The 142,086-nt window shown below is 51.7% G+C and overlaps 2 protein-coding genes across 3 annotated transcripts in view; both read left to right on the top strand.

The window, feature by feature from the left end:
- The first annotated feature begins 69,959 nt into the window (after positions 1 to 69,959).
- Positions 69,960 to 132,303, top strand: RPH3A (rabphilin 3A). The gene is made up of 20 exons (XM_054712608.1): positions 69,960 to 69,974; positions 86,463 to 86,550; positions 89,611 to 89,622; positions 95,312 to 95,458; positions 105,600 to 105,729; positions 106,971 to 107,057; positions 107,636 to 107,801; positions 110,938 to 111,129; positions 112,251 to 112,337; positions 114,577 to 114,639; positions 115,630 to 115,845; positions 117,056 to 117,135; positions 117,703 to 117,777; positions 119,691 to 119,800; positions 121,124 to 121,250; positions 123,487 to 123,543; positions 124,266 to 124,420; positions 127,537 to 127,618; positions 131,076 to 131,172; positions 132,173 to 132,303. The coding sequence occupies exons 2-20, from the start codon at positions 86,480 to 86,482 to the stop codon at positions 132,301 to 132,303; spliced, it is 2,085 nt and encodes a 694-aa protein (XP_054568583.1). The 5' UTR covers positions 69,960 to 69,974; positions 86,463 to 86,479.
- Positions 132,304 to 138,418: 6,115 nt separating this feature from the next.
- Positions 138,419 to 142,086, top strand: part of OAS1 (2'-5'-oligoadenylate synthetase 1) — a 7,231-nt gene continuing 3,563 nt past the window's right edge. Inside the window, exons 1-3 of one of the 2 annotated variants that reach the window (XM_054712570.1) lie at positions 138,419 to 138,640; positions 140,625 to 140,913; positions 141,648 to 141,832. In XM_054712570.1, the coding sequence (XP_054568545.1) occupies positions 138,464 to 138,640; positions 140,625 to 140,913; positions 141,648 to 141,832 (651 nt within the window). In that variant the 5' untranslated portion in view covers positions 138,419 to 138,463. The remainder of the gene's footprint in view (positions 138,641 to 140,624; positions 140,914 to 141,647; positions 141,833 to 142,086) is intronic. The other variant, XM_054712571.1, reaches the window with a different exon arrangement.

Here is a 142,086-nt window from a genome sequence, read left to right as displayed (position 1 = left end):
ATCAGTTTATGTTGTTCATTAGATTCCACAAATGAGTGAGGTCATGTGATATTTGTCTTTCTCTGACTGGCTTATTTCACTTAGCATAATGCTCTCCAGTTCCATCCATGCTTTGCAAATGGTAAGATCTCCTTTTTTACTGCAGTGTAGTATTGCATTGTGTAGATGTACCACAGTTTTTTAATCCACTCATCTGCTGATGGGCACTCAGGCTGTTTCCAAATCTTAGCTATGGTGAATTGTGCTGTTATGAACATAGGGGTGCACATATCCTTTCTAATTGGTGTTTCTAGTTTCTTGGGATATATTCCTAGAAGTGGGATCACTGGGTCAGATGGGAGTTCCATTTTTAGTTTTTTGAGGAAACTCCATCCAATTTGTACTTCTTAATTCCTTCACCTTTTTCACTCAGTCCCCTAAACCCGCCCCTTTCCCCTACCCTCCCCCCACCCCGCCTCTCTGGCAACCATTAGTCTGTTCTCTGTGTCTGTGAGTCTGTTTCTATTTTGTTTTTTTATTTTGTTCTTTAGATCGATATACAAGCGAAATCATATGGTATTTGTCTTTCTCTGTCTGACTTATTTCACTTAGCATAATACCCTCTAGGTCCATCCATATTGTTGCAAAAGGTAAATTTGATTATTTTTTTATGGCCGAGTAGTATTCCATTGTGTATATGCACCACAGCTTTTTTATCCACTTGTCTTTTGTTGGGCACTTGAGTTGCTTCCATATCTATTTTTCTTAAATATATTTTTATTGATTTCAGATCCCCACAGTCCACCACAAGGGACCACCCCCCCCCATGCATGAATTCATGCACTGGGCCTCTATTGTAAATAATGCTGCAGTGAACATGGGGGTGCATATATTCTTTCAAATTAGTGTTTTGGGTTCCTTCAGATATATTCCCAGAAGTGGAATCCATGGGTCATAAGGCAATTCCATTTTTAATTTTTTAAAAAATATATTTTATTGATTTTTTACAGAGAGGAAGGAAGAGGGACAGAGAGAAACATCGATGAGAGAGAAACATCAATCAGCTGCCTCCTGCACACTCCCCTCTGGGCATGTGCCCGCAACCAAGGTACATGCCCTTGACCGGAATCAAACCTGGGACCCTTCAGTCCGCAGGCCGACGCTCCATCCACTGAGCCAAACCGGTCAGGGCCCATTTTTAATGTTTTGAGGACCCTCCATACTGTTTTCCATAATGGCTGTACCAATCTGCATTCCCACCAACAGTGCATGAGGAGTCCCTTATCTTCACATCCTCACCAACACTTCCTGTTTGTTGATTATTGATGGTAGCCATACTGACGGGTGTGAGGTGATACCTCATTGTGGTTTTGATTTGCAGTTCTCTGGTGATTACTGATGTTGAGCATCTTTTCATGTCTGTTGTCCATCTGCGTGCCCTCTTTGGATGAGTGTCTATTCAGGTTCTTTGCCCATTTTTTAATTGGGTTCTGGTGGTGAGTTGTGCATAACACTCTGTACCCTGCATTTTCTCCTGAGCATGTCTCTCTGTCCTTCCTGCCTTCATGAGTCGCATTTTTCATGGATACATAATATTTCATTGAGCAGCTGGATAAACAACCACTCCCTGGTTGGGAGGCATGTTGGCTGGTGCCAGCTTTTCTCTTTTATGGCTACTTTTAAAATATATATACGTATTGATTTCAGAGAGGAAGGGAGAGGGAGAGAGAGAGAAACATCCATGGTGAGAGAGAATCATTGATCAGCCTCCTCCTGCATGCCTCCTACTGGGGATTGAGTCCACAACCCAGACATGTGCTCTCACTGGGAATCGAACCATGTCCTCCTGGGTCATAGGTCGGCACTCAACCACTGAGTCACGCCAGCTGGCCCTTTATGGCTACTTTTGGTGGTGGTGGTGATGGGGGCTCAGATTTGCTTAAGGCTCCAGCCTGCATTGTTCTGGTGCTTAAACAGAGGAACTGGGGCCCGGCTTCCCCGCGAGCCCCCTCCACGGCAGGCCCACTGGATAAATCTGGACAGTAAATATATCTTGTTTAACCTAAAGATTGTTTTTAATACTTTAATTCCCACATTAAAAAAAACCTAAGTGATCTCTCATATAAATTTGCAACTTCTCTTGGAAATTTGAAAATAATGCCAAGTAGCAATACTTAGGTGGTGTTGACAAGTCGCCTCGTTTGCCCCATCCCAGGAGACTACCCCTTTCATTTTGTGGCCCCTGTGGGCATTGAGTTTGAGACCTCTGGTGAGTTTTATTGTATTTGAGCTGAACCTTGCTACTAGCTAGGCACAGGCCGAGATGGGCTGGACTTTTTACTCTCGGAACAGGACCCGGTATAGAAATCTGGGTCAGGCCGCTCCTACAGGTGCTGTGGGAACTGTGTGGCTGAATGTCGGTGCGCTGCATTATTTTTGGTGACTTGCGTGTAGAGAGAAAACCATTGCTTGGATGCTGCCAAGCTGCTGGGACACGTTACTTGGCAAAACTCCTACCCTGGTTTTGAGAACTCAGATCTACGATGGACCATTATTTATTTCTTTTTACCTGTGGTTTTATGTGTGTATCTGCCACACTCTGGTCTTAATTCAGGAGCCTTAGCCAGGCTGTCCACGTTGGACCCATACCGGCATATACTGAAGGTATAGTTATAGCCTACTTGTATGTGCCTGCACTGTCACATAGCAAGTGTTCAATAAACAGGGATGTCTTGGTGGCAGAGATAGTAATGCTCAGCAAGTGGCCCAAGTGCTCTGCTGTATTTCCAGCCCCCACCCCCTTGCAGGTAAATGGGGCCATGTGACTGGGTCTGACCAATGAGCTGTGAGCAGAGGGGTGTGTGTTACCTCTAGGCCTAAGCATAGGAAAGTGGGTGTGAGTTCTCTGTGTGTGTTTTCCTTTTTTCTACTGTGTGGAGTGTGAAGGCCTCATGTTGAAAATGTGGAATTGCAGTATCGTTTTAACCTGGATTTCTGACTTACCTGGACCCACAGCAGACTCTTTGTGAGAGAGAAGTAAACGTTTGTTGCATTAAGCCACTGAGATTTTGGCATGTTTGTTACTGCAGCATAACGTAGCCTAAGCTGACTGGTACATTCTCTGTTAGAATTGATGAATAGGGACGCCACATCCATGGATACAAAAGCTTTTGAGCTGTAGCCAGTGCTCAATCAGTATTACAGAATGGATAAGAAAACAAATATGGCTTGTGTTTTCAGGTGATATATACCCAACTCTTTTTTCCTCCTAGAATGGCATGTTAGATTGGAAGGACACCTTCCTGGGGAAGACAAGGGGAACTAACATTTATTGAGTGCTGTCTATTATGTTATTTATTATCCACCTTTAAAGACGTGGAACATGAGCTCGTGGGAGATTAGGCAGTTTGCCCAGGGTCATAGAAATATTTAATACCTGGTTCTGCCAGAATGCCTCCTTTCCATCTTTTCAATTGTCTTTAGGTCTTTTTTTTTTTTTTTTTTTTATAATTTTAGAGAGAGAGAGGAAGGGGGAGAGAGAAACATTGGTTTGTTGTTCCACTCACTCATGCATTCATTGGTTGACTCTTGTATGTGCTCTGACCAGGGATCAAACCTGCAACCTTGGCGTATCGGGATGACGCTCTAACAACGGAGCCTCTTAGCCAGGCCTTTAGGTCTTAACTTTAACGCCTCCTCCTCAAGGAAGCCTGCCCTGATCGCAGGCTAGATTACCTCTCACTGATATGTGTTCTCCTAACTCTGGTACTCCCCCTTAGACTCAGTGCTCTGAGGGGTAGGGCCTGCATCTCTCTTCCTCAGTGCTGTCTCTCCAGCCCCTACTGTACTTCCTGGCACTAGGAAGTGCTCAACATATGTTTGTTGAATGAGTAAAAGGGAGTCCGCTAACCTGGGTTTCGTCCATTTCGTTGTTGTTTTGCCACTAGTCGACTGTGTCCTCTTAACCTCTGACTCCCCGTGTTTCCGGTTTGTGCAAGGCAAGTGTTGGGTTGAGTTAGTTCCCTTTGGCTCCTGCTCCCACAGTTACTTCACTCACAAGTTACCCTCTGGTTCCCAGGCAGTGTGTGGTAGAGGGGGTTGGTTAGTTAGGCTTGTTATGCAGACTCAAGTAATCTCCGGTGATCAGAGTCCTTCTCCTTTTCCTGGTATGTGATGCGGGGATACTGGACAAATGGAAACTTCTGTCTCCTTACAAAGGGACTTGACACCTGCCTTTTTAGGCAGAACGGGGAGTGGGCCGTGTCGGCTGTTTTTCAGTTGCCGGCAGCTCAGAATAGCGCTTCTGCCGGAGTGGCCTCCCTGGCGGTGTATTTCGACTCCTTTCAGAGTTCATGTTCTGATTTGCGTATACGCTTGCGACAAGGGCATAGGTTTGGGATAGACTTGGGCTCAGACTCTAGCTTTACCATTTACCAGCTGCCGGTCCTTGGGCAAGACACTCCTTTGAATCTTGGTTTCCTCATCTGCAAAATGGGCATGAAAAGCAGCACCTGCTTCATAGGACTGTTGTGTGGATTAGCTACGACAGTACATTGGAAGAGCTTGGCTCAGTGGGTGGCCGGCAGTCAACATCAAAGGCATCTCACGTGGCTGAACACCCCGCCTTATACGTGCCTCTTCCCTGCGTCAAGACTCTAGCTTGTTGCCCTAACTGGTTTGGCTCAGTGGATAGAGCGTCGGCCTGTGGACTGAAGGGTCCCAGGTTCGATTCCGGTCAAGGGCATGTACCTTGGTTGCGGGCACATCCCCAGTAGGAGGGTGTGCAGGAGGCAGCTGATCAATGTTTCTCTCTCATTGATGTTTCTAACTCTCTATCCCTCTCTCTTCCTCTCTGTAAAAAATCAATAAAAATATTTTTTTTTAAAAGAGGAAGACTCTAGCTTGTTGCCCTAACTGGTTTGGCTCAGTGGCTAGAGCGTCGGCCTGCGGACTGAAGGGTCCCAGGTTCGATTCCTGTCAAGGGCATGTACCTTGATTTGCAGGCACATCCCCAATAGGGAGTGTGCAAGAGGCAGCTGAATCGATGTTTCTAACTCTCTATCCCTCTCCTTTCCTCTCTGTAAAAAAAATCAATAAAAAAAAATTTTTTAAAAAAAGACCCTAGCTTGCTGTGTGACTTGCAGAAGTTGCTCGGCCCCTCAGCTCCATTCCCTTTGTACAATGAATGGATTTGATGGCGGAATTTCTGAAGTGCCTTCCAGCTCTAACAATTCATCACCCTCAGATTGCCTATACAGCACACCCATGGCAATTTATTTAAATAATCTATTCATTATACCCTGCTTGCCTTTGCTTGCTGTAATAATTTTAGATAATAGTTGCGCAGAATTAAAGGAAGCCAGAGAAATTGTTCAGGACGTTTGTTAACGCGGGGGCTGAGCAATATGCTGATGTACATAATTATCCTTTTTTTTTTCCTCTTTTCTTTGCAGTCTAAGAGGGCATATTAAAAAGCCAGCAGCGATTTCTTCCCCCTCCTGTTGGCTCAAGAAACGGGCTAATGCAGCTTTATGTTAAATTGAAGATGTACTAAATAGCGATAGCTAAAGGAGAGAGAAGCACTCAGCTGTAAAAAGTGCTTTTTAATCACCTGCCTGAATTGGAGTGTCTGAAGGGTTTGCAGCAGGTTCCGCTGCCCACCCCCTAGGAAATGCTGCTGCTGTCCTCCCCACGGAGTCGATGGATAAAGGACTCCCTGCCTGTGCTTCTTGGTGAAATTCGCAGCACCAGTGAGCTCCATTCTTCCTGGCTTCTCTCTCTCCAACTCCTCCTCTTCCCCAAAAGCCTCGCTATGATTCTGGCCGGGTCTTTTGTGTCTTAAACGCACTGTTCTCTGCTCAGCACGCAGTTCATTTGATGGCTAACAAAGGCATTCATTGTGCCTTGAAGTCGTTCTCCTGCTCTACAACCTCCATGGCTCCCTATTGTCTCTGGCATTGAGTACAGGCTCCTCAGCTCAGAAACTGGGCTTAACCTTTCCTAGGAGGCCAAAGGGGTTTTGACTGGCTTCTCCCACACATGCGCTGGGACTTTAACGTTTGCCTCTGTCTGTCCCTTCACCCTGTTCCCTCCGTCTTCCATGCCTCTCTCTCCCTCTCCCAGGTTTCCGCCTATCAGCATCAAACTCAGACTTCCAGGACCCAGAGCCAAAGGACTCCTCTTTCATGTGAAATTAAATCGATGAGGCCGTTTACCACCCAGTGATACAGAGATGACTGTGCTACGCATCATTTCATTTCCTCCCCAACACAGCACAGTGACATCGATAGCATTATCCCCATTTTAAAGACATTAAATGTAAAGATCAGAGAGGGGAAGGGACGGTGCCAAGATCACACGGGACATGGCAGAACCCAGATTCAATCCTAGATCTGTCTGATTGCAAAGCTTGTGAGCTCCGCCTCTTGACGAGATACCGGGTTCCTGAAATGAAATGTCCCAGCAGTTCAGAGGCGCTCAATCAATTCTAGCTCAATGAGTGCACAGTTAGAGAATTAAACTTTCCAGTTTAGGCAGATCCCGGGCGTTCTTCTTTTTTTCACTTTTTAGTTTGTGAATCAGTTTTGTCAGTCAGTTGCAGTGATATGTCTTTTCATTTTTATGTGATAGAGCTGGTTCATAAAAGCCCCGGTTTTGTGAGTGTAGACAAATGAACGCAGTCATGTGCGGCCATGAGATACAGCCAGCCAAGGGTCCTTCTCCTCCCCCAGGAAAAGGGGACGGGATCTGCCCTAGGAAAGAGGGTCCCATCACGCTTCGGGGAATATTTGAACCTTCCCGAGATCCTTCCCCACCCAATCCAGACCACCGTGGAGAAAAATCATCGCCATTGTTTCTTAGTTTAATGTTTAGTTCTGGCAACTAGAAATGCTCTTATGTAACTGGCATTGTCCCAGCCAGGAAGGAGGAAAAAAAAGGAAAAGTAATTAGTCTTCTCAATGAAATTAGCAGCCCCACAGGAGGGTAACTGTATGTCCTGCTCCTTAATTTGCATGGATGTGCACATGGCTAGTGGCTGAAGCATTCATTTATCAAATATAGGTGCATCCGCCAGCATCTGAGCTGACACTACACATTCTCTCCTGCTCTGCAGTGTGGCTCTTGGAACTAGAATGCAATCCGCACTAGAAAGACTCCGGTGAAGAAATAGAGTGGAAACAAAATAACCTCTTGCCAACCCACGCTCTGCTTTAAATAAGGAACAATGTCTATTGAATAATTCAGCCCCGCCTGTCAAAATATTTTTTCCGGGGGTGGGCTGTTCATTTGGAAACGCTCCAGGGCCCCTCGTAATTACAGCCTGTAGGGCGTTTTCAGGGCTGAACCAATTCCGCCGGCTTCTGTCTTGTTTCATCTTCCAGGCCCCACATCTGGCTTTTGAAAGAGCCTGTTGGCGGGACTGGGGTTCAGTGGGCTGTCACTTCGGTTCTCAGAATCCACACCCCTTTCCCGGGGCTGGGAATTGGGGTATGTGTTTTCCTCTCAGGAAGTTGCTAGCATTTCACATTTGTTCTGTTAAACGTTTCACCTGTGATTGGGGCTCTCTTGTCTGTTTTGGGGGGCAGGGGTGGTGTTCCCAGCCGAGTGTCTGGGCCCTTGCGGGTCACAGGAGGAGGGAGTTTTACTTTGTAACCTCTTGAGATCTTCAGGGTGACGCCCAAGGAGAGCACCCAGGGTATAAGTGAGGTTATTTAAGAAGAGTTGGCTTGTGACAAAGTTCTACCTTTTCAATAATAATAATAATGATAATAATAATAAAAATTGTTATCTAATGAGCTCCAACTCTGTGCTGGGTCTGTGTTAAGCCCTTTCTTTCATTTAACCTGCACAACAGCCCTGTGAGGTGGGTCTAATTATGCCCACTTTACAGATAGGAAAACTGAGTCTCAGAGAGGGCAAAGTGCATGCCCAAGGTCACAGCACTGGCAGAGGTCACTGTGGAGACTGAAGCCCAGCGCTGCCTGACTCCAAAGCTCTCAGTTTTCCTCTTTCCGCGACCTGAGTGCTCCGGAGCCATGCCTGGGGGTGCTAACCTGACGTGGCCTCCGGGCTGCGTTTGTCCAGGGCCTGGCTCTATGAGCATCCTCCCAGTGCACTGGTTGGGGAGCCCGGGCATTCCGCTCCCTGGGAGTGAGGGGTCAGGGGTGCTCTTGCTGGCCTGATGTCAGACTTGGGGTTGTGCCCCTGCTGGCTGTGGTCTGCTGAAGAATGGCCCTCAAAGTCAGCCAGGTCCTCATCCCTGGGACCCATGAATGGGCCTCATATGGCACAAGGGACTTGGCAGATGTGCTGAAGTGAAGGCTCTGGAGGTGGGGAGATGGATGACCCTGGACTGGCTCGTGGTCCTGCTGTAACTATGAGGGTCCTTAGGAGAGGGAGGCAGGAGGGTCAGGGGTAAGAGCATCCCGTTCCCATCCGTTTGGGCCTCTGTAACAACGTACCCCGGCCTGGTGGCTTAGAAACAACAGAACTGTCTTTCTCACAGCTCTGGAGCTGGACGTCCAAGATCAAGGGGACAGCAGCTCCAGTGCCTGGCGAGGACCTGCTTTCTGGTTGTGTGTCTGTGCTTTTTGCCGTGATGGTTATTTTTCTGGTAGCTTTGAGGAGGGGCTGGCAGGCCCTGGCACAGCTGGGGACCTGCCTTGCGGGACGAGCCGGCCTCCCGCCCCCAGCCATCTGGTACACCCTGGCACCGCGTCCCCAAGGCCTCCGGCGCTCACTCCCCAGACCCGGTACCAGCCCTTTCTCTCAGCCTCCTGCCACTCAGCCGGGCTCCCTGCTCTGCCCACTGGGGGAGTCATCTCCATGGCAACCGTGTCAGGAGCACTGGGCTAACAGCGGCCAGAGGGAGTAAAGGAGGGAAGGGTGTCCATGCCAGCCAGCCCCGCTCAGGGACCCACACAAGCCGGGATGCTGTGTCTCTAGCAGAGCTCTCGGCTGCAGAGGGGGGCGGACCCTGGAGCCGTGGGGGAGGGCTGGCCTTGTCCTCCAGTGACTTCTTCTCACACCCTGCTCCCTTCTTGTGTCCTGTCCTCCACTCCCAACCCTGTTTGAAGATCCCAGTGCCTCTGAGGAGCCACCAGTTACCTGTAAAAGGGGGTTTTTGCAAACGCACAGAGAGAACTGGGATGCCCTTACGCAGGATACGTGGGAGCTGGTGACGACTCAGTGAGCTCACGCTATATTCTCTGTGGTTTGAGACGGGGAAACTGAGGCCTGGCTCCTGGCCCCAGGACCCTCCCAGGCATCAAGCCTGCTCCCCCTTTCTCTGGGGCCACCTCCTGCCCTGGGATTCTTCCTGTTTCTTTCCCACAATCAAACTCACCTGTCTGTTGCCTGCCGACACCAGGCCCCTGCTAAACACCTGGTTGTGTATGATTCTGAATGTTCAAGGGCGAGTCGCAGGCTTTTCTAGAGATTTTTGCATCTTAGAAGAGCAGGCCCAGCAATGACCAGGTCTTCATTCCAAGGCGAGATCTGCGGAGGGTGGATGTTGCCAGGAGCCAGGCAGTGGGAGGATTTAGCAACAACAAAAGGATGGTGTCACTGAAGTTCAGAGAAGTTAAGCCATTTGCTCGGGGCCACACAGCTGGTAAGCGAAGCTAGGCGTTGAACCTGGGTCTGCTTTTCAGATGAAGTGAAGCTAGGGTTTGAACCCGAGTCTCCTTTCCTTTCTCCCTCGGTCCCTTCGAGTCATGCACAGGGGAGACCACCCGTCAGGGGCCCTAAAGCCAGAGGTCAAATGCTCATCCACGGCTCCGGTCCCTCACAGCTCAGCTGGGAGAACAGACTGTGCCGAGCTCATCCTGTCCTCCCAGGTGGGTCTGAGCGGCATTTGTAATGCAGATCTGAGCCTGGGCAAGGGCCCAGCTCCCCACCGTCACCTGTGGCTGAGCCATTTCCTAAAAACCCAAGAAGACGATTTCCCCCTCCGGAGTCCTGCGGCCTGAAGCCCTCTCTTCGTCCTGTTTGAGGTGCACCTCTTCTCCATCTGTGGCCCCTGCTTTCCTCAGGGAAGTGGGGGTGCCAGGAAGAGCAGAGCAGAGACTCTGGGGTCGCAGTTAGCGGATGAGCATTCCCGTTGGTCCCCGCATGTAATTAAGACTTGCAAATCCGCGCTGCCACTACCGCGGAGGTGTTGGCGGAGGTGTAATTAATCTCTGGCACCTTGGGGTGGCCCAGCATCCCCAAATGGCCACTCTTGTCATTTAGCCAGTCTCAGTCGGATGAGCTTGGGTAAAGGCTGGTGGGATTCAGGGCTGCTTTGTGGGCATAGCTGAACTCATTCATTCATTCATTCATTCATCCATTCACTCTCCATTCATTCATTCCCCAGATATTCACTAAGTTCTTTGTATCAGAGACAAAGTGAACAGCCTCTGCCTTCAGGGCTCTGAAATAGCAGAAGGAACAGACCCCGAGGCAGAGTCCCTATGTCCGTCCCCGAGGCTTCCTGGAAGAGGAGGCACTTGAGTTGTCTTCTTCCCCTTTTCAGGATGACAGAATGGGTCTCGCTCATGGCCACCAACTCAGGCAAGGCAGAAGCATGTCAAAGAAGCACATGAAAGTCGTCTTGTTCCTTGCTCCGAATCCCGCCTCCCGAGGTTACGGAGTTAATGGTGTAGCATGGAGTGGGGCCTCAGGTCCAAATCTCGGCTCAGCTGGGGGCCCTCGGCTCGTCATTTGGGATCTCTGCTCTCTCCTCCCTGTAGAACCACATGGACTGTGCGTCTCTGCTTTCTTCTTCTTTTTTTAATGTTTTTTTAAAATTGATTTTTTTTATTTTTTATTTTTTTTAACATATTTTATTGATTTTTTACAGAGAGGAAGAGAGAGGGATAGAGAGTTAGAAACATCGATGAGAGAGAATCATCGATCAGCTGCCTCTTGCACACCCCCTACTGGGGATGTGCCCGCAGCCAAGGTACATGCCCTTGACCGGAATCGAACCTGGGACCCTTGAGTCCGCAGGCCGACGCTCTATCCACTGAGCCAAACCGGTTTCGGCTTTAAATTGATTTTTAGAGAGAGAGGGAAAGGAGAAGGATAGAGAGATGGAGCGATGGAGAAACATCATCGATCGGCTGCCTCCCGCACACACTCCACTGGGGATTGAGCCGCAACTCAGGCATGTGCTCTGACCGGGAATCGAACCGGTGACCTCTCGGTTCCTGGTTGACACTCAGCCGCTGAGCCACACGGGCCGGGCGCGCCTCTGCTTTCTGATTTTCCGCCTGGGAGATAGCACTCGGGTGCTGGGTCAAAACAGGAAGTGAGCGCTATCGACCCAGAGGACACGCCTCCCGGGGTGGCAGTGCCGTTCACGTTTCATGCCAGTTTAGGAAATAAAATGGGTCACCGGGGTGAGTGACTGACATCCACGTCAGTCACTGTGTCTCTGTGACTCATATGATGAATAGATGAGCTCCCCGGGGTGTGCCTCCCTGGTATGCGGGGCGCTTTCTGAGGGCGCGTGAGATGATCTGAGGCCCAGCATTGCGTAACCTCATGAATCACACAGAAAAGTGTGTCCTCTTTTCAAATCCCTGTCCACCCTTCAGATGAGGTCATGGAGAAAGTCTCTGTTGGGTGCTCGTGGGCCCCTAACACGTGTTCTGATTTCTCTCCAATGCTCTGCTCGGATATATACACTGAGTGGCCAGATTATTATGATCTCTGAACGCACAATAATCTGGCCACTCAGTGTATATCCTATATAATAAAAGGCTAATATGCAAATTGTCCCCTCGACCAGGAGCTCGACCAGCAGGCAGGCAGGCCAACCGCCCATGTCCCCTCCCCCTGGCCAGGCAAGCCGGACCCCACCCATGCACGAATTCATGCACCGGGCCTCTATATATATATATACTAGAGGCCCGATGCACAAATTTGTGCACAGGTGGGATTCAGCCACAGGTGGTTGGCTGGCCGGCCCCACCCCCAATCAGAGGGGAGGCAGATGGGGGGGAAAGGGGGCTGGCCAGGGGGAGGGGTCGAGGTCGGGTGGCAGGCTGGCCCTGCCCCCTGGTCAAACTCCTGGTTAAACTCCCGGTTGAACTCTCGAGCGAGGGGACAATTTACATATTAGCCTATTATTATATAGGACACACTGAGTGGCCAGATTATTATGCGTTCAGAGATCATAATAATCTGGCCACTCAGTGTACTTTTTGATGGGCACTGTCTCATGCAAAAGTAGACAGAATAGGAGGAGCCTGCAAGGACCCAGCTTTAACAACGATCAGCTCATGCCCAGTGTTGGTTCATCTATGCCCCTGCCCTCTTCCTCCCTCCTGTGTTATCTTGGGACAGAGTCTAGGTATCAGTGGGTATTTTTTTTTTTTAATGTTTCATAAATCAACTCTCCCCACCGTTCCTATAGCCAGGCCCCCTTCCGTGTCACATTAGCATTTCCATTTTCTTCTCTAGTCAGCCATCCCTTGTCACCCTATCACACAACCCGTGATCAAGAGCCAGAGCTGGGAGGAAGCGAGAGCCCAGAGCTGCTGACGGTCCTTCCAGGGGTCTACCTGGTCCTCTTCCGTGCTTCGGCTTCTTGGCCTCTCGCACTATAGATAGTAAGTACCTGCCAGTCGGCACCAGGATCCTCCCTGGATGGATCTGGTTGGTGTTGGCTTCTTGGCACCAGGTGTGCTACTTAAGCCCAACACGTCTTATCCCAGTGGACAGATCCACACGCGCTAATTAGATAACCGTCCACGTTAATTAAATCCCGCATAACAAGCAAGATGAAGGCTCTCGTCTCTAATCAATCCCTAAAGACAGTTGGCCAAGATGTGTTCCATGGGACACGGCTTTCCGTGGGGATCTTGTGTAACTGATAAGCCCCAGAGGATTTTGTCGTCAAAGAAGCCCGGACAACAGTGGGTTACGCACGGCGTTCACGGCAGGACTTGCCTTTAAAACATTAACGGTGTCGTGAAGCTCCAGGAAGGGGCTGGCAAATCCAGAAGCCCCTTTCCCCACTTGGTTTTTACACCCAGGACTCTGATCTCTACTACCCGTCTCGGGCAGAAGGTCTCTGGAAGTGCTTCCTTGATCATCTATCCAAGTATCCCGAGATAGAGGATGCAGAATGTTGCCACACTGCCCCGGGCGGAGGTGGGGAGACTTAAGATGTTAGAGGAAATGCACGCTGTCATTGGTGGGACAAGGAGGGGGAAATGGCTGAGGTCGGCAGCCTTTCCCGTTTAATGTGGTTCCCCAGGACAAGTCCTCTTGATTAGTGGCACCCTCCCTAAACACCGAAATGTCATTAGTTGGGGGAGACCTGCTGATAAGTGATCACAGCCGTTAGGGAATGAGACGGCTCTATGTCAAAACCATCCCCCACTCTTACTTGATGGCTGCGTGTCCTTAGGCAATTGCCTCCACCTCTCTGAGCCTCTGCTCAGAAACTGACCCAACCCCAAAGATTCTCGTGGACGAGATTGATTTGGGAGGCACTAGGAGAGTGCGGGAGCGATACAAGGGAAGGGCGGGTGGCCAATGTGGGGGCAGCCTCAAGCTGCCTCCAGGTGGGCCAGGGAGTGGTGAGCGGAGGGCTACCTCCCAGGTGGGGGTGAGGCTGAGGTCTTGGCACATCGTGCTCTGCTTGCGTGGCAAGCGAGGCTGCTGTGGTTCTGTAAAAAGCCCCACAAAGAGGCAGTTGTTGGCAGCTGGAAATGGCTGGCGGACACGGAAGGGCGAAGGCCCGAATATCAGCTCCAGCCCCGTTGCCTGATCAGCACACATTGCATCGCCGTGCCGCCTGTGTTAGGTGAGGGTGGGACCAAAACCGCTCAGCATGGCGCCTGGAAGCAGTGATAACATCTGCCAGTTGTTGGGTACCGACTGATGTGCCAGGCACACGATTGAGTCCTCAGACAGCTGTTGGCAGTGATCTCCATCTTACAAACAAGGAAATGAAAGCTCAGAGAGGTTCAGTAACGCATCAGGGGTCACACAGCTGCGGAAGCGTGGCGCCAGGGTTCAAAATTGGGCTGGCTGACCCTAACCACTGCACCACACAGCCACGTTACACATCACATAGATGCCCGTTAATTGTCCCTCCCCTCCCCTTTCCTCCTTTCCCCTTCCTCCCCTCCTCTCTCTTCTCCTCCCTCTCTCCCTCCTTCTGCCTTCTTAGAACAGTTTCCCTGGCACACTCAGTGTCCAATAAATATTTTTTGAATTGAATAGCATCCCAGTCTGGGGCAATAGATGCTTAGTTCACTAAATTTTGATTGAACCCACTGCCAGAAAATCAGAGTGCATGCAAGTTCGGCGGAGATAGCAAATCGTGGCCACGGAATCGAATACCATTTGCAAATCTCGGTAACGTCCCGAAATTCTCTGAGGGGCGTGGAGCGGAAGAGCGTGGAGAATGATGAACATGACAAGTGGGGATCCTTTAGTCCCTGATGTTTTCCTCCTCCACGCTCTAGATTTTTTTTTCCTTTTCTTTGTCGGTTTCTTCCTCTCTCCTCTGAAGCATCCTCCCCCGACCCCCAACCCCCAGCCTCCGTTCCCCGGCATAGATGGTGGGGAAAAATAACGGCAGTGTAAATGCAGTCATTCTTAACGGTATATTTGTGTGTCCGGGGCATGGCAAGTGGCTGGGTCACACGGAACAGTCAAGCATTAAGAAGCTTGTGAGGAAAGAGGGCTGGGGACGGTCACATGAGGGCACGTTTTCGTTTTCTGTGTGTTTAGAATTGTCGGACTAGAAACCTACTAATGAGACATGATAAATGTCTGGTTGCAGCCACAGGCTAGCATTTGCATCGGAGAAAGCAAATTCTGAAAAGGTCACCATTTAATTTTTGCCTCCTGCAGCCAGCCCGCGTCTGGGTTCTATTGAATTCAAAGCCATGCAGTGAAATCACTGCTTGTCTGCGTCCTTTGCTCTGGTGAGCGTATCTCAGGATTCTCACGATGGCCTGGAACAGTGCGCTGTAAGTGACCCGGCTCAGAGTGGGGTGCTGAATGTGGAGGTTAGACGTTTAACCTTAGAGAAACGCTAGAAATTGTGGAGATCTGGGACTGTATTTTTAGGAGAGAGACAAGCGGATTCTTGTACGGCTCCAGATTGTGGTGAAAGTACAGCCGCCTTCATTCAGTTAACACAGAAACACAGCGTCATGACCTGGGGAGGGCCTCGTCTTGATGATCTCATTTGAGTGCCTGGATCCAGCTGTGCCTGAAGCGGTGCCTGGTCATTTCATTTACCTGTAACAAAAATTCTCATTAAAAAAAAAACCCAAAAACTTGTAAAGTTGGGTTTTGTTCACATATAACTTAAAGGGTTCTGACTGATACGCCAAACACGAAGAAAACGGTGAGTTGTAGAAATAAAGCCTTCGAGGTCCAGAGTTTGAAATGATAGTTCACTGCATCAAACCACAAGGCGTTATTCATTTTAATGTTACCCTTGACTCTTCTGACCACACAGCGAAGGGTCGCATTGTCCGACATCAGCACGCACGGGTTTCTGCCCATGTGAAGTGAGGACACTTGGTGTCATTAAACGTCTACTGGTTGCTTCGGTTTTGTCAAATGATGTCCTTATCTCTGTGGCTTTCCTGGGTTCTCTGGGTATAGGTCACCCAGGCACTTTACGGCTGTGCTCGGTCTTACTGCTCTGAAGCCTTGTTGTTCTCCGAAAGGCGTGCTTCCATCACTCAGGCAAAGCTCTTGCACTGGGTTTTACGACGATCCCAACCAAAAAATAAAAAGTACAAAGAGTCTGCAAGCAGCGCCTGCACTAAATTGGAATCTCGCGTTTGGAGAGGCAGCTATGGGTGATTCGAAGCGGAGCGAGCTCTCCTCTTGCAGACCTTTCCACCCCGGATGGGGCTTGAGTGGCTGTCCTGGGGGGTCAATCACATCTGGTTGGGATTTGATAGTATAGCTCTTCAGCGTCTTCACAGAACTGTGCAAAGATTGCAATTGCTTCCAGTAGATCTGATTCATAAGTCCATGGCTGCAACAGCTGCTCTCTGAATCAATTTGTAAATATGAGTGGGGTGTTGAGTGCCGGGGGATGGAAGCAGACAGCTTGTGGAGAGTCAGGGGAGGCAGTTTCATAGGAGAGTGGTAAAATGCAGGGCTCCCGCCCCAGGTTCAAATCCCCGCTCTGCCACTAGTTTGGGGTCCCTGGACAGTTATCATATTGTCTCTGAGTTTCAGTGTTTTCTCTGTAAAAAGAGATTAATAACAGAGCCTGCCTCGTGGGTTGCTGTGAGGATTGCATTTGATAACGAATGTGCAGTACTTAGCCCAGTGGCAAAGTTATGGTACTATGTGCTGTGGGTACAAAGTAAGTGCTCAATAAAAGGTAGCTGTTTGTATCCATCAGAATTTGCTTCTATTACGACAGAAAAAAAATAAAATCCTGATTCAATTGGTTTGGACATAAAGGAAAATTTATTATCTCCAGGAGCAGTGACTCCAGGATTAATTCAGTACCTCGATAACTTCACCACAGATCAATGTCCTCGCATTTCTCTCTGCTCTCTAAATGTCAGCGGCACTAATGGTCACGTGACGGCTCTCCCAGTTTTAGGTATCATTTTCCGATGCAGTTTCATGTCCAGGCAGGGACGAATTTTTATTTTCTTTTGTGTGTCTCTTTAAGAGCAAACAAGCCTTTCTCTGAAGACCCCAGCAGGTTTCTCGCCACCTCTCACTGGCTGGAACATGCGTGAGTCAAAGGGAATGGACCCCGAAGGCTGGCCATGGGAGAGGGTCACCCTTGCCCAAGAACCTTGTGGTAGATGGCGTTTTCCAAGGATCAGACGACTCCTCCCATCTCCCATCCTCCTCTTATAATGTGATTCTGAGGCTTTTCCCGTTGAGCGGCAGTGCCCGGGGTTCCTTCCCCTCGAACCCGGGCATGCTTCTGACTGTGGTGGAGCGAACCCCCGACACTTCCGAGGGGAGGTAATAAAGGCCCAACGTAGATGCCGCTCTGTTTTCTCGGAATGCTTGCTCTTGGAACCCAGCCGCCATGCTGGGAGGAAGCTCAGCTAGCCCATGAGAGTCCCAGGTGGAGAGGAACGGGGCTCCCAGCCCACAGTCCTGGCTGAGCTCCTAGCCCACAGCCAGCACCATCTCTCCGCCATGTGAGGGAACCATCTTCAGAGTGGATCCCCCAGCTCCTGGTCAGGCTGCCCCATTGAGTGGAGTGAGGATGAGCCATCCTCACTGAGCTCTGGCCAAGGGGCAGATTTCTGAGCAAAGTAAATGATGGTTGTCATTTTAAAACACTAAATGTTGGAGCGGTCTGTTAACCACCAAAAGAGAACCAGAGAGAGAGAGAGAGAGAGAGAGAGAGAGAGAGAGAGAGAGAGAGAGAGAGAGGAGAGAGGAGAGAGAGAGAGAGAGAGAGAGAGAGAGAGAGAGAGAGAGAGAGAGAGAGAGAGAGAGAGAATGAATGAATCATAACAGGTGAGCAGACTGTGGGCAAAACTGGAGCTTTGATGGAAAGGAGGAAAGAAAGTTGGGAAGACAACCAATCATGTTTGTTATACAGTTAAAGAGGACGATGGCGATTATAACAATGAACTAGATTTAGTAAGTTATATTTCTAGTGCTGGCGGGTAAAATCTCTTCCTGGTCCAATAGACCAGGGCTTACAACAGGAGTACTCTGCCTGCTGTGCTGTTGAGAGAGGACTACAGGGGGAACCCGGGTACAGGCAGGGAGACCATTTAGGAGACGGTTACAACGATCCAGGCGAGAGAAGATGAGAGCGCATTCCGGGGTGTCCGCTGTGGAGTGACGAGAAGCGTTTGGAATCTGGATGTATGTTGGGGGCAGAGCCAGTAGAATTTGCTGATGGATCGTCAGTAGGATGCTCTAAAGGAAACAAACGTGTTGCTGCACCTGCAGGAATGGCTGCTGAATGTTTGACTTATCGGGGCAGATCCGTTCATGGATAGATGATGGTTGCTGTTGGTCTGGTGCCCGGGTGGTTAGATTAATTGACCTTTGCCTCTGGTGCCTCCTGGTCTATCTACTTGGGTTTGAAGGAGGCAGAAGACGAGGCTGATAATGATAACAGCTAATATTGCTTGAGAACTGAACTTTATGCCAGGTGTTGTTCTTAGCACCCATATCTGATATGGTAGATAGATATTCTTTGTTATACATTTAGGAAAAAAAATAAGAGGTAACCACAAACTTACAGAGAAGTTGGGAGTACAGTACCGACGTTTTTCCTCTGCTGAATCATTGGACAGTAAGTTGTCTCACTTAGCTTTTTGGTGCCTCTCAGTTTCCTCTAGTATAAAAAGGTCAGGGGCATGGGGTTTCAAGTCAGAGAGAGGTTCACATCTTGGGTACCACTGGCCTGATGGATGGCCTTTGGCAAGACAGAGCAACTCTCTAAGAAGCGATAGGTGTAGAGCCCCAGCAGAGAACCTGGTTCATCGTAAGGGGTTGGTGACGGTGCGCCTGGATCCAGGTTGAGGTTTCAGAAAATGGTGTGTTTCACTCAAAAGAGGGCAATAGTAATGAGAGACACAATTTGATCTTTGCCCCTGGAAGGGATCTTCATGGAGTTGTCTTCCCATTTTACAGATGAGTCAACGGAGTCCTGGAAAGAGTAAGAAGCTGTTGACAGGAAGCAGATGTGGCATTGAGAGTTTTGTCTTGCATTCAGTCGTCAGAATTAAAAGTGGGTGGGCTACCTTCTGTGAGCAATTAAGGAAGAGTTATTCTGGAAGCACTCTTGATTAAAACAAAAACACTTTTCATAGCAGCTTTGAACAAACCCCACTCTTCCTCACCTCTCCCTCCCAAAGAGCAACCCAGTGCATCTGGGCCAGCAGTGACCTCACCCGCCCATTGTACCTGAACGTCATGAGGTGCTTGCACATCAAGGCAGGGACCATCCTCTTCTCTCTACACAATGGGGACAAAATTGCTTTCTTCTGATTAAGACATAATTGCATCAGGATCTCAGCAAGGAGGAGGGAGGATGAAATGCTGAAAGTCCTTCTGGCCCTAGCCGGTTTGGCTCAGTGGATAGAGCATCAGCCTGCGCACTGAAGGGGCCAGGTTCGATTCCTGTCAAGGGCACATGCCTGGATTGTGGACTTGATCCCCAGCAGGGGTCATGCAGGAGGCAGCCAATCAATGATTGTCTCTCATCATTGATGTTTCTATCTCTCTCTCCCTCTCCCTTCCTCTCTGAAATCAATAAAGATATATAAAAAGAAAGTCCTTTTGTGCCTTTACAAAGTTACTTGCTCTGCTCTCATTCAGTGGGGTAGCTCTGCTTTCTTTGGGTTTCCATTCACCTTTTTTCCTGGTCAACTGTGCATTGAGTGCTTATGTGTGACTTTGTAAAGGTCTTTATTTATTGTGGAGGAGCATTTCCCTGGCATGTCTCCCATTCAACTCATTCCAGATTAACCTTTTCCCAATTAAATCAAACTCTAAAGGAATGCAGTGCTGGACAAAGGACTTCTAGTATTCCATTCTCTGTGTCTGTATGCCTGTGTCCATCCGTCCGTCCATCCGTCCGTCCATCCATCCACCCACCCATCCACCCACTCTTTACCCTGTGAAGAAGGCATTGTTATTTCCATCTTATAGATAAGGAACCTAAAGCTCAGAGAGGTTGTGATATGCCTAAGGTTACATAGCCAAGGACAAGAAGTGCTGGGTTTTGCTATTGGCAAGAGAGGGATCAGCAAACATTTTCAGAAGGTTGACCGATGGCCTAGGGCCAGATCAAAGGCCCTCCATGGTTGGGAGTGGGATGGGGAAAGAAGTGTGTGGGGCATGTTCTGAGAAGCTAAAACCAGCAGTTCCCAAAAGGGAATAATTCTTGGCCTGAGTCTTGAAGAATGGATGTGGAGAGGTCAAACTATTCCAGGCAGAGGGAACAGCATGTGCAAAAGACAGGAAGTATAAGGGAAATGCTGGGAGTTCAGGTGGCTTAGGCATATAAGCATAAAGTACATTTGGAGAAATTATGAGGAAATGAGGTTTGAGGTAAGAAAGGTCAGAGGTCAGACCAAGGAGGATGAAGGAAGGACAGGGTAAGCCATGGCAAGAAGTCCAGATTATGTGTTGAGGGCAGTGGGGATCTGTTTGGGGGGAATTTAAACAAAAGTTGGCTAATCATATTCTCTCTCCAGAAAGTAGCCTTTGATGGTAGGTTAAAGAATGGGCCAGACTGGGAGGCCAGTAAAGAATATTTGTAGTTTCCCAGGCAGGTGAAAGTGGATGTGGGACGTGAGAACATGTCTCCTGGATGCAGTAGTTGGAAAAACCTCCTTCATATAGCTTATTAGAGGGCTGGAGGGGTCCTACAGTGAGTGAGTGCTGCTGGATTGCCTCCCTGAGGGTTTGGGTTGGAGTGCATTGTTCTTGTCTTTATCACAAGGAAGAAAATCTGATTGCTAAGCTTGGGTCACATGACCGTCCTTAAAAACTCATTTTGTTCAGAAGGAAACCTACAGCAGAGAAGGGCCACTTTCAGTTTTGATTGATGGCAGCAGGACAGGTGGAGCCCTGGTCTCTGTAGGAGATGCCTTTTGTGATCTGTACCACATCCCCTCTGAGTGTGATTTCAGCACCCCGGAGACGGACAGCTACACGTCCCTCTGCACGTGCTGATCTTATCTCTGCTTTTCTGCCTTAGATCTCTTCCAAAGCACTGAAGGCCACTTAGCGCATGCACAGGCTGGGAGGGCTGGGAGTTCACACTCCCGGGAGTAACCTTTAATCAGTGGGAGACAAGAGCCGGTGGATAAATACCCCGGGATGCCCGGGATGCCCTTCGAAGGGGCATTGCGAGGCATTCTCATGTGTTAAAAGGCCCACATTTTCCCACTGCCTCACAGGATTCAACACCTCCACGTTTGGATCCTGGTGGTTCTGTTTATTAGCAGGACAAATCACTTCTCCTCCTGGTGCCCCAGCTTCCTCATCTGTCAAATGGGGACAATACTTGTCTCTATCTCAGAGGTTTAAATATTATGAAGATTAAATGAGTATATGTAGGAAAAAAGAGCTTAAACAATGCCTACCTGGCATAAGGCTAGATATTCTATAAGTCTCAGTTGTTATTATTTGTTTGAATTTGAATGCCTGCTTGATTTTGGCTATTCGTAGTCTTTCTTCAGATTTCTTTTATTCTCTGAGTTTATGCTCTATAAACAAAAACTTCATTGCATAAGAGATTTACTATTTATAGGAGCCCAGTTATGAATTCACTTGGAAAGGAGGAGGCATCATCTTGTAATGCAAATGATCACTCTTAATTGTCCTTATAAACTCCGATTTTAAAACCATCAGATTCCCTGAAAGCCACTGCAAGCCTTCCCAAGCTGCATGTGGCCTTTGCAGCGGGCACAGTAACTGCAGGGGCACAAAGCTCCTTCCCAGTCAGGGGAATCGAAGGGAATTTAGAGTCTGAAGCATCAGGTTCAAGACTACCAGGCCAGCCCCCCTCCCCCTCCTCATGGGAGCCAGCAAGGACCTGTCAGACTACGACTCGGGTTTCTTTCATTTACCTGAGCTGGGAGTCAGGTTCTGCAGATTCAGCCACGGCTGCAGCCACAATGTAGGTCACCGACGGGAAATTATCACGCTGCTGTTTCAGATGGAAATGGAACTTAATAGCTTATATCTTTTTTCTCTGCCGTGCGGTGCCAGGGGTGTTTTAATGGTTCAGGGAAAGTGGGGGAGGGCATGTCTGAAAGCCTTGCTTTTTAGCGTTCTGTTTCATCCATTAGGTTGGTGACCACGCTCTGAATTTTCTCCCCTGGCCCGTCTTTATAGCTTTGATTGCCACCCATCCTCCCTGCCTTCGGAACCAGCCGGTGCCTCCCAGCTCCAACACCTCCAGCTGCTGCGAACCTCACCAGAACCCTCATGTTTTATTGCTTCAGTCCAGCCAGGCAGTTGAGGGTGTGAAAATCGAACTGCCGTATCCACGCAGTAGGCTCTGAAAGGTACATTGGGAAGGGGAGGGGGGGGTCAATATTTTTATTGAGCTCAGAGAGGAAGGGAGAGGAAAATGTGTGAGAAATGCTCACCTGTCTGAATTCAGATAACGGACTCGGAGACAAAAGTGTGGCAAAAACCGAGACTTTTAATACATTGTTGAGAGCAGGTGTTGTCCGGTGATACAGGCACACATGGAGTAGCGAGTACAGCCTGCTTATCCAGCCCCGCCTCCGGTTCCTCATTGGCTGAGTACTATGGGGTCACCTGTTCCCTCATACGTCGCCTAGGTCTTAATATCTCCCATCGGGCCATTTTAGAAACTCGGGCTGAGGCTGTTTCTAGTCGTCTCCACCTCCCCTTGTCTAGTTGAGGCGGGCACCTTGGAGGTTTCCACCGTGATGCTGGCTCATGTCCCCAGTTCTTGGTCCTTATACCCGCTTCCCTCCTTCCTACATTCTGTTTGCCCTCGGGAAATTCAGTCACCATTTTTAATTAAAAGTTAACATCCAGGAGACATGTTCTCACGTCCCACATCCACTTTCACCTACCTGGGAAACTACAAATATTCCTTACTGGCCTCCCAGTCTGGCCCATTCTTTAACCTACCATCAAAGGCTGCTTTCTGGAGATGGATCACAGAGGCCTATTTCCTACAGATAGAAACATCAATAATGAGCGAGAATCATTGATCGGCTGCCTCCTGCATGCCCCTACTGGGGACCGAGCCCGCATCCTGGGCATGTGCTCTGACCGGGAATTGAACCGTGACCTCCTGGTTCATAGGTTGACGCTCAACCACTGAGCCACTGTGGCTGGGCTCCTTATTTTTATTTTTTTTTAGTGCTGATTCCCACCCCCAGCACATCTACTTTGCCTGAAGCAAAGGTCCTGAGAACCTGTGTAAACCGAATTTCTGGAGCCCAAATCTTGGTGTCATTGTCATCGGTTCAGATGGGCTTTATCTTCATTTATGACTCACCTCCGGTCACCAGGGACTTAGCTTTAATCCATTCTCCACACACTAACAGGCACCATCATTTAGAAATGCTGCTCCCATTCTGTCTCCCTAAAATAAAACCTCTCGGTGCCTCCAAGGCTCTTAAGACGAAGACCGAATCCTCTCCAGGGCCTCTGTCGTCGCATCCCCGGCCACGCTCTCCGTCTCTGCCCCGTCTCCTGGGCTTTTTCCAAGTTCCTTGAAAGTAGAGAGCCTCACTCCCTCTGTCACAGGACCTTTGCATCTGCTGCTGCTTCTGGCTTTATTCTTCTTCCTTTCTGGGTGATCTCATGCAGCCTAAGTCTTAATTACTATTGATGTGCTGGCGGCGTCCGGGTATGACTCTCTAGCTCCAGCCTCCACCCTGCAATACGGAGTTGTATAGACACCTAGGAATTGTGCATAACCCTACACCTGCACTTGGATGTCTATTAGGAAGCTCAGATAATATGTCAAAGATAACCTGTGCTTCCCTCTCCCACCCTGAGCCCTCCCTTCTCCACATCTTCATCTCTGCAGATGGCGCCTTTACCTATTTGCTCACGCGTCACCTGTGATTTTCTCCCACGTCAGTCAGGGTCCCAGCCAGAAACAGGGCATATTCAAATCATGGCGATTTAAGGAGTTATTTATGAAGGGGCCGTCCAGAAAGATGTGAACAAAGGGAACGCCAGGGAGAGTGCGGGACCCCGGGGCTGGAGGCAGAAGAGCTGTTACCATTCCTGGGCTGAGATGGATGGAAAGAGAGAGAGGGTCCTGGAACCCAGAAGGGGAGAACTGTGTGGGGCAGGCCACCTTGGAGGGTCACTGAGGTCAGGGGATATAGCCATCCTGAGGCAACTTTGCAAGGAAGAGTGGGGGATAAATACTTAGTCTTCTGCCTCATCTGATTTCTTTCTTTTTTTTTTTAAATATATTTTATTGATTTTTTTACAAAGAGGAAGGGAGAGGGATAGAGAGTTAGAAACATCAATGAGAGAAAAACATCAATCAGCTGCCTCCTGCATGCCCCACACTGGGGATGTGCCTGCAAGCAAGGTACATGCCCTTGACCGGAATCGAACCTGGGACCCTTCAGTCCGTGGTCCGATGCTCTATCCACTGAGCCAAACCGGTTAGGGATGCCTCATTTGATTTCTTATTCCTTATTGGAATAGTGATTGGCTTGAGTATCAACTAAAAAAATGTTGTTGAATGAATGACAGCAAGTCCTCCCCTCCTCCCTTGACCGCCTTAAGCCCTGCATATTCTTCTTATTTCAGCTCAAATGCCCCTTCCTCCAGGCAGCCTTCCCTGACTCACCCAGACTAGATCATCACCCCATTATACACTTCCATGGCTTCTTTCATAGCCCCATCACGTGTTGTAATTGTGTGATTATTTAGTTAGTATCTCAGCTCACAGACCAAGCCATGGTGGCACTGGTCATATTTGTCTCATTCATCATTCATTTCCTGCACTCACACACACAAAAAAAATGTTTGTGGGATGAATAAATAATAAGTGGACTTTCCCTAAGACTGATCCTCTCTAACAGGTATATAATTTTCTGTAACGATCTCTTAGGGTGCTTTTGGACAAGCCAGCCACCCCCAAATCTGACTGCTCTGAGTTCCCCCTGGTTCACTCTTTCAGTGTAGGCGCACTTGGGCAGAGAATGAATTAGTGTTGCCGCATCCTCAGTGCTGCCCTGGTTTCACCTCTTCCGTCTTCCTCCAGCTTTTATTCTCTTGGGCCCAGAGCAGAATACCAACATAGATTTATATGCAGAAATTTGTCTTCCCAGCAGCTCCCCGAGCAATGAAAAATAAACAAGACTCTTTCTTCCCTCTCTTTCAAATCTCCTACTCCATCTAAATCCACTAAAGACAGCCATACATCACTGATAAGCAGACTTGCTAAGGGTGGTGGTGCAGGTTGCCGACTGCTCAAGGGTGAGAGCTGAGTGGGGGTTGAAGGCCAGCTCATCCTCTGCGTGCCGCCTGGATGGAGCTAGCAAATGGGGCTCCTTTTCTTAATTTGCACAAAAAGCTCTATGAACTGGCCGTGGCCCGGAAAAGAGGAGTTAAGAACAAAGCTGGCTTTGGTGTGATGGCGATGAGATCACCCTTTTTCTGCACACTCATTGTTGAATGAGTCACGCCACCCGGTAAACTGTCAGAAATTGGTGCCCTGTGAAGGGTCCCTCTAGCCTGGCCCGGTGTTTCCCAGAGTCCGCCAGGAGCACAGCCCCCGGGGCTTTCTGGCTTTTGAGTGGGCTGCCGACCACCGTGGAATGGCCAGTCTCTGCGGCACAGCTGTCCATGCCAGCAATTGCCGTGGCTTCTCTTGTACCGTTCTCTTGCACAGTGGAGGGGTTCCTCAAATGCCCGGTGATCTTTGGTCACCTCCCTAGACTGAGAGCCAGCGAGAGCGTTTGGAATCTGAATGTGATTTTTAAAAAATATATCTTTATTGATTTCAAAGAGGAAGGGAGAGGGAAAGAGAGATAAAAACATCAATGATGAGAGAGAATAATTGATTGGCCGCCTCCTGCACATCCCCCAGTGGGGATCAAGCCCGCAACCCAGGCATGTGCCCTTGACTGGAATCGAACCTGGGACCCTTCAGTCCGCAGGCTGATGCTCTATCCACTGAGCCAAACCAGCTAGGGCTGGATGTGGTCTTTAGTAGATTTTGTTTTGGGTATTCGAGTGGGAAGTCAATTGCCCCCAAACGCAGAGCATAGAGGGTTTTCTCAGAGGCTACTGTTTCCATGTAATCATCGGAAGAAGGAAGAAGGTAATGGAAGCTCTGTGCTAGGATTGTTGTGAGGATTGTATGGGGTTACTAGAGACTTTTAAAAAAGCTTGTCAAAGTATCCGGCACTTAGTTAGTGCCCAATAAATATTTGGCTCTGATAATTATGCTCCACAAAACTGTAAGTTCCTGTTTGGGTTATCTATTGCCGTGTAAAAGGTGAAGTGGCCTAAAATAATGACCATTTCGTTAGGCTCACAGTTTTGAAGGGTCAGGAATTCAGACAAGGCACAGTGGGGATTGCTAGTCCCTACTTCATGGCTCTTGGGGGCTCTGCTGGGCAGATTCTGACAGCTGGGGTTGACCCGAATGGCTGAGGGCTGGCGTCCTCTGGAGAATCTGGAAAAATCCCTGACATATCTGGTGTCTGGGCTGGGATGACTCAGAGCTGGATGGAATGCCTTAGCTGTTGATCTCATTGCCTCCAAGTGGTCTGTCCATGTGAAGGCTTGGGCTTCCTCACAGCATGGAAGCTTCAGGGTAGGAGAACTTCTTACATCAGAGCTCTGGGCCCCAAGAGGGCGTGTCCCAGTGAACAAGGGGAAAGCTGTGTGGCCTTTTGTGTCCCGTCCTGGAGGTCCCATAGCATCACAGGCCGTTATTCAAAGCAACCACAAGCCCACCAAAAGCCAGCAGAGGGGAACATGATATCCTCCTCCCACACTGGGAGGCACGTCAAAGAATTGCAGCCACGCTCTAACGTCGGGCCAGCCCCGCGTGGAGTCCATCTTGCCATCCCTTCCTCACACAGTCACTGAATGTAGGTTGAATGGAAATTCACAAGTGGAGAAGCTGACTCAGAGAGAGATGATCCATTTATTCAGGGCCTCCAGGTAGTCTTTTTTACACTTTGTCTCATTCTCTACCATCCACTGCAAACAATGTCTTTGTCCTCATGCGATCTGAAGCACAGATACCATTTTGAAATACTAATGAAGCGAGGCCTCCGGATTTGCTCTATTTGACTCAGATGAGAAGTTGCAAACGAAGATATCCACCTGGCAGGTAACCTAAGTGAGTACAGCCATCCAGGTATAAGAAGATAAATGACAGTTGAAACTTGGTCGTGGGATTGGCAGACAATAGGGAGTGGTGGTGACTGAGGTGAACAGGGGAGCCCAAGCCCTGTTACTTAGCTCCAAGCTGAGGTTGCCACGTGGCTCTGAGATCCAGGACTGCCACAGCCCCAGATTTTTCAAGAGAATCCAGGAGTCTGGGTTGTGGAGTAAAATCTCCCAATTTGTAAACGTCAACAGCAAATTCCAATTTGAAGTACTATGCAGGCTACCTCTACCTGCACTAGACGTGAAATAAAACAAACATGGTGGCCAGATTCAACCACCTTGACGAGTGGTTTGTAAGCTCTGGTTTGGGGTGTTTGGCTTTTCATAGGGAAATTTGATATGTGACCATTTCCAATGGCAGGATGGAAACCTGCATTAACTTTGGTCAGACAACTGTCAGCTTCATTTTTTTTTACTACCATTTGAAACCGGACAGAGATGAGAAAAGGAAGTGGTGCTTTGAATACAAGCACAGACGATACAGTAACAGGGAAGCACCTTGACCGTGAGTGACTGCGGGGCTTTATCCTGGGCCCTTCAAAGGCACTTTGGGACTCGGAGGAGGTAGGCAGGGGGTGGGGGCAGAGGAGGTGAGGGAGAGAATTGATCACTTGAGTTTCTGAAAATAAACATCTATACATAACGGAGCTGAAAAAGCAAATCCTACCTAATAAAGAGGGAATATGCTAATTGACCCTCACACCGTTGCAAAGGTGGGGACGCCTACAGCCAATAAGGAGGGAATATGCTAATTGACTGCCCCTCCCTCAAAGATGGCAGCGCCCACAGCCAATAAGGTGGGAATATGCTAATTGACTGCCCCACCCCCTCCGGTGCATGAATTTTCATGCACTGGGCCTCTAGTAAGGTAATAAAACTCGAAGCTCGGAGGTCAGGTTCTCTTAGGATAAGGTGATGTTCTGTGGATATTGTACCAGGGGGAAACCTGGATCTTAACGCCTGTGTGCCATGCATTTTGCAAAAGAGGAGACTCATGCTTTTCTGAAACATGAGGTGGGAACCTTTTCCCATAGAATATTTTAGTTTTCTCCCCGAAAATCTGAGGAGCGCAGGGATTATCCCATCTAATTGTATTAACCGTCATTCTTTTTATTTATTTGTCAGTCATTCAGGTAACGGATATTAGTTGTAGCAGAGTTGCAAAATGTGGCTCAGCATACAAGGGGAATCAAAACCATCCATCATCGTACCTCCAAGAGATGGCCGTTTTTGCAAAACCAGTTTGAAATACATCCTTCACAATCTCTTCTATGTATGTTAGGGGCCAGTGTGAGCTGTGGGAGGCTTTAGATGGTATCAGGGTATAGGGCCCGGGATGCCTGAATCCAGCTTTGGTTCCGCCTAGGTCCCCGGTGGAGATACATGCAAAGGAGACAATAGGGGAGACGAAATGAGGTGCCATTTTATTATTAGCTGCGTTCGGGCTGAAACCTCAGCGCTGTTCTCTTTGGTAAGCTGGGCTGGATCCATGGCTTATTAGGGCATCTGCGTCCTTCTTCCAGCCCAGTATGAGTCCTGGACTCTTGGACTTCGTGGGGCAAGTGGCTGGAGAGATGGGAATCCGTGATGTAAGAGAATGACACCAGAGGAGCCCACCTCTGATGACAGCTCCCCCGCCCACTGGTAACCACGTTCTAGTCCATGTCCCGGAGTCGGGTCCAAGTAGATCAGCCTCCCTCATGGGCTCTTCACCCCCCACCTGTCATAAAACCCCACCTTCCCCACTTACGAAGTGACCTTTGTTCCAGTAACAAGAGGAAAAGGTGGTGTCAGGTGCTGTGCTATGCACTGTCCACGCATCCCACCAACGTTTCTTGAGCACCTGCTGTGCGCCAGGCCCTGGGCTCAGGGCTGGTTGTCTGTCTGGCCCTGTAGTCAGCGCCTTGGGACGGGGTTAGGTAGGGTGGCCAACTCGCTCTGGTTTTCCTGGGACTTCCCCGGTTTTCGCACGGAGCATTCCACATCCCTGTCACCCCATCATCCCCGGACAGACCAACCATCGGTCATCCTCGGATGGAATGTGTGGCCGAGACAAAGTGGAGAGGACAGGGAGGGGTGGTTCTAAACTCACAGAGGAGGCATCAGTGGGTAGGCCCCGCGCCCCGGGAAGCCCCCAGGTGGTCGTCACATTTCCGAGTCCCCAGCCCCTGGCCTCTGCTATTCCCTTTGGGCCTAATCATGTTTGGCCCCATAAAGCTAGAAGCAAAATTTTCCCTAGTGTGCATGGTCCCCAATTACAGATAACAAATGAGAGGATTTTGCCCGGAGCTTATCGTCCAGAAGAGAAAATAAAAAGGATCTAGGTACATTCAGCAGAAAGATATGTAAATTAGCCATTAGGAATTATACACCGTGTCTCCACAGTGGGCTGCCTGGTAATTAAAACAAAATTCTTTAAAAACCGCTTCCCTTCCCTTTTCGCTGACCTGTATTTTTCTTTTTCATGCTTCCTTTTTTAAATTATTTTTAACCTTCTTCCCTCCCTTCCTTGTTCCCTTCTTCCCTTTCTGTTTTTTTTATTTGAGAACATGAATCTCTTACTGTAACATAGCCCATGGCACACAGTAGGTGCTCAATAAATACATGTTTCAGAATAGTATATGAACCACTCCTGTAGGCTGGAAAATGAAGTTGTTGAGCTTGGACTACTTTCTCAAGTTCAAACAGATGGCAACACTACCCTTCCTTTGCTTAAGGGCAGTGTTTGGGAGAAATCAGATGGGTTTCAGGGTGGCCAGACACGCTCGGACCACGTTCCTCTCCTGGTGAGGTCCAGGCGGGGTCTGATCACGCTGAGTGCTTGTTAAAAGCACTGTTCTTGGGTTCAAGGCTGGACCTACGGAATCAGAACCTGCCAGGGCCAGGAATTTGCATTTCTAATGAGCTCCCGGAGTGTTTTTAATGTGCATTCCGTTTCAAAACCCCACTCGCCCTATGTGTGCATAGCTTGTTTGGTTAGATCATTTGTGCTTCCGTCTTGGGCCTCCCTCCTGGTTTCTATTAACAGCTCCCCCCTCTCCCCCGCCCCCCCATCTCTTTAAAGTCTTGAGGAAAAGAAAAAAGAAAAAAAAAAGAAGCCCATCTCTTTGGGGACAACTCTCAGTTGAAAAGAATCGAGAAATGGTGAAATGATAGCGGTGCACTGTAGTTTTCTCATTATTCCTTTGTTCTTGGAGCGAATCCCACTACTTGACATAAATACTAGTAGATTTTTTTTTCTTTTTGGCGAGAGGTAATGAAAAACCTACTCAAGCGCCTTAGAAACGAGTGGCCGGCTTTATACGCCCCTAAAGCCTTCCTCCTGGTTTTAACAACCAAGAATGCTCCTCACTGGACTTCGGGTTGTTGAGAAATGACGAATGCCAGTTACTCAAGGTGCTCCGTTGGGGGGCTCTGCTAATCACGCAACCAGGAAAATGGATTGCTGGGCCACACGCCGCGTCCGTCCACTTTCCCTGCACGATCTCTGTTCCCATTCTCTGTCCATCTCAGCTCTGAGACTAATTTTAGTTCTGTCCCTTGAAAACTGTAGCTGATTGGAGTTCAAGGACGCACACGTCCACACAAATCACCCCAGGCCACCATCGTCTACTCTTGATTCCTAACCGAGTTTTATTAGGAAGGCTGATTTCAGATGAATTGATGCATCTGTATCCTGTGATGAACATATGAAATCACCCCTTGTCAGTTAAAAATGGTCGAATCTCATCAATTTCTTCAGCTTCACCCTAATGGAAAGCACATAACGTCTCCAGATGTCTATTTTAAAGTTATTCTATTCTTTTAAAAATATTTTTATTGATTTCAGAGAGGAAGGGAGCGGGAGAGAGAGAGAGAAACATCAGTGATGAGAGGGAATCATTGATAGGCTGCCTCCTGCACAGCCCACACTGGGGATTGAGCTGTGACCTCTTGGTTCATAGGTCAGTGCTCAACTACTGAGCCACACTGGCTGGCCTATTACATTATTCTTGACACCTTTTTGTGTAAATATTTTATACATTGAAAAGAATAACTTTAATCCGGCTCAGTGGTTGAGCATCAACCTATGAACCAGGAGGTCATGGTTCCATTCCCGGTCAGGGCACATGCCCGGGTTGTGGGCTCAATTCCCAGTAGGGGGCATGCAGGAAGCAGCCAATCAGTGGTTCTCTCTCATCATTGATGTTTCTATCTCTCTCTCCCTCTCCCTTCCTCTCTGAAATCAATAAAAATAGATATTAAAAAAGTAATGTAATGGACACCTATGCACTCAACACCCATTTTAAGAAATAACACTCTACCAACACTATTAAAGTCTGCTCTCCAATCACCTTCCTCTTGCGCCCATCAGAGGTAACCACCATCTTGAATTTAGTACTTCTAATTCCCATACCTGTGTGTGTGTGTGTGTGTGTGTGTGTGTGTGTGTGTGTTTTTTTTTTAATTTTTAAATCTTCACCTGAGGATGTTTTTATTGATTTTAGAGAGAGAGGAAGCGGGGGAGAGAGAGAGACAGAGAGAAAGAGAGAAAGAGAGAGAGAAAGAGAGAGACAGAGAGATCAATCAGTTGCCTCCCGTACAAGCCCCGAGAGGGGATCAAACCTGCAACCTCTTTGGTGTACGGGATGATGCTTCAACCAGCTAAGCTACCGGGCCGGGCATGTGTTTATACTTTTATCTCTCACGTATGTGTCCCCAAACAAGTCGGATTGTGTTGCTTTGTGCATCACTTTATCTAAATAATAACAAAGGCCACGCGTCCTCCTGCAGCATCATGGTGGAGGTTCACTCGTGTTGGTCTGTGCAGCTCCCGTTGAAGGTTATTTCCCAGAAGCAGGTAGCTGGGAAGGTTTGCAGTGAAATCGCCAGTGCATGAAAAAGGAAGCACATTTCATTTTTACAGTCTTTCCCCCAGCCATCCACCCAAACTCGTTTCAGCCTATATTTTTGGAAAACCTTTGTATCAAGCAAGATTCCATGAAATTTGCAGGGGAAAGAAAAGCACCTTCCCAAGTAAACAACGGAGCCGAGTCACCGCTGTGGGAAGCAGGCTTTTGCAAGAGGAAGAGAATTTCCCGGTACAAAGTCAGACGCGTCCCGCCAGCTGGCGGTGCCTCGCCTGGGGTAGATGTTCAATAAACATTTGCCGCATGAACAAATTAAAGGGGACAGGCACCCAACGAAAGAGCGCAGGTGACGGCAGAAGGTGGCTCTGAGTTACAATCAGCGTTGCCCTTTGTTCCCGAATCAAATGGTGTTCAAGGAAGGGGTAGGTGGTGTGGGTGAGAAGTAAGAGGAGAATTGAATTAGAGACGTAGGACCTTAGCTGGGTTTAGTGCTAAGCTCTGGGTTCAATTCCTGGCATTGACTAGGTGACTGTGGGCACGTTGCCTAACCTCCCCGTGAGCCTCAGTTTCCTCATCTGTAAAATGGGATAATGAGAGTGTCTCATAGGGTTAGTATGTGGGAGAAGGGGGATTGGCATGCGAAGGATTTGGGGCAGGTTCTGGCTGTGCACACAGGGGACAGGGGAGGGGACTCATTGGGCTAATGCAGCTCTGGTGCTGAGAGGAACCTTGGTAGCTGCTGCTCAGAATTTCATGTCAACAGCAGCCTTGACCTCTGCGGAGCTTAAGTTGATCACCTCACTGGTGCCCTTGGATTTGGGGATGTTTTGGCATCCTCTTTGCTGAATCTGACCTCTCCCCTGTTTTCCTTCCTTTCTGCATTAGTTCTCCCCTCATGTGCCCCCTGCGTTCTGCCCTGAAGCAGCTTCCCCCTCTCCCCCGCTTTAACTCATGGCACCAAAGACCCTCTGAAGGAAAGAAATGCCAGAATTGCTGTCCCCGCAACGTATTTCAGGCTCAGGCTGTTTGCTGGATCTCTTTGCAGTAGCGGAGAAACAGGAGTTTAAGATTGACAGCTATCTCCCCGAGGGGTAGGGAGGCGTGTGTGTGGCTTTGGAGATTTCTGGAGGAATTGATTAGATCCTGCAAAATTCAATGTCAGACTCAAAGATTTCATGTGAGCTAATCAAGCCAGGCATTTGAACATAATGATGAATGGCACGGGGCCAACATGTCTTAGGATATCCGACTGTGGCAGGCGGGTTATATCTCCTACAAATTGGTGGCTAACTAATATCTTTGTTCTATAAATATTAGTGGTTAACACTGAATTAAAAGAACAGAATTTCCCTCCCCTTTGTGATGAAGATCTATGGTACTCAAGATGCAGTAAACTCTAGTTTTGTATCCGTTAGCTATTGCCGCGTAACAAACAACCTCAACATCACAGCAGCATACAACAAACATGTAGTTTCAAAAAACATATATTTTTATTGATCTCAGAGAGGAAGGGAGAGGGAGAAAGAGATAGAAACATCAATGATGAAAGAGAGTCATTGATCGGCTGCCTCCTGCACGCCCCACACTGGGGATCAAGCTCGAAACCCAGGCATGTGCCCTGACTGGGAATCAAACTGAGACCTCCTGGTTCATAGGTTGATGCTCAAGCACTGAGCTATGCCAGCTGGGCCAAACATGTAGTGTTTTGCTCACAAGCGAGTAGGTCGGCTGGAGGGGCTCTTTTTCACGTGTCTCTTATTCTTCTCTTGGGACTAGCAGGCCAGCCAAGGAGTGTTCTTTTCTTGGTAATGGTAGAATTTGAAGAGGGCCAGGCCACTGTGCTGCACACTCCAAGCCTATGTTTGTGTCATATCTGCATGGATCACATTAGCCAAGTCAAGTCACATGGCTAAGCCCAGAGTCAAGGGCAGGGATGTACACTCTGTCTTTTGTGGGAAGAATCACACAGAACAGGGCATGGATCCTGGCAAGGGTGAAGAGCTGGGACAAGAGTTTCATCTATAGCTGAGCCGGTGTATGGAGTCAGACAGACCTGGATTTGCACCCCTGCTCCGCCCCTGACTATTATGACTTGAGCACATGACTTAGCCTCTTGGAGCTTTGGTTTCTCATCCATCTGACGAATGGGTGTAATAATGGTACCCATCCATATCTTGGATGTGTCGTGAGGAATACACAAAATGATTCACACAAGCCACTTGGAGTTGCTGGCATGTGGCAAGTGCTCGGGAAATTCTGGCTGAAAAACAAAAGCTCTAAATGGTAGAATGCACTCCTCCAGGGTGTGGGTATGGACGAGGCATCTTGACACGAGCCACCGTGAGAATGACTGCTTTGCTGCTCTTCCCGGGACTTCAGTGACCTGAAGGGGCCTGTGAATCTCCAATGTGTCTAACTTGGATCACAATAGATGATGGCACCGGATCTGACCCTGGAAATAGGAAGAGTGTGAAGCCTTGAATTGATCAGCAGGAAAACAGACAGCAGCAGCTGCTAAGGATAGCAATATTTCCAGGACACAAGCAGATGGGAGGCCAGATTGTGACTATACTCGACGCTGAGGAACCTATTAGAAAACATTTGAAAAAAAGAGAGAAGCCCGGCCGGTGTAGCTCAGTGGTTGAGTGTTGGCCCATGAACCAGGAGGTAACGGTTCAATTCCTGGTCAGGGCACATGCCCAGGTTGCGGGCTCGGTCCCCAGGAGGAGGTGTGCAAGCGGCAACCAACTGATGATTCTCTCTCATCATTGATGTTTCTATGTCTCTATCCCTCTCCCATCCTCTCTCTAAAAATCAATAAGAATATATTTTAAAAAACGCCACACACATTAATGTATTTGTTCAGGTTAAATATTTAAAATTTGTCGGGCTAACAATTATAGGCAGAATGATACTCTCTTAGAAAAGAAATGGAAGTAGCCCGCTGTGCTTAAATAGCTTTTGCAGCCAAAATGAATAACACAGTCAGGAATGAATTTTTTTTCCTCGCGGTGGTCTGCCTTATTTAGCGATTTCAACTCATTTGCAAGAGCTGCTAACCTCAGGGACGCACACGTATGGACCCCGCCGTGGCAGTGGTGATTGCATCCATGATACGGCCACTTCAGATGTGGTAATCCCACGTTTACATATGACTCGATGAAATGAAGACGATAAGGCAGCAGGGAAGTGGTCCTTTTAATACATATTTTTTTAATCCTAGAGTTTATGTCTCCAATTTTCATGCATTTCCAAGTTCCATTAATGAAGGCACTCTTATTAAATAGAACTGAAATGGGTTTTTTAAAATAGCGTGCCTCCTTTTCTCCAAAGCCTTTCAAGATTCAGTCTGTCTGCACCTGTGATGATCTGATCAGTGGGCTTTATATGAAAGTGCCACAGAATGCCGGGGCTGGAAGAGGTCGGAGAAATCTCCCCCCTCCCCCCTCCTCCTCGTTAACGGAAGCGAAAGGCGAGGAGCCCAAAAGCAATCCTCACTCAGGAACGAAGAATTCGGGCCGTGAAAAGGCTGTGTAAGTAAGTGGCTTCATAAAGTTGGGAAGGTGACCACCGGAGTCTGTACCTTGTAAGGAATGCTGTGGAATACCCCACTAGTTGTCTAACCTCCATGTCTGTTCTCCGCTTCTTGATCAATAAGGGACCCCTGTATTGTTTGGGCATCAGTACACCCAGCTGAATATGGCTACTTATTGAGGATGGGGGAATAATGAAGTGTTTTTTCACTTTGGGGGAAGGGGAATTCTAAGTTCTGTAGTTCATTTCACCTTACGGTGTGTGTGTGTGTGTGTGTGTGTGTGTGTGTGTGTGTGTGTGTGAATGAGGTGGGGCGGGGAGGAATGAGAGAGACAGGAGAGAGAGGGAGAAATTGCAAGGAGAGAAGAGTGTCAAGAAATACGCGTGTCGGTTCCCATCACTGCCTTTTTGAAGATTCCACACCTGGTGGGTTAGGCAGTCCAAATCAGACAGTGGCAGCCATTCTCGCCATCCCCAGTGCATGCTAAACATTCCAATCAAGTACCAAATCCATGACCTGGTGTGCAGCATTTGAGCTCCAACGAGTGTCCGGCTCTCTGTTCCTATTGAAGTTAGAGGAAGCGCCTGTTTCCTACAAGCTTGGTTACCTGCGGATGCGGTTCAGAGACTTCATAATGAACGGGCATCAGGAAGATTTCTCATGTCCTTGCTCCCAACCTCAGCTCCGGTGCAGAGGCTCTGGACAGCCTCCTGTTCCCCCAGGCCCCTTCCCTCCCTCCTAATTTAGCCGCCTCGGGAGGGCTGTATGTATCAGGTCAGACCTGTTCGGGGACGTTTCTCCTTTGAAGGCTTTCCAGTGGAGTCTCCTAAAACAATGACATTTAATTACAAAGAGAGGCGTCCTTTTGGTCCCGACCACAGCAAATGTTTCAATCAAATGCACGCAGTCCTTGTACTATTTGCTCTCCCTTTCTCTTGCCCGGTGAGATGGTGAAAAAAAAAAAAACAACACCCCACAAACACACCCACAAAGAAGCCACACAGTTTGTGTGTTTACTTGATTGTTTTGACAGGCTTCCCGTGGGCTGTGAAGTCTCGGGCTCATTTCTCAAGTTCGGGTTCAATCAGATAAACACATTTTGATTAAACCGCCTTTTAAACTCATTATCAGCTCAGCGGTGACTCCTTTCAACATGTTCCCTGGTTGCTGATCTTGGTTGTGAGTTCCACCGAGGCTCCTTAGGGTGGCCCGGGGAAGGTGGGCATGATGGGGAGCGGGGAGACCCCTCTTAAGGTTGGACACATGTACATTTAGGCTAAAAGAAACTATTTTATACGATGAGTTGTGAATAGATAGTATGCCAAGAGATGATACGCTGACATAGTGGTTAAGGGCCAGGACTCTGGGTCAGACCTGCCTGGGTTGGAGTCTTGAGTTCATTACTTACTTAGCCTCACTTTCCTCATCTGTAAAATGGGCATAATAATAGTGTCTACCTCCCAGGATTGCTGTGAGGGTGACTAAGGGAAGCTGGAATGTTTGGGGAATGTCTGGGTGGCCTAGGCATGCCACGACTCTCCGTTTCAATCCCAGGCAGGCATGACTCGTCGCCGGAGCCTTAGAATCCTTCTCCAGGCAGCTTCCACCAGTAGATAGCTGTGTGCACACAATACGAAACTTCTGCTCCATCCCTAGGCATGTCCTTTAAGTATTAAGTTCTGGTGGGGCTGCGGGGGGGGGCGGGGGGAGAGGTGCACTAGACCACGGGGTCAATGATATGAACATGTTTCCCTGGACCTCAGGGTTGAATTTGCTCTTGCCCCCTTCTCCCACCGTCCCCCAAAACTTCCCCAGAATGTTAGTGCCAGGTCCTAGGGAAGCCAACACCACAAGCTCCCTTTGGGGAGTCCGAATGCCTGAGTAAGGTCGGGCCCAAATCCACATCCCCCGTGTCTTTGATTGGAGCTGCTCCAAGGGTGGTCCGCATGCCGGTGCTGGTCCACGAACCAGCTGGTCTGTGACCACCAACCGGGTGGCCAGGAGTCCAAACCAAGGTGTGGGCAGGACTGTGCTCCCTCTGAGGCTCTGGTTAGATTCCGTCCTTGTCTCTCTCTCTCTTTTAATGTGTAGCTGGGATTTGTATGCGTCCTTGTCTCTCAGCTTTAGGTGGCTCCCAGCATTCCTTGGCTTGTAGGCGCATCACTCCCGTTCTGCCTCAGTCGTCGCACAACCTTGGTCCCTGTGTGTGTCTCTGCGTGTTGTCTCCCCTTTTTTGGTAGATATCCCAAGAGTGTGTTTTTCTTTCTCCTTTCGGTTTTATTCACGTGTACATGGCACGCAGCACGGCATGCATTTCAGGTGTGCAGCCCAGTGACTCGAGTTATAAACATTGTGAAATGCTCGCCATAAGCAGCTTTGTTAACGTCCATCCTGCAGTTTGTCTTGGTCTCTGAGGTGCTCGGGGTGCTTCCGCCTCACCCCGTGTTCCAGGGTTTTCTCGGGGGTGTCTTGTCCATGAGTCGTTATTAGCTGTTCTTCTTGTGCGGGGAGCGAAGTTGGGAGCGATCGACATTGGCCTCTTGGTGACATCGCTCTCTCTGCTCTTCTTATAAGGACACCAGCTATTGGACTTTTGGAGGACAGTCAAGGGCCACTCTAATCGATATGACCTCATCTTAACTAATTGCACCGGCAAAGACTCTGTTTCCAGGGAAGGTCACATTCAGAAGTCCCAGGTGGACAGGCGTTCGGGGACACGCTTCGGCCCGGTCCAGTGTGCACTTTCCAGGTCGCATTTTGAGTAGCCCTGTCTGAGATGATTCCATCCCCTGTCTGCCCCCTGTGTGGGTGTGGAGGTGGCATGAAGAGTCTCCCTGAGCCCAGACAGTGTGGCTCAGTGGTTGAGCATCAACTCGTGAACCAGGAGGTCATGGTTCCATTCCCGGTCAGGGCACATGCCTGGGTTGCTGGCTCGATCCCCAGTGTGGGGCATGCAGGAGGCAGCCAATCCATGTTTCTCTCTCATCGATGTTTCTCTCTCTCTCTCTCCCTCTCCCTTCCTCTCTCTCTCAAATCAATAGAAACTTTTTTTTTTTTAAAGAGCCCCCCTGGCCCTGACCGGTTTGGCTCAGTAGATAGAGCGTCATCCTGCGGACTGAAAGGTCCCAGGTTCGATTCCGGTCAAGGGCATGTACCTTGGTTGCGGGATGCAGGAGGCAGCTGATCAATATTTCTCTCTCATTGATGTTTCTAATTCTCTATCCCTCTCCCTTCCTCTCTGTAAAAAAAATCAATAAAATATATTTTAAAAATAAATAAAATAAAATAAAATCAAGAGCCCCCCCCCCCCGGAAGATGAGTGGAGACCTCCTTTGGGGAGCAGGTGCCTCCCCAGCTGGTCCCATGCTGAAGAGATGAAACGTTTCCCAGCACGGCAGAGCAGCTCAGCCAACCTGACGCTGAACTTAGGCTCGCCTCGTGCCTTTCATAACCCTCCTGGTGGCTGGGGCCTCCCTGCAGCTCACACAGGTCTGCAGTCCCGTGCGTGGGGTTTCTTTCTCTCCTAGTGGATCGTTTTCTAAGGGAAGCAAAGGAGGATCCCAGCGTGAGGCAAATGCCCTCATTAAGGAGAGGCAGGCAGAATCAACAGAATCTGCGGCATCCCTAGGCATTCCTTCCGGGAGCAGCTCCTGTTAGTGAACTTGAGTAAGCTGGCCTGACAGCAGAGGGGTCTCCGGGAGGATGCCCAGGACAGCTCTGCAGACGGACGGAGGAGCTCGGTCTTCGCCGCCGGCCCTGGCTCCCCCTGAGAGCACCAGCCTGCGGGCTCAGTGAGCACGCTGCGAGCAGGTTACATAACGCTGTGGAGGGGGCGGGAGCGATGAGGTCTGTTTTTTTTTTTGAGCACCTGCTGTGAGCCGTTTGGAATCCACCTTGCAAGGAGGGTATTTCCATCACCTGTTTTCCAGAGGAGGAAACTGAGGCCCAGAGAGGGGACATGCTTTGTTTCAAGTCACACAGGGAGCTGGCGCCGGAGCCGGGGTTGGAGCCTATGTCTCCGACGACTCCTTTGGGCCCACAGGGGGCGCCGCCCGGAACCTGGAAGGGTCATCTGTTTCCACAGGAGACTAAGGTGCTACCCCGAAGAAACGGAACGTTGGCTGCTGTGTTCTTCCATGAAGGAAGCTGTGATTGGCGGGGCTGGATCAGACCTGGGGGCAAATTCCGGCTAAGCCCGGACTAGCTGTCCTGGCCCTGGCCCTGCCTTTCCCAACTTCTGTGTGTGTGTGTGTCGGGGAGTGGGGGAGGGGGGGAGGTGTTCCCTTTGGGTCCTGATAATGGGAGGTGCTGGAGTGAGATTAGAAGGTGGGAGGAGGAGAGAAACCAGGGTATTTGTCCCCTTTCTCTCTGTCCCCGGCAATTTTGCTAACTCCTTCAAGGTTCCAGCTTCCGCCAGGTGACCTTGGCCACAGGGTTCGGGAAATCCCACCTACTCCCTCCATCCTTCCCTCCCTCCATCCTTTCTGCTATTGCTAATCTCCGGTGGCCTCACCACCCCTACCCACCCCTCCCCCACGTCACCAATTCCCTGCATTGAATTCTCTCTGTTGTAGACACTTGATACGGTGTCTAACATCTTGCTTCTATCTCGACTGAGACACCAGCTAAGTGACTTCGCTTCTCTGAGCCTTGGCTTCCCTATCTGCAAAATGGGGATAATAATCGTACTTCCCACCTAACCCATTTGTGAGGATTAAATGAGATCACCCTCGTTAAGGCTTTGGCTCAGTTTCTGGCATCTACTACGAATGATCTTCCCAGCCCAGAGACCCCAGGCCGAGTTTCTCTCAGCAATTTAAGCAGCACAAGTAACTCTATAGTTAGTTGCTCCGTAGAGCCTTATTTTGCTTTGCTTTTCTGAAAAGCATTGGCTCTGGGTCTGCATATTGATGAAAACACCACCAGGAAAACCCCTCCCCGGCCCCATCTATCAGCTTCTGCCCCTCTCTCCTCCACCCGCGGGAGCGGGCACGCCCGCATCTCTCCCTCTCACCACCGTGCACAGCCACGTGGACGAAGAGAAAACGCTGACCTTGCAGAAGCTCCGGGGGCCCCTGAAAGCTTGTGTGTTCTCGTGAAACCAAGCTCGTCGCATCAATCGGTCTGTCCTAGGAGCTTCGGTCTCTGATGTCAGGTGTCATCCTATCAGGCCGTCGGCTAATTTTAGCCTTTCCCCTGACGGGCTCCCAGACATGCAATTAACACCCCAGGTCGGCCGAGATCCAGGCTCCTTTCCATTTTGCATGATGATTGTGAGACCTTGACCGTTAGCTGTGCTCAGGTTCAAAGTCCGAACGTGCCGCCACACGTGATGTCTCCCACTCCCCCACAATTCTGGGGCTGCCACTTGTCCCTTTAAAACCCAAATCAGAATGGTCCACATTCCCATCCCAGGTCTTGTGGGAAGCCTGTTGCCTTCTTGGGTGTATCTAAGGATTCTCGGAGGACATTGGTACTCTCCATCACTTCTGTTTGGAATCCATGTCACGTCTTGCTTCCTGGAGCTGTTGTCTTCTCTTCGTCTTGCTCAGAACGCAGTCCCTCTCCTCTACGCCTCGAAGCGTGACCAAAATAGGCCAGTTGTGCATAGCTGACCTGCACCGAAGGTTTGGGGATGGCTGAGTGGACCACGGCTTAAGACAGAACAGGAAACAGATTGAAATGGAATGTTCGACACTGCAAGCCTCCCAGCCATGCCCCTCGAGGGACTTCCTCCTCACTGTCTTTCTTCCCGGGCTCCCACCCGGTGCCACATTGCTAGGGTTCCTGGCTCCCTGATCTCTCTCTTCGCGTCTCTCATTTTGGTTTGCTGCTCAGCCTCCAAATTCCACATTCATGCTACTTTTGCAGCGAGGGTCGAAAACATTTTCCCCTCCACTGGAATTTCTCGCGGGCACACAACCGTCTTTGTTTAGAAGGTCGTTTTGATGGGTGTTTGTGGGGGGAGAGGATGAGTCTTGCCCATATGTCCTGGGACTCACCCCAAAGCTTCGAAGAGGGTGGAGAGGGACAGAGATGGGAGGAGGGGAAGAGACGCCTCAGCAAGCTGGAGGGAGGCGGTGGGGCAAGAGTTGAAGGCCCAAGAGAGAGCCCAGTAATGGGATTGGTGATGTCTCCAGTGGCCACCAACGATTGTCCGTGTTGCTGTGACGTGCACCTCTTCTTTGTCCCCCTGTGGAACATTCCGTGAAAGACGACATTGTTAGGAAATTCTGGCCACGAGGAGGTTCTTTTGAGGATGTGGAGAAGTGATGAGGCTGCGGGTGCTATCGCTAACCCTCTGCATCTGAGGGAGCACCTGTGGCACCAGGTGTGAGGATGCTGAGAGGACCATGAGGGAATCGGCCTGGGAGGTGCAGACATGGAGGGACAGGAATGTTCTGGAATGCGCAGACGTCTAGGGATGAGCCCTTGTACTTCCTCAGGAGGTGGGATTAATGGCAGCCTGTGTCAGTCAGGATTATTCAAGGAGCTGTTTTAATACAGTTATTTCCAAACGGAGCAGGGGTGGGGAAACCAGTAAGAAACGGTGCTATATCCTGGGGCGGTTACCCGGGGGGTTCATTTTCCTGCAGGTCTGAAGGAGGCAGTCCGGTTCTTTGCTGGGTGAATACTGCTCCTGACATCACAGCTTCCTCCCTCCCTCCCTCCCTCCCTCCCTCCCTCCCTCCCTCCCTCCTTATTCCCCCCTTCCTTCCTATTCCTTCCTTCCTTCCCTCCTTCCTCCCTTTCCCTTCATTCTTCTCTTCTCCTCTGTCCCTTTCTCCCTGTTTTCTCTCCCCTCCTCTCTCCCTTTCGTTAACAAATCAGTGCTCTTGAACACCTACCATGTGCTCTTGAACACCTATTATGTGCTCACCCCGGAATAAGACAGACACACTTGCCCTCATGCCCCGCTTTGTGACACACCCCTTAAACATTTTTACAATGAAACCAACATGTGGTCGCAGAATGCCGCCACCGAATGTCGGAGAAGGAGAGTACCCCTCTCATTTTGTGAACCGAGCAACTGAGACGCAAGCCCACAGCCTCCCGGAGTCCGGGAGGGTCTGGAACACAGGCCTCCCTTCTGCCCCCATCGCTCAACCCCAGGCCCCGGGTGGTGAATTACAAGCCGCAGGCTGCTCCTGCCCCAGCCCACACGGCGTTGCTCTCAGGCTAATTAACGGTGCCCTTCTTATATAAGAGAAGTCCCTGGGAGCGGCAGGAGATCAAATATTTACTTTCTCCACAAAGCGAAGTAAGTGAAACGTGGACACCTGTCTCCTGTGTGAAAGGAAGGCCGCGAGGACCCGGGTCAGGGGGAGGGGGCGCTGCAGTGCCCGTCCCACGGTCCCTGTCCGTCTTTCCTCCCTGTCTCCGAGTCTCCGCTTCTGCCTCTGACAGTCTCTCTGCGTTGCTCTGCCTCCATCCCTCTGTCTCCGCCAGTTTCTGCCTTTTTCGGTCTCTCTGGATGTTTCTCTGTCTCTGGGTCATCTCTCGCCGGCTCCCTGGGCTTCCGCCGTGGGCGCCAGCCAGACCCAGTTACTTAAGTTGCCCCCCAAAGTGCCACCTTCTCCTGCCCTCACAGCTGGCACGTGTTCCCTTTTCCAGGAGCGCTGATATCGGTCCCCTCATCCCCAACTCCCGCCTCCCTTACTCACCCTCCAGGCCTGCGTTTAAACGTCACCTGTACTCTGAGGAGCCTGAGTTCCATGAGGACAGGGTTTTTTCAGTCAACCCTGCCGTATCCCTTGACACTTACTTTTAAAATGGATTCCGCATGATTCTTTTTAAAGATATATTTTAAAAAATTGATTTCAGTGAGGAAGGGAGAAGGAGAGAGAGATAGAAACGTCAATGATGAGAGAGTATCATGGATCGGCTGCCTCCTGCACCCCCCTACTGGGGATCGAGCCCGCAACCTGGGCATGTGTCCTGACCAGGAATCAAACCGTGAACTCCTGGTTCATAGGTCGACGCTCAACCACTGAGCCACACTGGCCAGGCGTCCTCAAAACTTTAAAAGGGATTTATATGACAACCAGAGGCCCAGCGCATGAAATTTGTGCATGGGTGGGGTCCCTAGTCCTGGCCTGTGATCAGGGCTGATCTTCCCCGGCTGCCCGCAGCTGGGCCTGTCCCCTGCCACCACCTTCTGTGTGTGGGGCAACCAGTGGGGTGATTAGGGCCCCGTTGGCACCTGCCTCAGCCTGGTGCCGCCCATGTCTGCCACCACCCACCCTGTGTTCCCTGTTCCCCATCAGGCCATCAGAGCCTGCCGGCCGGGGGGAGGGACAGAGAGGTTGGCCAGCAGGCCCTGATCAGGTGATTGGGGCCTGCAGGCTGGGGGAGCTCCTGCATTGAATGTCTGCCCCCTGGTGGTCAGTGTGTGTCATAGTGACCGGTCATTCTGCTATCTGGTCGATTTGCATATTACGCTTTTATATATATACTAGAGGCCCAGTGCATGATTGAATCATGCACGTGTAGGGTCCCCTACACGCTTTCGCTTTCGATCACGGGGAGCTGGGTGCCTGTCTGCTGGTGCACCAGGTGCTGGAGGCTTCTGATAGGCCTGCTGCCTGAGTGGACAGGCACCCAGCTCCCACGCTTTCCTTTCGATCGCTAATGCACCAGGCCTTTCAGAAGCCTCTGACGTGGCGGAGGCTTCTGAAAGGCCTGCTGCCTGAGCGGAGGCTTCTGAAAGGCCTGCTGCTTTTGCTTTTGATTGCGGGGGAGCTGAGTGCCTGTCCGCTCAGGCACTCAGCTCCCCTGCTTTTGATGGTCTGCTTGGCGGGACATCAGCTCGCTGCCCCAGAGGCCCCTTCTGTGCCGCAGCACAGCCATGGCGCAGACACTGAGCTCGCGCCGCTGCTGGCGACGCAGCTCAGCGTCCCGCTGGCCCAATCAGCTACCCCGGCCACCCTGAGTCCCGCCCCCCCGCGCCTCCTGGCCAATCATGGGCATAGCGAAGGTACAGTCAATTTGCATATTTGTCTATTATTAGGTAGGATATATAGATGACAAATCAGTTACTGATTTCATTCATTGCATCTAGATCAGTGCCTGGTGCATAGCAAGTGCTGAGTAAATACTTGTTGAATGAGTTATTGAATACATAGAAAGCCCTCCCTGGTCCCCCAAATCTAGGTCTATCTTTCACAGCATCGGGACTCCTGCCATCATAATCTTTATCTTTATTGTGGTTGCTTAGTGTATTGGTCAGGCGGCTGTAATAGGATCTCACCAATAACTCAGAGGGACTAGACTCGGCCAATGCCTGGCCTTCGCAGTTCTCCGTGGACCCATTCAGCTGCGTCCACAGTGGGCCTGCCATCTTCAAGATGTGGCAGCAGGGATTAAGGAACACAGAGGCACAGAGGCTCAAGGTGATTGTAATGTGTGGAAAGATTCAGGCATTATCACCACTGACCCCAAACAAATCAATGTTGAATGAATGAATGACCAGATTTGCCCTCAGGTGTTGATAATCTGTACCGGTGGTTACAAACTGATATCTTGGGAGAGATGGCATGCTTTGTTTGGCTTCTATGGGGCTTAATTTTTATTCTATTTGCCACGATTTAAAAGCTGAAAGATATCATGCAACTTTTTTCGCCCATAATACTTGGGACCTTTGGGCCTCTCTCAAAAAATTTCGATGATCTGTCAACACTGGGGTCCTTGAGATAGACATGTGCTCTCATGTTTGCCACAACCACCCCCCCCCAACCCCCACTCCCTTATGCTCACCTCTTGCCGCTCTCACACATTTGGTGCTATCTGGAGCTTGAAGGCATTTACCTTTGATTCTCTTGGTCTAAGTAACCTTCTGTGTGATTTCTCAGAAAGTCCAGTTTATCCCAGAGTCAGTCTCCTTTGAAAGCCATAACGAGAGAGAGAGCGCGGAGGGGGGGAGGGAGATTGAGATTCTCAAGTGCATTCTAGGCTACATATTTCTCTTACCTGCCTCTTCAATCCATTCGATTCAACAGCCCCTGGCCCTACCCCCTGGGAACAGAAATACATGTTGTCTATTTCATCAGTGCTCTGGGGTGTGGGCCGAGGGCTCAGTGGGCCGAGGGCTTAGTGGGACAGGACTTAGTGGGACAGGACTTAGTGGGACAGGACTTAGTGGGACCAGGACTTAGTGGGACAGGACTTAGTGGGACCAGGACTTAGTGGGACCAGGACTTAGTGGGACAGGACTTAGTGGGACCAGGACTTAGTGGGACCAGGACTTAGTGGGACAGGACTTAGTGGGACCAGGACTTAGTGGGACCAGGACTGAGCCGGAGTCAGGAAGCCTGGGAGCTTTCCTGGCTTTGCGCCATCTCACTTTGTAATCTTCGACTCGGGGCCTTGGGCTCCCTGCTCTGCAAAAGGGAAGCGCTGGGGCTCATGACCTTTCCCTTCCTGTCCTGCTCTCGGGCCCAGGGCGTCTGGCTCCATTGAAAGAGGTTTTTCCCTTTGCAAAGGGCTATTTCTGAGCTCGAGACCTGCTTAGCGTCTGGCTCATCCCTGAAACGAAGCTGCTCACACATCTTTTCCTGATAGAAATCAACCGTTTGCCAACTTTGCTCCCGGCCATGCAAAGCTACGCGGCAATTAATTAAGCCAGCAAATAAACGACCATCAAACAGATCCCATTAACGGGCACGAAAAGGGAGATGACGTCTCTCAGGCACAAACTTAAAAATTAATGTCTGCCCTCTTATGAGGAAGGCCTTTTAGTTATTTATTTTTTAAATCTCTCATCCGGGCCAATAGTTTGTGGATAACGAACGCAGCCAGAAAGAGGTCTATTCACAACCCCGCTTCACCACGGACTGAGTCCGGTTTGGGAGTTCTCTCCCGTTTCCTGAAGGAATGCGGCCAAGGAGCCCAGATGTCTCTATTTGCAGGACAGCCTCGCGATGGGGTGCTTAGTAATGCATTCTTGTCTGGTCGCTGTTGAGGTCGCTGTGCATGCAAAGCAGTTTCGGAAGGAAGGGGCCTCCCCTCTCCTTCGTGCTGAAGGTGAAACCGGGAGCCCGGAGGTGGACGCGTTTCTCTCAGAGCCTCTGCGTGGGCCTGTCAGCCTGCTCACCGGGCATTTTAATCTCTGTAGAATGCACCGGAACTGGACAAAAACGAAACTGTCAGAGTGGACGTGGACGTCGTGGCGGCATCCCTGTCTCCGTTGGGGTCCCTTAGATGCGGACCTCAAGTCAGGGACTCAAGTGGAAGGGGTTTATTTGGAGGTGACACAGGGTGGGGAGTGGGGAGGTGAGAGAAGGGAGTGAGAAGAGGGTGAGCCACCGAGCCGGGCATTACTGCGGAGCTTAATCCCATGGGAGAATTCGGGGAAACTGTAGAACGTGAACCTCAGTGGACCCACCCAAGGGCTGAAGGAGCTGGGGTATTTGTATACCTACTCCATCATCATCATCATCATCATCATCATCATCATCGATTGAAGGTTGCTCCCTGGGGATTATCCACTGGGTTAATTATTTTCTGATACTTCGCCCTGCCATGAGCAAGGGTAGAGGTAGCAGGGGCATGTAGGGTGCACTACAATGATGAGGCCCAAGGAGAGATGATGGGTGGAGGATACAAGGCTGTATGTGCCCAGTATCCAACCTTCCATCTTTATTTATTGATGGGGGGGGGGGGGAGGGAGAGGGAGAGGGAGATCAATTTGTTGTTCTACGCATTCATTGGTTGCTTCCTGTATGTGCCCTGACCAGAGATGGAACCTGCGACCTTGGCATATAGGGATGACGCTCTAACCAACTGAGCTACCTGCCCAGAGCCCCAACCTTCCTTCTCTTGATAAGTGTCCTGACTTTCATTCCACACAGTCTCCATTTAGCCTTTGGAGGAGGCGAAAGCTACCCACTCCCGGATCTAGGAATGGGAATATGTAGCTTAGGCCTCATCCTATCGTCATAAGCCTGCCCCTGGAGAGAGGTGTTGGTTCAGAGAACACTCGGGGGTCATGTGGGCTGCTGAGAGTCTGGGGGAGGCTGGGAAGGATTCCCCACTCTCCTGAGAGGGCTTCCAAAGTCATCCTTCTCTCCCCCCATCTGGGCTTGGGGAAGAAAGCATGCAGCCTTGGGAGCTGTCGGGGACCATCTCGAGACCATGAAGGAGGGGCACGTGGAGGATGAAGCCAGCACCGCAGGAGACGGGGAGAAGAAACAAACTTGAACCCTGGTCTCATCATTTTGCTGTTGAATCCAGCTGTCCTTGACACTTAGCCCTTCTTAGGACTTCTGGTTATTTGAGCCAATGAATCACTTTATTATTGAAGTCAATGAGGTGTTTTTTTTGTTTTGTTTTTGTTTTTTTGTCGTTGTTGTTTGCAACTGTATACTCCCTACATGATTCAAATGGACATACTCAGTTTGGGGTGAAGGGGGAATAAGTGAGAATGTGGTTATTGAAGTCAATGAGGTTTTTTGTTGTTGTTTGCAACTGTATACTCCCTACGTGATTCAAATGGACACACTCAGTTTGGGGCGAAGGGGGAATGAGTGAGAATGTGGGCGTTCTCGTCCGCCGTTGGTTGTGTGATGAGCTGATACGACTGTTCTGGAAGCCGGGTTAATAGCAGGCAGCACCGTGCGATGGCTGAGCTTGCCTTTTGGAGGCAGGCAGACCTGGGTTCTGTTCCCGGCTCTGCCAGTGTTTAGCTGCGTGACATTGAGAGTTTCTATACCTCTCTGAGCCTCAGTTTTCCTCTCTACAGAACGAGGGATAGTAAAAACACCAGCCTCCTGGGATTGTTCAGAAGGCAAAGGAATGGGAGGCTTGGCACGAACTCCATGCTCAGTGATGGCTAACGCCAACGATCATTCCTGTTAAGGAGAGACTATGTGATCACGTATTCTCAGGTTGTGCAAACTCCCTCACTCAGCAAATCGGACTTCTAGGAATTTACCCTCAGTGAATAATCAGATAAGGGCCTGAAGATATGCATATGAGAAATTTCTTTGCACCGTTATTTAAATGGGGGGAAAAACAGGGAAACAATGTAAATGCTCAGTGGTAAGGTCTCATATAGCCATTAAGGTAAAACGATGTGATGTACTGGGGTCATTGAAACGATGGTGCATATTGTAGTATGGTACTCTTTACACATTAAATGGGACGAAGTTGGATTTTTAAGGAGCATGCCGAGATTGGTGCTACTTTTGACAGTAAAAATATGCATGCATCTTAAGGTTTGCTCTCTTTGGGGGTAGTGTGTGGGATTATGGTTAAGTTTCAATGCCTGTTTCCCATGTTGCTTAGGTGTTTAGTTATACAATGAGCACAGATGATTTTATAATCAGAAAACACATTTTAAAAAATTATTTTATTTATTTTTTTGACCTTGTCATTGTAAATCATTTCAGGAGCCATTATCATTATGTAAACAATATAATCACCATTTCTAGGGTTGTTGTTTCTTTTTAATTCTCACCTGAGGATATGTTTTTATTGATTTGAGAGAGAGAAACCTTGTTCAGTTGCCTCCCGTACTTGCCCTGACCAGGGATCGAACCACAGACTTTTGGTGTATGGAATGAGGCTCCAACCAACGGAGCCACCTGCAGGCTCTAGGGTTTTTTCTTTTCTTTTTTTTTTTTTTTAAATATATATTTTATTGATTTTTTACAGAGAGGAAGGGAGAAGGATAGAAAGCTAGAAACATCGACCAGCTGCCTCCTGCACGCCCCCTACCGGGGATGTGCCCGCAACCAATGTACATGCCCTTGACCGGAATCGAACCTGGGACCTTTCAGTCCACAGACCGATGCTCTATCCACAGAGCCAAACTGGTTTTGGCGGTTTTTTTCTTTTTAATGTTTCATTTCTCCCAGAGTAAAACACCATTTGTTTATTTATTTGTGTGTGTCTAGAAAGGAAAAATGATTATTTTGTGTGTTTTATTTAATTTCAGTGTTTTTTTTTTAGTGTTTAAAGTTTATTTGCATCCCCCACCCCTCCCTTTGGCAGCCATCAGCTTGATTTCTGTGTCTGTGGGTAAATTTTTTTTCTATTTTAAAAATACAAATGAGGTTCAGTTCTCTCGACCTGTAAGGTTGTCTTGTGCCCCTCGTTTTCCTGCATATAAAGTGGCTTTCACTCCTCCCCACAGAAGACAAAGGCCCCAGAAAGGGTTTTTCCTTTATCCTTAACTTGTTCCTCATTACTAAAGCAATATGTGTCCCTAGTAAAAAAAAACATCGATTATAGAAATACAGTATATTACTTACTTCCTGCACCTTCCCCTCTCCCCTGTGTCCCTCCTAAATTCAAAATGCATATATTTTTAGCTTTTCTATGCTCATACTTACCTACCGTGTTTACTGTCTGTGTACATATACGCTAACTTATACCTCTTGTATTTCTTCTATTCCAAATCGCCAGCATTGGTAAGCTACTCTTTGGACTAAACAGCCTGTTAGCAAAAAAAAGGCAATATAGAAGACAGGTCTTCATTTCAAAATAATTGGAAGATAGTTGACTCTTAAAAGTCAAAGAACTAGGATGCATACGTATATTGCTTTTTCTTTATTGATAATTTATATACAAAAATGCACAGGTCACTGCAGTTTGAGTTTTGATATATACTGTGTTTTGTTTTGTTTTTTTAAAAAACAACAACATAGGACCGTACTTTATGCACTTTCCTTTTAGCAATATGTCTTGGGTATCTATGCCCATCTAATAGCCGCCTCGCATTCCATCATTGTAACCGTCTGACCATTTATTTTCCCAAACTCCTTCTGATGGACACCTGGGTTGTGTCCAATTCCTTTGCTGTTACAAACAGTGCGGCGAATCTCCTTGTGCATCTATCTTGGTGTCCTTGTGGGAGAAGTTTTCATAGGCGGATTGTTATTGATGTCCAAGCACGATCGATTCAGAACGCTTCGCGGAGGATGCTCAGGAGATGGGATCTCTGTTCTCAGAAGGGCACAGCGAGGCGGACGTCAGCCTGCTCCCGCTTCCCCCCTTACGGTCCTGACCAGGGACCTCACCTCCACATCAACCCCTCCCGAAGGTGAGGGATTCTGGGCAGGGCCCACCTGGTTCCCTTCCTCATCTTCCAGTTTTGCACCCAGGTGAAACCGTATCCACTCAGTCGGGCACCTTGAGGGGGTTTGCTTTTATCAGAGGGATGCCGGCTCTGCTCTGGGCTCTGGCTCTGGGATACAATGGTGAATTGATGGCGATGGCCCCCACGCTGAGGCTGACGTTCTAGTGGAGGGGATAACAAACAAGGAAACAAACAAATAACGCAGAAAAGCCACCTTAGCCACTTCTCAACGCCTCACCCGGCTCACAGCCACGGTGGTGGGGACCTCCTTAGGTGCCCTGCCTTACAAACAGCCCTCCCAGCTCCAACTGGGAGTGGGGACGTTTCTCTTTGGAAGAGCATCATGTATTCCTGTGTCTTGTGCCGTCTGCAGAGAAGTATGTTCCTCTCTCTCCGTAGACCCAGGAAGGTTCTGGGATTACTGCTTCCACAGAAGGAAACCCCAGGTTTCGTGGAGGCAGCAAAGCTTAGGGAAAAGAGCCCGTGGTGAGGGGAAGATTATCCTGGACTTTTTTGGGGGGTTGGGGAGAAGGGAATGTAGTCATAAGGGTACTTATACCAGGCAAGCGGGAGGGTCACAGTGAGTAGGAGATGAGACAATGGGAGCAGAGGCTGGGTGGGGCCACGAGCCAAGGAATGTGGGCAGCTTCTGGAAGCTGGAAAGGGCAAGGAGGTGATTACCCCCGGAATCTCCAGAAAACTCTGACCACCCATTTGGACATCTGACCTTCAGGCCTGTGAGATAGTAAACCTGCATTGTCTCAAGTCAGTAAGTTCGTGGCAGTTTGTTACCGCTGCGCTAGGAAACGAACACACCAGCCTGGCTAGTTACTGCTGTGTGACTCTAGACAAGCCGTTAACATCTCCAAGTCTCAGTCTGTTATCTATAAAGTGAGCATAATGATGCCTCTTCTCTGTGTATTTTTTAAAAACAATTAGAGATAAAGCATTGAAAGTGCCCACCTAAGTGCCTGGAGCATAATAATAACCTTATTTGAACGCCTTATAAGAACACACACCATAAGCCAATGACAAAAAAAAAAAAAAATAGAAAAAGAAAAGAAAGAAGGAAATAGAGATTTAGAATCAACAACAACAACAAAAAATAAGTAAGGGCATAAATTCAATTCAAGAAGAAGATCACTCATACGTAAGCAATATGAATTTAAGAAATTCCCCCAGTTGAGCTCATTGATTTTTAGAGAGAAGAGAGGGAGAGAGAGAGAAGAGAGAGAGAGAGAGAGAGAGAGAGAGAGAGAGAGAGAGAGAGAGATATTGGTTGCCTCCCAAATGAGCCACAACTGGGGATAAAACCCACACCCAACCAACTGAGCCACCCCATTGCCTATTTATTTGCCAATATATTACGAAGATATACCTACATCAGGGAAGAGAGAGATATCTCCTTTGTTTAAAAAAACCTACATGGACTATCATTGTTTGGATATACCCTACCTAATTCATTTAACTAGTCTTCTATTCAAAGGCATCTGGATTGTTCTTAATGTTTTGCTCTTACAATTCTGTGGTGAATAACCTTGCACATAGATCATTCTGCACAAGTCGAAACACCTCTATAGGATCCATTTCCAGAAGAATTGCCATGTCAAGGAATATCTGCAGCATTGGTAATTTTGATAGATGTTGTCAAATTATGCGCCCTAGGAGCCCTGCCGCCAGCAGGGCTTGAGAATACCTTCCCCACAGCCTCGCCAACAAAGCCTGTTATCCGCCTCTTGGATTTTTGCCAATCTGCCGGGGGGAAATGGCATCTCAGTGTTGCTTTAATTTGCATTTCTCTTTTTGGAGCGAGATTTGAGCATCTTTGCAAATGCTTAAAGAGTCATTTACATTTTCTTTTCTACCAACTGTCTATTCATTACCCTTGAACCATATTTCCATTGGATTGTCTTTTTATTGATTCCCTCATGCACCTTTGCTGAATAAACAAATGAATGAAAATGAAATGAATTTAAATACAGGGATCTGAATACCCTGGTTCAACATCCCAAGTAAAACCCAGCAGAAGCAAGAATGGACTGGGCCTGGCTGTGGCTGTTCACTGTGCTCTTGGATAAAAAGCCCAGGACCTCACATTTCAGTACCAGCCCTGATGGACAGCTCTCCCGGAGGCTGAGGTATTGAGGCCCAAGGAAGCAGCCTTCTGCAGCCAGGAGCTGAGAGTGTCCGGAGGCCTGCCTTGGTCCTTCGTGGATGCTCAGTGGGGCTGGAGCAGGGTGGGGTCGTGTGCTTCCCAGGGCTCAGGAGACCTCATTCCTTCTCTGAGATGGGTGGTCGGGAGCGGAACTCTGTACATTAGACACGAGATGAGCAGGTGGCAGGTTGACATCCGAGTGTGACTCTTAAGGAGGTGAATCTTGGCTCCCACCTGGATGGAAGGTGTACCAGCCTCACCTGATGTACCTTCCACGAACCACACACCTGCCTTGCTTTCAGCCAGAGTGGGCTTAGCACCAGTTCTCATGATCTGAGAGACAATGGCTGTTCCTACCCGTCCTGCTGTTGACTAGCATCTTGCGCCCGGGGGGTGTCTCACTCGATCGTTCTCTGAATTCTCCAGCAGGGTCACAGCCGCCGACACCCTTCCTCCGGTGCCCACTGCGTCCCTCTGCTGCCCTCCAGCACAGCAGCCCGGCAAGCCCCTGGATACCTCCCTCCCATGACCGGTAAGTCATCGATCAGCTCCGAGAGCCAGCGGAGAGCAGCATCTATTTAAAGAAGCACACGTTTCCAGTGCTGAGTCACATCGGGCTGGACCAGCTGGCCCGTGTCCGGGCAGCGTGGATGCTCGCGGCGCAGCGGCCACTGCAGCCTGGCTCAGACTTTGGCAGCCACCCCAAAGGCTCTGAGCCGAGGCGCCCCGTTTAATCCCATGACGCCCCGGCTCCTCTCTCCGATAGACCTTGAGAATAGCATGGCTCCACCACAGTCCTGTCATTCTTAAAGGGAGGGAATTGAACAAGTTAAACTTGAAATCATTTTCAGTGTAACCTGCATATAATTAGGGTCCCCTGGGGCCCAGTCTTTGTTCTGTGTCAATTCAAAGAAATAACAATTTGTCAGAAAAGTGTAATTGACCACAATTCCACTTTTCGCTTGGTAGCTCAGAAGACCCCAGAGGTCGTGGTATGCTTGGGGGTGAGGGTGGGGGTCAACCTTAGGAGTACATTCTTCTTCATGAATTGGTTTGTTTGTTGTTTTCAGGTTTAACTTGGATTCTTTTGACTTTAGATAAAGAGGTGTTTATCCTCGGTGAGGTTCCTATTTCTATCTTATTTTTAATTTTCTATCTTATTTTTAATTTTCCATACACGCATAGATCAACGCTACACGTGGTTGCAAATTAGAAGGTAGGAATGGATAGCAGGTTAAGCTCCTCCCTCCCACATCTGTATCTTGCCAGAGACACTCGCCATCTACAGTCTCTTATATATCCTCTCGCCTGTTAAAGCAAATCGGCTTTAACACAAATGATCTCTTTCACAACATAGTCCGGGTATTTTTCTTTTTAATTGTTTAACTATGGAAAAATCCAAACATATACAGAAGCAAAGATGCATCCCTCTGTACGCATTGTTCACCTTAACAATTATCAGCATACCGCCCTTGCTTTTCCAACTACATAGTACGCTTTGGACCTTGTTCCATTCCAGTTTGTGTAAACGCGCCTTGTTTCTTCTCCTGGTTGCTTAGTAGCTATATATACAAAAGCCTAAGCTGGCCAACCCCCTGGCTGGCCGGCCCCCACAATTGGCCCAATCGCCCCAATCGCAGGCCATGGAGGGACCTCCCCCATGCACGAATTCGTGCACCGGGCCTCTAGTTCTATAATACTAAGGATGGACGTCCCATGATTCAATTCACCAGTCTCCTATTGATGGACATTTATATTGTTTCCAGTCTTCCGTTACTACAAACAAATGCTGCAATGCATATTTTTTTACAGCCATCTCTCAGTACACGTGTGGATAAATCTGTAAGAAGTTCCTGGAAGTGGAAATGCTGAGTCAGAGGCACATGCATTTAAATATTGATAAGGGCTGCCAAATGGCCCCTAATGGAGCCGCATTCATTCCCGCGCTCGCTAATCGCACACGAGTGTGCTCATTTCCCCACATGCTCATCAGCATAATGTGTTATCACATTTTTTATCTTTAAAATACTTTCTTCTCGTTAGGTCTCCCGCGATATTTTTCAAACCCAGAAGTGAGATGTATTTAGCAAGTTGTGAAGCCAATTTAGTGGGTGGAATTCATCAGAGAACAGACTAGAACATACCAGAGAATGCCATTTATGACAAAGGCAAGTGTTGCTTGTGACCCTCCGGCTTCAGTCGCGTATTTGTGTTCGCCTGTGTACATGGACGTGTTGTGATGTGAACAACTTTTTGTCTCAGTCACCTTTGCTTTAAAAAGTCCTTCCGGCCTCACTCAGGGTCCGCTATGTCTTCTGTTTGGAACACTAAGCCCCCGTCTCACACACATGCACACACGCACACATGCACAACCTGGCCATTCCCCCTACTCATCCCTCAGGTCCAAGTGTCACTCAATATGGGAGGTCCCCCTGTTAGAAACTGTCTCTTCCTCTCTCCACAATCACAATGCCTTTCTATTTCCCCTTATTTTGTGAATGACCTGACCCTCCATCTAGTGTTTATGCAGCTCCCTGAGGACAGGGCCCCTGGTGGCCAACCCCCCCACCCCGACAGGTGTATCCCGAGTGTGGTGTCTACCAGCGAGGAGGCACTCCACCGACATTTCTCGGAGGAGTGATTTGCCGTGTTCTCACTGAGTATCAGGAGCGGTACTGACGGGCCAGCGACCGTTTCCTAAGGGGACTACACAAGCCGTCTTCCTTCGGCTGCTGCAGCTCCGTGCCATCTGTGAAGCGACGGGGAAATCTGATGAATTGTCCTAGGCAGGCCATCAGCCAGGGGCCCGGCAGGCGCAGACGCACAGCCGACCCAGGGAACCTGCACAGCAGCAAAGGGCTGCTTACCAGGAGGGGAAGCGGAAGTCGCCAGGCCCCTTGAAGTCCAGGCTCCTGGCTTCTATTGTTCGAAGCAAGCCCAGGCCAGCACACGGCGGGGGGCGGAGGGGGGGTGGCGGGAAATTGACCACCTCTTGGTGGACAGAGCGGCAAAGGCACGTCGCAGTGTGGAGCCCCATGGCAAGGGCTGTGGGTCCTGGGGAAGGCAGAATTAGGGCCATTTTTGCAGCCAGCCACACTCCTCTCGCTATGCGGAGATCACATTAGCCCTCACTTCTTAGACTTCTGGTGAGGATTCAGTGAGATGGTGCACATACAGCAGTGATGTGGAGCCAGGCTTGCAGGAGGCGCTCAGCAAAGCTGATCATCAACATATCATTGTGATTGATTTGAGTCCTCCTCACCGCTGGGCATCTGCTCAGTGCAGGTCTTAGGTTCAGATCCCCTGGTCACACTGGCTCCGGCACGCCCGATCGCCTTCCCTCTCCACAGAGGAGCAAGCCAGTTCGCGGAAAACGTCCGTGATTTCTCCCGCAGATGCCACAGCGCATTAGTGTCCTTTGACCGCTCGCTGTCAGGGCAGCCTGAGCAGAGTTCTATTTACAGAACACGTAGGTGCCTTTGCTGTTTGCCATCAACACCGGGCCAGGGATGGAGACACATCTGAGCCGGGCGGGAGGGTGCGGGCAGGAGACAGACCTTCCGCCTGTCACCGGCCTCGACGCAGGAACGGGGAGGTAACTGCCCAGTGGAGTTCGGTCACCTCCTGTTCATTAAGGATGCCACCAGCTGCACGTTAGGGGCTTCTTGCTTATGTTTATTTCCAAAGGCGGGCGATGGCGCCTGCAGTTGGACGAGCCTCACCGGCTGCCACGCTGCTAGATGCCATAGTCCTGCTGACGGTGGCGCCTCCACTGGCCCCGTGACCCTGACATCGAGCTTAGAGAAGAGGGGTCAGGGGGTCTTGGCTTTGTTGGGGTTCTTGTTTATTGCCAAGCAAAGAGTGGCCAGGATGCTTCTCGCCACGCAGGAGAAACCTCAGCCGCAGTCGCTGTTATGGCGCTGACATCAGTCCTTCCTCCAAGTAGGAGGCACCAGCATTTGCAAAAAGCCTCTCCGTGTGTAGGGAGAAGAGCAGAATGAATTTATGGATAGAAATCGCCATGGCGTTCATTTTTTGAAAAGAGGGGAGACGCCTTCTTTTGATCCCGTCTCCACACAGAAGCAGAGCCAGCGACGAAACGTGTTTGTGATTCATCAGAAAGCGGATGGATTTTATTTCTCCTATTTTTGGAAGGTGGCTGTCTAGGTACTGGGTTCTGGCGAATGGCAGAGGGATTATATTTGGAAATCCTAATTGGGAGAGGCTTTCTTTAAAAAGCAGCCCAAAGCCACGCGGGCTCCCACGGATGCTCCCTTGGTTCTTTCTTTCTTTCTCTCTAACCCTCCTGACACCCCGAAAGTAGTTCACACACGGAATGAAAAGAATCTGTTCTGCCCATCCTTGATGTTTACGTGACTTTGTAGTTCCTCTCCGGCAGCCCCTACCTCGTCCTCTGGCCCTCACTTTGAAGAATGGTGTCAGAGGAAAATGTTAAATTTAATGTTTTGTAGTTGAGACACTCAACTCCAATAAGCTAAAGCAAAACAACAAACAAACAAACACACCCATTTATTGATTGACATGCAAAAGTGCAGGAGCTTCAGGCATGGCTGGATCCAGGTGCTCAACTAAGGGCAGAAATCATTTTCTTACAACGCTCTCTCTTTTGCACAAACTTCAGTCTCGGGCTAGATGAGGGCAACGATGCTCCAGGCTTAGCACTCCCAGTGTGAAAGGCATGCCTCCTTCTTAAGAGCACCAGCAATGGGGATCTCATGGGCTTGCATCGGTCACTTGCCTTGCCTGGTACCAAACAGCGTGGCCAAGGGCACACAATAGATGGGTTGGTCAGGTGTGGGCATGGGCCAGCTCCTGGAGTCGAGGGAGGCAACGACTCCACTCGGACGTCACGGGCCAGCTACGGGGGAAGGATGGCTGACCCCAAGGGCAGCCAGGGGCACGGAAGGAGGTCCCGACCCCGGCAAAGGCAGACGCTGACCTTGGCGATGATGCGCTAGTCTGGGTCCTCCGGAAGCACACGCCAAGACGGGCCGAAATGTGCGAAGACTGGATTAGGGAAACACGTGTGGGAGAAAATAGGAAGAGAGTCCGGGAGGCTCGGAGGGCCACCGGACCCCGAGCCAAGGGGGAGGGAAGGAGCTGGGCTGAGAGCATCCTCGGCTTCTGTTCAGTCTAAGGAAGTTGTCAGGAGTCCTCCGGCCACGGCGTCTGCCAGAGGAGTCTCCCGCGACGCCCGAGATCGCCGGCCTTGTTTGAATGTCTCTGCTGCACTGGGTTATGGGCTGGGAGCCGCCCATGGGAAGCGTGGCCTTGTTCGCACCGATGGGTTTTCGAGCGTAGCAGCTGGGGCCCTCCGTCAACGAAGCTTCCTGTAGCTGGAAGTCTGCGAGGCACATTCTCAGGGCTGCCACAGGGAATAGCTCATCTTTCTGAAGCATCTGGCCGATTCCAAGGTGCCGCCACAGCTCATAGCTACGTTGATCCTTTCAATACAAACAACAGTGTCATCACCTCCCCCCATTTTATAGATGGGGAAGGTGAGGCAGGAGAGGGAATGGTGTGTCCCAAGCCACTCCACTAGCAGTGAAGAGCTGGGACTCAGAACCTGACCTTCTCCTACCTACCTATCATACCCCCCTGCACTGGGTGGAATAGCATCCCCCCCAAATTCATAACCACCTGGAACCTCAGAATGTAACCTTATTTAGAAATAGGGTCTCTGTAGCTATAGTTAGTTAGGTTAAGACGAGGTCCTACTGGATTAGGGTGGGCCCCAGATTCAGTAGAACCGGTGTCCTGATAAGAAGAGAGGAAGACACGGATACAGATGCGGCAGAGGGAAGAGTGCCATGCGACGGTGGAGGCAGAAACTGGAGTGATGCAGCCACAAGCCAAGGAGTGTCGGCAACCACCAGCAGCATGGAGAGAGGCATGGAGCAGACTCTTCCCCAGAGCCTTCAGGAGAGAGCATGGCCCTGTTGACACCTTGACTTTGGACTTCTGGCCTCCAAAACTGAGGGGATAACTCTGTTGTTCTAGCCATCCACTGGGTGGTAGTTTGTTACAGCAGCTCCAGGAAACTGATACAGCCTCTTAAAAGCACCTGCCACCCCCCTGGTTCTTCCCTCTGTCTGTGCTGCCTGACCCTTCCCGGGACCCAGCCCCATGGGCACTGCTGAGTGGATAAATCCAGAACCACGGAGCCTGTGGTCAGATAGCAGAGGCGTAGAAATGCCGAGCCAAGGAGACTCGGGTCATATGCAAACCAAGGAGAGTGGCCGAGACATTGTCACGTTGATAGCAGGTACCCCCAGACGTGATGTGATGAGAAGGGCGTTTCACCTCTATGGGATGCTCTCCCCAAACACACGACTCCAGCCTAATCATGAGAATCATCAGACAAGCCCAAACGGGGTGGAGGGGGGACCTTCTGCCAATGACCTGACAAGGACTCTTCAAAGTGTCAAGGTCATGAACTAGGAAAAGACTGAGAAACTGTCACAGATTGGAGGAGACGGAGGCATGATGACACGAAGCAGTTAATAGCATGTCCCCATGTTAACTTCTTAGTTTTGACGGCTGTGCCGTGGAATTGTAAGATGTTGACATTAGGAGAAGATGAATGAAGGGTATGTGAGGACTCACAGCTTTTCTGTAAATCTGAAGTCACTACAGAATAAAAAGGCAGAGAGAGAGAGAGAGAGAGAGAGAGAGAGAGAGAGAGAGAGAGAGAGAGAGAGAGAAGAGAAGAGAAGAGAAGAGAAGAGAAGAGAAGAGAAGAGAAGAGAAGAGAAGAGAAGAGAAGAGAAGAGAAGAGAAGGGGAAGGGAAGGGAAGGGAAGGAAAGGGAAAGGAAGGGAAGGGAAGGGAAGAGGAAGAGGAAGAGGAAGAGGAAGAGGAGAAGAGACAGAGAAGCAAAACAAAGAAAACACCTTAGGGCCAGGGAGAAACTTGATGTATGATGGACCAAATCATATCACGTCTGGCTAAATTTCATAGCCTGTCCTTGGCTACATCTCCCCATCCATCATTTATGTGCCCATCCATTCAACAATTTTTATTGAGCACATCTTGTATATTATATACTCTTAGGTTCTGGGGATACAGCTGTGACAGACAATCAGGTGTCTGATCTCATGGGATTTATATTGTAGCAAGAGAAACAGACTTATCTACCCATCAATCAATCATCGATCCATCTAAATGAATGCTAATTATCAGATGATGGTAAGTGCTGTGCAGAAAACTGAAATAGGCAACGAGGGGGGACTGGCCAGAGAAGGCCTCGCTGAGAAAGCGACTTAAGCTGGGAGCCGCATGACCGGGAGGAAGCCTGCCATGCAAAGAGCAGGAGGAATGCAGTCCAGGCAGAGCAGCTGGTGCAAAGGCCCTGGGGTGGCAACAAGCGTGGGTGTTAGAAAGGCCCGAGGCTGGAGCATAGCGAGCGGGGCGAGGGTGGGAGGAGATGAGGGCAAAGAGGCATGGGCTGGGAGTGGTGGGGGGACGTAGGGCCTACATCAGCTACTTGGCTCCTTCCTGTGTTTCCATCCCCTTTGGTCCCTAGGAACATCTAGGGAAGTAGATCCTCTCGCATCTTTTTACAGGGGTGGGACGGAGAGGTTCAGCACCTCTCTTCCCTTTCCCTGCAAGGAATTATGGGAGTATCAGGATAGGCCAACGAGGAGAAACAGCTTCGTGCTTTGATGCCCCTCAAGGTTGACCTGAGAAGGACATGTAAACTCTTACGAAAAGCACCCGTGGGTCTTACCTGGTTCCTGTGAAAAGCCAGCAGGCGTTTTCAATGCGGCCCAGCCCGGCTTGTGTCCTCCGGGCCTTCCTCTCTCTCCGTCTCCTGTGCTAGAGAGGGCGAGCGCCAGGTTCCCGGGTTTGCCGTCTGAGTGAGCAGGGCTGTTGCATGAGGCTGCAGCTTTCGGGCCACCAGGTCTGGGGCAGGAGATTGGCCGCTGATCTCCCCGCCACAAGTGTCACTTCCTGTCTTTTCTCCAAGTCTCCTCTTCCATGTGGTCCCGGTCCATGAGCGGGGCCCTGGGCGAATGGGGCGCTTGATTTCTTCCAGCGCAGTTTCTGTGCCGTCTTCTGGCTGTGGTGGTGACGGTGGGAGGCCCCGTGAGCCGTAGGCATCCGCGTCAGAGAAAGAAACTACGATCTCTGGCAAAAAAACAGTGCCCCTTCCCGTTCACGCAGTCATCCGCTGATTTATCAGGTGCTGGTTTGGACGTAGTTCTGTGCCAGGCACTGCGGCAGGTACCTGAAGACAGATGTGGTCCCCGGTCCTCTCGCAGGGACCTCCTGGGACGGAAACCTAGCCCAGGTCCTTCTAACCTGCTGTGTAGAGACCAGCATCCGGACGACGCAGAACCCTGTTTCAGGCTTACACTGAGACTGTCCTGGGGCGGGGGGGGCCCTCCCCTGGAGTGGAATATACCACAGTCCATTTAAACAACCTCCTATTGTTGGACGTGTAGGTTGTATCCCATTTGTCGTCATGAGAAGCAAGGCCGGGACGATAATCTTTGTACGAACGCCTAATTGTTTCCTTAGGTTACGTTCCCCGAGAGACCCCACGGGTGGAGTAGTGAGTGGGTGTGTATCATTTCTAAGGTTTTGGGCACACAGTGCCCGATCGCCCTCCAGGGAGTTCTCTGCCAGCTCACCTTGCCGCCTGGATCGGCGGATCCGATGCCTGGGCTGCCGCCCGGAAGACGCGTTTCCGCAGCCCTTTCCCCGCCTCGCCAGCCACACGGGCTTCGAGGCAGAGCCAGCCTCCGCCTCGCCTAGCCTGCTGGAGCTCTGTCGTGTCATGATAGGATTACATAAGTGTGATGCCGAGAAATCTCCCAGGAGGAACGGCGCTCCCCAGATGTGGGAGGCGGGAGGGAGAAACGCTCGGGGCGCTGAGAGGTGGGTCACGTGGCATGCCCCTACCCCTCCGCCCCCCACTTCCCGGGTCTCCCGTGGAGGTAACCTGGCTCCGTCTCTCCCCACCTCACACATGTCACAGAAATCAGCTTCCTCTCCACAGGATGTTTTAGAGCTCTCGTGTCCCTCTTTTGTGATTTGGGGGCCTTTTTCTCTCTCTCCCAGCGGCCTGGAGCCTGGAGGGGTGGGGTCTTACTCATCTCAGTATCCCCAGCCTCTGCCTCGTGATAGAAAACGAACAAAATGCGAATAAGGATCACAGTCATGGTAAGAGTAACAGCTAATGTGTTGAGCACTTACTCTGTGGCAAGCATTTCACAGGCTGTATCGAGCCCTTTTCGTATTGTATCTCCTCGAAGGAGCCCCATAAATGAACGAGGTAAGTGTTGTTATTACCCCCATTTCACAGATGAGGATGCTGAGGCTCAGAGAGGTGAAGTGACTTGCCCAAGGTCACACAGCCTGTGAGTGGGACTCAAGCCAGTTTCTTCCAATCATTCTGCTGGGTGCTTGGTGAGCATTTAAGGCACCAAAATGAGGAGCAAGAGTTCCCTCTGCTCCCTCCCCAACACTAGCTAACGGCCGGAAGACATGGACACATATCCATCCCGACAGAATTGAGGGATCTGGTCTATTCATTTCCATGGAAAAGCCAGACCCGGGGTTTGAGAGGGTCATCTTGGAGGAGTGCTTTGCAGGACCTACTTCTCCTTACCCCGAGCCCCCCCGCTTCCAGTTTCAGTGGGAATCATCTCTTTCCCATCAGAGCTTCAAGCTCCTCTTGAAAATGTTGATTCTCCCAGCAAATGCCAGCCCCCTCCATCCTGAACGCCTTGGTGGGTGTTGGGACATCTGAGCTTTTTGCTCAAGCTGCTTCCTCTTTCCACTCCTTCTCTCCGCTGCCCAGCTCCGACCCCCCGTCCAGGCAGCCTTCCTGGCCTCGCCGGCTCCCTCGGCTCTCTCCCTGTGGCCGGCAGGCCTGGCGCTGATGGCCTGCGACGACGGTCTAGCCCAGGTCCCCCTAGAATTGTTTAGAGAGAGCAGCATCGTGAAGACACGGGGCGCCTTGCGGAATCCCATCGTCTACCGGCATATCCCGTTTCTGATAAACATGCAGCCGCGGGTGGCCAGCTGCCCCTTCCTGAGGTCACGGTGAGATAAAGATACAAGCATCCGACGCCCCGGGAATAATCCACTGATTCGGCAGTGCCCGAACAGCCCCTTTGTCCTGGGCCCTGAGAACTCGGAGATACACGACACGGAGCCGTGTTCTGGGACTGTCCGGGCCGAAGGGGGAACCGGTTACCGGGCAGGTGGGCCCAGCGGAGGGTCAGGCTGTGTCGGAGGAGCTCAGATGAGGGACAGGCATGCAGCCAGCCTTCAGTCATTGCCATGTATCTGTCATGGACCAGAAGCAGCTTGTGGAGGGGCCCTGGGCGAGGGAAGACCCCGTTCGCTTCCCTTATTTTCTTGGCACGAGACTGTGCGTCTGGTACCAAGCAGCTGGGAAGCTGCCCCCGGGAGACGCAGTTGCTGAGGGGAGGGGGCTGAGGTGAAGCCAGCGCACCTGGAGGCCTGGGGTCCGGGAAGATGCTGCGGCCGAGGTCCTGGACACCGAAGGAGAAACATCAGGCTCGTCCTCGCCCCACCTTACATCAGCTGGAGTGCGTTTGCAGAGAAGAAAACACGATGTCACCACTGGCAATGCAATGCCATGGTTTTCGAACGCACTTGAAAATACATACGTAACATTTGAGCCTTAAAACAATGCTTGCACGTAGGCCACCTGACATCCTTTTCTGTATCCCGGCAGAACAATGTGCCATTCTTGGGGGAGCTCTTCTCTTTACTACTACTACTATTAATAATAATTATAATACAATAGCAACAATAAAAAAATAAGGATGAGACACATGGGACTTCCTGTTTGCCAGGCACGGTTCTAAGTGCTTTTGTATGTGTTAGCCAATGTGATTCTACTGACAACCATATGCGGAGGCATTGTTTGTGTCCCCCACTTCACAGATGGCAACACTGAGGCACAGAGACGTTTAGTTACTTCCTCCAGGCCACACAGTTCGTGTGCGGAAGAGCCAGATTGGAACCTCGGCAGCCTTGCCCTAAACCTGGCCTTTTAACCATTTCTCACGCTGTCTGCCGACTCTCCTTCCTCCAGCACCTATGGACGTTTTTTAAAAACATATGTATTTTTATTTCATAGAGGAAAGGAGAGAGAGAAAGAGAGAAACATCAATGAAGAGAATCAATGATCGGCTGCCTCCTGCACGCCCCCCACTGGGAATAGAGCCCACAACTTGGGCATGTGCCCTTGGCCGGAATCGAACCTGGGACCCTTCAGTCTGCAGGCTGATGCTCTATCCACTGAGCCAAACCATCCAGGGTGGACATTTTAGGCTGGATGCTTATCTAGGCTCCCGGAGGAAGAAGGGAGACCGGTTAAGTACCCAGCACACAGTAGGTGCTTAACAAATGGTAGTTGCTCTTCATTATTTAGAGTATACAACTCTTGTTCACATCCATTAGCTCAACGAAACGTCCTGGGCTCACTGGTTGGTAGAGGGGGAAGGTGTTACAGTCCCATTTTACAGATGAGGAAACCGAGGCTCAGAGCATGCAAGTGACATATTCAAGGTCACACAGCTGGTGAATGGGGGAGCCAAGAGTGGAGCTCAGCGCTCCAGAATGCAAGTCCCAGCACCGAATTGACTGATTAACAAATAATACTGGTTGACTTGTCTGAAAAGCGTGTCCTGCCAAGTCCTGTAGCATCTTCTCTGTAATTACCCCATTTTCTCCCTCGGGGGCTGATGAGCTTCCTTAAGCCTGGTTCCTTTCCCAGTGGGAAGGGGTCTGCCAGGACACAGGCCAGTCTTGGGGACTCAGCCGTTCTCTCTCTATTTTGCTTTCTCTTTCTCTCTTTTTCTTGCTCTCCCGCGTCTCTGCTGCATTTATTTGTTTTGTCTTTGACAGGTCCCCTGGGAGGAGCTGTGCTCCTGTGACATTTCTTCCCTTTTGTGTTCCTGATGATAGCATTTCCCTGGAGGCTCTTAAAAGAGAAGGTTGGAGCGAATAAAGCGCAGCTTGCCTGGCAGTGCCATCCAGCCACAGAGCCTGGTGGCCGGGCGAAGGCTTGGAGCGTGCGTCCTTTCTCTTCAGGCCCCCTTCTGTGTGGACACGTGTGCAGGTGCACGTGCACACGTACACACACATGCACATGCACACTGTATTGTAGGACAGGCTGTGATATGATTGTAGGACAGGCTGTGATATGATTGTAGGACAGGCTGTGATATGATTGAAACATTGGGTCCTCTGGCCAAGAGGGAGCTCATGATCCCTAAGGCTGAGTTGCTATGAGATGATCCCTAAGGCTTCTCATCATAGGCTCCTCTGCAGAGTTGCTGTATCAGTTTCCCACGGCCCCTGTAACAAATAACAAGTTTAGTGGCTTAAAGTAACCCAGCTTTATTATCTGCAGTTCTGGAGTCAGAAGTCCTAAAATCAAGGTGTTGTCAGGGCTGCGTTCCTTTGGGAGGCTCTAGGGGGAAATCTGTTTCCTTTGCTTTGTCAGCTTCTGGAGGCCGCCTGCATTCCTTGGCTTGTGGCTACTTCCTCCATCTTCAAGGCCAGCAACATGATATTCTCTCTCTCTCTCTCTCTCTCTCTCTCACTCCCCCCCTCTCTCTCTCCCTCCTCCTCTCCCTCTCCCTCTCCTTCCTTCCTTCTCCCCCTCTTTCCCTCCATCTCCCCCCACACACTTCATCATCACCTCTCCTCTCTGACCTCGATGCCCCCGTTTTTCCCTTATAAGGGTTCTTGTGATTACACTGGGCCCCTCCAGGTAACTCAGGGTAATCTCTCCATCTCAAGATCCTTAACTTATTCATATCCTTTGCCATGTAAGGTAATATATTCACAATATCTTGCGATTAGAATATGGACATCTTTTGAGGCCATTTTTCTGTCCCTCTTGCCAAGTGAAATGGGGACTTTTTTGTGTGCAACATTCTTTCTTTTGGGGCTATCTCAGTACCCACCTCTCTGGGAGGCAGTACAGCACAATGGGCCCTGAAGCAAACTGCTTAGATTCACACCCTGCCGTCCCCTCTCTTCCTAGCTGTGTTACCTTGGGCAAGTGACCCAACTGCTCTGTGTCGGATTTCCTCGTCTATAAGACGAGCGAATAATGTAACACAACTTAATTGCACTGTGATGTCACGGAAAGCACTGGGGTGACAAAGCATATTGTTCATGCGGTGAACAATAAGCACCAACAGTAAATGGGAGAGACCAGTATAATTAGGGGTCTACATAGCATAATAGTTAGAAACCCAGAGGGCCTCGGTTCAAATCCCAGTCTCGCCACTTCTGAACAGAACGGCCTCAGGCTATTTGCTGTAGGTGTCTGAGTCTGCTTTCTCAATTGTTAAAATGAAAAGAAAACAATGAGCCCGACCAGCACGGCTCAGTGGTTGAGCCTCGACCTATGAACCAGGAGGTCATGGTTTGATTCCTGGTTGGGGCACATGCCCGGGTTGTGGGCTCGGTCCCCAGTGTGGGGCGTGCAGGAGGCAGCCGGTCGATGATTCTCTCTCATCCTTTATGTTTCTCTATCTCTCTCCCTTTCTCTCTGAAATCAATAAAGACATGTTTGTTTTTTTAAAGAAAGAAGAAAATAAAACAATGATAATATTAACACATAGGATTGCTGTGAGGATAATACTAACACGGTGCCCGCGAGCCACCCGGGACATGTGGGTAGCTTTGGTGGGCAGAGTTATCACCACCACCATGTTCCCCATCCTCCCGGGGGTGATGGAAGCCTTCTGGGCTGCCTCCGGCCTCAGAAGGGCAGGGCAGGGCAGGGCAGGGCAGGGCAGGACAGAGCAAGGCAGGCCAGAGCAGGGCAGGGCAGGGCAGGGCAGGGCAGAGCAGGGCAGGGCAGGGCAGGGCAGGGCAGCTTGCTGAATCCAGGGCCCCGAGGAGCCCCTTGGCCGTGCTCCGGCTTCGGGAGGATCAGAGCCACGCCCGCTCAGTCTTGAGGTGTCTGGAGTCGAGGCGGCTCCCTGCTGCAGCACTGTTAGAGGTTACAGCAGCAGCTGGTTCTTCGGACGAGGGGCTCCCGGGACAGAAGAGGGGTTTGGAGATGGTGACCGGGGAGGGTGGGGGCAAAATTCCCCGAGAAGACAGGGCTAGTTCCTAGATGGCACGATACCAGGGAAGATGCAGGGTTCTGGTTTCAACCATATTATCTTTTAAAATTTTTGCTGCAAAGCCCTGTTTCAATGACGACTTGGGCAGACGCCCAGTATGCAAAACGGTTAAAAGCGCTCCTGCTCTAGTGGAAACCAGGGTGGGTGTGTGGGGGGGGGCAGCAACTTGAGCCTCTTTTTCACTCCCGTGGGGACCTCGAGGGGGCCCCGTTTGAGAAAAACTAGCAGGGTGGCAAAAACAACAACAACAGGCTTTGGAGTCAGACCCGAGACCCGCGTCCCTGCCTCTGCCACCGCCTGGTGGTGTGAGCTGTGGGCTTCACGTCACCTCTCTGAGCCTCAGTCTTCTCATATGAAAATGGGACCTCAGTCGCGCCTGCCTCGTGAGGTTGTGAAGACGGCGGCAGAAACTCGAACGTGCTTAGGCCAGTGCCCAGTACGTGGCAGACGTCCTGGCGTTGAGCAGGTGGTAGCTGTATTGACAGACCCTCTGAGAACACGTGTCTCATGTCCAGGGAAGCTGTGAGATGGAGTAGATATTCCGTGGGACCCGGAGCCAAAAGGCTTGGGACCTGCTTGGGTTCTGAATCCGCCACCAGCACCCTGTGTGACTGTAGTCCCTCTCTGGGCTTCTTGAATCACTTTTCAGGTGTTTGTTGAGGGGCCTCCTATGTACCTGGCACCGTTCTTGGCACTAAGACACAGGTCCTGGCTTCAGAAAGGCTGGGTTCCAGATTCAACTCTACTACTTCCTAGCTCTTTGGCTGTGGTAAGTCACTGCCCCTCTCTGGCCCTCAGTGTCTCCATGTGTAAAGTGAGGGGGTGGAACTTGTGTTATAGGTCCCAGAAAAGATGCAGTGAGATCCTGCCAAAAAATTATAGAATGCGCTTGAACTTGACTCTGACCTTCTGAAACATGGGCTTTGGAATCATACAACCTTGGGTTTGAACCCTGTGCCTACCACTTATTATGTAACCTTATGCAAGAGACTTAACTCCTTGAGTCTCAGTTTCCTCATCTGTAAAATGGGGATAAGAATAGTACCCCCAGACCTCAGAGGGAGGGTAGGGGAAGGTAGGGATAAAGGGGAGAGATCAACCAAAGGACTTGTGTGCATACATATGAGCCTAACCAGTGGTCAAGGACAACAGGGGTGTGGGGGCATGTGTGGGGAGGGGTGTGGGATGGGAATGGGGGGGGGTGAGGACAAATATGTGATACCTTAATCAATAAAGAAATTTAAACAAACAAAAAGAATAGTACCCCCACAGGGTCATGGTGAGGACTCAAGGTGATGATACAGGTGAAGATCCTAGCAGAATGGCTGGTGCATAGTTGGTTCTCAATAAATGACAGCTGCCTTCATCACCACCATCACCACCACCACCACCAAAATCACTACCATCATCACCATAAAGACCACCACCACCATCACCACCACCAGCATCATGATCGTGATCATCTGAAAAGTGTAGCTCTAAATTGTCTCTGAGATTCTGACATCGTAAGTTCCGCCTTACAAGGGGAGAACGAAGTGGCAAATGTGGCAGCGCGCCCTGGGGCACCTGAGTGGCACACGCTAGAGGAGGGTCCCCAATGAAGAGGCTTCTCCTTCGCGTTGCAGGGCAGGTCTACACAGACCTCGGTCGGTTTGAGATTTCCCGTCCTTTGTCCGTAGCCAGCGGGAACAGGACCCTTGAGCTCTGCAACGCCGGGATCCACGGGAATCAACTTCTCTTTGTGTATTTGTCCTTTCAGTGGTTGTGTTTTCTTGTCCATTTAGTGGTGTCCCTTCAGAAGGTCAGTCTGCATCTTCCGGGGCTGGGTCTTTGGCGCAGGCTCAGTCGTCCGATTTAGACCCCCTGTCGTCTCCCATCATCGTCCTCCTCAAACCACAGGGAGTCCAGGGAAAGGAGGGACCGGCGCCTACCATCCTGGCTGTCAGTTCCTCTCTCCTCTGTCCAAACATCGGAGTCGTGGGACAGGCTGTGGATCGTGGGATCACAGCAGCTCACATCTCGTGGGTTCTTCTTGTTGCTTTTGAACCTCTTGCTTTTGGGGAAATCGAGTAGTTGTAATCTCATTTTATAGGTGGGACTTGGAGACATTAAATGACTTATACAAGGTTGTATGGAGGCTAGACCTGGGCCCCAGAAACTGCTGGATCCAGTGCTTAGTCCACTAAGCCACCCTGTCCCTTGAACATCCCCCTTTCCTAAGGTTTATCTTTCTTATTCCAAATTCCCGAGGCTCCCGAGGTCCAGGTCAGAAATCTGCAACGATGTAGGGGAGGACAGGTCAGCTGGGCTGGTTTCTTTTGAGAAAAACCACGTGAAGGCTCCCACACTGGGTTGTCAAACTCTGAGCAGAGCCGAGCGGTGAGGGAAGGTCTGGGGGCCTGTGTGGGAGAGGGTCTGCGGAGTTACAGCTCCTTGGCTCCGAGAGCGAGTGACACTGTTAGAACGAGCGTGCGGTAGGTAGGCTGTCACTGACTTCACTGTGCGATGGCGAGAAGTCCCGTCTCCCCCCCTCCCCCTGGACTCCCCCTTCTCTGCTCTAACCATCCAATAACTTAACTTCGCCGCCTCAGGGCTCGCTTCCCGCCCATCCCCTCCTCCTCCTCCTCCACGTCTTAGCGCTGTCCGTGGTGCTGATCGCCAATCTCCTGACTGCCGTTCCGGCCAGCTGGGATCTCTGATGCGCCCAACCTCTCCTCCCCGCCTCCCACCTCTCTTTCTCCAGGCACCTCACACATAAATCACGGGTGGGAGGCAGGCTTGGTTCCCCTGCGCCGGGAAGCTTCTGCCCCCCCCCCTCTTGCTCAACAGAGGGCTTTGCAGCAGTGGAGGAGGCAGCGCCGCTGATTTCGGGCACCGGGGAAGCTACCGATTCGTCGGCTGCCAGCAGCCCCGAGTTGCCTACGCGGAGGACAGAGAGGAAGAGAGAGAGAGAGAGAGAGAGAGAGAGAGACTTACAGAGCAAAACCCTTCATCCATGTGGAGGACAGTCTGAGGGAGCCACAGCCTGCCTTGCCCACCAACTGGCTGACTTTTCTCCTCGCCTGGCAGTGGTATTTCTTTTCATCTTGGTCCTGCGTGATTTAGGGATAGTTGGTGCATGTGTGTGTGTGTGTGTGTGCATGTGTGTGTGCATGTGCGTGTGTGTGTGCGTGTGTGTGTGTGTGTGTGTGTTGGCACTTTGATTTTATTTTGGGAGGAGTAAGAGAGTCAAATGAACAATTTTCTTCCAGGCACCTCCGCTGAGCTTTCAAACCAAGTCACCGGGAGTTAACATCTCCCCACCGGCAGGGAAGGGAGGAGTTGGCAAGAATTTGGCTCCCCCGTCCCCTCTGCAATCCTCTGGTGTTGTGGTAAGTGACATTCTTCTCCGTTGTGCAAAGGGGCCGGGGGGGGGGGGGATTGGAATCCCAGCTGCGATGAGGTGTGTGCATGAGCTGGTGGGCTGGAGGGGAGGTGGGAGGGGAGGGGTGTTGAGGAATGACCACGGTTATTTGCCCACATTCTGCAGTGTTTGATCGCCCAAGCGGCACCCCGAAGCCAAATTGGATTTCGGCCCAGTGCCCAGGGAGGGGCAAAATGTGCTCCTTTTTTAGGCATTGCGATCAAAACTGTGGCTTCTGCCCAATTTGCCCTCTCCCTTGCAGCAGAGGCTGTTGAAAGTGGCCGGCAGTTCTCTGAGTGAATTAACCCTTCGGGGGGCTGGCCAGCCTGGCATGGAGGGTCTCTGCGTGTTCTGACCTAGTGGGTGGGCATCTTGGCCCTGGATGGGAGAGGGTCGCCTGAGGCTGGAAGGTTAACCCTTGCCTAGGGTCGCCTCGGCACACCAGGTCGGCTTGAGCAGGACAGGCTCCGGTTGTGCCAGCTTCTAGGGGGAGCCGAGTAACTCAGTGGTGTGGTTTGTGTAAGCTTGGCTGTCCTACGCTTCCTGGGATGAGAGATGTGGGAGCCACGCAAGGACCACATTTTGCTTGGGATGAGTGGTCGGACAGGCCAGAGCGGAGCGGCCAGCTGCCTGCTGAGCAGACGGTGTTTTATTTTTCACAGGTGGTGTAACCTGTAAGTGAGGGTATGGGGGGGGGGTGCGTCCTGGCACCAGCCTGGTGAGACTCCATCCTTGAGCCCGTCTCAGAGTAGGGGAAGCAGGGGACGGGGTTTGTGCTGACGCTGGGGAAGGGCTCCGAGCCCCAGTTTCCGATCTGTTCCACGGCAGAGCCGACCCTGCTGTCATTGCTTGATCTGAGATCCTGATGGGCTAGGTCTGCACCAACCTGTAGTGAGTGGCAAGTGGAGGTCCTTTGCAAGCGAATCCAAAAACTCACATTTAATTTTAAAACGTCTTTGCCGCTAATCTGTGACTTATGAGAAGGGGATTTCTCTTTGCTTCCTGCTTTGATTACGTCTACCTTTCTGGAAATGAATGCCCTTATTTTTAGCGTCTCTGCTGTTCTCTCACGGGTTGCTTCAGTCCTCCGCATCCCCAAGGATTTCCTCCTTAAGTTCTTGGAGGTGGGAGGAATTCAGCCTCACCCCCAGAGACTGGCAAGCCTGGGATGCAAGCAGAGCCCACTCAGTCATTTTCTCCCGCCCCAGGGCCATGCGGGGACGCCGAATGCCAGGGCATGTGCCTGCTCAGGCAGGACATGTGGGGCAGAGGGGGCAGGTTCTCAGTGGTTCGTGCCCAAGATTTGGTCCTCAAATCCTCGGCTTCCTTTGGTGGATGACCTTGAGGACAAAGTTGCCTTAGTTTCCTCCCTGGGAAGCCTCAGCTATAAATGAGGAATGCGAGGCTCCAATTATGAGCCACATATCTGGCCATGGGTGATATTGAACTTGGGCATTGACCGGCCGGAGTGGGCTATGACTGGGCCCTGGAGTGGGGGGATCTGAGGGGTCCCCTGCAGTGCCGAGTGTTAACCTTTGAGGGTTCAGAGTGGCCTGGGGGAGGGACAAGGGAGCCACTGGGGCCTCAGTGTAACATCACCGCCTGGCACGGGCGTATGTTACTATCTTAACGACTGGGCCAGCCCTGTGGTACATGCCAGCCCCGCTCAGGCGGCCAGCACTGGGTTGTCCACATGTGGGTGCTTTCGAAGCATCTCCTTGCTGTCTCCCAGCTGCGCTTCCTTGGGGATGGCGAAGATCCAAGAGGCAGCCTTGCCTCCTCCCCCCTCACATTGGAAATGGCGCATTGTGGTGCGCCAGGAAGACAGAGACAGGAGTTCTGGAATGAGCCTTGGCACCTGGAGTGGGAGACCTGGATCCTGGCCCTGGCTCTGCCGCCCCTTCCCGGGCCTCAGTGTCTCCACCTGTGCAATGTGGTAGCTGGTCTTGGTGACCCCCAGGCCCCTCCAGCTCTGAGGTTTGTGGCTGTGTGCTAAGTATGTGTGTGTGTGTGTGTACGTGCTTCTAGGAAGGGTTGGCACCGTCTCTAGGAATTTATCACGTCTGTTGAAGAGTCCGTGTTTGGGGTAAATTGGGGTGGGATGGGGGTCTCTTGCAAGCACGTTGGGAGGGTCCTGGAGTCCTGGGCTCAGGTGGAGAGGGCCCTGCTGTATGTATGGCGTAGGCAGATGCAGAGACACACAGATCTGCAGCACACGAAGGCCCTATTGACTAATCCCAGGGGCGACAGCAAGGACCCCATTGAGACCTCCCCATGCTGAACAGATGCATATTCACTCAAACGCACAACAGCAGGGGGCTTGTGGGTGCTCCCTAATGTCCATCTGAGCACCTCAAGTTCAGAACCTCTGGTCTAGCCCAACCCCTTTGGGGGGTGCCCAGAGAGGGAAAGCAACCTGCCTAAGACCACACAGTAAGTCCCGGCACAGCAGCATACGAATCTGCCATCGTGAAGGCAGGCACCATCCCTCACTGCCGGCTCCGCAGCCGCCTCTCTGCCGCCCAGCCTGGGATGTGGGGGAAGGACAGAGCACCTGGCCAGCCCGCACAGGTCACGGGGAAACAGAGCCAGGAGACAAACGCGGGCACCCCCTTTCTCACTCGCAGGAGAGAGGCAGCGGCCGGGGTTTCTGCCGTTTCACAGCGGGGCCTGGAGCGTCAGCCTCCGCAGCCTGCTCTGCTGCTGCCCTTCCTTCCCGCTCCCACACATCCTGGCCGGTCAGGGCGGCTGCTCGGGGGCGGGGGGGGGGGGCGGTTTCTTTGTAGCATGTGGCATTTCCTCTTTATTCACCCCCTCCCCATCTCTCTCTCTATACACGGGTCACAGAGAGTTTGTAACTTTCTAATAAAAACCACCATGACATATGGACCTGTCTTCTGCTCTCGATCCCCTTCGAGCGGGGAGCTGGTCATAAATGCAGACAAATCGGCAGCCGAAGCGAAGACGAGACGCCAGCGGGGCAGTTTATTTCTGTGAGGCACTGTGGCTGCAGCCTGGGATAAAAATAGCCCCGGGACCCAGCCGTGGGCTGGAGCCGATGAGCTTCAATTATTCAGCGGCCCCAGGATGGAGGTCCTGCACGTGCTGGGGAGTGAAGGCGGCACCCCAGGCCCCTCTTCTTCTTGCTCCTGTCCCCGTCTGCCACCTGAGCCTCCGAGGGCTGCAGCGTGGGGCTCTGGGAGCAGCCAGCCCTGAGTTTGAATCCTGACTCCAGTGCTTCCTGGCTGTGGGACTTCAGGCACGACCCTCAACCTCTCTGAGCCTCAGGGTCCTCAGGCATATTAAGGTGGCCCGGTGTGGTGGCTAAGAGCGTGGGCTCTGGAAATGGAACTCTTGGGTGTAGATCCTGGTTCTGGCACTTTCTAGTTGTCTCAATTCACCTCTCTGGGTCTCAACTTTCCTACCTGTGAAGTGGGAATAATAAAGGAATCATGAGAATTTTAAGAGTTAATGCTTGCAAAGGACCTGGCAAGGAATAAGTGTCCAACGCATGTTAATAATGGGGACGGTGTTGGTGACAGTACCAGTGAAATTACCCCTGACCCAAACAGGATCAGGGTGAGGGAGAGCAAGGTGACTCCTTCCCGCCAGACATGCAGCTTTGTGACCCACGAGAGAGAGGACGTGGCTGGGAGACAGGAGACGTCCCACCCCACTTGTTCCCTGTGTGTTTTTCGTGCAGCTGATGGAGGTCCCAGGTCCTCAGTTTCTTCATCCATGAAATGGGCATAACCACCCCCTTTCCTTAAAGCTTGGGAGGCCCTGAGGATCTGGGCTGCTGTGATTGTGGTGAGCAGGTGCTGCAGGAAGAGGGTAGGAGGAGAAATGCTTTGGACGCTCCTGAGTCTCTGGTTCTTGGAGGCTTTTGCTGAGTCATCCCAAATCACCAGCTCTGAGCCTGAGTTTTCCTAGGAGACACGAGCCTTCCCTCTCTCCCTCCACGGTGCTCCTGCACAGGCCCCTGCGGGTGCTGCATGGAGGATCCTTAAAGGCCAGAGCTGTGCCGCCTCCATTTTTGGTGTCAGAGTTAGCACAGAGCTCGGCAGTGACTTGCATGCATGAAAGAATGAATGAATGCATAAACGAATGAATGAATGAAAGAAACCTCAATCAATTGACTAGTGGACAGGCCAATTTGGGGAGGTACCTTGGCCTGTGGTCCAGCCAGAGACATGCATGCAGCAGGCGCTTAGTGTTTGCTGATTATGGTGAGTCCTTGGTGAAGTTTGGGAGGACTTGGCTTTCACCTCCGATCTGCCACAGGCAGCCCACACGCCTCTCTCTCTTCCTGCCCGGACATTCGTCAACACTTCCTCACGCGTCGCACATTTACTGAGTACTTACCGTGTGCATGGCACCATGGTGGGCCCTGGGCATAAAATGGTGACAGAGACGCAATGGGACTTAGATAAAGTAAGTGGCTACTCCTAACAGGTGATCTTTTGGGGGGTGGTACTTAGTCCCCCTAAAACACTCTGCTCACTGACGTCCAAAATCCCACCATTAAAGTTTCATTCTTTGTCTTCAGGCTTGTTCTTGGATAAAGAGCAGGAGCTTTGAGGTGGGGGGATACAGCCAGCCGTGCTTATTAGTCATTGACCCTAACGAGGGGAGCTGTAAAGTACTTTCCCCAAAGCCAGGAGAGGGTTTTTGGAGTGGGGAGCGGAGTTCGCACACACGAATCTTGCAGGTAAAAGAGAGGGCAGAAGGCAGAGAGGGGCGAACGCTGCTGGGTATACGTTCTATCGGGGATGCAAAGCTCCAGAAGCGCCTGAGAACCCAAGGCCAATTCCTGGGTTGCACCTGTGCCACCAGGCGCTCTGAGCGCAGGGCCCGGGACCTGTGCCCTCACAAGCCTCCGCTGCCATAGATACAGGAGTGTTTTGTGAAAGGCACACCGCTTTTACAGGTGTTCGCTACCAGTTCTAGGCTAGGGAGCCTCAGACTTGTTGCCAAGGTTCTCCCCGGGCCCTGCATCCCCTAAGGGCGGGGCAGAACAAGAGTCAGGCCTGTTGCCTCCCAGACACCATTGCCTCTCTGCAGCGGGATCCCTCAGGTGTGCACAGGCTGGGCCTAGCAGGGCTGACCCGTCTCCTGCAAACCTCACCGAAGTCTGGCGGGGCGTGGGCGCTGCTTCTCAGACTGGACCCAGGGACTCAGGTTATCAGCTCAGTGACAAGGCAGCAGTGATGGGGAGACTGGCCTGGCCTTTGGGGCTTTTCTTAGCCCACCTCGGCTCCCCCTTTGGGCCAGGGCAATGGGGGGGGAGACCACAGGGCCGCGCCGAGGCCCCGGGCTGCGGCGTGCAGCGTCACCGCCGTTTCCTCGAAGTGATTGTCTTGCTGTCGTTAGTTATAATGACATAGTGCACGCCTGAGTCTCATTGTCAGGGAGCCGAGGCAGACTCTGCCTTGGCAATGCAGTCAGTGAGTGAGAGAACAGGCCTCAGGAAGCTGGGGCTTACGCCCTCCCCTTCCCAGGGAATCAACGAGAGGAGACTCATCCGACGGCGTCATCGTCATGATGTTTGGTTTGTGAAGGCTTCATTTGGAGGCGGGGGTGGAGGGGGGGGATTGCCTCGTCTCCCAATATAATCTGAGTGAGTTCATTCAGCTGCCTCCTCCTTTCTTTTTCCTTTCTTTCCTCTTTTTAACGCACCTACACAGTGACAAGCAGCGACTTGTGAATGGAAGCCGCTTCCAGTAGAGAACTGATTATGTAAGCAGGTTCCGGTGCCAGCCGGGATGGTGGGGCGGCGTTCTGGGCTGCGCGGAGGAGAGGGGCGGTGTCTCCAAGTCCGTGGGGAGGCCCTCCCTGGGAGATGCCGGCACAAAAGCATCTGTGTGGTCCATTTTGTCCCACAGCCTGGCCCCCGACCCGGTTCCCCTCCACCTGTCGGCTTTCCCCCCGTCCCTGTACGGCTGGATTAATCTGTCAGCTTAAGCAGGGTATCGGAACTTGGCGAAGGCGCTGAAATCACTGGAAGTGGCTGCCAGCGTGTCGGGCTGGGGCGTCTGGCCAAGTCTTTCTCCCCAAGCCCTGCAGATTGGGGGCTTGTGGGAAAGGCTGTTGGGTAGGATGAAGGTGGAAGCGTCTGACGTTTGCAGTTTTTCCTCTGATCATCAGAGACCCACCTGTTGTTCAGCGGAGCCGGCAGCCTGGCCAGAGGGAGACAGCAGCCCTGGGCGTGTGCCCAAGGGCAGCGCAGGCAGACACCCACTCAGGGAAGGGCGGGCCCTCAGAGGGCAGACCAATGACACACCTCCTGTGCCTTTCAGAGCGGGACACGCTGCTGTCTCTTTAGGCCTGTGTTTTCTCGGGTTTGTCTGTGTGGAGAGACCCTGGTCCCGTTGCACAGTCAGCCCCTCGGGCCGCCTCTGCCCGGGTTTCTGCCTCCGACATGGACGTGGCCCTGGGAATAGGCTGGAGGCTGCAGACAGGCGCCCCCTGGCCCTGAACGTGCTCCGAGGGCGAAATGCTGCAGAGCCTGGTGGTGGGAGTTCTCAGGTGGCCAGAGAGGCCTCAGAGGACCCCAGGGCCCTGGGATTGAGCAGACTCCCGCCCTGGAAAATTCTCCCTCTGGTTGTCATGGCAGCAGGTCTGGGATGGGGCCTTTTCCCCAATGGGGCAAGCACAGGGCTGTCATTTGGGGTTGACACGGACTGTCAGGGTGGCCTCAGGTCTCTCCTGCAGGGTGGTCTCCGATGCCCAGGGCAGGGGCTCCCCTCCTGCTTTCTGTATCGCCCCAGGCTCTTGCTAGAAAGACCACGGAGCTAAGAGCTCTCTATTTGGGGTCAAGTCCCAGCCATGCCACATGGCAGTTGTATCCTAGAGCCGTGGTTTCGTACAGGAAGTGAAGGGACCAGGGGCTTGTCCACCAAGTCACAGAGCGGTCATGGGGGTGAGACCCTGCACTTGGAATTGAAATGAGTGATCTCCTTGAATCCTCACAAAGCCTGGGGCAAGAGGCCTTATTCTGATGCCCAGCTTGTAGGCCAGAAAGCAGAGAGATCTTGGTTCTCCAAGTTCACATCGTCAGGGAAGGGTAGGTTCAGGGACCCAAACTCAGATCTTTTGGACACCAAAGTCAAATGCTGAATTTTCACAGCAGAGAAATGAACCTCCCTGCGCGCCCCATTCCTCTGCGCTGCAAAACGGGGTGACAATCAGTCAGCACTTCACTTACTGTCAGGGTTGCTGTGAAGACCGAGCAGCTGAGGAATGCAGCTGAACAACATGGAGCTTTGCAGAAATGGGGTCTAGTCTTCAGCTCGTCCTGGCCCGATCTAGAGCCTGAATGTCGTTCTCGTGAAGGACTGGGGTGCACCGAGCAGTAGGAGGGGGTGTGCTCAGGGGTCAGAAGCACAGTCCCTGCCTCCAGACCTTGGGATTCCGGCCGTGCTCCTTGCCAGCCTGTGACCTTGGGCCCGTTACGTGGCCTCCCTGCCCTCAGTTTACTCACCTGTAAGATGGGGATGATCATAGCACCTTCCTCATAGAGTTGCTGTGAGGATTACATGAGTTAATATGTATATGAAGCACTCAGAGTGGCTAGTACATGCTGTACTATCTAAATATTAGCTGCTTATTATTATATAGGACTTACATTTAAAAATATATTTATATTGATTTCAGGGAGGAAGGGAGAGGGAGAGAGAGAAACATCAATGACGAGAGAATATCATCGATCGGCTGCCTCCTTCCTGCATGCTCCCCCTGGGGACTGAGCCTACAACCCAGGCATGTGCCCTGACCAGGAATCCTGGTTCACAGATCGATGCTCAACCACTGAGCCACACTGGCCAGGCAGGACTTACATTTTTAAGGAAGTTACATCTAGAGTCAATGTTGTTTCACAATAACCGTCTGCAGGGGAGAGCTGGAATTGCTGCCTCCATTTACAGATGAAGAAGGAACTAAGCCCCGGAGAGGTGCACCAATTTCCCAAGGTCACAGGGTGAGTCAGGGACCAGAAAAAGGTGTAGGCTTCGGGGTGACAATGGCCAAGCCACAGAGCTCCGAGGCCAAGCAGGTCCCCCAGGCCAATGACAAAGTGTAAATCCAGCAAAAAGGGACAACAGTGGCAGTCCCAGGCAGGCTGGGAAAGGCAGTGGTTAATTGGGAGGCCTCGGATCCTCCCTGGGAGACCCCGGGAGCTAGGGCGCTGAGCTTGCCCAGGTGGGTGCGGGTGGACGCCACACCTGCTCCAGGCCACAGCACACCTGGCCGCCAGCCGGTGGCTGAGGCCCCACCGGGGAGCTCCCAGGTGGACAAACGGGGTCTAGTGGGCTAGTTCTCATGCTTTCTCGGCAGTTGGGATCCCTCCCAGCTTCTGTCCCCACGCCCCTGCTAGTGCCATCGGCAAACCTCTAGAAGGGTCCGGAGGGATGGGCAAGGAAGGCGTGGAGGCGCCAGAGCTTTCGGTGATGGGGAAGCAGGTGACGGTCTTTTAGAAAACCAGCTCCTGAATGGCTCTAACCTGATTAAAGCCTTTGTCAATATCACCATTACCTCCGCCCCGGCCGGCTGCTGGTGGAGCAGGAGGCTTATTCAATATTTAAGAAGCCCTGCATTGCAGGCCGAGGGTTTGGGCCGCGTGGGGAAGCAGCGGCAGCAGCAAATGCTCAGGGACAGTCTCTTAAGCGCTGGATTCGTTTTAAAAGGAGAGAAACAAGAGGAGGAAAAGCCTCACAGCCCTCAGCCTTCCCCGGGGGTCCCCCCCCACCCCAATTTCAGGTCACATTACACAGCACACCCCAGAGCTATTTGCTCTGACTCAGGACCAGTGAACGCAGCCGTGCACCAGGAAGCTGGGTCTGCCGGGTCCCGCTTTCTCTAGACGTGCACAAAGCGGTGGCTCTCAGAGGGCCGTCCCCAGACCTGCAGCTCCAGCATCACAGGGACCTTATTAGAAATGCAAGTTCTCGGGCTCCGTCCAGGACCCCCCAAATCAGAAACCCCGAAGCTGGGACGTGGCCATCGGTCTGCTCTCACGAGACTTTCAGGGTCTCTGATGCAGGTTCAAGTTTAAGATGCTCGATTGTGAAGACCAGGGGCTTTGCAAATTGCCGAGTGCTCCATCCATACTTGATGGCTGTTTCCATGGGGCGCGGGGGGAGCAGGGAGAGAGACGGGGATTTTGTGGTTCATTCATGTTCTCCAGCCAACACTGAGATTCATATTTCTGTTCCTTTCCCCCGCCTGGCGCCAGAGGGGCCTGGGCAGCAGAGGGCAATGGATGGAGGCCGCTCTTTAAGATCTATTATTCATGGGGACTAAGAGGAGCTTTTTGTTTTTTTCTGATGTGGTCTCGGATTTCTTAGAATCCATACCCCAGGGAAGTGGCCGTGGCCAGACTGCATGAGGCAGAAAGTACCCTTCCTGGCCAGAGACTCTGTAACCCATGTTATTTTGGGGGGTGGGCTTCTGCAGAAGCTCCTGGGTAACCTCAGAAAGGGGGTGCCCGGTGCCAGCACTGGCCTTGATACGCTCTCCTACCCATTTTTCCACTCCAAACTCCCAACAACTCTGTGAGATAGAGACAGTTACTGCCCCATTTTACAGACAGGGAAATCGAGGCTCTGAAATGTTCGTTAATTTGCTCAGGCTCACCAAGCTTGAGCTTAGCTGGGGGGTTGAACCTAGGTCCATGTGACTCCAAAGCCTGAGCTTCTGATGGAAGATTCTGTCATGAAATTTGTGCCACGGGTGCAGTGCGGGTGGCGTGTGCGTGTGCGTGTGTGTGCGTGTGTGTGTGTGTGTGTGTGTTGTGAGCTGAGAAGACAAGGAGAGCGTCTCCTGAGGCTCTAGTTGCTTCTTCTTCACGAGGATAAAGTGAAAACACGCATTTTCCCGGGGCAGGGCGCACCTAAGGCGAGAGGACCCTTTCTACCGGCTCTGCCTGCTTGATAAGAGGCCGAGTCAGGGTTGCGAGGGAAGAGTTGTGAGCTTGAGCCAGTTTTTTTCCAATTTCAGGAATGCACACTGCCCTCTCTTCAGCACCCTCGACAAGCAGTTTTGTTCTTTGTGTTTGATTGCCTCCGGTGCCTGGGAACGCGTTACCCATGAGCACAGCACACCCTCCTTTTGAGACCTCTGATGGTGAAAAAGCTGGTCTTGACCTCAAGCCAGACTCTCCCTTAACTTTGCCTGTCACCTGCTGATGCCATACCCGGCGGGGCAGCTGTGCTATGAGAGTGGTTATCCAAAGTAGCGGTTAAAAGTGTTGGTATTAAAGGGAGACACAGCTGGGTTCATAAGCTGGTGGCTCTGCCATTCCTGGCTGGAGATCTTGGGCGAGTTAAGGCAACATCTGAGGCTCAGGAATCTTAATAACTCCAGGGCCTACTTCCTAGGATGGGGCCGAGGAGGAAGTGAGGTGGTGTGTGGGAATCGCCCATGCAAAGGCCGTTAATGCTGTGCTGTCCGCCTTTGCGAGGTACAGCCCCTCGGGGCAGGATAGTGAGTTGGTCAGAGCATAGGCTCTGGGGTCACACTGCAGGGATTCCAGAGGTGGCCCCATCATTCACTAGCTGTGCAGCCTGGGAGAAGTTGCCCAACCTCTCTGTGCTCCAGGAGCCTCACTTGTGAAAGGGGGCCGATCACCATTTCATCGGGTCATTGTGAGGATTAGGTGAGTTGAGTACCCAGAAGAGTGGGTGGCATATGAAAGGAGTAAAACGAAGGTAATTTAATGAAGAGACTGTTTACAGACACATGAGCAAGCCAGCAAGGTCTAGGGAAGCCAGGATGCTACAGCACCCCAGTAGCCAACAGAGGGCCAGCATCCCCTCCAGGCCGGGAGGGACAGAGGTGGGACAGTTATGGACCAGAAGAGACAGGGCTGTATGGAGAGGTCCTCCCGACCAGAGCTGTGACCTTCAACAGAGGCCATGGTGACTGGCGGGAGGGGTCCAGGGGGTCAATACCCCAGCCCGTCTCTCTTCTCACCCCCTCCAGTCTTCTGCGGTGTCTTTCGATAGATAAACCCAACCGGAGGCCAGAGGGCAAGGTTGCTGTTGATACTGTCCACGCAGGGCAGCCTCCGAGGGCACAGAGCAGGGCGGAGGGTGAGTGGGCCTGGAGGAGTGACTGGGAGATACCCAGCAAAGCTATTTTTATTAGTAGGTTGGGCCGTTTGATGCTGCCCCCATACAGTGGTATTTGCCACCTAAAAACATCAAATGAATAGGCTTAACCAAAGATGATATTGTTTGCACTGACAATCAGTAGAGAAGGGTGGCCGGAAGGCTCATGGATACACGGCTCAGGTCTGGGTCCTTGAATAGTCCACCCGCTCCCAGTGTGATCTTGACAAACCCCAGGGCCTCAGTTTTCTCATCTGTGAAATGGGAATGCTCCTCAGATGAGAGGATGGGGACTGCTGTCATTTAAAAAAGGAGTAAGTGCCACCCCCTGCTCCGAATACAGACGCTCCTTGACGTAATAATGGGGTTACTCCCCCCCCCAAGAAACACAGCTTCAGTTGGAAATACTGTACATTGAAAATGCATTTGGTACACCTAACCGAACATCATAGCTTAGCCTAGCCCACCTGGAACGTGCTCGGCACACTTATACTCGCCTACAGTTGGGCAAAATCATCTAAACAAAGCCCGTTTTATAATAAAGTATTGGTCGCATATAATTTAATATTGTATCGCTTTGGAACCATATAAAATGAAAAAAAAAATCGCAAGTCAAACCATTGTAAGTTGGGGGCTGTCTGGATTTTGTCCTTAAGGGACAGGATCAGGATGACACCCGGGGTCTCCGTGGCATGGTGAGATTTAGGGCCGTAGGTACGTCTGTTCCAGCTGAATTTTAATCCCAGTGAGTTTCATTGCAGCCTGGGCCTCAGTGCCTGGCAGCCAGGGGCCATTAAGCGGAACGACTCGTGTTAATGCGCAGACCTGTCTAATCACATGTCCCCGTCCGGGCCCGTGTGTCTGTGCACGCACGCACGAATGCAGAAACCCGTCCCGAGCGGTTCCTCTTCTCCCCCCTCGCCGGGACGTGGCTGGGGCCAAGATAAGCTCGGTTAACAGCACAACAAAGGCGAGTTGCTGCTTTATCAGGCAATCAGGTAATTGGCTGGGCTGTGCAGGAAGCCCCGGCGGCTGCGCTGTGAACAGCGTCTGCCTCTGCCGTTGCTAGTTTGGCATTTGGGTTTATAGACTCAGGGCTCAGAGGGATCCATCATCCAGGGGAAGAAGGAATTATTAATCATAACGCAAATCAATGATAGCTCCCACTTGGCGAGGGGTATTCTGTGCCAGGCCCTGGATCCAGGACTCCCTATCTATTATCTTACTCCATCCTCCCAGGAATTCTCCTTTGAGATGGATCCTGTTACTGTCCCCACTCTACAGATGAGGTCAGGGAGGTGAATATACTTGTCAGGCTGAATGGCTTGACCCCAAACCCGGACCCTAAGCCACCCTGCTGAACGGGCTGCTAAAAGCACGTGGCCTTGGCTTCTGGGTCTTTATTTATTTATTTTTTATTATTTAAAAAAATATATGTTTTATTGATTTTTTTTACAGAGAGGAGAGAGGGATAGAGAGTTAGAAACATCGATGAGAGAGAAACATCGATCAGCTGCCTCCTGCACACCTCCCACTGGGGACGTGCCCGCAACCAAGGCACACGCCCCCAACCGGAATCGAACCTGGGACCCCTCAGTCCGCAGGCCGACGCTCTAACCACTGAGCCAAACCGGTCAGGGCGGCTTCTGGGTCTTTAAATGGAAGGAGGGGCTGTCTGCGTGGGAAGTGCTGGGGATGCTACGCGCTGTGGTTGTTGAGCCGCAGTCACGAGTCCATCACTGGCACCCCTCTCTCTCTTTTCAGTCCTGTTCCCCCCTCCTCCCTGCCCTCCCATCACCCCAGGCTCCATCCTCATGGGTTTCTCTGTTCCCTAAACATTCCAGTCCATTGGCGCCTCTGAGCCTTTGCCTACTCAGTTCCCCTCCTCCGTTCCTCCATCCTTCATGTCTTGCACACTCCAGCTCATCCTTCAAGAGCCAGCCCAAATTTCCCTCACCTGGGGAGGCTCCCCTGACCCCCACCCCTAGGCAGAGCCAATCCCATCCTCTGTTTGTTCCCATGGCATTTGGTACATTAACAAAACAAAACCTGTTCTGACACACGCATTTTTTAGAGAAGGCAAAGAAATTAATCTTTATTTTTAATTACTGCCAGCTCTCTCATCCCGACTTTAAATGCTGCCACCTCATTTGTCTTATTAAGTATTTAGTTTTGCTTTTCATTAGTGCTGCTTATTGTCGCTGAATTTTAATAGTCAGTGCAGGGTCCCAGCAGGCCTCGGTGTGGATGCTTCACAGATGTCCCCTGTCCTCCTGCGAGGCCCGGGCCCGGGTGGCTGTGCCTCTGAGGTGGCTGCAGGGAGGGGGCTGCAGGGAGTGGCTGAAGGCTGCTGTGCTTTTTTCCAGCCCTCAGCTGATCCTGGTGGAAGTTAGATCCAAGGTAACTGATTGGCGAACACACACAGAGAGTTCAGGAGGGTTGCAATGCAGACATTCAATTTAAATTTGACCTAAGGAGGGGGAAAAAAAAGGAATATACTGGCTCATGGTATCCAAAAAGGCCATAACAGATTCAGGTAAGGCTTGATCCAGCCTTCCAACTCATCATCAGGCATCAGTCTCCCTCCATCTCTCAGCTCTACTTCCATCCTTTGGCAAGTCTTTCCCACGTGGTGGCCGTGGTGGCAAAGGTCACCAGGATCAGCCCCGGGCCTCTGGGCTTTGAGCTTAACAACACAAACGGGAAGAGGGCGCTTCCACTTACGGAGCACATGCCCACCCCAGGGCCTTTGCACTTGCCCCCCCCCCCCCCCCGGGACTGGAATGCTCCGCCTCAGAGATCCCTTCTGACCACCTATTTAAAGCCAGTCATCCCTCTTCATCACCAGTCCCTTTTCCCTGTTTCATTTATCTTTAAAGTGCTCATTACTGGCTGGTATGTTTTATATTTGACCTGTTTAGTTGTCTGTCTTCCCTGCTAGAAGGCTGAGTAACAAGGCAACAGTGGCTTTCCTCTCTTGTGTTTGTTTTAAGGCTGTATCCCCAGTGCCTGGAATAGTGTCTGGCATCTAGTAGTAGATGTTCTATAAAAAAAACTGGTTTTTGGTCAATCCTCACCCGAGGATATTTTTTTCCATTGATTTTTAGAGAGAGGGGAAGGGAGGAGGAGAGATACAGAGAGAGAAACATCTGTGTGAGAGAGACACATTGATGGGTTGCCTTCCGCACGTGCCCCAACTGGGGCCAGGGATCGAGCCTGCAACCAAGGTACGTGCCCTTGACCGGAATCGCACCCTCAACCCTTCAGTCCGCGGGCCGGTGCTCTAACCACTGAGCGACCAACTAGGGTTATAAGTATTTTTTGATTCTTCCCATTTCTCAAGAGAAGCTGGCAATCTGTGTTTTTCAGTTAAATCCTGTGCTTTTGAAGCACTGGCTGAATTTCACTTTAAAAAACACGGCACCGGCCAAGCAAAACCTGTTTTCAGCCTGGATCCTGCTGTGGACCCCCAGTCCACCCCGCTTTGAGGCCCTTTGTGTAAGCTGCACCCCCCCCCCCCCCCGTCAGGCAGTCTGAGTGAGGTTTCCCAGATTCCTAACTGAGCAGTGATGGCTGGACTCGGGAGGGAGGGAGGGACGGGGACAGAGACAGGGAGATGGAAGTGCGTGCGCACCGTCCAGCTGGTGGCTGCGGGTTCTGCTGAGAAGCATCTGGTTTAATTCCACGACTGTGGGGTGGGGGTGGGGGTGGGGGGCTAACGGGGGCGGGAGGGCGAGGCTGACTGTGGCATTGAACTCCATGCAGACAGCTGAGCTCACACAGGTTCCCTGCAGCACCCCAAGCCCCACCTAAAGCCCGGTCCCACCCCGCCCCCCCTGAGTGGAGCTCGATACCTGTGACTGGGAAGTTCAATGTGGTTCAAGAGTTGTTTTCAGTTCAACTAACACCTGCTGATATTCTGGGACTGGAGGCACGGTCCTCGGTCCTCGGCAAACAGCCCTGAAGGAGCCGCAGGAGAAGTAGGCAGAGCACAATGGAAAGGGGAAAGGAGGGGGGCTTTGAACCTGGCTTTTCGGGGTGTGGGATGGGGCCTCCCAGGCAGTTTAAGACGCAGGGTGGTGTCAGGGTTCGCGCCAAGCGGTGGGGGTGGGCAGAGCAGGAGCAACGACTGGCTCCGCCACTTACCGAGGACGATGAGTGCCCACTGCCCTCACCGAGCTCTCCGATGTACTGAGTGCCCACTGCCCTCACCGAGTTCTCCGACGTACTGAGTGCCCACTGCCCTCACCGAGCTCTATGACGTACTGAGTGCCCACTGCCCTCACCGAGCTCTCCGACGTACTGAGTGCCCACTGCCCTCACCGAGCTCTCCGACGTACTGAGTGCCCTCCGCCCTCACCGAGCTCTCCGACGTACTGAGTGCCCACTGCCCTCACCGAGCTCTCCGACGTACTGAGTGCCCACTGCCCTCACCGAGCTCTATGACGTACTGAGTGCCCCCTGCCCTCACCGAGCTCTCCGACGTACTGAGTGCCCTCCGCCCTCACCGAGCTCTCCGACGTACTGAGTGCCCACTGCCCTCACCGAGCTCTCCGACGTACTGAGTGCCCACTGCCCTCACTGAGCTCTACGACGTACTGAGTGCCCTCTGCCCTCACCGAGCTCTATGACGTACTGAGGGCCCACTGCCCTCACTGAGCTATCCGACATACTGAGTGCCCCCTGCCCTCACCGAGCTCTATGACGTACTGAGGGCCCACTGCCCTCACCGAGCTCTCCGACATACTGAGTGCCCCCTGCCTTCACCGAGCTCTATGACGTTCTGAGTGCCCACTGCCCTCACCGAGCTCTCTGACGTACTGAGGGCTTATTGAGCATCTACTATGTATCAGACTCAGGACTGGCTGCAAAGTGAAAACGCAAGGCCCTGTGCCCACAAATAATTAAGAATTTCAAGGCAGTGACAGCAGAGCGTTCAGCCACATGTGGGCCCACGGAGCACAGGGCCCTTCTGTGTCCCCTCCCAACTGCTCCCCTCTTCAGCTTCTCCGGGAGCAAGGCTGTGCTGTAACCAGACCTTCAGGGAAATTGGGGGACCCCTGCGAACGCTACCCCTACCCCTGCTGGGCACGGGACCTTGACTCGCTGAATGAGAAGAAGGTGGGCTTAAGGGCGGGGTCGTCGGCTCCGATCCATTCCTGCCAGTAGGCAGCTGGGCCCTCCAGCAGGAACGTTCCCTCTCCTGAGGTTCCCCATTTGGAAAGAGGGCAGGCTGCGCGAGGTCCCGCCCTCTCCGTGTCCCGGCGTGCGGGGCCAAGAGCGGGGCCTGGAGAAGGAGGCAGTGGTGGGAGCACCGGGTGACGGACTCTGTGGTTTCTGTGTTCCAGGAGCCCGGGCGTCTGCCATGACCGACACCGTGGTCAGCAGCAGCTCCAGCCGCTGGGTGTGTCCCAGTGACCGGCCCCTTCAATCCAAGTAAGGCGCGGGGTCTCCTTGGGAGGGGCTGGTGTGGGGGCAGTGAGGCCCTGAGATTTGTACTCTCCAAGGAGGACAGGGATAGCAAGCAAAGAACTGGGGTCTGCTCCCGGGGGGGGGGGGGGGGGGCAAAGGAACCCGGCGGGAGTTTTGTCATGGAAACTTCTCCACTGATTTTACTGCTTTTTTAAAAATAGAGAATTGTTTTAGTTTTTTAAAAATTGATTTTTAGAGAGAAGGGAGGGAGGGAGAGAGAGAGACATTGATTTGTTGTTTCACTGATGTTTCCACGTATGTATGCCTTCATTGGTTGATTCTTTTTTTTTTTTTAATATATTTTATTGATTTTTTACAGAGAGGAAGAGAGAGGGAAAGAGAGTCAGAAACATCAATGAGAGAGAAACATCGATCAGCTGCCTCCTGCACACCCCCCAGTGGGGACGTGCCCGCAACCAAGGTACATGCCCTTGACCAGAATCGAACCCGGGACCCTTGAGTCCGAAGGCCGACGCTCTATCCACTGAGCCAAACCGGTTTCGGCCATTGGTTGATTCTTGTATGTGCCCTGACCGGGGATCCAACCCGCAACCTTTGGGTATCGGGACAGTGCTCTCATCGACTGAGCTGCCGGGCCAGGGCCGGTTCTGTCATTTTAAACTTCCGGCTCCTCCATCTCCTCACCAGCACTTGACATCAGCAGCCCTTTTCATTGGGACCATTCTAGTGCGTGAACAGGGGAGTTTCTTGGTGGTTTTGACTTGCATTTCCCTACAAACCGATGTTGCAGACCTTCTTACGGAACTTGCCATCGTACAGCCCCTGTGTTGAAGCGTCTGTTCAAATACTTTGCCCATTTTTGAGTCAGGTCCCTTAGCTTCTTGTTATTAAGTTCCGCAGGGTTCCTCCCCCTCCATAGGTTAGAGATGAGGGTCCTTTGTTGGATTCACGTTTTGCAAATATTTTCGCAGTCTAACCCTTGCCTTTTTTTTTTTTTCATAATAGAGTTTTTTGAAGAGGGAAAGTTATTTTTATTTGACGAAGTCTATTTTGAAAGGGGGGAGAATTGTTGGAGAATTCCCTTACTTTATTATTATTATTTTATTTTTATTGATTTCAGAGAGGCAGGGAGAGGGAAAGAGGGAGGTAGTAGAAACATCAATGATGAAAGAGAATCTTTGATTGGCTGCCTCCTGCACACCCCATGCTGGGGATCGAGCATACAACCTGGGCATGTGCCCTGACTGGAATCGAACCGTGACCTCCTGGTTGATAGGTCACTGAGCCACACTGTCCAGGCCCCTCACTTTTTAATCCCGGAACTAGCTGCATGAAAGAGCGTTGCTCTTACTTACCTAGGACCTAAATATGTGTCAGAGAAGGGTCTTTCTGAATAGCTAGTCCATCCACATCCTGTGAAGCTAAAGCCCCCGCCCCTTTACTTCTGCCTAAACCCGGAGTCTTACAGTTTTGAAGACAGTATTCTACCGGTTTCTTATTTGAAAGGAAACACCTAGAAAAATTAAATTAAATTTAAAAATTTAACAAGGAAAAAAAAGTAAACCCCTACTCTCCCAAACCCTTCCCATGATGTCCCCTTGGGCCCAGACTTACTTTATAGAAAATATTCTATCCACCAAACAGCGTGTCTCTGGAAGATAAACAGTTGCCCGAAGGGTGGATGGGGTGACATTTATTTTATTTCTGAAACGTCAGTTAATTAAAATCCCATGCATCCGAGAGTTTACGTCGTCGGTGCCAGGCCAAGCCATTTGCTTTACGATGAAATCAGAATGATCCCGACAGCCTGGATGCAGGTTCATTAACCGTGCGTCCGGGCTGCCGGGAACCAGCTCGGCGTTCTCCGTGCATATGGCCTGCCGGCTCGCTCCTGCATTTCCGTGGGATATTAAAGTTATTTTCCCATACATGCTAATGGGCGGATTGCAGTCATCACGCATGCTCTCTCGTCGGCTGCAGTGGGGATGTGGGTGCTTGTGATGCCTTTCTCCGGGAAATGAAGACGTCCAGTCTTCATTAACTGCTGGCTAGCCAGATCCACTCGCTGCGTTTGTGATTCTCAAATGCCTTCCTCTCTCAGCCTCCTTGAGTCGAAGGTGGTGTGTGAAACCTGTGAGGGCGTTTGAAAGAGGCAAAGGAACCTGCGTCTGGCGAGGGTCGGGCAGTGGTTTAGCTCTTAAAAAAATAAATAAAATTAAAAAAAAATATATATAATATAAAAATATATATATATATATATTTCATTGATTTCGGAGAGGAAGCAAGAGGGAGAGATAGAAACATCAATGATGAGAGAGAATCATCAATTGGTTGCCTCCTGCACACACCCTACTGGGGATCGAGCCCACAACCCGGGCATGTGCCCCGACCAGGAAACAAACCGTGACCTCCTGGTTCATAGGTCGGTGCTCAACCACTGAGCCACACCGGCTGGGCTAGTCTATCTCTTTACGTTGGGAAAACTTGGGGAGAATTGCTGGGAAGGTCACGCTGCTCTATAGTTTTGAAGTCTGCCAGCGAGGGCGTGCCAGCGGTCAGAGGGGAAACCGAGGCACCCAGAGAGGACACAGGGGCGGAGTCTGTGTAGGGTCGCACACCTGCTAGATGGGGCTGTGGGTCCCCTCCCTCAGCCTGGGGCACTGAAAGCTCTACGTTCGGAGGAGCCAATCACTGCGCAGGGCTCGTGGCCCTCCTCACGGTGTTGGAAACAACGAAAGCCGAGAAGGACGTTGGCCCCGTCATTAAGTGATTTCTCTTTAGGACCCCAAGCCCGTTGTGTAAATGCCGAAATGATCAGCTCGGTTCATCAATAAGCTGCACTGACTGGTCATTTTAACCCAGCTGTGGCTTTCACAAGCCTGCCCTGCAGTAACCTTGTTTTGGATGAGCCGGAATCAGATCACAATGATTTGGGGGGGAAATGGAAGGAGGTCCTTGTCATTTAAACCATGTGGTGTTGCATCCACACAGTGCTGCTCTCATGATGAGATTTCTTTTCCTGACTTTACTCTTTCTTTCTCTCCTTTCTCTGCCTTCCTCCAGTGACAAGGAACAGTGAGTATTTTATTTTTCAATCAACTGAATTATATCTCTTTTAGTTTGTTTGTTTGTTAATCCTCACTTGAGGATATTTTCCATTGATTTTTAGAGAGAGTAGAAGGGAGGGGGAGAGACAGAGAGAGAGAAACATTGATGTGAGAGGGACACATCGATTGGTTGCCTCATGCACATGCCCGACCAGGGCCAGGGATTGAACCTGCAACCTCGGTACATGCCCTTGACTGGAATAGAATCCAAGACCCTTCAGTCCATGGGCTGACACTCTGGGCCGACACCCTAACCACTGAGCAACCGGCCAGAGCTAGCATATCTTTTCTGATCTAAGCGACTTACCCCTACAAGAGAGATGGTCGAAAAAGGAACTAGCACATTTTATATATCTAAAAAAGAAATTTAAGTGTTTTTTAAAAAAACCACCCTTTTGAGAAAAAGAATTACAAAATTTCAAACAGTATCTTGATGAAAGGAGGGACAGCGTTCCCTAGGGGAGCCCTCAATTTCATTCTTGTGGCATTTCAACAAGTTTGGGGACCACTCAGTGCCCCATTTCCACAGCCTTTGCCTGGGAGCTCTGTTCCGAAATAAAGAAAATATTAACTGAAGCAACTGCTTCCATTAATAAAAGATGATGCGCAGAACGGAGCTTGCGGGAAGTCACGCGCTATGCACGCCGTCCCTGTCCCCTCGAGGGAGGCCGCCCGATTTCCCGGTGAGCTGCCCTTGGCGCAGAGGTCCTAGCTCTGCTCACAACCTTTGTCTTTTCAGTGGGATTCATTTCCCAAATAGGCATGACCGATGGGATGCCGGGTCCAATCAATGAGCAGTCGGCTGCAGAGCAGCAGGGCGCCGGTGGTTGGGAGCACGCTCAGAAACCACGGGAAGGGAAGGCGTCTGCCCTCACCACGATGCGGGTGTTAGCACAGAGCCAGAGGCAGAGCGCGGGGTCTGGCGTCAGGAGACCCAGTGAGTCCTGCTCTGGGACTCGACCTCGGTGGGGCCGTGGACATGCCCTTCACCTCCCGAGTCCTGGCTGTCTCCTCTGCAAGACAGGCGGGCTCACCCTGTCCTTCCTTCCTCGCCAGGTGGACGTAGCATCCAATGAGGTGCACAGGAGAGCTCCGTGAACTGTGAAGCACTGAGCAAAGTGGGGGAAAGGGTGTTGTGGTGTTGCCTTACCCCACGTGTTGTCTAAATACATTGTACATACATACATATCCACACATAATATGTATATACTAGAGGCCCGATGCACGAAGATTCGTGCAAGAATGGGCCTTCCTTCCCCTGGCTGCTGGCACCGCCTTTGCTCCAGCCCAGAGCCACCTTTCCGCCTTCCCACACTGCCCAGAGGCTCGGAGTGTCCCGCACCACCCCCTGCATATGCAAATTAGCCCACCATCTTTGTTGGGTTAATTTGCATACTCACTCCTGATTGGCTGGTGGGTGTTGCGAAGGTATGGTCAATTTGCATCTTTCTCTTTTATTAGTGTAGATACCTTGTGTGTATATTTGTATATATACAATGTGTATATCTATCACTTGCAAAATTTGTTCAGCTCTTTTGGACCCAAATGACCACATCACTGGGCCCAAAATCCTCTAAAGGTTTTCTTAACATCGATCAGGTGACCCTGGGAAATGACTTCCCCAGTTCTGTGTCTGTTTCTCCATCTGTCAAATGGGAGCTTTGGACAAGTTGATGGCTAAAGGCCTTTTGAATGTTCTACAATATCTGTTGTTGGCCGGTAAGACTCTGGCCAGACTAGATCTGCTTCTTCTGAGTATGGTGAGTGCATCATTCAGACATGCCAGGGAGAGATGTTGAGACAATGTCAGATTATAAGTATGAATATCACAAGAGAGAAGCTCATGACTCCAGAGGGTCTGGAGGCTCATAGAAGCTTCCTGAATACGAAGAGTTGAAAGGTAGAGTCTATGACCATACTCTTTCGGTCCCCCCTCCCCTCCTTTCTTTCCCCCTTTCTCCCTTCCTTCCTTCATTATCAAATATTCACCGAATGTCTACTACGTATCAAGCACTCATTGTCGTAAGCACCGGGAATACAGGGATAGCCAAAGTATGAGTATGTGTCTAGTGGGGTCTACAAACAAATAAACAGCCAGTCACCAACAAATATACTCCAGTGTGCTGTCACGGTGGGCCGAGCAAGCACAGGAGGGGTGTCTAGCACCATCTTGTGGGTCACGATGGGGGAAGTGAAACGTAAGGTGGGGTCAAGTGAAAGTAGAGACAGATGAGTTCCAGGTAGAGGAACAGCATGTGCAAAGTCCCAAAGTGAGAGCGCATGGAATTTTAGAAGAACCAGTGGAGCCTGGCTTAACAGATTAGCAGGAGCCTTAGATTCCCTCAGCATTCTGAAGGGGGTTCGGGGGGACCCTGGCTTCCTTCTGCACCCCCCTTTAATCTGGTGGGGGTAAATCTCATCTGAAAGGGCCTTTATACCTACGGGGCATGTGTAAAACATTCTGTGGTGTGGCTGCCCTTCCTTCCCCATCCTTTCCTCCAGGATTCATTAAAATCTCCTTCACTGAGCTGTAAAGCGACTTCCTGCTGACACCTGCCTGTGCCGGCATCCTGGGGGAAGGGAGGGGGTGAGAAGAATAAAGGGAAGAAAAAGGATTAATTTTCTGCACAGCACCACCGTGTCATGCATCAGAGCCTCGGTGCCCCAGTGGCACTTCCATCATCGCACTCCTTTGGGGAGTTATAATTTGTTAAAAGAGACATCTGGTGGGTATTTATTACGTGACTATTGTGTGCATGGAATAAAGAATTAAGGTGGGAGGCAGAAAGGAGGTGGGAGTCTGCCCTTGGCAGATATTTAGGGAGAAACATCTGTGAGGGGCTTCCACCTGGAGTCAGGACTCATCCTTTTGTATTTCGGGGCCACTGGGGCTGGTTTTGGTGGGAGGGTTCCTTCTGACCCTCTCTAGATGCACCTGAGCAGGTACATTCAGGTAGCGATCGAGCATGTCCAGGATGCTGGTTTCTTGAGCCCCTGAGCATACTTGCTCCACACACGTTTCTCGGCCACTCCCCTCCCTCCACTGAGTGGCAGGCATCTGGAAAATGAGCAGGTCAGTTGCAATGATCTATAGGCTTTTTGTTAGCAGTGAAACTCTTTCTTTGATTAATATTTTATTCCGAAGCTAAATAGATAAGACAGGCAAGAGTGGAGCTGGATAAGGACCTTGAGTAGCTGAAAGCATTAAATACATCATGGTGAACTTTGTGCAACTGTAATTTAAAATAATTCCAAACTGCAAAGTAAATGTAGGGAGTCTAGCAAGCTTCACATTTGTTGTTGTTGTAGTGGGTACTGTATCAGCTAGCTTTTGCTGCGTAACAAACCATCTTAAAAACTCTGTCGTGCCGAAACCGGTTTGGCTCAATGGATAGAGCGTCGGCCTGCGGACTGAAAGGTCCCGGGTTCGATTCCGGTCAAGGGCATGTACCTTGGTTGCGGGCACATCCCCAGTAGGGGGTGTGCAAGAGGCAGCTGGTCGATGTTTCTCTCTCATCGATGTTTCTAACTCTCTATCCCTCTCTCTTCCTCACTGTAATAAATCAATAAAATATATTTAAAAAAAAAAAAAAAAAAAAACTCTGTCGTGTAGAACAATTATTTGTTTCCAGGAATCTGGGCTCAGCTGGTGGCTCTGCTGATCTTGGCTGGACTTGCTTATGTGGCAAAGGGTTGGCTGATCTAGGATGGCCGTGGCTTGAATCACTCAGCTCTGCTCCACAGGCCTCTCATCCTCCAACATTCTGTCCTGGGCTTGCTGTCATGTCATGGCAGAGGTGTAAGAGAGTAATCAGAGACACACAGGCTTTTGCAGGTTGACAAAGATTCCCTTCTTCCTCCTCCTCCTCCACTTCCTCCTCCTTTTTCTTTACAACATAATTCCTTAAAAAGATACTTCCCATTAGCGACGGATGCCATGAAGAAAATGAACCTGGACCATGAGGGATCAAGGAAGGCCTTTCTGAGTTGACTTTTGAACCAGATTTGAATGATGAGAAGGAGCCATCCATGGGGAGATCTGGGGGGATAAGTGTTCCTGGAAAGGGGGCAGCGAGTGCAAAGGCCCTGAGGCAAAAACAAGGTTTCAGTGTTTAAGATTGAGCTGGGAGGCCAGTGATGCCGGGGTGCAGTAAGGAGGTGTGATGAGGACGGAGGCAGGTTAAGGACAGATCAGGTAGGACTTTGCAGATGGGCAAGAAGACTGACATTTATTCCTACCAAGGTAAAATTCACAGAACGTAAAATCAACCATTTTACAGGGTACAATTCAGTAGCCTTCAGCATTATCACAATGTGGGGTTTTTTCGAAGTCAATGAGAAGCCACTGGAGGGTATTGAGCAGAGGGGGTGAGCCTGTTTAGCATTTATTTGTTCATCCCCAGAGGCCCTGGCTCCAAGGCAAGGTGTGTTTCCACCAGAATTTCGCCCTCCTCCCCTTTCTCCCAACAAGACGTGGCCCTGGACACCTGCTTCCCTTCAATTTCAAACTCTTCCTTCTCTCCTCTTCAGTGCAAACCCGCTAAGTAGGAGGATGGCAGAGGAGGGGGTCTGGGGGGCAGATATGGCTTTTAATTTTTAACGTTGAGTGTCAAAAGGCAATTTCATGGCTGCTGGCGAGAGTGGAGCAGTGGAAGTAATAGAGGCTGGCAGCTAATGGGGTGCTGGCTCTGGAGGATTCCAGTTACTGTTGCCCCCCTAACAGGGACCAGCATTCCGAGTGGTGCTGAGCCCTGCATTCCACTCGGTCGATGCGCCTCAGGGCCCCGGGGCGTGGACCGTGCCATCAGTGGAGATGATCACACTGTGCCGTAGACCTCAGCTCTCCACCAGCAGTCTCTGATCCTCTGCACCGTCCCTGGGGCTACGCGGGCAGGCACTCAGTCCTCTTCGTACCGTGGAGGTTAAGTGCTCAGGCGGCCCAGGTTCGAATCTCACCTCGGCCACTTTCCTAGCCACGCAATGTTGGGGAAATGGTCTAATTTCTCCATCTCTGAGTCTCCTCACCAGGAGATGTATGACAATCCCTGTCTGGTAGGGGTGATGTGAGGATGAAGTGAGGTAGTGTGGTACCCAGGAGGTGCGATGTCTGTGTCTGCTTGTTTAAAAAAAAGCCAAGAAGAAAACAAGATGAAACTCAAAATGCTACAGGAGCTTCTGAGGCTGCAAATCTGGACGTTTCTAGGAAAGCAGGGGATTTTTATAAGCCTCGTTGGCAACTGCTTTAAATGTGTTATTTTTTAAATCTGTAGCTCGAACCCAACATCTGTGTGCCAGGCAGGGGCTGGGGTCTACCTGGAGCCCAGGGCTTCTGACTGCCCTCCCAGAATTGGCTCCACTCCGGCAGAAGTCTGCTGCTCTGGAATCTTCTCCTGAGAACACCATTGTCCTCCAGGTTGCCGTGAGCTTCCTGCAAACATGTGCTAAGCACATAATGAGAATAAACCCACTGTACTGATGAGCAAACTAGGGCTCTGAGAGATACGATTCTTTAGCCCAGAGTCTCCCAGCCAGGGAGTTTCCCGGCAAAGGTGTGACCTGGGGGTTTACTCGACTCCAGGGCCTGGGGTCTAACCACAGCTCCACATGGCCTGCTGCATTTCCGGTCCAGCCTCACGCCTTCCCTACTTACCTTTCAGGCTCCAGGCGGGCTGGTCCGTCCATCCTGGTGGTCAGCCCGACAGACAGAGGAAGCAGGAAGAGCTGACAGATGAGGAGAAGGAAATTATCAACAGGGTGATCGCCCGGGCCGAGAAAATGGAAGAGATGGAGCAGGCGCGGATTGGGTGAGGCCTGACACTTCCCATCCAGGCCACGGTCCTGGAGGCGGGGCCTGGAGGCTGCGCTGCTCAGGGCGGGCGTGCTGGGGTGGAGGGGGGCTGCCTTTGGGCCTTGCCATCTGTGACCCACCAGGCCACCCACCCAGGCAGAACTGGAATCTTTGTCACATGAGGTTGGAGGGCCGGAGGAGGAGAGGGGCGGGGGGCGGGGGGCGCTACCTGGGGAGGGGGCTTTTCCAGAGGGGGAACGGGGGTTTTCTGTTGGGGAGGAAGGAAACTGTGGGCCTGTGCCTTGTGGGAAGAGGGATTTGTGTGTTAAGGATGAACCCTTGGAAGCAAGAATTCCCCTCAGCCTTTCTCCTGAATAGCACGTACCACCAGCTGACATTTTATATTTACATATTTACTTTGACGATTGTTTATCTCTCCCTGTTAGATAAGGTTCCCAGGGGTAGAGATGCTTGCCTGTCTTGTTCACCACAGACTCCCCAGAGCCTGGTACATAATAGGCGTGCACTAAAATACTGGTTGAGGGAATGAGCGAATATGACAGACAATGCTGCCTCCTAATTTCCCTCTCCATCTCCTGTGGCCAAGAGGCTGGAGAGTTTAGAATCTTGTAGTTCAGGGTCCAAACTCCCAGGGAAGGCACTCTGATTGGCTGCCTTATGTCAGGTACTCTCTCTCATCCAATCAGCTGTGATGCCCATCTCATCTGAACATGGCCATTGGTCTGACTCTGGGGGTCAAGTTAAGGTGTGGGGAGTGTCTCTGTGGCCTGAGAAGGTTCTAGCTTGAACATCCTAGAACAGGGTAGATGGGTTGCCTGCCTTGACTAACCTGGTGACATGATGCACTAACACAGTGGTTAACCTGGGTCCAAATTCCAGGTCTACCACTGACCCCCTGGGTGACCTTACCTGGTAAGTAAGCCATTTACCTCCTTGTGCCTCAGTTTCCTCCTCTGCAAAGTGGGGATAACATCAGCACCTACTTCTCAGCGAGTGTTTAACATGCGACGGATTCATGCGGTGCCTGGCGCAGAGCATCCACTCAGTAAACGGTGGCAGTGGTTTATCAAGGAACTTGCTGTGGAAGCTCAGGTTGTGTCACTGGCCAAGGCCTCTGGTCTAGAATTTATGCCCCGATACTCCTGCTTGGCAAGCACTGGACTTCCAGCAGCCCGGCCTCCGTGGGAGGAGATCTGAGAGGCTCCCAGGAAAGCTGGGGCCGAGCCCTCGGTGGCAGAGTCTCCCTTTGCTGAGATGCTGTGTTTTCTGCCCAGGTGGGGACGGCAGCTGGGGGGCGGGGGGAAGGAGGGGGGGAAGGGGACGGGATTCTGGCTGCGGCTGCTTCCAGCAGTAAGACCTCCTTGGTAGCATGGCCAGAGGCAACCCCAGGGCTATTTGTGTCCGAGGAGCTCGAACCTGCCCTCGTTCCAGTTCTTCCCACGCTTCCCTGGGAGAGGATCAGAGAGCAGCCAGATGAAAGCAGAGCGACATGTCAGATGTGGAGCGAGGCTGAAACTGGGGTGCCATTGGGGCCCCCACTTCAGGACCTGAGGTTCCCAGTGAATAAGCTTTGGGAGCCTCAGCTTCTCCACCCTCAGTGAAGCGGTCAGTCTGATTCTCAGGATCCCCCTGATCAGGCTACGCGTTGGGGTGTTTGCTGGAGTCCTCTGGACCACAGAGCTACCTGCTCCTCTAGAGCCATTGACCTCCTTCTAACTCTTAAAATAGCAGCTGTTTCTGTGCCCCATTCTGGGTCCAGACACCCATCTCTGTGATGCTGCGTCTTCTTCCCATTACCCGAGTGAAAGCCTTCTAGAGAGGTGTGAAGTCATTGTTGATACATATCACAAATAATCATCATACTGGGCACCATTTATTGAGCACTTACTATATGCCAAACCCTGAGCCTACAAACGTCATATGGCCCGGCCAGTGTGGCCGTGGCCTTGTGCTTGAGCGTCGACCTATGAACTAGGAGGTTATGGTTCCATTCCCGGTCAGGGCACATGCCCGGGTTGCAGGCTCTATCCCCAGTGGGGGGCGTGCAGGAGGCAGCCAACCAATGATTCTCTCTCATCACTGATGTTTCTATCTCCCTCTCCCTTCCTCTCTGAAATCAATAAAAGTATATAGTATATCTTTAAAACAGCAACAATGATAACAAAACGTCACATGGATTAACCCTTGAGCTGCTTTTCTCAACCCTGTCAAGCAGGTGCTGTTATTATTATGCCATTTTGCTAGTGAGGTCAGGTCCCTTGCCTAAGGTCACGTCGAGTGAAGATGTACATCCCGCCGGCTGGCTCTCAGAAGTATGCTCTTAGCTATCAGGTGTCTTTCCTGAAGGTCTGACCCAAACTTTCTAGACTGCAGAACATGGACATTCGAAAGGCTCGGGCTTGAAGGGGGCATGTTGGGAGCTAGAAGCTGGAGCTCCTCCTATGCTGGCCCTCTTCCTTCCGGATCTTTCTAACCTGTTTGTACATCCAGAGCTGGTCTCCGTGCTCCCGTGGCTCCGAGAGTTCCAGGGAGACTCACCCTCGGGCCTCCCAGGCGGTGCTGTCTTCCTGGGGCAGCTTTGCTAGAGTCACGCACCCCAGCAGATCAGAGCTGGTTCTCTCCCAGAAGCCTCTTGGCTTCTGCCCAGTGGGGTGTCTAAACCTTTGATCACCACTCAGCCCACAACCCAGCTCTGCTCTCCTCAGCACCCCCGGAGGGGGAGATGATGGCCAGGAGAGGGGAAACTCATAACTGCCTCATTGTGCCCCCACACCCCTTATTCAAGGGCTAAGTGGGCCGACAGAGTTTCTTTTGCACGCCCTGCCTGCTACAGGCTTTCCACATTCGTTAGGACACTTGGCTTGTTTGCCAGAAAGGAACTTAATTCCAGCAAGGTGGTTCCGGTTATCTATGGCTACGTTAACAAAGCACCCTAACTTTCGTGACTTACAGCAACGACAGTATGTTATTTTTTACAATTCTGTCGTTGAAGAGTTCAGGCAGGGCTCTGCTGGGCAGGTTTTCTGCTCCACATGGCATGGGCTGGGATTGCTGACCCGGCTGTGTTTGACTGGTGGCTGGGCTGGGCTGGAAGGTCCGAGGACATGTCCATGCCCATGTGTGCTCTATGTGGTCCCTTTTTCTCCTTACTCAGTAGTCTGGCCTGAGCTCCTTTACGTGGGAGGTGAATCCCACGAGATCCAGGGCTCTTAACAGCTGGGTCTGAAACTAGTAGGGTATTAGTCAACCATATTCTATTGGAGAAGGGAAATGGGTCCCATCTGCTTGTGGAAGAGTGACTCATGCATCCATAGGAAGGCATCAATGGTGGCCACCTTGGGAGACTCTGCCACATTATACAACAAGGGGAGTTTAATATAAGGATGCAGAGCTATTTCTAGGGATCCGAGGACAGGTACACAGCCTAGCCTCGTGAAAGATCTGCTTCTCATCTCAGACGGTAGAAAATATAGCCATGCTATACCTCCCCAGTGGCTATAGCTCTTCTTAGTCCTAATTCCAAATTCCCAGGGAAGGAACTCTGATTGGCTCAGCTCACTCTGAGTGCCCACCCCTCATCCAATCAGCTGTGGCTAGAGGTGCCAGGCTGCATGGACACTGAGTACTTCTCCTGAGTGTGCAAAGGGGCTTTGTGAGTTGGACACACGCCCATGAGGGGGTTACGGTTCCATTTAATTTAAGGCTGGAATTAAACATTTGCTTGGGAAAATTTGTGTCTGCAATTTTTGGTTTAAAAAAACAGCACCCCCCCCCCAATGGTAGCACCCTCTGCATCCTTATCATATTTCTTTCTGCCCGGAGCTCCTCAAAGGCATTTGCTCTCAGATCCTGCCTGTGAAGGGACAGGCAGCGGGTGGCTTCCATTTGAGGTCACCGTCCCTAAACAGATGGGCCCAAAAGAAGTAATTAGGATTTGTCATTAACCTTGGTGTCCAGATGCTGTGATGGAGGAGGCAATCAGAGAGACACAACCTGTTGTTGACAGGATCTGCTGGGTTCCTATCACCTCTCCATCTCTGTTCCATCAGCCCCTATATTTTTTGGCACCGAATTATTCCAAAATGTGGACAGAAGGAGAAGTGAATAATAGTGCTTATGAGGTAGGCATCTTCCCTATGGCTTGACAAGCCGACAATAAGTCAGGTCATTCCTCTTTCTAAAGAAAGAACCTCCCCACTTGTTTTGACCTTGAGTCAGGCCTTCTGTGGCTGGGTTTCAGGGGTCCTGCGGGTATTCCAGACACGTTGATGCACGTGTCTGTGTGCATTTTTAAGAAGGAATATTCATAGATCACACCAGGTTTGGGGGGGGGGACTCTGAACCCCCAATGTTGGAACTACTGAGCAGCACCTCCGCTTTCTCGGGGATTGGGCCAATGCTTTCTCGTGGGCCACAGCCTGTACGGAATCTGTTTGTGCAAGAAAATGGACATCTTCTTGATTCCGTCATTAGTCCGTGTCTGGCGTCACAGGGAGCACGTGTTAAATGAACCCTCGACCCAACTGTCCAAGCCTCTCACGGAACCACTTGAGTCTCACGGTGCGAGGTTGGACCGTGTGGTCTCCAGGCTCCTTCCGCCTCGGCACGATTGACATTTGGGGACAGAAAATTCTTCATGGTGGACTGTGCTGTGCATTGTAGGGTTTTTTAGCAGTGTCCCTGACCTTCATCCACCAGATGCCTGTAGGAACCCCCCCAACCAGACATGACAACCAAAACTGTCTGCAGACCGTGCCACATGCCCTCTGGGGGGCAACGGCACCCCTTTGAGGACCACCGCTCTGGCTCTTTTGTTAGGTTCACAAAAAAGGAAGAAGTAAACTTGGGATTTCCCTGCAACCCCCCTCAGCTTAACATGATACTAGTTCACATGCGCAAAGCTTTAGGTAGATTCATTTCTGTCACCCTCACAACAACCCTATGTAGTAGGCTATCCTGTTATTCCCATTGTATAGAGGAGGAAACTGAGGCACAGAGACGTTCAGCAGCCTGCCCAGAGTCATATAGTTAACTAGAGGCCCTATGCACGAAATTCGTGCAAGGGGCTCGGCCCTCGTAGCCGCGGCGGCTTGCCTCAGCCCTCACAGCCCCAGCTTCGTCCAGAAGGTCATCCAGAAGGACGTCCGGAGGGTCATTCAGCTGTCCGGTCTAATTAGCATATTACGCTTTTATTATTATAGATAAGCAATTACAAACACAGGCTCCAGAGTTGAGTCTTACTCTGCTGCCCCCCAGAAAGGCAAGGCAAATACTCGCTGCCCAGCACTGTGCTAGGAACTTGCAAATGTGTTGTATTTCCGTTAATCCTCATGTCTTCACTGAAAGACAGACTACTGTCTCTGCTTTGCAGCTGAGAAGACAAGCTCAGTGAGGTTAGGACACTTGTCTAGGGGCACACAGCATTTACATGGCCAAACCAGGCGTTGACCCTGAATCTGTCTTTCCACTTTATCCCGTTGCCTTTTTGGGTGCAGAGAAGGGAGGCCATTGACAAATGACTTCAGGGACTTAGGGAAGTCGATAATTTAGAGCAGCGGTTGCCACCCTTTTGGACCTCACGGACCACCGCTGATTTAAAGGGTGTCTCAGACATTCACTCGGGGCAGGTGGAAGGGTTAGCAAGGGCCCCAGCCATAAGCACGGAAACAAAACAAAGAGTAATGGCATCTGGGCAGCCAGACCCCGCCTCCCATCCCATCTCCGCCGCTGGCGGCCGAGTGCCTCGGGCAGGCGACTTCCCCTGCGTGTGCCTTGGTTTCCCCCACCTGTGAAATGGGATGAACAATAGAGCTGATCCCACAGGCTGTAGGTGACGTCAGAAAAACACTGCCCGCACAGTGCTCAGCACAGCACCTGGGGACTGTGATGTGCCCGGGTTTATAATGACCCAGCACCTTGCCTGGCAGTGACCACATTAGCTCCCTTGTCTCCAACTCTGAGTTGGGGTGACCCTCCTCCCCGAAGTGCTGCGGTGCAGGCAGGAATCCCATTCACCCATCCATCAAGGGGAGAGATGGGGCTCGATGGCTCCCCGGCTGACGACAGTCATAAACAACCGTGAGAATTAATGAGTCTGAGATGCACGCAGCCCGCATACCAGCGCAGGGCCTCCTGACAGGATGGCTCGGCCATTTCAGGACAGGCTCCCGAGAGGCCCTGCTCCGGGCTCTCGAGGCAGCGCTGGTCAGAACAGCCACAGCTGCTTCCTGTTTCTAAATCCTGTCCCCATCCTCAGCAGATGGCCTGATCTGAACTTCAGAAAATGCCACATTTAATAAAGTTACCAGTAATGTCCCCCCACTTGGCAATTAGGGTGAGAACGAAAGCAGCATGACTCTGGAATTGATGGTGTGCGTGCGTATCTCTCTCTCTCTCTCTCTCTCTCTCTCTCTCTCTCTCTCTCTCTCAGCATGGCACACACTCTCCCACTTTGCTGCGTTTTTAGGAATCGCTGTGTAATGGTTAACTGCTGCTCTAATGGCAGCTGCTCCGGTCCCTCCCATCAGCCGTGGAACCCCAGCTTTTCGCTATCTCCCTCTCTGATTGAGGAATCGGCACCCAGACCCCTCGCACCGCGCCGTGCCAGGCGGGGTGCCTTCCTGAGCTGCGCAGTGCTCCGCGGGGAGCCTCCTTCCTGGCGCAGTTGCTCATCATTAGCCTCCCCTCCCCATTCAGCGAGGCGCTGCCGAGCACTGGGCTGAGGGCTCCAGAGCAGCTGCCTGCGTGTTCCTCAGGCTGCTCGGGCTTTTCCGGGGAGAGGGAGCTAACACGCGCCAGCGGGCCTGCCGTTGGCTCTGTCCTCGTGTGGGGGAGGCAGCCACTGGGCCTGGGCGCCCGGCCAGGCCAGGGTATGCACAGCCCTGCACGGGAAAGTGTGGTCTGTACGATAGTGCTGACTATGCACATGCATGTGTGTGCACACAAGTGCACATGGACGTGTGCCTCTACAGGTGTGCCTGTGGGCATATGTATTCACATGTGGACACATGTGCCATCATGGACGTGTGCCTCTACAGGTGTGCCTGTGGGCATATGTATTCACATGTGGACACATGCGCCATCATGTATGTATATTTAGAAACTGGCACACGAGTCCCGTCAACGTCTAGTTACCGCAGCCCCTTTAAAAGCTTTAGAAAGACAAGTTTCCTGGGTAGCTTAAGAACCCTGGTTACATAGAAAAATCGCTAGTACAGGGAGTTATAAAAGCCCAAATTTCCAAAAGAAGTAATTAGCAGCAACCGTTACCGAGTAGATACCATGTTCCAGGCATTTTACAAACACTCTCCTTTTATCTTTGCAGCAATCCTAGGAGGTAAGGACTTTGTTTTCCCCAATTTACAGATGAAACATGAAGGCTCAGAAAGGTTAAGCAACTTTCTTGGGGTCACAGAGCTAGGAAGTAGCAAAGTTCAAAGGTGGACGCAAACAAGCTCACTCCAGAACTAGCATCAATACCTGCTTCATAACTGCCTCCTATTTCTAACATCTGAAAGTGTGTGTGTGTGTGTGTGTGTGTAGGTGTGAATGTCTGGTACATGTGTGTAGGGAGTCCACACTTCCCCGGGGCTGAGCACCTGGAGAAGGTGATTGGCACCTGGCAGAGTCCAAAGCCTGGCTTGTCTGACATCCTCAGCCAGGCAGGGAGGAAGCGCCCAGACCTCGCTCTGGAAAGGAGGGCTGGCGTTTCATTCAGGCCTAATCAGGCGGGAATAGAACCTGGGCAGCTGATGGGGCCGGGGCGTGAGGATGGTAGACAGGGTAATGGTCCCCCCAAAGGTGCCCACACCCTAATCCCTGCAACCTGGGAATATGTGACCTTCCCTGGCTCAAGGACTTTGCAGAGGTAATTAAGTTAGGCATCTTGAGATTGGGGGGGGTCATCTAGATCAGGGGTCCTCAAACTTTTTAAACGGGGGGCCAGTTCACTGTCCCTCAGACCGTTGGAGGGCCGGACTATAGTTTAAAAAAAACTGAACAAATTCCTGTGCACACTGCACATATCTTGTTTTGAAGTGAAAAAACAAAACGGCAAAAACACCCGCATGTGGCCCGCGGGCCGTAGTTTGAGGACGCCTGATCTAGATGATCCAGTGAGCCCCAGATAATCACACGGGTCCTTATAAGTCAGAGGCAGGAGGATCAGCGCCACAGGAAGATCGGAAAACGTTACACTGTTGGCTTTGAAGGTGGAGGAAGGGGTCACGAGCCAAGGAATGCGGGCAGCTTCTAGAAACCGGAAAAGGCAAGGGGATGATCCTCCCCTAAAGCCCAGAAGGAATGCAGCCCTGCCGAGGCCCTGACTTTGGCCCAGGCATCTGAGCTGCAGGACTGTGAAGGTCATATGTATGTGAAGGTCATATTTATTGATACATAGAATCTGTTGTTTTAAGCCACTTAGTTGTGGTAACTTGTTACAGCAGCCACAGGCGACTAATACACAGAGCGACTCCTTGAAACCCGGGGGCGTGCAGTGGCATTTTTGTGGCCCTCCAGCCAGGGTACTCTCTTACCACTCCTGAGTCAGACCCACTTGGGACAGCTTTGGAGTTTCAAGGGACCTGGTCCAGCTCGTGTGTAGATGAAGTCTAGGGACCTGCCTGCTTCATTCTACCTGGAACCACCATAGCGTCTGAAACTCTTCCTGCTCTGAGCCTCCCAAGGGCTCCATGCTTAGGTCCACGTGTTGTCTCAAAACCGGGGAAGTTGAGTCGCCTCCGTTCAAAGCCCTCAAATGCTTTCCCATCACTCTGAGACTCAAGACACTGCATGGATTGGCTGCTGCCCATCTCTGCAGCCTCATCTCCCGCCATCCAGCCCACCAGCCGTGCTGAGCATCTCTCGGGTCCTTTGCACATGCTGTTCCCTCTTCTTCCAGGACTCTTCCTCGCCCTCTTTACTGGGTCAGCTCCTCTTTATTCTCAGGTCTCAGCTCACGGTCACTTCCTCTGAGGCCCCATCCTGACTTCTCAGATCCCTCTCTTACGAGTTCTCACTGCTACTCAGACTTGTCCTTCAGACAACCTACTAGGAGTCTAATTATGATGGTTTGTGTGATTATGTAAATGACATCTGAGTCCCTCACTAGAATTACAACTCCATGAGGGCAGGGACCTCACCTGTTTGCTCCCTTTGGGATCCTCGCTGTCTACTTGGCAGGTGGCAGGTGCTCCATGAATATTTGTCAAATTAATGAGCAGTTCATCTAGATCCATTTGGATGGCAAGGCCAGACCAAGTTGAGAATCCACGTCCCACCACCTCCAGAGGTCATCCATTGGTGCCCAGAGGAGGGGACATACCCTTTCTGGTGCCTCTGGGAGCATCCCTGGAAATGGGAGGTACCCACCAACTTTACTGAGTAACCAACAGCCCCCCTTCAGCACGCAGCCTGGTGATGGGTGTGTCTCCTGGATGTGAGGCGCGAAGGTCAAGTTAATCAGGCATGTAAACACATAACTAGAGAGTGACAGGCACTTATGCTGTCCAGCTAATTGGGCACTTAATATGGAGACATTAAACAGGCAAACAAAACCAGCCTGCCCATGCAGACAGGCCTGCTAGCAGCTTCGCCACTTAGAGTTTGGGTTGGCTCATTGAATATCGTGGGAGAAGGGGGTAAAGGGTGACCCCCCAGATTCTGGTTTGAGCAAGCCAGTGGGATGGTGGTGCCATTTTTGGAGAATAAGGAAATGTTTTCTGGAGACGGGGGTGGGAATAGAGAGCTGCCAAGATGATGGCCAGGTGAATGCCCAAGTCTGAGATGCCTGTGAAGACATCCATGTGACAACGTCATGCAGACAAGTAGATGGACAGACCTGGCGCTCAGAAGGCAGTTTCCTGGCAGAGGGCACACGAGGTAGAAAGGACTAGATAAGAGTCTGAATCTGAGGTCAGTAGACTAGATGGGCTTTGAGGGAAATGGGAGGGGTTCTGTGATTTTCTGAAAATGCATCAGACTTCCTGTGCTTGTTTCTTAGGGAGGTTCCAACAGTCATCATCAGATACTTAAGAGCCCATGACTCAGAGAAGAATTAGACCATCAGCCTGATACTGTGGGAGATGCAGGTGGTCCCTGGTCCTGGAAGGTCCTGAGTACCCTGTCTCTGCTTCCAGGCGCCTGGTGGACCGTCTGGAGAACATGAGGAAGAACGTGGCTGGGGATGGAGTGAACCGCTGCATCCTGTGTGGTGAACAGCTGGGGATGCTGGGCTCTGCCTGTGTCGTGTGCGAGGACTGTAAGAAGGTACCATCACCCTCCTCTTCTCTTCCCTGCACCGCTGCTCATTACATGCAGAGGGGATAGGCCTGGGATCAAACCTTGGGGTACCCTTGGTCTTGGGAGTAGAGCTTGGATCCTGAAGGGTAGTTGCCAGAATATGATTCCTACTGGGATGCTCTCACATCCAGCTGTCCCCCGAGGTAACCCTGATCCTGGTTCCTCCCATGAAACTCACTGTGACCCTTCTGTCCCCTCGGAGCTCAGGTCCATCCAGGATGAACTTGGGAGCTTGAGGTGGGACCTGAGCTAAGGTTGAGCCTGCAAGTATCCTGGTTGTGGCTTAGCAAGTTACATGTCAGGTTGATGAGCATGATGGACTCGTGTCTAGACACGTGTGTATGTGGAAGGCTAACCCAGCATTCTCTTAACCTGGGTTATAGTACAAGTGACTTAGAAAGCCCCTCTCCAGCCCAGTTAGGACCACTGGGCTTCGAGAGCCTTTATTCTTGAAGCGGGGGGGGTCTCCTCGTATTCCTCCACCCTGTACCCTCTCCTCAGCTTGACAATTCCAGGACACTGACAGAACTGTCCTTGGGTCTGCCTGATTCCCAGGAAAGGAACTTAGGAGCATGAGCCACCTGGAAACACCCATAGAGTCACTTGGCATCTCCTGCTTGGGGTCCCGTTTAGCGTTTAGATGGAATATTGAGGGAAGTTGATCTATCCCAAAAATCTCATCTGCCGCAGTCAGCCAAGAGTGAGAATTCAGCGACCCATCAGGCTTTCCTATTTGCCTTGACTGCCAGGAAACAGCCAAAAATATAATATCCCATCACGTTATGTGGTGGCGTTTACTCACATAACTTCCTTCTCCTTGAAGATTTGAAGCTGTGAAGCTGTGGTTGTGGCCTAGGTGGTCTCAGATTCGCGTGGGAAGGGAAAGGAAATACATTAGTAGGCCATGTGAATACAGGGCCTTTCCTCTTTAAAAATCCTCTCCGTCATCTCCCCTGTATGGATGCTCAAAACTCAGTCCCCACAGCCACTCCTGGAGAATTTTTTTATTCAGTGCTTGGGAATGACTCCAGTTCTTGGTATTGGAAATTAAGACTCAAGCTGGAACTTTATTCTAACTGGCCCTGGCCATGGACAGGAGTTGAGAGAAGGAAAGTTCTAGCTCTTTGCAATGGGCTTCCGTTGCCACCTCCCCTGATCATGAGCACCTGGCATATCTGAATGTACACTGGCCGCTGTTTTGTCCCCAGAATGTCTGCACCAAGTGTGGGGTGGAGACCTCCAACAACCGCCCACATCCTGTGTGGCTCTGCAAAATCTGCATCGAGCAGAGGGAGGTGAGTAGACGTGTTCTTTCTAGTGTCTAGAGCACACTTCCTTTTTATCCAGTTCCCCCTTCCTCTCTAGAGCCAGGGAAACAGGGTGGCAGATGGGGACTGGAGAACCTAGGCAAGGATGTGTCTTAAGGGTTTGGTATAAAAGGAACCAGCTCAGCTGTGGACACTGGCAGAACAGCCCCTGAGTGTTTGAGTGAATTTCTTTTCCCTTCAAGTTCTGTGACTTTTCTCTTCCTAGTAATAGGGAGCAGCACACCACATTTAAGAGCTGGAAGGCTTGGTCTCTAGTCTTTGCCCTTGTACTGTCTGGCTGTGAAGCCTTATACTAGCTCATATCCTCTGATGTCCAACTTTCTCTTTCAAGAAAATGGGTCTACTCAGGCCCTCTCTGTTGAGTGGTCAGGGATATTGTGTGGATCAAATAGAAATTCTGAAAGGCTGCATACTGGTGAAAAAAGTGTGCTGGCTGTTGTGTCCATGTGCTTAGGGGAGGGAGAAAAGTTAAAAACTGGCACTCGTGAAGGCAAGAGCAATATATTTGGCTGCCATGTCATCATCCTCTCCCTCTCCTCCCCAAGGTGTGGAAGCGTTCCGGAGCCTGGTTCTTTAAGGGCTTCCCCAAACAGGTCCTCCCACAGCCTATGCCCATAATGAAGACCAAGCCCAAGCAGCCTGCCAGTGAGCCCGCTGTCCCAGAGCAGCCTACCCCCGAACCCAAGCACGCTGTTCGGGCTCCAACTCAAGGTAGGACAAAATGAGTGATCCTTTCAGGACCAAGGACAGCTCTCAGCTAACTGGTCTACCTGGAGAGTGTCGCGTGTCCTGCTATGTTTGTGTTTCTACCCAGTTGGTGGACAGGCAGTCTCTGGGTTTGGGGTTTGGGGATCCTATGTCCCCGTCACAGCTCACCGTGAACCCTTATGAAGAAGATAGCACAGAGAACTCTTCAACAATGTCAGGCATTTTTGATGGAGTATTTAGAGGTACAGCAGAGGTGGAAATTAAAATTAGGAACAAAGATAATATATAATGTTCACAACCAAACTACACACTGGAGCCTGGGGGCATTTGGGGCTTGCTGAGAAGGCCTTCCTCACCCCTGATATTTCTTACATCCACCATCAGCAAATCTGAAATTGGACTAATTAAAACGGGAAGTTGAATAGAAAGGAAATTTAGTAAAAGAAAGTTATCACTACTATGGATACTATCACTATCATCCAATTATTATTATTAATTATTAAAATGATGATTAAAAGAGAGAGGCAAAAATATACAAAGAAAAAAGGCCACCACAATAAAAATACATTAACTGGATGAGGCCACTGGGACTGATCAGATAAAGGCCTTGCAATAATTCCAGTTAACACTAAGTGATCATTTTGGGATGACAACTCTGGAGTTGAGTGCAAGCAGTGCTTCTGGAAGGAAGGTCTCAAAAATTGAAGTGCCTGAGCATGTCTCCTATAAGATAACTTCTTAATGTACCTGGTACTGTGTCTGGCACTCAAAAGGCATCAACAAATACTTCCTGACAAAGGGAGCAATTTCTATCCCTTGCAGAGAATTACCAAATTGTCCATCTCCACTGCATCCTGAGGAGCCCCGGTCTCTATCAATAGACCATCCTTCTTCCTAGTTAAGCACTTCCCCCTCTAGGTCAAGAAGATTGTAGAGCCTAACTGTCAAGATCATGGACATATGCCCGGCCGGTGTGGCTCAGTGGTTGAGTGCCAATCTACGAACCATGAAATCACGGTTCGATTCCCAGTCAGGGCACATGCCCAAGTTGTGGGCTCGATCCCCAATAGGGGGTGTGTAAGAGACAACTGATCAATGATTCTCTCTCATCATTGATGTTTCTATCTCTCTGTCCTTTCCTCTCGGAAATCAATAAAAATATTTTTAATTAAAAATGAAAAAATCTGGGCATCTGAGGGCAGGAGGACCAGAATCTTTATTCCAGCTCTGCCACAGACCAGTTCTGTGAGCTTGGGCAAGTGTCCTAACCTCTCTGAGATTCGTTCTTCATCTATGGGGTGGGGCAAAATAGATTTACAGTTGTGAGTGTGCGGAACACAGATATTAATTGTTTTACTGTTTTTCACATGAACAGCTGCAAACCTACTTTCGCCCCACCCCGTATAACATGGGGCTAATAACTCATTGGATTCGTTTGAGTATTAAATAAGATATTACATGCCAAGTGCTTCGCAGAGTGCAGCACTGAGTAAATGCTGACTGATAACATATAATGTTCGTCACCTGTGCACAGACACATGTAGGTGGCACAAACTAGATAAACGCTGGACAACACAGACCACTCTGGAAATGTGGTGGATGTAACCCCACTCACTTCACTGGAGAGAAGTAACATCACCAGCACTGCATAGTGACGCTTAGAAAGTTAGAATAACATCGGTGCTGGTGAGTGTGTGGGGAGACGAGTACTCTCTAGACTGTTGGTCTAGACCAGTGGTCGGCAAACCGCAGCTCACGAGCCACATGCGGCTCTTTGACCCCTTGAGTGTGGCTCTTCCACAAAATACCAAGTGCGGGCGCGCACGTACAGTGCGATTGAAACTTCATGGCCCATGCGCAGAAGTCGGTTTTCGGCTCTCAAAAGAAATTTCAATTGTGGTCCTGTTGATATTTGGCTCTGTTGACTAAGGAGTTTGCCGACCACTGGTTTAGACTGTAAGTCACCTCCAGCCTTTTGGAATGTAATATGGCAGACTTTATTAAAATGGGGAATATATATACCAGGCGTCCCCAAACTACGGCCCACGGGCCACATGCGGGTGTTTTTGCCGTGTTGTTTTTTTACTTCAAAATAAGATATGTGCAGTGTGCATAGGAATTTGTTCATAGTTTTTTTTTAAAACTATAGTCCGGCCCTCCAACGGTCTGAGGGACAGTGAACTGGCCCCCTGTTTAAAAAGTTTGAGGACCCCTGAATACCATTTGATCCAGCAATCCCTCTCTGAGATTATATAAAACAGCAATCCAAGTACCATATAAAAGATATAGATATATTTCTTGCATCATTACCTTACGACAGCAAAACACTGGAAGAGGTTCGTTAGTAGGGGAATTGTTGACTGGACTATGATATATATCCACACCACGCTATAGTAGGGGTTATTTAAAATGGAATGATGTCAGTGTCCTTTATGGATTTGGAATTATGTCCATATGTGCTTTCAGTATTCTCTTAACAAACATTCACTGGGCACCGAGGGAGTTCCAGACTCTGTTCTAAGCCCTGGAGATAGAGTGGTGTTTGCAACAGACGAAGTCCCCCGCCTTCATGCAGCTAAAATTCTGGGGGGGGGGGGGGGGAAGCAGGTGCTCGACCAGCCACCTATGCAAACGCAATCTAGTATCGGGCAGCGATAGGTGCTGGGGATGGACACGGAGCAGGTAAAGGGGCAGACAGTGACAGGAGGCCCCACTCGGGACAGAACGGGCAGAGAAGGGCTGTCTGAGGAGGATCTTTGGGGAGACGCGTGACTGAAATGATAGCGAGGACCCAAAGAATCTTCGGGACTATGGTGTGCGTGGGGCTTAAGGTTGGAATGTGCTTGGTGAGTCCTGGGAAAATCGGATTAAGCGGGCAAAGCCCACCTAGAAGAGGATGTAGCCAGTGGTCCCAGTTTGGCCCGTGTCCAGCCTGTGTGCGTTCACATGCTTGTGCAGGCAAAGGAAATATGTGAGATTGTAAACAAAAGCTACGTCAAAGGGCCGGTGGGGGCGGGGGGAGAGTTTTAACTTTAAAGAGCCCTTGGGAGTGGAGGGTGGGCCCCTTTGTGGCGCTGCGTAAGTGGTGGCCCTCCTGCACCGTACAAAGCAGTCCCCCACCACTGTGCTCCCCCTCCAGGTGACGCTGAAGACAGGAGGGGCCCAGGTCAGAAGCCAGGCCCCGAGCTGGCCTCTGCGCCTGGCCGAGGAAGCTACGGGCCTCCTGTGCGCAGGGCCTCGGAGGCACGAATGAGCTCAGCCGGCCGGGACTCGGAGGGCTGGGGCCAAGGCCATGGCGGGGCAGCCGGTGACTCCAGCCGGAGCCCAGCAGGTGAGAGAGAGGGGGGCAAATCCGGGCAGGCTTCCTGGATGAGGAGAATCAGAACGAATGGGGAGGGGAGTGTTTTTATTCGCTTATCCATTCGGTGCTTATTGAGCACCTACTGTGTGCCGTGTTCAACGCCAGATGCTGGTTCTAGCCTATGGTGGAGGAAAGGTAGGACTCAGAGACAATTCTGACTCCAGACATCCAAAACTTTTGGTTACATCCTTTTCTTACTCTAATGCCTGCATTTCTTTTGTAGCGAGGTCATGAGACTGCCTCTGATTAGATGGGCTGAATATTAGTTCCCTCGGGGACCTCTGGCCTTCTCTTTCTGAATAGGGGGTTCGTGGCGTAGCACCTCAGTTCCTCTTGGCAGGAGAGCTGGGGAGCAGTATCTGAGGGTCTCCAGCAGACTCTGGAGACCGACTGCCACAGACCAGCCAACAGACATTGGATAAACTCCTTAACCTTGCCGGGCCTCAGTCTCCCCATTTATAAAATGGGGTGTAGAGATTAAATAAGTTTCTCATATGTAAAGTCCCTGGCACATGGTAAGCATTAAATAAATGTTAACTCATCATTATCAAGTAGCCCCTCAAGTTCAGAGAGGGGGAGTGACCAGCCCAGAGTCACACAGCTTACAAAGGAGCATGCTCGGATGCAAAGTTAGGTCGATGTGAAGATATAGACCCGATTCTTTCAAGAATAATACAATAATATCAACACCTGCCAGATGTTGAGTGTTACTACAGGTTCTGAGCACTTTGCAGGCATTGCATCATCGCATCTCCACCATATGCTATGCGGTAGGTACTGTCATCCCCATTTAACAGATGAGGAGACTGAGGTCCAGGGAGGAGAGGTCATTTGTGCGAGGTCGTATAGGTGGAAGCGATATCACAGAACCTGTGCTTTTTCCACACCCAGGTGACTGGCCCAGGGGGTCTGAGTATTGGAAAGAGCGAACCCACTAAGAGGCAGGGAGGTCCGAAGGAGCTGAGGGTGTTGGGGGGCCGCGTTCAGATCCAGAAGGCCTTGCTTTATGCCGGCTGCCCAGTGCCAGCTTATTTCTGCTTCCACTGTGTGTGCGTGCACCGTGACGGCTGCTTCCTTCCTTTCTCCCGCAGGCTTGAGACGGGCCAACTCAGTCCAGGCCTCCAGACCCGCCCCAGCCTCGACGCCGAGCCAGGCACCTCCTCAGCCTGGGCAGCCAGGTACTTGCCGCCCGCCCAGCCACCCCGGCTGTCATGTCAGTCAGCGGTGACCCCAATTCCCCCCATCCTTGCTGGCAGAGCCCCGGCTCTCTGCAAAGCTGCAGCCACCGCCGAATCCTAAGCTCTTCTAAGACCCTTAGAGTAATCCTCGGGCTGGGGAGCCGGGCGGGGCACAAGCGGGCAGCGTAACCAGCTGAATGCAAGAAGGGACAGCACTTCATTCTCAGCATTGCCCGCCTTCAGCGACGGTGGCTCCACTGGCACAGTTTTCACCACATGCACCTACCACCTGCCCTCTTACGTTCCTGATCTTTCTTCAAACGGACACGCTTCGCAAGCCTGGCTGAGGGCCCGCTACCACAAACTCTCTCAAGGGGAATGTAAGGCCACGGGGCTGTAATAAAATGACACATGTCCCCAGAAGGGTTGTGTGAGATTCAGGAAGAAATGGTGAGCAACGAGATTAGTAACGTGGGGAAATCTGAGCACATATGGCTTGTGAACGACAAAGGAAATGATGTCTAATTGGGGCGGTGCGGGTTTTGTTAGCTTAAAAGAAACCTATGAAAATGGCATCAACGGGAACCAGTGCTCCGTACTATAGAGAGGGCGTGTGAGAGCACCACACACCGGGTGGTGTAGAATAACAGAAACGGGTGGTCTCCCAGGTCTGGAGGCCGGAGGTCTGAGGTCAAGGTGTCGGCAGGGCGGACTCCTCCTGAGGCTGTGAGGGAGGATCTGTTTCGTTCCTCTTAGCCCCTGGGGCCTCGGGCATTCCTCGGCTTCTAAATGACGCCCTCCCTGTGTCTCCCATCATCTTCCTTCTAAGGATGTCTCTCTCTCTCTGTCCAAACTTCTCTTTTATATACACTGAGTGGCCAGATTATTATGATCTCTGAATGCATAATAATCTGGCCACTCAGTGTATATCCTATATAATAAAAGGCTAATATGCAAATTGTCCCCTCAACCAGGAGTTCGACCAGCAGGCAGGCCAGCCAACTGCCCATGTCCCCTCCACCTGGCCAGGCTGGCCGGACCCCACCCAGAATGCACGAATTCATGCACTGGGCCTCATATGTGTGTGTGTGTGTGTGTGTATACACACACACACACACACACATATATATATATATATATATATATATACACACACACACACACACACACACACACACACACACACTGAGTGGCCAGATTATTATGCATTCAGAGATCATAATAATCTGGCCACTCAGTGTATATATATTATTGATTTCAAAGAGGAAGGGAAGGAGGGAGAGAGAGAGAGGAACATGAATGAGAGAATCATGGATCGGCTGCCTCCTGCACGCCCCCTACTGGAAATCAAACCCGTAACCCGGGCATGTGCCCTGACAGGGAATCAAGCTGTGACCTCCTGGTTCATGGTGGATGCTCAACCACTGGAGCCACGCCGGCCGGGCCAAACCTCTCCTTTTGATAAAGACACAGTCCTATAGATTAAGACCTGCCCCAATGACCTCATCTGAACTTGACCATCTGCAAAGACCCTCTTTCCACCTGAGGTCACACTCACAGGTGCTGGGGGATCAGGGCTTGAAGATCGTTTCGGGAACACAGTCAAACCCACGGCAGAGGATAATGATCTAAATGAATGTAATGAAAATTAAACAAGGCAACGAAATTCTCGTGCCTCTGGCCTGAGGAGGTTCTGAGCCTGGGGCCTGTTCGCTCTTGTTCAAAGGGGAAACCCACCAAGTTTAGAGAGGTGCTGAAGCCAGAGGCGCACTCCAATGAGACTTCCCCGGGGGGTCAAGTTGAAAGGAAAAGGCAGCCTGGGGGCTCTCATGGTGGTGTTGACTGCTATTCCATCCCTGACATCGTGAAGAATCCACTGGGTCACTAATGACCCCACAGCATTGATGGATTCAAAGTGTAAACTTGCCCATCACCTCGCACACAATTCTCACTCCATTCCTTTATCAGCCTCAAAGCCAGTGAAACGTGAAGAGCAGGCATTATTAGCCCATTTCAGAGAGGAGAAAGCTGAGGCTCAGGAAGGAAACATTGGGGCTTGAACCCAGGCCTTCCTGACTCCAGAATCCTCCATGGGACTGTTCCTGCAGCCCCAGGTACCTCTGCACATGACTGTTACCCCTGGCCTGTGTCCATGCCCAGGAAACGGGGGGGACAGGGGGCGGACACTAAAATGATGCCACCTTCTCTGCTCTATCTCTCCTCTCTTCTCTCCACGCAGGGCCCCCAGGAGGCAGCAGGCCCAGCCCTGGGCCAGCAGGACGCTTTTCTGACCAGAGACCAGGCAAGTGCTCGCTGCTCCCCATGCCTGCTCGAGTGACCACCTCTCTCCCACTTCTCCACAGAGAGCAGGGGGTGCCTGATCTTGGCCCAGCCTACCCCCCGAGACCTCAACCACACTTAGAGTGATGGAGAGCACACCCTGCCTGGATTCAAATCCCTGATCCTTCACATCCCAGCTGTGTGACCCGGGGCAAGTTACTTAACTTCCCTGAGCCTCGGTTTCCTTATTTCGAAAATGGGAATATTACTAGGACCTACTTCTGTGACTGTTGTGAGGATGAAACAGACTAATACATGTAAAACCTTAGCACGTGGCCTGGAATGTTTAAGACCATGCTAAGCGACAGTGACTATTACATATGACATATATGCCTGGTCAACATCACACTCATCGCTGTGGCTACAGCGTAATCATTGCTTCCTGATGCACCAGGCACGATTTTGTATATGTATTCAATAATTTTTTAAATAATAGCTACTACGGTTTGAGTGACTTCCGGTGTGATAATTCCCATTTTACAGATGAGAAAACTGAGGCTCAGAGACATTAAGTAATTTGCCCTATACCACACCGCAGAGGTGCAAGCCCAGGCTATCTAGCGTCAGAGCCCACACCACTGATCAGTCCCCCTTTGAGGTCTGTTTTGCCTGAATCTGATTAAGCTCGTGGGACTTGTTATAAAACTTGGACTTCAAGGCCCCACTACATGGGCTACTGATTCTGCGTGGGGCCCAGGAACCTGCATTTTGCAAGCTCCCCTCGGTGGTTTTGGCAAAGACAGCGTTCTGAGAACCAGTGAACGGCACCATGTGGCCACCCTGTCAACTGGAGGCGATAATTCTGTGTGGCAGGGCTGTGGGCGAGTCCGGTGCACCTGGCATACAGTCGGTGCTCCTCACTCGCGCTCATGCTGTAGCAGTTGTTGCTGCTGTCATTGGAACACAGGGACTCAGCTGCCTCTTTCCTGCCCTCTCTCCGTCTCCCCTGCAGACGTGGCCCCCAGTGACTGCTATCCAGGGGCCTCCATCCCACCCTGGGAGGAGCGATTGGGAGTCGGAGCCAGGGAGGACCGAGCGGGCCACCCACCAGGCCCTTATTCCCAAGTGTCCGCTGCCGCCCCCCAGCCTGTCGCGACCCCTGCCCGCCAGCCCCCACCCCCGGAGGAGGACGAGGAAGAAGCCAACAGCTACGATTCGGATGAAGGGAGTATGTGGCACTTAGGGGAGGGGTGTCTGGGAAAAATCCCCTTCAGGGTCCCCCCCCCAGGGAAACGGGATGGCTCCAGGGGTGGCCATAGACACCCTCCCAGCTCCACAACATGCCAACCATGATCAGTGCATTAACCGAGTTATAAAGACACAAGCTTGTATCACTGTGACATCAGCTTACTTAAAATATAGGTGCTATTTCCTTATTGTGGTAAAATACCTGTAACATCAGAGTCACCGTGTAACGCATTGTAAAGAGTGCAATTCGGCGATATTCGCTTTGTCCAGTTTGGCGGCTCCTCACCAAGTAGACCATGGAATTATCACGTGACCAGCATCCACTCCTAGGTGTACCTACCTGCGCGTGTTAGTAGTTCCAAAACTCTCTAATGTGTGTCTTCAAAGAGCAATTTTTTAAAACCATTTTAAAATTTTCTGGATGTTTCTTTTTGCATCCATGCAGTCAGGGATGTGTGAAGTGCCTGCTCTATGCCCCTCCCACTGAGACCCAAGCCCTAGGGACACACACCCGTGTCCCGAGAGCTCGCGGTCAGGCGGAAAGATTGGGCCCTCTTCGATGAAGTGGACCGAGGGCTGTGAGCGGTGGCATGGCTTCGGCCCACGATGTCACCCCTTCTCGTTGTAAAACGAGAAGCAGAATGCTGCCTCCTAGGCGGGACCGGGGAGGGTAAACTGAGGCACCCCCTGGGAAAGTGCTCGGTAAGCTGGAAATCACTATCATTTTAGTGCTAAACACACACGAGGAACGGGGATCACGTAATGCGCACGCCGGAGGTAATAGCACTTGTTGAGCGCCTGTTTCGTGCCGGGCGCTTTTCCAAGTGGGTTCTCGGCACGTGCTCCTGGGATCTTCCCCCGAGGCCTGGGAAGAGTTGTTTTTGCTGCTCCTGTTTCACGGGTAGGGAGACGGAGGCTCCGGCGGCTCAGGGACTTGGCCAAGCTCTCCTGGCCAGTGAGTGGAGGGCCTGCCGGCCCATCTCACCGCTGCCCCACAGCAGAGGCCAGAGCCGGTGAAAGGCCAGCTGTCCCCTCCCCATCCGTGGTCTCCCGGGGGCCTTGGGGGCTGCGGCTTCCTCTCTCTGTAGGCTCGATGCTTAGCCCAGACAGGGCACCTAGTCAGCGCTCGGGAAATGTTTGTCGAATGACTGAATGAATGTTCTCTTGGTTCCTGCCTCTGCCCGCTCCAGCCACCCTGGGTGCCCTGGAGTTCAGCCTTCTCTACGACCAGGAGAACAGCTCCCTGCACTGCACCATCATCAAGGCCAAGGTGGGTGAGGGGCCCCGCTGGGACCACACGGGCTTCTCTGGCTTCTCCGGGGGACTTGGGGAGGACACAGGTCACCAGGCTCCTGCCCGGTCTATCTGTGGCAGTGACAGTGAAGAGAAAAGGGCAGAAAGAGAGAACTTTCTCCGGAGATGGTCCCAGAGGGCCATGTAACTGCAGCCGCCTCCCAGGAACAGAGGCAGCTGGGCTACAAGGGCAGAGCCCAGATCGCTGGAGGGGACGAGTGACAATCCAGCCTCGATGGAGCACTCACCACGTGCCAGGCCCTTTACAGGCGAAATCGTGCGTACGTCTCACCCCTCCACGAAGCAGGATTGTTCTCGTCCCATTTGACCTGCGAGGAACATGCGGCTCAGACAGGTTAAGAAACTTGCCTGAGGACACACAGCCAGGAAGTGACGTGACCGGGCTTGGAACCCCGTCTGCCTGATGCCGGGCTTCTCTTCCTTCTCTCTCTTCGCAAGAGGAAGCACATGGGGTGGACAGATGGGCAGGACAGAGTGGCCGGCCCCCCTAAGACCCCTCGCACCACTGCCTTTTCTCTTGCAGGGACTGAAGCCCATGGACTCCAACGGCTTGGCCGATCCTTATGTTAAGCTGCACCTCCTGCCGGGAGCCAGCAAGGTACCATATGGCCTGGGCCTCTCGCAAGCCAGGAACATGGGCCCTGGCAGGCACCACAGGTTCCCAGCCCAGAGCCTAAAATAGCCCACCTGCCCCCAAACCCCCTCCTCCCTGTGTGGCCAAGTCCTCGCAAGGGGTGAGAGGTGGGCCAGGAGTCATTCTCCCTCAGGGGGCAGGGGCTCTGCCCGTTTCTCCAACCCAGAAACCTGAAATCCGGGAGCTTCCAAAGGCCAGGGCAGAAGCAGATGCCCCCAGGATGCCCTCACCTGCTCACACACCTCCCATGGCTCCCCAGTGCTGACCACAGACCCCCTCCCCCTCCCATTTTATGCCCCAACCAAACCCTCCGCATCTCTCAGGAGAAAGGAATCCCTCTCTTTGGATTTCAGGGCCGAGCGCCTGAGATAATGCTGTTACCGAGAGAAATGTGCCCCCTCCCCCCTTGCAGCTCCCTGGTCATCACTTTGCTCTGGGGAGGAGACGTGGGGTTCGACCCACTCAGAGGGGTTTGCTTTGTCCATTTGATGTGGATGCACTAAATACAAGGGTGACCCTGCACTTGGTTGCATGATCTCAGCAAACTGCACGTTAAAAATCTCTGCAAGTATTACATGCCCCTTAAGACAAAAGAGGACACACACACGTACACACACACACACACACACACACACACACTTTATCTTTTTCTTTGTTTAGATCAAGGAACAGCAATCTCTCCTTTGGCCATGGCCAGACTGTGAAGTGTTCGGCCACTTCTAACTCCCCAGTGACATTTGCTTCTCCTTAGCTCACTCCTAAATCCCAACTTGCTTTGCCAAAGAATCCAGTGAATCGTGCCAGTCCGAATTAGATTCTCACCAGGCCACCTCTTCTGGGTTTAGGACATTTCTAGCCTTCTCTCTCAAAGTGAAAAACTCTGTCTCTTCCCCCCCTCTCCCCGCCCCCTAACGTATTTCCGGCATGAAGGATGCTATTTGGGGAACCCTATGGTATCCTCCCAGTATCCCCAGAAATTGTTCCTTCGCTGCCTAGGAGTGGGTGACTCTTATTTCTGCCTCCCTGACCTATAAATGATATTTTTCTCAAAGGAAAATGTCTCCGCTTTCTTTCTTCCTTATTTATTTATTTATTTTTTTAATCCTCACCCGAGGATATTTTTCCATTGATTTTTAGAGAGAGTGGAAGAGAGGGGGAAAGACAGAGAGAAATATTGATGTGAGAGAAACACATTGATTGGTTGCCTCCTGCGCGAGCCCCGGCTAGGGCCTGGGGCCGCAGAGGAGCCTGCAACTGAGGTACGTGCCCTTGACTGGAATCGAACCCAGGACCCTTCGGTCTGCAGGCTGACAATCTATCCACTGAGCCAAACCGGCTAGGGCTCTTTCTTTCTTTTTTTAAAATCCTCACCTAGGATATATTTTTCCATTGCTCTTTCAGAGAGAGAGAGTGAAAGGGAGGGAGGAGGAGGGAAAGAGAGAGAGAGAGAAACATCAATGTGAGAGAGACACATCAATTGGTTGCCTCGCGCATGTGCCCTGACTGGGGCCGGGGAGAGACCCCACAATCCAGGTACGTGCCCTGACTGATATCGAACCTGCCCACACTCTAACCACTGAACACCACCGCCATGGCTCCGCTTTTTCATCTCAACGGGAAGTTCGAAGAGAGAGCCTGCTGCGTGGGGGGAGGGTGGCTCAGCGTCCAGCCCTGTTGATGGCTGCAGACATCACCCTGAACATGCCCCCCACTCCCTGAGATGTGCCTTTGGGAGCCCCTGAGCCCCTGGACACTCCTAAAGGGCGTGTCTCCTAAATCACTCCGCCTACCCCCACCCCAAATCAGCCCCAAGGGTGTGGCTGCAGGGCTGGCTCCCCGCTGAGGCTGGTGTCTGTCTGTCTGTCTCCGGGCTCTAGTCCAACAAGCTCCGGACAAAAACCCTGCGGAACACCCGGAACCCCATCTGGAACGAGACCCTCGTCTACCACGGCATCACGGACGAGGACATGCAGCGGAAGACCCTCAGGTACCTGCCGGTGGGCCAGAGGGGGCCGAGGCTGGCGACTGGCACGTGTGCGGTCCTTGTGGGGCCACACGTTACAACCTCTCTGCGTAGTGTCTTTCTTTTTTCACTTCTACAAAACCATCTGTATTTCCGGTAGAAACGTCTAAAAAGACAGATAAGTGAAACTCTTAACATCTTGGTGTCTGGGCATCTGGGGTGTGTGTGTGTGTGTGTGTGTGTGTGCGTGCGCGCGTGTGCGTGCGTGCAGAAGTTTCTTATGAAATTGAGTGCTTTAAAAAATAGACCATCATGCCCAGCCAGTGTAGCTCTGCAACTGAGCATCGACCCAGGAACCAAGAAGTTGCCAGTTTGATTCCCAGTCAGGACACATGCCCGGGTTGTGGGCTCCATCCCCAGGAGGGGGTGTGCAGGAGGCAGCCGACCATGAGTCTCTCTCATTAATGTTTCTCCTTCTCTCTCCCTCTCCCTTTCTCTCTCTCTCAAAAAACCAGTGAAAACATACTTTTAAAAATGGACCGTCCTCTTAATCAGGCTGTTTTAAGCACATGTTGATCCATCTTCTCTTCTACCATGTTGTCCCGCGTTGCGTTTTAATTTACATTAGTGATGCGGGAATACGTTCTTCCTGTGGAATATGATAGAGGAAGGAACTCCCTGTTACGTTAGTCCCCGCCCGCCGCCGGAGTCTGCTTCCTCCCTCCGTGAGCACGTGCTTTCTCAGATCAGTGCTGGCAGCTTGGACAGTTTCATGCTGTGTATCTGGAACCTTCCTTTTCTCTTAACGACCTGTCTTAGAGTCATAGCCGTGAGGAACATTTAGATCTATGTCATTTTAACTGCTTCAGGGTTTTCCACAGAATGGATTGATCACAGATTTTTAAAAATGTTTTCATTAATAAATGTTACAAATATACATAAAACTGTAGATTATAATAGAACAAACATCCATGAACCCAGTACTCAGTCTTTTTAAAAAATCTTCACCCAAGGATATGTTCTTATTGATTTGAGAGAGAGAGAGAGAGAGAGAGAGAGAGAGAGAAACATTGATCAGTTGCCTACCATACAGGCCCCAACCAGGGATCAAACCCACAACCTTTTGGTGTACGGGATGACGCTCCAACCAACTGAGCCACCTGGCCAGGGCCTAGTACTCAGTCTTTAAAACACAAACACACGCCTGGCCTAGCGCTCCACAAATAGGAAATAAAGCGCTGCTATGCACATTACACCTTCGTTGCCAGCATCCATCACAGCTCTCGGCACGGAGTAAGAGCTCACGATATGCTCTTTTTCTCCCCCCACCCTTTTTGGGGATCGCAGGATCTCTGTCTGTGATGAGGACAAATTTGGCCATAACGAGTTTATCGGCGAGACCAGATTCTCACTCAAGAAGCTGAAGTCCAACCAAAGAAAGAACTTCAACATCTGTCTAGAGCGCGTGATCCCGGTGAGTGCCTCCCCCTGAGGGGGCGATGGGGGGCGGGGGAGAGTTCTGGGGGTGCTGCCTCCCTCTGGGCCCGCAGGGTGCCGGACAGGACAGCTGCTGAGAGGGGGTGAAGATTTCAGGTCAGAGCCTCCGCGTGGGGTCCTGGCTCTGCCTCTTCCCAGCCCGCTGTTAGCATCACCTCCCTGACCGCCAGAGTCCTCTGTGGTGACCCCGGGGCGGGCGGAGTGGTGAGGCCGTGTGGCCGGCCTGGGTTCAAAGCCCAGGTCTGCTACTCTCCCCTGCTCCCTGGGCTCGGCCAAGGGTCTGAGCTGCTCTGAGCCTCAGCTTCCCTTGTCTGTCCGTGGGCATGATAACAGTACCTGCCTCGTGGGAGGTTTGCGTGAAAGACACCATCAGAACAGAACCTATTACATAGTGAGCACTCGTAAGTGGTTACCTGTTGTCCTTACAGGAGTAATACTGCCTGGCCCACCTGTCACTCATGAAGGCAGAAAGCCCCATGCAGATGAGCAGGGGGCGGGATAGCTCAGTGCTTGAGAGCACAGACTCTGGACCCAGAGGCCCTGGGTTGGAATCCTGGCTCTGCCCCTTGTCACAAACTGGGCCAACTTACTCCACCTCCCTGGGCCCTGCTTTCTCATCTGTAAAACGGGATGTTATCAGAGGATCCGTCTCCTCGGGGCCTTTGAGGATTCACGTGAGAGTACTCGTAAAGCTTGAGGGCTTTCTTGTTAGACGTGCTTCTGGCCTCTTGAGAAGGAACAAAAACCAACTTGAGGTTCTCCAGTGGGGCCACGGCTCAGAACCAACTGGAGATTTAACACCAGAGCCTCACAAACTCAGATCCCGACCTGGTGAGGCAGGGTGGGACCAGCCGTCTGCACGTTCAGACATAATCCGACCCGCCCTTTCCGACGCGCGGGCCACCCCGGGCCCAGAGAGGGGAGTGCGTTGCCGAGGTCACACCGTGAACCCGTGGCTGTGTTCCCCGGCAGCCGGAGCCCAGGTCTCCCGCAGCTGCCAGCGCGCCAGCCCCCGGCAGAGGGCCAGCTGCCTGCGGTGAAGCCGAGGCAGACGGAGGGGGATCCTATAGCAACCTCCCACCAGAGGGCTGGCCCGAGCACGGAATATCCGTGTGCCACGCCGTGTGTGTGTGTGTGTGTGTGTGTGTGTGTGTGTGTGTGTGTGTGTGTGTGGCGCAGGCGAAGGAACAAGACGCAACAAGGAAAATCACAAGGAGGAATGTACACCGAATGCCAGGCTCCGAATAAAACTCAGAGGACAGCCCGGGAGGGGAGCGTTTCCTCTGGGCCCGGCCCAGTCACAGCGGGCTCTTCAGGCTTCCGCTTCCTTCCTGCACTCAGTGCGTCCAGGTGGCCAGGACAGTGGCCAGGCTGCCCGTCTTGCTGTGATGGACGCAGCCGGCCCTGGTGGCTTGGGGCTGGCAGGGCCGACGGAGGCCGCGGTGGCCACAGACCTCCGCTGGGTCATCCTCTTTCGCTCTGCGCCCTTCGTTCCCCCACCACCAGCTTTCCCCGTAGCCCCACCCAGGGCAGGGGCCACATCAGTGCTGTGCCTTCCTCCCCCTGGACCTCAGTTTTCCTCATCTGTAAAGTGGGGAGGTTGTCTTTAGCCAGCTGTTTTCACACTGTGTTCCCTAGAGCCTTGGAGTCCCCCCAAAAGGACCTTAGGAGCCGCAGGGGAAGAAGCACCTGGTGGCCCGACCCCAGGACCCCTGTGCCACGGCCACCGAGCAGATCAGATCCTGTCGGTTTTAGGCACGGGGCGCTCTGCCGCTTCTTGGCTGTGAGGCCTGGGGCACGTGGCTTACCCACCGTGTCCTCCTCTGTAACCACTGTGTCCTCCTCTGTAACCACCGTGTCCTCCTCTGTAACCACCGTGTCCTCCTCTGTAACCACTGTGTCCTCCTCTGTAACCACTGTGTCCTCCTCTGTAACCACCGTGTCCTCCTCTGTAACCACTGTGTCCTCCTCTGTAACCACCGTGTCCTCCTCTGTAAAGTGGGGCTATGAGTACAGCCTGCATACAGGCACTAGCACCGTCTGTCAGTGGTCCGTGTTATGCAAACTGTAGCTGAAAGGGAGAGAGCTGGATGCTCAGAAAACCTGTCCTCCTGGCTCTGATGCTAATGGAGGGGAAGGGGCATCTGGTCCTTTCTGTGTAGGGAGATGAGCCCCACAGACGATGTGACATTTCCTTTCTGTTTCCTTCTCAGATGAAGCGAGCGGGGACCACTGGGTCCGCCCGAGGCATGGCCCTCTATGAGGAGGAGGTGAGCACTGAGTGGATGTTGATGCCCCAGTCGGGGACCCCTCCCTCTTCTTCCCCTCTGGCCCCACCTTTCTCCCAAACCCACCTGCCTGTTGGTTCACGTGAGAACTGCCTTGCCCACAGTGTTAGGACATGAGACCAGGTGGGTGCTCGAGGTCGGGGAAGCCCCATCCTCTCCCCCCAGGGACACCCTTGAGTTCCCCGACCTCGTTGGCAGAGGCCCTGCGGTGCTTCTGCAGGACGGGAGCCATGCCGCCTCCCTCCGTGGGGAGGGACGGAGGCTCTTTGAGCTCTGGGTGCCATGCCCTCAGGCTAGGTCTCTGTGCAACCCCAGGGACCACATTTGTGAGAAGACGGGTTCTATCAGGGGAGTCTGAACTCGGAGTCAGGGATCAGGCCAGGCCAGGGTCAAGGCTCAGTCCTGGGTCAGAGTCAGGGCAGTCGCTGACCAGCATCAAATTCTACCCATGACCAGAGTCAGGGCTTAGCCCGTGTCTCGGTTGAAGTAAAACCACGGACCTGTGCCCAGACCAGTCCCCGGGGCTGTCCCCTTGGCCTTCCGCATTCGCCCCTCCCTGGAGGCTGGGGTCCGCTGTCCATGGTGCTGACGGCACTGGCGCTGGCCCAGCTTCTCTCACTGCCCAGAGCCCGCCCCTAATGCTCCCATCTGGGTGCCTGGCCCGGTCCCCTCCGGGGCTCACGCGCCCTCTTCTCCTATTGCAGCAGGTGGAGCGCATTGGCGACATAGAGGAGCGCGGCAAGATCCTGGTGTCCCTCATGTACAGCACTCAGCAGGGAGGCCTCATCGTGGGCATCATACGTTGCGTGCACCTGGCCGCCATGGATGCCAATGGCTACTCAGACCCATTCGTCAAACTGTGAGTCAAAGCCTTGGGACTGTGAGCGGGCCCCAGAGCGGGCTCTAGATCCTTGCAAATGGGGAACCAGAGAGCTTCCCCAAGACCATTGTACGTTGAGGCCCAGAGAGGGAAACGAGCCTGCCCAAGGTCACACAGCGAGACAGAGGACCAGAACTGGCTAAAGCAGGGGTCCTCAAGCTTTTTAAACAGGGGGCCAGTTCACTGTCCCGCAGACCGTTGGAGGGCCGGACTATAGTTTAAAAAAAACTATGAACAAATTCCTATGCACACTGCACATATCTTATTTTGAAGTAAAAAAACAAAACGGCAAAAACACCCACATGTGGCCCGCGGGCCGTAGTTTGAGGACGCCTGGGTTAAAGTGTGAGGCTGGAGTCCCACGCAGTCACACGGTGCGTCACTCGCTCCTATGAGAAGTTTGTGACTGTCCCCTCCTGTGGCAAGGTCACCGTCACCCCATTTGTAGCCCCCCAGAACGAGCAACTCACACCTCCAGAGCCCCAGGATCAGATAAGCAATCTGGCCTTTTCCAGATTCAATCTGGCAACGCTCAAATAAAAGACCTTAGACTGTGGGGTGATTCCCGTGATCTCACTCGTGGGGGAAAAAAGAGACTTTGTCATCTGTTAGTCAGGATCCTCTGAGAAAATGCCACAGTGGGATTACACAGATGAGGATTTTATGAAAGGAAATGCTGTGTGAGGGGAGGCAGGGAGAGTTGGGGTACATGGAGAGCTGTTAGGGAGCCCCGAGTCTGACCTTGGTGAGGAGGGATGAGCAGAAGCTTCCTAGACACAAGTTCAGCAAGGCCGTCGGGGAGTCCTTAGGCCCCATGTCACCTTCCCTCCCTGGCCCCACCCCTACAGAGTGGGCCTGCCACAGTGTCCCCACCACATCTGGTTGTCAGCTGGGGCCATGGCCTTGGCACAAAGGCTATTCAAATAGAACTCTGCCTTGTCTCATGGTGGCAAAGTGCGTATTTGCCTGGATGTGGCTGAGAGCCTGGGCTCTGGATCTCGACTGCCTGAGTTGGAATCCCAGGTCCAATAGTCTTCAGTAGTCTCTAACGGTGTGACCGTGGGCTCATGCCTTGACATCTCTGGGCCTCAGTGTCCTCATCTGTAAAATGGGAAGAAGGATAGTGTGCATTAGGTCCTATTGTCCTAGAAGCAGGAGCCAAGATAGGATGAAATGTGCATGAGATTTACTGGGGAGAACACATGTGAAGGGGAACTGAGAGGGAGCTGGAGGAGGGCTGTGGAGACAGCGGGCCTTGGTGCAGACTGCTCCCGGTGGGGAGAGAGCGGGGAGGACGGGGAGTTAGGAGGTCTCAGACTGCAGTGCCGTTCTGAGGAAGTTTCAGCCAGGGTGATGAGGAATCCAGAAGCACAAAGTCGCCCTTCAGAGGAACCCTGCATCTCTCAGAAACAGGGCAGCCTCGCGTCCCTGCCGGCTCAGGCTGTGGCTGAGAGCAGCCACGGGGAGCATGGCCACGTGAGAACAAAGTGGGGAATCAGAGCCCAGCAGCTTGTCAGGCAGTTCCGCCCCCCGCAGCTGGGGACCCAAGAGGTGCATATGTGGGGTCTGGTGTATGGTACGTGCTCAATAAAAGCCTGTTGTTATGGTTCTAAAGAACTACCATCGATGTTCTTACTCAAGGCAGCGGATATTTATTCATGTTCTCTCGAGCCTGGGAGGCACTGCTGACCCCACTGCCTCTGAGCACAGAAAGGGACACTTCCCTTAAGCCCTTGGTGAGAAACCAGGCCAGCGTGGGCTTTGCTTCAGATTTCCTTTGAATGAGGATTTAGTTAACAAAAGAACACACGTGGCAGGAATGAATTTGATCTCCAGGAGTAATTTGGTTTTATTTTTTTCGTATGGTCCGGTAAAGTTAACTCCTGGGCTGCTGTCCTGCTCGCCATTAAATCCCAGCCACGGGCAAGTTGGTTTTCTTAAATAATTCTCCCCACCGGCCCTTCTCCCACCCACCCAGTCCCACCAGAAGGAGTAGAATCGCTGCGTCCCCAGTGAAACAGCTGACCTGGCGGCTGTCGTGGAAAGGAAAACAGGAGACCGGGAATCCGTTTAGGATCAAATAACGATTTCGAGAGTCAGAATCACCCCTTGTTTTTGTCCAGCATTGGGTACCTTTCAATTCCCCATTTGTTTCTCCTCTTGAAAAGGATCCTCAAAAAACAGTTTGGTAAAGGAGAAAGAAATGTGTGCCCTCTCTAGTGACTGGGAAACGGAGGCACGTTGACGTGACGCTCAGGTTCAAAGTTGCACAGTTAGTGAGAGCTTGAATAAGAACCCAACTGTCACCACTCCTTGGAGTTTTTAGCCCATTTTATTTATTTCCCCAGAAACTATTGATTGCGTACTTACTATGTGCCAGGCATTGTGTCTACACTAGGGAAGAGCCTTCCAAACAGAGGAAACAGTATGTGCAAAGGTCCTGGGGTAGGAAGGAGTGAGTGGGAAGTGGGGTGAAGAGCATGGGTAAGATTTGGCTGGGCTGGAGCAGGGGCCCAACCTCGCAGGCTCTGAGGGCCACATCCAAGATTTTGAACTTGACGCCTCGGACAAAGGGAAGCCATTCAAGAGTTCTGAGCAGAGGAGCGACAGTGATTAGATTTGCAGCTTATTCCTTTTGTCTACACACAGGGCCTCTCCCCTGGAGTTGGCACCAACCTGGGGGTGCTGGATGGTAAAATGCCGGGCACAGCATCAGGGTCTCAGTTTGATCCTTTGAGAGCAAGTCCTGGCTAAGAGCACAGACTCCAGAGGCAACAGCTGGGCTCAGTCCCTGCTGTGTGACCGGAGGCACCTGTCCCACCTTCTCTGGACCCTGAGTTTCCTTGTAGGTAAAATGGGTGGTTGTGGTTCTGCCGTCCAGGGTTTGTGGAGGGGTACGTGCACCTCAGGTGCTTAGTGCAGTGCCTGACGTCAAGCAGAGACTCTGACGCACACCGGTCATCGTTAATGCTGACTGACTGTCTCGTTCGTTCATCGGTTATCCCCCTGACACCGGAAGGAGCCTTTGGGGTCATCAAGGGGCTGTTCTTACTCTTTGAACTTCACTCCTAACAGCCTCTCGTGTCTCCTCTCAGCTGGCTGAAACCAGACATGGGAAAGAAGGCCAAACACAAGACTCAAATTAAGAGGAAAACCTTGAATCCTGAATTTAATGAGGTAAGGCTGCCCCAGTCTTTGTCATGCTGTGGAATGCTAACTGTGTGAGAGTCGAACAAACTCCCTGCCAGAATGCTATCAGGCTCATCAAGAACGTACTTTCTCTCATAAACCAGCATGAATTATCTCAGGGAGAGGTCATGGGTTTCTTGTCCCTGGAAGGAATCAAGCCTGAGACAAAAACCTATAGATTAGGCATGTCATAGGCAGGAAGTTGAGTTTAAGAGAGATTGAATGAAATCACCTCCAGTAACGTCACCAATTCTAACAGGCTGTAATACTGAAACCTGAGGAGATACATGAGAGCAGTGATGCCCGTTACCATCCACCCAGCTGGCGGTGCCCTCTCCCTTCCTCCCCACGTCCACCCAGTGCACCAAGCCGCTGTTCAGATACTCGGTGAATGGCTCCTTCCTCCGTGTTCTCACTGCTGCTGCCTTGCCTTCGACCCTGGCATGTCACGCTTGGACTATTGCAGTAGACTCCTGCGTCACCTCCACATAAGCTTTGTAAAACACAAATCTGAATGTGTCACCCCCTCACTTAAATAACCCACCAGTGACTCCCTAACTTCTTAGCACGACAGTCAAGCCCTTTCAAACTCACAGCCCACCCCTGCCCTGTCACACAACCCGCCCCCCTCAAGTCACTAAATTCCGTGCAGGTCCCTGGCACACCCCTCAGCCTTTTGCATCTGCCGTTCCCTCTTCCCAGACTTCCCTCTCCCTCCTTCCCTCTCTGGCGAGCTCCTAGTCATCCCTCAAGACTCCGTGTGTGAACCCCCAGAGGTATGCTTCCTCTGTGCTCCCAGGCTTTATGCACCCCTCTGTCTAATGCTGTCCCTCCGGGTTTCACTGATCAGTTGACAAGCGTGTCAGACACTAGGGGTCCAGAAATATCTGAGGACTAGAATGATCTGATGTTGGGCCAGTCACCAAATGTTGCACAGTGGGAAAGGAAAGCTACCACACAGTGTGTGGTGTCATTTCATTTTTAAAAAAATATATTTTACTGATTTTTTACAGAGAGGAAGGGAGAGGGATAGAGAGTTAGAAACATCGATGAGAGAGAAACATCAATCAGCTGCCTCCTGCACACCCCCGACTGGGGATGTGCCCGCAACCAAGGTACATGCCCTTGACCAGAATCGAACCTGGGATCCTTGAGTCCGCAGGCCGACGCTCTATCTGCTGAGCCAAACCGGTTAGGGCTGTCATTTCATTTTTAATATATTTTTATTGATTTTCCACAGAGAGGAAGGGAGAGGGATAGAGAGCTAGAAACATCGATGGGAGAGAAACATCGATCAGCTGCCTCCTGCACACCCCCCACTGGGGATGTGCCCGCAACCAAGGTACATGCCCTTGGACTGGAATCGAACCTGGGACCCTTTCAGTCCGCAGGCCGACGCTCTATCCACTGAGCCAAACCGGTTAGGGCTGTCATTTCATTTTTTAAAAACATGTGCCATCAGCGCATGCCTGGGGAGTGTTCTGGGGAAACAGAGTCAGAGCAGTCACTGGCCCGTGAGTGCAGCCCGTCCTGTCCCCAGTCCCCTCGGTCAGCCGGCCCCCTGGTTTCCTGACTCTGGTTCGTGAATTTCGAGTAAAGGGCCAACTACTGCTGTCCTGCCCTCCCCTCTCCTGAAATCTGAGCAGGTCACAAAGTAAGAAATCCAAACCGCCCATCAGCTCGTTAGCAATAGAGGAAACACACGTCAAGACCGGACCCCCGATCTGATAACAAACTGGCACACAACCGTGATGAAATGCGGTGCCCGGGGCGCGTGCACGTGTGGGGAACGGCAGACACTGGGCGAGGAAGCCCGCGGTCCCACTTCCAAGGGGAAGTTTGTCAAAACACTGCAAAAGCCTTAGGTTTTTCAATTTAAGTTCCATTCATTTGGGGGACGGGCACTATAGTCACATTCGAAAATTCCAAAAGTCGTAGAGGGTATCCGAGCAAAACCCCCTCCTCCTCCAGCCTCTAGAACCCACTTCTTTTCCTCTGAGGCAGCGATATTATCTATTTCCAGGAGATTAGATAGATAGATAAATAGACTGATAGATGCATATATGTATATATGTGTGTAGACATAGGTATAGATACAGCAAATATATGTGTGGCTGACATTCTTAGCGGGCACCAATGGTATTGCAGTATATATACACTGTTCTCTATCTTACAATTTTATAAACTCAGAACAACACTTCTTGGGATATCCTGGTACGTCTTCATGGGTGTACGCATGGTTTAGCCGCAAGGGTGCCTTTCATCGTGTCACTAATGATCATGAAAAATTGGAAACAACCTAACTACTTGACCATCAGGCGTTAGGTGACGGTACAGCCACACAGCCATTAACGGAGCCATTAAAATGGTGATGCCTCCCTGGCCGGTGTGGCTCAGTTGGTTGAGCATCATCCCAGGCGCCCACAGGTGATCTGACAATCCCCAGCAGGGGGCGTGCAGGAGGCAGCTGATTTATGTTTCTCCCTCTCCCTCTCCCTTCCTCTCTCACTAAAAAAAAAATCAATAAAACATACTTTTTTAAATGGTGATGCAGAGAAATATCTGCTAGCATGGGAAGTTGGGTTTTGCCATGTGTTCTATGAAATGGGAAAAGAAAGCCACAATATGGTACATTCGTATTATATTTCATATAGTATAATACATGAATATTTCACATAACGTAATATGCGAATGACTATTCATATTCATTTTTTTAAAAACACTGGAAGCATAAGCATCTGTTGCTCACGTCAGCCTCAGTCCCCTCAGCTACCTTCAATCTCTAAGTGAGGGCGGCCAGGGAGACCTACCCGAGTGGAAGGCCTGAATCCATGGCCCTCGGCCTCCAGGGAAACTCGGCCGGGACCAGCTCTCTAGCAAACTCCACCCGCCTTCCCGTTCCAAACAGTCACTGCAAAGAGAATTACAGGGCTCGAGGGATTTCTTATGCAGAATATTTGTTGAAAAGGGATTGTCACACCCTAGCTGGTTTGGCTCAGTGGTTGGAGCATCGGCCCACACACCAAAGGGTTCAATTCCCGGTCAAAGGCATGTACCTCGGTTGCAGCTCCGGTAGGGGCGCATTTGGGAGGCACATAAATCTCTCTCTCTCTCTCTCTCTCTCTCTCTCTCTCTCTCCCCCCCTCTCCCCCTCTCTCTCTCTCTCTTTCTCTTTTCTCTCTCTCTTCCCCCCCTCCTCCCACCCTTCCTCTCTATCTGGAAATCAATGAAAAGAGTATCCTCGGGTGAGGATTTAAAAGGAAGAAAGAAAAGGGATTGCCAGGCCTGGAATAGAGGCTCAGAGAGGGAGGCCCCCTTGTTCCCAGAACGCCTACTTCAAGGGGCTCCCTTGGTCCGTGCACCCCTCGGACTTGGCCTCTCAGCTCCCGATGCCAAAGGCTGGGGGACCCTCTCACTCACGCCTGCCCTCCTCTCTTGCATCCAGGAGTTCTTCTATGACATCAAACATAGCGACCTGGCGAAGAAGTCGCTGGACATCTCGGTCTGGGACTATGACATCGGCAAGTCCAACGATTACATCGGTGCGTGCTCCCAGCTCCCCGGGAAAACCTGCCTCCGTCCTCCCAGGGCTGCGGGCGGGGTGCGGGGGGGAGGGGGAGAGAGTCCTTCTTTCTTGGCACCACATCACCCAAACACTGAGTCAGAAACCACGGTCCCTACTTGGGTCCAATTTGAGAAGCGGTTAGATGAGAGAGCTTACGCAGTTGGGAAGATTGGGCCATGATTGGTTCTTTGCCGAGCAGATCACCTCCGGCGGGATAGTCAAATCACAGAGCATGGGGCCTGTGGCTCCGCAGAAAATGGGGTGCAAGGGATGTCTCCTTAATCTATGTGCCAGTCCAGGGTGAAGGCTCTGATTTTCCCAGTCGGCCTCCGAATACTGAGGAAGGACGGTCACTAAAGATGGATGGGGAGCCTGGCCGGTGTGGCTCAGTGGTTGACCAAAAACCCATGAACCAACAGGTCGCCAGTTTGATTCCCAGTCAGAGCACATGCCCGGGTTGTGGGCTCCATCCCCAGTAGGGGGCGTGTAGGAGGCAGCCGATCCATGTTTCTCTCTCCTCTTGATGTTCTATCCCTCTCTCCCCCGCTCTCTCTCTATAAAAAAATCAATAAAAACATTTTTTAAAAAAAGATGGAGCGGGGAAGGAACTCCAGGCCAGGGACACAGCGTGAGCAAAGGCGTGGCCACAGCATGAGCGGGTGATGGAAGTAACTCTTTGGAAACAGATGATGTGTTCCCACGAGTAGAGGGAGGTCGGTTTCTGTGGGTGCGCAGTGATCTGTGGCCGGGCTTCAAAGACAGACAGCTTGGTGCGCCCGTGGGGAGCCACGGCAGGTCCGTGAGCGGGTGGCCCGCGGGCAGAGAGGCAGGGGTAACAACACGGTAACGCCCACCCGCAGGGCACGGACGCCCAGGCGCTGGAGGGGCTCACTGCTTGGCGGCAGTGTTGGGTCCAGAAGGCGAGTCCCCTGTGTCCCTCCACTCTGACCCCGTCCCTGTCTGCCCGTGTCACCCAGGGGGCTGCCAGCTGGGCATCTCGGCCAAGGGAGAGCGCTTGAAACACTGGTACGAGTGTCTGAAGAACAAGGACAAGAAGATCGAGCGCTGGCACCAGCTCCAGAACGAGAACCACGTGCCCAGCGATTAGGATGGCGCCCGGCTCCCTAGCTCCGTGCCCAGGTCCTCCCCAGCCTGCCCCACTGCACTCTGGTCTCTCTCTTGTACGCCCCTGCCCCTCCCCTGCCGCCGTCCCTGAACCTGCTTTTTGGGGTCCCCCTCACCTTGGGCATTGCTGCCAAAGACTTCCCCCGCCCCCCGCGATGCTGCTGCGAGGCTGAGGCTGCGAGGCCGTGAGGCGGGCTCTGAGCGCAGCCCGCTCCGTTCAGTCCCGCTAGGATGGAGCCGTCGGGACAGGGATGGGAGATCCTTACAAGGAGGCTGTTCCTTTAACAACCTCCCGGTTTGGGTAATGACAGACGTCCATCGTCCTTTAGGACTGTTTTACCCCCCTGGCCTTGAGCAGGCGGGCACATACACTCCCGTCCCCTGCGCCGCGTCTGTGTGTTCCCCTCAGCGGTCAGCACCTGGACAAGGCTGTGGGGACCCTGAACTGGGGCGACATAGAGCGTCCAGGCTCCCACCTTTCTGTCCCTCTCCACCCCGTCTCTCTCCCCTTCTCCCCTCCCTCTCTAAGGGGGTTCAATAGCAAAAGCAGAAAACACCCTAACACAGCCGCACCCCTCACTCCTCTCACCTGCCAGACCTGCAATCGCGGAGAAACTGGCAAAACCCGAACTCCCACGCAGACCCTTGCTTCCTCGGAATGCCCACTTCTCCCGTGGGCACCGCCAGGCGGCCTCGGGCGGGCGGAGGGCCGGCTGCTGGCACTGCCCAGGTGCAGGCAGCACCCCTCAGGCTGTGTAGGCGCCCGAGGAGGGCTTTCCCAGCCCCTGGCCTCCCCGAGTGGGCGCAGAAGGTGCCTGGAAGCCTTGGGCCTGGGGCGGGGGGTGGGGGGGCACGGGGGCCTCGCCGAAGCCGGCATGGGGTTCCTCCTTCCCCTGCTCTCAGTTCAGTGGACCCACGACCCCTGTCCCTGGCACTCTGACTCCGCTGCTTTGACTCGCGCGCCTGTGTCTCACCCAGAATCGCCCCGAATCTGTCTCTGTCTCTCTACCTGCCTCTGTCTCTCGCACCCTCCAAGTGTGCGGGAGGAATACACCACCGCCCTCGCGGATCTGAAACTTCAGCGTGACAGGTGCCGGTGCCAAAGGCTTTTGTTCCGTCGGAACCACCCAGCCTTGCTCTTTAAGGAACTTGCTCTCCGGAGGAGAAGGAGGCCGGGCGGACAGGCATTCCACGTCCGAGGCTGGGTCCGGGCCGGCTTCGTTGCCCTGGGAAAAAGCCTTGGTTTTTCCCAGTTCCCTCCACGCCGGTCCCTGTGAGAATCGGCCCCTCTGTCCAGCAGCCCGCCCGCCCTTATCCGAGACGGACACGCAGACGCTCACTTTCTGGAAACACGCCTTCCCACCTTCCCTTGCCAGGCTCTCCACCCCCGGCTCTCCGCACAGTTCATGGGGAGCCCCTGATTTCTGAACACCTCGTTCCCCGCCTGCCCCGAGATGGCCAACAGCTTCCTGGCTGCCGGCGGCCCCCTGACCCTCCGCGGCCCGGCCCGGCGCCCGCCTCTGCCCACGGTTTGCCCTTCGGAGGAAGCATGCTGGCTGCGTCGCCCGAGCCTGGCGCTGGCACTGGCGCTGGAACCAGCATGCGGCGAGCTCCCAGTGCCCGCAGTCCAGGCGCACGCTCTCTCCGCTCTCCCCACAAATGTAACCCCCCCCCCCCAAAGCCTCGAGTCCACACACGCCCTCCGGTGCATGCAGAACCCCAGAACCGCCCACCGCCTTTCTTTGTGATGATGTAGCCAAAAAATAAAGTAGGAAAACACCGCGGCCTGCTCTTCCTTTCTGGTTCCCGGGGTTCGTTCTCCCGCCAGGACACAGCCACTGCCTGGAGAGCCAGTGTTTAATGAGCATCTGCTACGTCCCAGCCCCTGGGGATACGGCGGCCACAAGGAAGGCGTGGTCTCCGCCCACGTGGAGCTTGCTCTCGGTGGATGTCAGCTTGGGCAGGTAGGCTCAAGGCCACTCGTCTCACCCCACGGCCTCTTAGACGAGGTCTCTGTGCGGGCGCCCACCCACCAGGCAGACAGCATCCTCCGCTTCTCCCCACCACCCCAGCCTTGGGGGCAAGTCCCACCTGGTTGTGGGCTCAGGTAACGGGACAGCTGTCAGCTCACTCACTCACCCGCCCGGTGAATAACCCGAAGCCCAGAGGACCATCAGTCTCCGGGAGGGAGCTAGGTCCTAGATCGGGGACTCGCTGTGGGCACGCTTCGCAGGTTGACTCACAGGATTGAGATCATCGAGTGCCTCCTTTGTATTCCAGCACCTTCCATCCTGCAAGGAGCCTGCCCAGGGTCCCTCCCTCGAGGTTCTCCAAGCCCCGAACGTGAGCTGAGTAGGTAACGAACTTTCCAGCTGGATCCCTGATCCCACGGTCACCCGTCCCCCGCGCGCTCGGGAAAATGTATCGGGAATGTCGGTTTCCTCCCAGGAGGAACAGTCCATTCCATCCGACAGAAGCCGGGCCTTTTCCAGGCCACGTTCGAAACGAGTTCCTTGTCTTGTCCCCCAAAAGGGAGGTTCCCAGTGTTGGGGCAGAAGTCGGCATAACAGGGTCACCTGGGAGGTGTTTTTTTTTCCAGTCTACCCAAGCCCTGCCCGCCAGAACACGGACTGGTTAATCCACTTGCCGTGGATCAAAGTATTTCCTGGTTGATGTCTGTTCCCACCTCCATCCTGACTTGGCAAACCACTGCCCTAACATCCTGTTGTTTTTTCTGCAATTCAGCTAGCGGCCACCAGGTGGAGAGAAGTGCCGATTACCGCCATCCGGGCCTCCCAGGAATGGCAGGGGACACTTGTTGCCACTCTCTCCCTCTGCTCATGGCAGACATCACTAATCGATAGGGCATCATTCCCACAGAGCCTCCTTGCAGCCTCCGAATCCTTCTTAACACAGCAATCCGGGCAGCCACCACCACTCAGTCACGGGCAGTTGAAAAGAAACCTCATTTCCTTCTCTAGACATGGGGACATCCCAAAGAAACAGATAAAGACACACAAGGAAAGTCCTCATAAACATCGGTACACCTGACTTGGCTCATTCTCTCCCCTCCCTCCACCCCCCCACCCCCCCCGCATTGAAGTAAAACAGAGGCAATATGATGTGGTAGAAAGCACCTGACCAAAAACCACGGCAGCTTTTTCACTCGTTCAAGTCCAGCGTTCAGATCCTGGCCGCCGCTTTCTAGCTGTGGAGTCTCAGTCTCCTCACCTGGAAAATGGGGGCCATCGTAAACACTTCCAAGCGGTGAGACCAAGTTGCCGAGCTCTGGCCTCCCATCAGGGCTGACCAAGGCGAGTCCCGGGAAGGGGGAGGGCATCAGAGGGCTGGTGGTTCCTGGTGGAAGGCGTACGAGCTGGGCCCACGGGCAAGTGGATTAAACCGTCAGTATTCTGGTCCCTCCTCCGCTCAGATTTGCCAGGGACATTGGCCTAAGGAAGTCCAACAATACATGCCAGCCCCACGGGAATGCGAGTCACCACGCATGCACGTAAGAGGGCTCTTCTGCTCGGCTCTGGCCCAGTACTGCTGCGTGACCTTGAGCAAGTCACTTCCCCCCGTGGGTCCTCAACTCCATGGGTAGGACCTCCGAGTATCATAATCCTCTAATTGGCTGCCAGGGCCCACACGCGGCCTTAACGTCCCAGTCATTCAAGAAAGGCCAGACCAGGGGTGGGGAGCCTTTTTTCTGCCAAGGGCCATGTGGATATTTGTAACATCATTCACGGGCCATACAGAATTATCAGCTTGAAAGTTAGCCTGCTATCGTTGGTCCAACATTTAATGAACTCACCCCGAATGCCTTGGCAGGGCCAGGCCAAATGATTTCCAGGGCCTTATGTGGCCTGCGGGCCGGGCGTTCCCCACGCCTGACCTAGACCTTTCTGCTGAGGGCAGGCCCCTGGAGTGGAGTCCTGTGCGGTCTGTCTTGTACGAAACACACAAGGATGCGCCCTCTATAATTTCCTGTTCCTGTTTCTTTAAAGGGAACAGGAACTTAAAGCCACTTGCAAAAGCGTGAGGCCGTAATTCTGTGTTCTTCCAATTACTTCCTCCATCTCTTACAGTTGTCATTCTTACAACTCACGCTTCCCTAATTCTAGGCAATGTCTTGTGAAGCATGCTTCTGTTACATTTTCCCAAAGAATTCAATGCTGGTTTCCTAAGGACTGGTCTCTTTGGAACTCATGTTGGACCTGTTTCTATGTAGATTTAGCCAAGAGTATACATTTCATGTACAAGTACTTTGGCCACAAAGGCATTTAGGAGCAAACGAAATCTTTGATAGACATACGGCCCAACGGGTGGGCAAAGCGAGTGTTGTGTAGATGGACGCCCACCCCTTCCTAGTTACATTTTGCTTTAAGCAAAAGTCAACATGGTTCACAGGAATGGGGAGTGCCAGTTAACGGAGGAGCTGATGAAGAGGAGGGTAATTAAGAAAGATAGCTAACGGGCATCTATACACGACTTCATCCAACAATAACAGAGTACACATTCTCCTCAAGCTCACATGCAGCATTCCCCAAGACAGACCACAATTCAGACCAGAAAACACACCTTAGCACGTTCAAAAGGATGCATCTCATCCAAGTATGCTCTCTACCACGATGGAATTAAACACTCTATCAATAACAGAAGGCTATCTGGAAAATTCCAAAATATTTGAAGACTAACACACTTTTAACTAAACACGTGAGTCGAAGAATCCTCACGAGAAATGTAAAAATAGTTTGCACGGACTGACGATGAAGAAACAACCAGTTAAAATTGTGGGATGCAATGGAATCAGTGATTAGAGGGAATTTTTTTTTTTGATCCTTACCCAACGTTATGTTTATTGATTTTAGAGACAGAGGGAGGGAGAGAGAGAGAAGAGAGAGAAACATCGCTCGGTTGCCTCCCAGAGGCACCTTGACCGGGGATCAAACCTGCAACCTGGGTGTGTGCGCTGACCAACATGTTCCTGATCGTAGTTTTTGAGGTTTGGGGTGTGGACGGAAGGGGCCACATGCTGACCTGACCAGCTCAGGGGAGGCCTGCATGGCGGTCTTGCAAACTCAGAGACCTAAAGGAACCACAGAGGACGGTCTGAAATTAAACTTTAACTAAAAGCAGTGATGGTGGGCAGTTATGTCCTAGGCTGATATCTTCACTGACAAGGCCAACCTTTACCTTAACTGAGCCTATCTGTCTTTTTGCATCTATGATCACATACCCTTGAAATGCCTGGGTAACTCGTAACTCCCCTTTTCTGGAGCCCCTAGGGCACAACCAAATGTGGTGGGCACCAGGACAGAGACCACAAATTCCTGCATTATCATGTTAATTGTTCCTGCACCCACCTAAGTATGTGTCCATCATTTTACTTTTTATTCAATCCCAGGGGTCCCCCCCCCCCCCGCTTTGCTTTACCCCACCTCCTTAATCTATCACCGATGAATTTCATGTAACCCACCTACGTCCCTCCTTTGATTGCAACGTGTATATACAAATGTAACCCACCATTCCCTGGAGCATTATCTCAATTCGGTGAGCTTCTGCTTCCCGGCATATGTAGAAAGTTTGGGCTCAAATAAACTCACAGAAATTCTTTACAGGTTTCAATGTGTGTGTGTGTGTGTGTGTGTGTGTGTGTGTGTGTGAGAGAGAGAGAGAGAGAGAGAGAGAGAGAGAGAGAGAGAGAGACATGTTAACAGGGGTTATGAATGGGGTTTTATGCTTCCTGAGTTTTCTGACATTTTCCCTTTGGCCAAATGCACGTACTAATCACAGGAGACTATAAAACCATTTTGTCAGCAACAACAATAACAAAACAAAACAAAAACTAGGAAGAAGAAAACCAAAAATTGGTTTGGGATCCTGGTTTCTCTCGGGTGAGGTACTTACCCGAGGGGGTTAAAAAAACAGTGTTTCCGGGGTGCCGTCTGAAGACAGGCCACTGCTAAAGGCAGAGGTAAGTTGCAGAACATGGGGTAGGGCTGGGATCCCGGAGTGAGTCATCTGATAAGAGGCAAGGGCCTGGCTCCTCCCTTCCCAGGAAACGAAACCCAGGGCAGCTCAGACTTGGGCAACAGGAGAGAGCCTCCGGCGGTTTTTCCTGTCCCTGCCCAAGCATCACAATGTCGCTGGAAAATATCCCAGCCACGGATCTGGACGGGTTCATCGAAAGCCACCTCCTGCCAGACACTGCTTTCCGGAGGCAGGTCAAGGAAGCCATCGACACCATCTGCAGTTTCCTGAAGGAGAGGTGTTTCCGCGAAGGTGAAGGTGAAGTCCGGGTGTCGAAGGTTGTAAAGGTGAGCCCACCTGCCAGACCGGGGAGGGGGTGGTTGAACGGGCAGGAGTTTCCACAGAGAAAGAGACCTTGGGGGCTGGTGGTTTCCAGTTGATCCGTACCAAAAATATAACCACAGTTTGTGAAGATAGACTCTGTGATTTTTAAAATATATATTTTATTGATTTTTTACAGAGAGGAAGGGAGAGGGATAGAGAGTTAGAAACATCGATCGGCTGCCTCCTGCACACCTCCCACAGGGGATGTGCCCGCAACCAAGGAACATGCCCTTGACCGGAATCGAACCTGGGACCCCTCAGTCCGCAGGCCGACGCTCTATCCACTGAGCCAAACCGGTTTCGGCAAACTCTGTAATTTTTAAAGTAAATATACTTTTATTGATTTCAGAGAGGAGGGAGAAGGAAAGAGAGAGAGAAACATCAATGATGAGAGAGAATCATTGATCGGCTGCCTCCTGCACGTTCCCTACTGGGGATGGAGCCCGTAACCCATCGTGTACCAGACGGGGAATCGAACCGTGACCTCCTGGTTCATAGGCCGATGCTCAACCACTGAGCAACACCGGCCGGGGCAGACTCTGTAATTTTTTAACAAGTGCCCCAGTGAAGCTCATGAACCAACGTCCTAAGCCACGTCCATTTCAGAGATAGGGAAGCGGAGGCCCAGCTCAGATCAACAATCTGCTAATTAATGGCCAGGCTGAGGCGTCACCATTTATGCAGAGTCTAAATTTTGACAGGTTGCTGGTTACCAGGTGAATGGAGGTCGGGCAGGGTGGGGGGTGGAGGGGGAGAGAATGAAGAGGATAAAAGGGTTCAAATACAATGAGACACAAGGAGACTGGTTGGTGAGCACACAATAGCGTGTACAGATGTATTACAGGGCTGTACACCTGACACGTATGTGGTGTTACATTAACCCACGTTACCCCCAATGAGTTTAATAATAATTGCAAAAAGCATTATTATTATTATTATTATTATTATTATTATTTACAGCACCTACTGGCTGTAAAACCTTGAGCAAGGCACTCAGCCTGTCGGTGCCTCAGCTTCCTCATCCTTACTTCCCAATAGGTTATCGGGCTGTGCAGATTAAGTAAACCACCCAGCGTGGGCCAGACTGCAGTCTTTAATAATACAAGACAGGAAAAGCCAGGGAGCAAAGACTGCAACTTCTAGAACAAGGCAGCTGGGGCTTGAACTGCGTCTCTGCCACCTGTCAGCGGTGGCTTGGGCTGATAGATAATCTCTCTGAGCATCAGTTTTCCCACCTGTGAAATGGGAACTAATAATAATAATAATCTATACTAATAAAAGCCTAGGTGGCGTCTTGCCCTTGCGTCATCACAAGATGGCTGCCCCATGTCATTACAAGATGGCCACCACAAGATGGCCGCCATAAGATGGCCAGCAGGGGAGGGTAGTTCTGGGTGATCAGGCCAGCAGGGGAAGGCAGTTGGGGTGACCGGGTCGGCAGGGGAGGGCAGTTGGGGGCGATTGGGCTGGCAGGGGAGGGCAGTTGGGGTGATCAGGCAGGCAGGGGAGCAGTTAGGTGTCAATCAGGCCAGCAGGGGAGCAGTTAGGGGGTGATCAGGCTGGCAGGTAGAAGCAGTTAGGGTCAATCAGGCAGGCAGGCAGGTGAGCGGTTAGGGGCCAGCAGTCCCAGATTGTGAGAGGGATGTTCGAGCCCTGCGGGATTGGGCCTAAACTGGCAGTCAGACATCACCCGAGGGGTCCCAGATTGGAGAGGGTGCAGGCTGGGCTGAGGGACACCCCTCACAAGTGCACGAATTTTGTGCACGGGGCCTCCAGTAATAATAATAATGCCTGAATAGCAAAGTCCTTGGGAGCATCGTAGGAAGTAGGCCTGGCAATGCCCTCAGAACAGTGGCTGGTGCCCAGGACGTTAGCGATGGGCTCGTCCTTTTATGTAGGGAGGCTCTTCTCAGGAAACGCCAGTTCTCACGCTCCGCTCTGCTTCAGGGCGGCTCCTCCGGCAAAGGCACTGCCCTCAAAGACAAGTCTGACGCCGACCTCGTCGTCTTCCTCAGCCCCTTCACGAGTTTTTGGGAGCAGTTTCGTCGCCGGGAAGAGTTCATCCGGGAAATCAGACGTCAGCTGGAAGCATGTCAGAAACAGAAAAGGTTTACCGTGACATTCGAGGTCCAGAAACCTGGATTGCAGAACCCCCGCGCCCTCGGCTTCACGCTCAAGCGCCCCTGTTCCCAGGCGGCGGTGGAGTTTGATGTGCTGCCCGCCTACGATGTCCTGGGTGCGTGCCCCTGACACGGGCTATGTCATACTTATTTTAAAGTATTAAATGAGCATCTACATTAATCTCTTTCACAGGGCCTGGCACCTAGTAGGTGTTCGAAACTGGGAGTTCCCCAACTTTGCACCCAGGCCCCCCAGGACACCCCAGTGAAGGGCTCACAGGGGTGTGTTGGACTCGTTTAGATTTTAAATTTCTGAGGGAAGTACAGCGACATCTGTCGGACACGGTGCAAACTGCTACTATTAAGTTGTAGGAATGGATCTACTTCATACCCAGAACTGTTAGGAATTTCTAGACTCTCCAGAAAAACGCCACAACATGAAAAAAGTTTGGCAGTATCCCCTGGTTGCCATGTCCTGTGTTGGCTGCTGGGGTACAATGGTCCTAAGAGAGAGAGAAGGGGAGGAAGGGCATGCCAGGCAGAGGGCACGGCACAGGCAAAGGCCTGGAGGTTAGAGAAGATCTGAGAGGAGTGGGGGAAGTGCAAGACGCTGGGGATGGATGGGGAGGAGAGGACCAGGAGGGAGTGATGGAGAAAGCAGCCGGCACAGGGGATCCTGCGGAAGCCTGGAACCTTCATGGCATGGACCAGGCGATGGCAGCGGATGGGAGACCTGGGGGCGGGGGCGGGGGCGGGGGAGAGGGGGCTGGAAATGGCCGTTTCCACTGTATCCATGGCCAGCGAGCTTGTCACCCCAGAGCGATGGAAGTTATGGATTTGTCCCTAACAGGTCAGGTGACGGAGCACTACAGACCTCACCCTGACATCTATGTCTGGCTCATCCGCGAGTGCGAGAGCCTGGGGAAGGAGGGCGAGTTCTCCTCCTGCTTCACTGAGCTGCAGCGAGCCTTCCTGAAGCAGCGCCCAGCCAAGCTCAAGAGCCTCATCCGCCTGGTCAAGCACTGGTTCCAGAAGGTGTGGGTCCTGTCCCCACCGAGGAGGAGGGAGGAGGGGAGAGACCGTGCAGAGGGCAGCAGGAGAGGCAGCAGGGGGGGAGGCCTAGGAGGAGAAGGGAGCGGTGGAGAGGGAAGGAGGAAGGAGGGGAGAAGGGAAGGGAGGGAGGGGCGGGGGAGGGGAACATGGAGGGAGAGGTGAGAGGAAGAGGGGGAGGAGTAGAAGGGGCATGGCTTCTAGGTCCCTCCTAGCTCATGCTCTGCTTCTCTTTCTCT

Source organism: Eptesicus fuscus, chromosome 23 (genome assembly GCF_027574615.1).
Source record: "Eptesicus fuscus isolate TK198812 chromosome 23, DD_ASM_mEF_20220401, whole genome shotgun sequence".
NCBI lineage: Eukaryota > Metazoa > Chordata > Mammalia > Chiroptera > Vespertilionidae > Eptesicus > Eptesicus fuscus.
This window is presented reverse-complemented; position numbering and strand designations above follow the sequence as displayed.

What these genes read in the sequence shown, in the direction of transcription:
- RPH3A (XM_054712608.1), top strand. Translation starts at nt 86,480, where the DNA reads ATGACCGACACCGTGGTCAGCAGCAGCTCCAGCCGCTGGGTGTGTCCC. An exon ending in TCTGCATCGAGCAGAGGGAG is followed by an intron (nt 107,058 to 107,635) that starts GTGAGTAGACGT and finishes CTCCTCCCCAAG; the next exon opens with GTGTGGAAGCGTTCCGGAGC. An exon ending in ATGCAGCGGAAGACCCTCAG is followed by an intron (nt 119,801 to 121,123) that starts GTACCTGCCGGT and finishes TGGGGATCGCAG; the next exon opens with GATCTCTGTCTGTGATGAGG.